The following is a 140,961-nucleotide window of genomic DNA, read 5'->3' on the forward strand; positions in this document are numbered from 1 at the left end:
CTGAAGGGTCTCAGAGAGATTACAATGAGCCAGGGAAGCCAGACACAAAAGAATGCATTCTACATGATTGCATTCCTATGAAGCCCTAAACACAGCAAAACTAACCTATAGTGACATAAAGCAAGCCTCAGCCTGGTGCTGGGGATTGGCAGGGGATTGACTGCAAAGGGGCATGAAGAGCATTTTGGAAGATATTGTATATTTTGGTTGCAGTTGTGGTCATGCAGGGATTTACATTTGTCAAAACTCATGGAACTGTACTCTGAAAATGGGTGCATTGTTACTGTATACGAATTATGCCTCAATGAAGTTTTTTAAAAGGGGACAAGAAGAAGAGACAGGAAGGACAGGATACTCATGTTCAAGACAGCATGAGCTCTGAGCTGTTCTTTGGAATAGCTGTTCCTGGGAATAGGATTTGTATGTCCTGCATTTGTGTGTCCCAATATACACTAGACTGTAAGTCCCTTAAGGGGGCATCCATGTTATAGTCATCTCTGTGGTCACCGCCCCCATGGTACATGGGCCAGATTGGTGCTAGATGAAATTTGAATAAATGTATGAGTGAAACTAGAGTAGGCAAACTCACCCAGGACAATATGCAACATGAAAAGAACAGAGCAAAAAAGAAAGAACCCAGGGAAACACCTATTTTTTAATATTTTTCATTTTATTTTCAACTATAGAATATTTCAATCATACTGAAAACAATAGAGCAAACACCTGTGTGTTCACCACCAAGATTAAGTAGATTTATATGTCTTTTCATGTTTTAAATGAAATGTTATAAAAACCCCAGTGTGAAAGGCCAAAGAGTAGAGATTTTAGAAGAAATCAGAGAATGTCTCCATGGCCTTGAGAGCATAGAGCAGGGTTCTTAAACAGGACACAAAAACACCACATGAAAGAAAAATATGATAAATTAGAAGAAGTAAATTTTGAATAAGTAATTCTGCTTGTCAAGTAGCTTAATTAAGAGAGTGCCCGCATCGCCAAGTCAATCCTAAGCCAAAAGAACAAAGCTGGAGGCATCACACTACCTGACTTCAAACTATACTACAAGGCTACAGTAACCAAAACAGCATGGTACTGGTACCAAAACAGAGATATAGATCAATGGAACAGAACAGAGCCGTCAGAAATAATGCCACATATCTACAACTATCTGATCTTTGACAAACCTGACAAAAACAAGAAATGGGGAAAGGATACCCTATTTAATAAATGGTGCTGGGAAAACTGGCTAGCCATATGTAGAAAGCTGAAACTGGATCCCTTCCTTACACCTTATACAAAAATCAATTCAAGATGGATTAAAGACTTAAATGTTAGACCTAAAACCATAAAAACCCTAGAAGAAAACCTAGGCATTACCATTCAGGACATAGGCATGGGCAAGGACTTCATGTCAAAAACACCAAAAGCAATGGCAACAAAAGCCAAAATTGACAAATGGGATCTAATTAAACTCAAGAGCTTCTGCACAGCAAAGGAAACTACCATCAGAGTGAACAGGCAACCTACAAAATGGGAGAAAATTTTCGCAACCTACTCGTCTGACAAAGGGCTAATATCCAGAATCTACAATGAACTCCAACAAATTTACAAGAAAAAAACAAACAACCCCATCAAAAAGTGGGCAAAGGACATGAACAGACACTTCTCAAAAGAAGACATTTATGCAGCCAAAAAACACATGAAAAAATGCTCAACATCACTGGCCATCAGAGAAATGCAAATCAAAACCACAATGAGATACCATCTCACACCAGTTAGAATGGCAATCATTAAGAAGTCAGGAAACAACAGGTGCTGGAGAGGATGTGGAGAAATAGGAACACTTTTACACTGTTGGTGGGACTGTAAACTAGTTCAACCCTTGTGGAAGTCAGTGTGGCGATTCCTCAGGGATCTAGAACTAGAAATTCCATTTGACCCAGCCATCCCATTACTGGGTATATACCCAAAGGACTATAAATCATGCTGCTATAAAGACACATGCACACGTATGTTTATTGCAGCATTATTCACAATAGCAAAGACTTGGAACCAACCTAAATGTCCAACAATGATAGACTGGATTAAGAAAATGTGGCACATATACACCATGGAATACTATGCAGCCATAAAAAATGATGAGTTCATGTCCTTTGTAGGGACATGGATGAAATTGGAAATCATCATTCTCAGTAAACTATCGCAAGAACAAAAAACCAAACACCGCATATTCTCACTCATAGGTGGGAACTGAACAATGAAAACACATGGACACAGGAAGGGGAACATCAGACTTCAGGGACTGTTGTGGGGTGGGGGGAGGGGGGAGGGATAGCATTGGGAGATATACCTAATGCTAGATGACGAGTTGGTGGGTGCAGAGCACCAGCATGGCACATGTATACATATGTAACTTACCTGCACGTTGCGCACATGTACCATAGAGCCTAAAGTATAATAATGATAATAGTAATAATAATTTAAAAAAAAGTTAAAAAAAAGAAAAAAAAAGAGAGTGCAAAGATCACCCCCAGAGTGGGAGAAGATATTCATAATTTACATGTCTGACAAAGGACTCATATCCAGAACATATAAAGAACTTCTATAAATTAGTAAGAAAAAGACAGACAACCCCACCGATAGAAAAATGTTCAAAAGACGGGACCAAAGAGGTATCCAAATGGCCAATACACATGTGAAAATGAACTCTACGTCATTAGCCACTATGGGACATGCAAATTAAAACCACAAAGATACAAAACAGTCCCCATCCAGAAAAACTAAAATACAAAAGAAAGAAAATAGCTAGTGTTGGTAAGAACTGCCCTGCCTTCCTGGAGCTACTTTGGGAACTGTCTGGAGTATCTGCCAAAGCTGAACATATGCATACCCTATGAACGGCAACACCACTGCTAGGTACACACAAAGACACGGAGTGCATATGTGATTCCCCAAAGGCCATGTACAAGAATGCTCAGAGCAGCTTTGTTCCTAACAGCCTAAAGCTGGAATCTAATCCAATGTCCATCAGTAGTAAAGCAGATAAATAAATTAGAGTTTAGTCATGCAGTGAAATACTAATAAGAATGAATGACCTACAACTTCTTGCAACAATATCGATAAATCTCACTAACTTTATGTTGAGCAAAGAGGCCAGCCACAGGCTGTAGGATTCCATCTATATGAAGTACAAAAACATGCGAAACTCACCTAAGCTGTTAGAAGTCAGAATAAGGGTTTCCGGGGAATGTGTCCAGGGAGTGGCTGGAAGGGAACTCAGAGCAGGGGCTTCTGGGGTGAGGGGAACACCTGATCCTTGATCTGGGTGTTGGTTATGTGGGTGGGTTCAGTTTGAGAAAATTCATCAAGCTGAACACGTGAGCACTGTGCTCTTTTGTGTCTATATATTGCAGTTCAATAAAAGATTTTTAAAACGTTGCAGAACTCCATCATTCAATTTGTGGACAGAGGAAGAGAGGCAACAGAAAGACCTGGGAAGACAAGGCAAGAGAGGAGAGAGAAAACGGGAGAATGGGGGTGGGCGACAGCATCAGAGGCCTGAAAGAACTAAGAAAATGACCAAAACCAGGCCACCACATGGACACCGAGGAAGTCCCTGGAGACTTTAGTTGGGCCGTCGGTGGAGGAGGTGAGCAGGATCCCAGTGGCAGAGGGCAGGGCGAGTGGGGCGCGCTGGTCCAACTTGAGCCTTCTGGCTCCTCCCTGGGAGAAGTGAGAAGAATCACAGAAGCACTGGGAGCCCCGGTGTCCCTTCCCTGAGTCAAACAGACAAACAGCTCCCAGAGGACCCGCCCCCAGGGCCGGCAGACACAGACCCTGGGGGCAGCAGAGTGTCCAGGAGGGAGGATCAGGTCACAGCCCATGGATCCCCGAGTCCCTTCTCCTCTGCACATCTGAGCCAGCCTTGAGAAGCAAGGTGACTGGGGGTAGGGGGACATGGGAGCATGCCATGGGCCAAGAGGGTGTGGAGACCCAGAGGCCCTGGATCCCTCTTCCGATGGGGCTGCAAGAACTGGATCAGCTGGAGGGATTATGGGTTTGAGGGTCCAGTCGTGAGTTAGAAGGGGCTGAAGGCCAGGACCCCACTGGGCCAGTGCAGGTTTGTGGCACAAAGCCTGCAGCAGCAAAGCGATGCTCAGGTGACTGCAGGGTGTGCAGGAATGAGACAGGCTGCAGAGCAGGGAGCCAAGGGGGCCTGGGAATGCTCAGTCCATTAGCCAGGGGAGGAGTGTTGGAGCAGGTCACCAAAATGAAGAGGCCAGATGAGATATCAGAAACCAGTGCAGAGAGCAGGGCTCCAGGAGTGGTAGGCAGGCTGGCCCCTCCTCCTCCCTGCCAGGTGCCACAGGATCTTTCTCCCTCACCCCTCTTTGTCTATGCCTTATGATGCCCTCTGCTCCCAACAGGTTGCTCTCTGAGGACACAGCTTCTCTCTCTTCCCCTCTCCTTTCCTTCCCCTGCCTCCCACCCCACTCTGCAAAGTGACAATCAATAAAACCCATTGACTGTCAAAGAAAATGCAGTGAAACACACAGCAATTTGTTAGAGAGTAATGAATGGAGACCTTGCAGAGGGAGAAAGTGAGAGCAAATTGCAAAGCAAGCTGAGGGCAGAACTGGGAGCAGAGAGGCTGTGACCAGTGAAGTACCTTCTGACAGAGGCTCCGCACACACAGGAAGGGAAAGAAGCTCTGCCCTGAGCCTGAGGTGTCTGGGGCCTAGGAAATGAGGAACCCAGTGATGCAGAGAGCTAAGCAGGTGGGGGCTGGGATGGCTGGGGCCATCTGTTGAAGTGGGGAGGGCGTCAGCTCAGAATTTGGTGTAGGCATGCTGGCTGCTACTGGTGGTGGTCTGGATGATCCTGGCTGAGGAAGAGGAGTCACTGCTGGCTCCCAAGCTCTGGCCCCCAGGGACTTGTCTGCTGGTGGACTGGATGCTCAGGCCCCCACGTACACTCTGACCCTGGCCACACTCTGGCTTCCATGGCTGGAGATGCTGGAGCCACTGCCTCTGCCGTTGTAGCTGGCCACCCTGGAACCAGTAGTGCTGGTGTTGTGAACCACAGCTGCAAGGAGATGGCCAGTCACCCCTCTGCTCCATGAGGTGCTGGAAGGTGGTAAGGAATTAGACAAGGATGCAGAGAAGGTGGAGGTGCCCAGGGCTGAGGGACAGAGAGTGAGAGGCGCAGGAATATTAGGAGGCAAGGTGGCCACAGTACGTGGTAAGCAGGTGAGCTCAGCTGTGGCAGAGTCAGACATAAGGAACAACAGTGAATGCGCTTTTCTTTTTCTCCAGCTCGAAGAGGTGGGAATGTGGAAAACTCAGAAATCCTTTTGTTTTATAAAGACTCACTTTCTTTGTCTATTTTCCTGACACTCCATCCTGAGGGGAGTGGTTATGTGATCCCACTAGCAATGGTATGACCCAACCTCAAGGGAAATAGTATGCACGCTTACAAATGCACACAGCGGTTTGACACTCCCCAGACATCCTGTTGTAGAAAGAAAAGAAAAAAACAAATTTTAGAAACATAGAGCCACCTGCCACTCTAAATGTGAGTGTTAGGAAACACTTCAAAGATTGGTCCAATCCTCTCTTTTTAAGGATGAGAAACATGAGGCTCAAAGTGGGGATGGAATCTGAGGTCGCACAGTGAATACAGGTAAACCCCAAATGATCACCCAGTAATGGGAAGGTCTCCCAAGCCAGTGCTGTTTCCCTGGCTCCATCAGAGACTGTCCAGACAACACAAATGTGAATCGCAGCAGCTAGGCTGAAGTCAGATCTCAGGAGGAACTTCCTAAGCAATAATGAAAAACTAAGATAGGGAATCAGAGGAGAGTGGTAAGACAGGGTGGGGTGGACTTTATGATATCTCAGTGGGAGGTGACAGGGAATCAGTGAGATGCCCCCTGTGAACCCATGACCTCAGCAGCTCTAAACACGCAAACTTGATTGACATTTACCCCTGGGATCCACTGCATGCCCATTTCAAGTAAAACATTTATCTACTGCCGGAAATTTAAAACAAGTTTGCCTTAAAGGAGCTAGGAGAAGGGGAGCATGCTGAGCAGTGACAGCAGTTTAATGAACATTTGTTGAGGCCCTCCTTTGTCCCCTCCTATGCTGTGGGGGCCACTGGGAATATGAGAGGGAAGACATGGGCCAGTGCAGTTAGGCTCAAAATCACTATGGATCTAACCAGAGGCATAAAGTCCTGATGAGCCTGCTTCTCAAGGCAAGTTCTCTGCCACAGCCATGGTCCCCTACCCACCTGCACTCCTCGCCCTCCAGCAGCTTATGGTAGGCAGCAATCTCCATGTCCAGGGCCAGCTTCAAGCTCATGAGCTGCTGGTACTCACAGAGCACTGGGCCAGGTTGTCCTTGGTCTGCTGCAAGACCTCCCTGAGCTCTGCCAGCTTGGCCCAGACATCCCTGAGAACCAGTTCACCCCTCTGCTCAGCATCAGTGATGGCTGTCTGCAGGTTATTGCTCTGGGGCAGGAGGAGGTAAGGAAAATGTGCTGGACCTCTGGACTCACCTGGCCATATGGTGGGTGAGCACAGGTCCCCATCTGTCTGTCCCTCCACAGGACTCCCCAACCCCACTGAGGCTGAAGAGGAGCATCCCATTTGGGAAGTGACTTTGAGGGAGGTTTCAAGTAGTCTCAGTTTGGGAGAAAAGAACTCAGGGTCTCTGTGTCTGAGGCAAGCAGCAATGAGTAGTGAGATCAGAGGAGTCACCCTCAATGTCTGAACCACTCACCCACTTTCTCCCTAATCCCTGCCCTCTGTCCTTCACAGCTGGGTGCCAGGAGACAGCAATAAACAAGACACAGCCCCTGCACCTAATGCTGTCACTGTTAAAGAAGGAAAACAGAAGAGTAGGCATTTAAGGTAGCAGGAGGCCAGGCTATGATGCGGAAAAGCACAGGGCACCATGCAACCCAGAGGAGAGACGCTGAGGAGGGAAGGACAAAGGCTTCACAGGAGGAGGGGGTTTAGAGAGGAAGAGATGTTTGGCCCATTCTTAAAGAAAAAGAGGAAGTTTGGGAGACTGCTAAAGAGGATAGGAAAGGACATTCCAGTTGCCACCGTGGGAGTATTGAAAGAGGGGTTAAAAGCTAGCGGGCAGTGCAGTGCAACCGAGCCTAAGAATGACAGGCTCACCTAGGCCTTCCAGATTGTCACCCAGAGACCTGGATGGGTGTGTTTTAAGGCCCTCGTGCACTTGCGTGGGTGGAGGGTCAGGAAATGATGGGGGTCTGGCCTGACCTCCTGACGGACCCTCGTGCTTTCCCACCAGAATCTCAGGTAGCAAGCCTGAGTTGGAGGGAGCATTCTTCAGAGTGTGGCCCATCCCAGGAACCCCCAGGCTGCGCTGCTCCTTTGTTACGGGGTACCTGCTTCCTGGCGCTCTCTATCCCTGCCTGCAGCCTCTGGATCTTCCTGGCGAGCTCAGCGATCTCACTCTTAGTGCTCCTCAAGTCATTGCTGTGCCTGCTGGCCATGGTCTCCAGCTCCCCAAGCTGAGAGGAGGGAGGAAGAGGAAACTGTCAACCAGGAAGAAGGGAAAATATGAGGTCTGACCCCAGGGGACAAGCTTTGGTGTATGTTCTAAGGCTGGAGCACCTCCAGAACATGCCATGGAAGGGGGACACCTGGGCTCAGTCTGAGAGGTTTCTCCAAACCAAAGGGCTAGGAAAGACTGCTGCCTGTCCTGCTGGGTTTGCTTCGTTCATCAACTTGCTCAGCTGATCATGATGATGAAGGTGAGGAGGACAGTGGTGGTGGTGATGATGGTAATGTTGGTGGTGAGCAGGGCTTCCACTTTTGGCCAAGGAAGCAGGTGGGGGCTAAAGCCCAACCCACACTGTGCCTGCCATGCCGTGGCCCACATTGCTGTATCTGCCCAGAGTGGCACTTTCTCTAACTCGCATAAAGGCATTCTATGGGCTCACTCTGGCCCCTATGGTATTGACCATGATGATTATAACAATAGCTATGATTTGTCAAACTCTTTGTTTAGTTCTTTTTTAGTTGACACATAATACATGTTTGTGAGGTACAGTGTGATGTTTTAATACATGTATAGATCATGCAATGATCAAATCAGGGTAATTAGCTTACCCATCACCCCAGTGTCAGGCTCTTACTGATCACCCAAATGCTCAATCACATTTATCTGACACATGGTCCTAGAGGCCATGGGAAGCCTGTGTCTCTGTGAGCCAGTTTTCAGAGGGTCCCAGCTCTGCTGGAGGACAATATAGGAGTTTCGGGCCTAGGTGGCAAAGTTGGGCGGGAATGAAGGGCTCAAGAGGAAGCTGATTCCTCCAAGGTGCCTGACTCACCCACCTTGGTCTGGTACAGGGCCTCAGCCTCGGCTTTGCTCTTCCAGGCAATCTTCTCGTACTGGGCGTGGACCTCAGCGATGATGCTCTCCAGGTCCAGGTGCCAGTTGTTGTCCAGGGAGAGGATGACAGACATGTCATTTGGTTCCGACAGTAGTTGGTTATACTCCTGCAGACACAAAGACAATTCTGCTCATATCTAATGGACAGGCCCCTACCACAAACCCCCAAAGTTAGCTTTTTAGTGATGCCACTAAAAAACACAATGACCAAAATGCAGGCCAAAATCTCGGCCAGCAGGCTAAAGAATGAAAAGGCATCTGTCCTCAAATCCTACTGCAGGATGCATGGGTCTCTTTGTCCAGGTACCTTCGATGGGGGAGGAGACTCTAAGAATGTTATCCATAGGCACTGGCAATCATAGATGTGGGGGACACAGAAAAGGAGGAAGAAAAAAGAAAGGGAGTTAGAATATTTGATAGATAAATAGTTTCAAAGGTCTCAGAATCTGAGTAGATGGTGTGGTAATAAATGTGAAGGAAAAAAGCAATGAATAAAAAAATAGGGCTTAAGAGAATCAATCATATCTTAAACATATATTGAGAAGGAAGGGGGACTTACAGCCTAGGAGAAGGGCCACAGGAAGTTGATCTCATCCATCAGGCTCTCCACTGTCACCTCCAGGTCCACTTTGGCCACGTGGGGAGGGAGGACACCAAACTAGCAATTGGCGTATTTTCATTTGCTTAAAGCCTGTACTTGTCCATAATTACAGCAGACCAGTGATGGGCATATTCTTATTTGCTTAAAGCCTATACTTGTCCATAATGGTTATGAAGGGAAATGGAAACCACTTTTACCCTGGTCATTAAACTTAGATTAAGAGTGACTTGAGTATGGCGACAGCTCAGCGACGTTGAGGTGGCGTTGGGCAATTCAGACTCAGGGTGATGGCAGGAGAGCTGGTTGACAAAAAGGACCATAATGCATCACCTTCAAAGGAGAAAAGGAGGCGATCATGGACTCCTGACAGAGAGCAGGATAGAGACCAGAACTGGAAGTCTTCCCCATCTAAAGATAGGAAGCAGCATTGTTCAAGGAACAGACGTAGAGGAGGCAGCCATTCTCGCTTTCGTTCTTGTTCCAAATCTGCAGAAAAAGAATGACGGCACGAAGAACAAGAATGAGATAAGGAGAGGGATCAGAATAAGAAGGACCAATATCAAGACAAGGATGGGCACAGATGGGACAAGGACCAGAAATGATCCAGTTTCTCCTGGCTGAGGAAAAGACTTTAAATCTCGGAAGGACAGAGACTCTAAGAAGGATGAAGAGGATGAACATGGTGATAAGAAGCCTAACGTCCAGCCGTTATCCCTGGAGGAACTTCTGGCCAAGAAAAAGGCTGAGGAAGACGCTGAGGCTAAGCCCAAGTTCCTCTCCAAAGTGGAACAAGAGGCTGAAGCTGTAAAGCAACGGCAGCAGGAGGTGGAAGAGCAGCAGAGGATGCTTGAAAAGGAGAGGAAGAAAAGGAAACGGTTCCAAGACTTGGGCAGGAAGATGTTGGAAGATCCTCAGGAACGGGAATGTAGGGAATGCAGGGAGAGGATGGAGCGGGAGACCAGTGGAAATGAGGATGAGGAAGGGCAGCAGAAGATCTGGGAAGAGAAGGATAAGAGCAAGGAACTGCATGCCATTAAGGAGCATTACCTGGGTGGCATCAAAAAGCGGCACCAAACAAGACATCTCAATGACCGAAAGTTTGTTTTTGAGTGGGATGCATCTGAGGACACATCCATTGACTACAACCTCCTGTACAAAGAACGGCACCAGGTGCAGGTGTTAGGGCAAGGCTTCATTGCAGGCATTGACCTCAAGAGCAGTCACATTTCTGTGGAGACCTAATGGAAAAGGGCGAACCCTGGAAGAAAAGGAGCAGAAGGAGGCAAGACTCCGCAAACTTCATAAGAAGGAAGCCAAGCGCACTGGGATGATCCTCACTGGTCTCAGAAAAAGTTAGATGAGATGAGGGACAGGGACTGGTGGCTCTTCTGTGAGGGCTACAGCATCACCACCAAAGATGGCAAGATCCCCAATCCCATCCGATCCTGGAAAGACTCTTCTCTGCCCCCACACATCTTGGAGGTCATTGATAAGTGTGGCTACAAGGAATCAACACCTATCCAGTGTCAGGCAATTCCGATTGGACTACAGAATCGTGACATCATTGATGTGGCTGAGACTGGCAGCAGCAAGACAGCAGCCTTCCTCATCCCACTGCTGGTCTAGATCACCACACTTCCCAAAATTGACAGGATCGAAGAGTCAGACCAAGGCCCTTATGCCAACATCCTGGCTCCCACCCATAAGTTGGCTCAACAGATTGAGGAAGAGACCATCAAGTTTGGGAAGCCACTAGATATCCAACTGTGGCTGTCATTGGTGGCATCTCCAGAGAAGACCGGGGCTTCAGGCTGCGCATGGGTTGTGAGATTGTGATCACTACCCCTGGGCATTTGATTGATGTGCTGGAGAATCGCTACCTGGTGCTGAGCTGCTGTACTACGTGGTTCTGGATGAGGCAGATAGGATGATTAACATGGGCTTTGAGCCAGATGTTCAGAAGATCCTGGAGCACATGCCTGTCAGCAACCAGAAGCCGGACATGGATGAGGCTGAGGACCCTGAGAAGATGCTGGCCAACTTTGAGTCAGGAAAACGTTAAGGACCACCAAAGTCATGTTCATGGCCACCATGCCCCCAGCAGTGGAGCATCTGGCCAGGAGCTATCTTCAGCGACCTGCTGTGGTGTACATTGACCCCGCAGGCAAGCCCCATGAGCGTGTGGAACAGGTCTTTCTCATGTCAGAGTCAGAAAAGAGGAAAAAGCTGCTGGCAATCTTGAAGCAAGGCTTTGGCCCAGCCATCATTATTTTTGTCAACCAGAAGAAGGGCTGTGACATCTTGGCCAAATCCCTGGAGAAGATGGGGTACAAGGCTTGCGCACTGCACAGTGGAAAAGGCCAGGAGCAGCGAGAGTTTGCATTGTCCAACCTCAAGGCTGGGGCCAAGGATATCTTGGTGGCTACAGATGTGACTGGTCGTGGTATTGACATCCAAGATGTGTCTATGGTTGTCAACTATGATATGGCCAAAAATATTGACGATTACAAACACCGCATTGACCGCACGGGACGAGCAGGCAAGAGTGGGGTGGCCATCACCTTTCTCACAAAAGAGGACTCTGCGGTGTTCTATGAGCCGAAGCAAGCCATCCTGGAAAGCAAGGACAGGAAGACAGTGTCTTCCTGTCCCCCCGAACTAGCCAACCACCCAGATGCCCAGCATAAGCCAGGCACCATCCTCACCAAGAAGCGCCGGGAAGAGACCATCTTTGCCTGACACAGCATTCTTCCTGTGGGCTGAGGGCATTTCCAAAGCTGCCTCATGCCTGTTCTTCAGAACTCTCACATCCCTTTTTCCAGGTCCTCACTTTTGGGTTATGGGGGCTTATGAAAACAATCCGACTCCCTAGCCCAGACCCCCAGGTCGGGAGGCCTGCATGTGGGGCTGCAAAAGGAGAGGATGATGCTGTAGGAGGCAGGGAGAGCAAATTACCGCAGCTTTTTGTCCCAGCTCTGCCCTCCTTTGCTTTGGGATTGCACTGGGCCATCAGCTCATGCCAGGCTATGGGGGCAGCCAGTTGGCATTGCTCCCCAGACTGAACAGAAACCTGGCTGCCTGATGGGACCTCCTTTGGAACCCAGTGACTTGACTTGACTGTGTAACTGTATAAACTGTGTAAACTGCAGCAGCATTGTTGCCCTAGATGCCCCAGGAGACCTGGCACCATGAGGATTACAGACAGTGGAATCTTACTGTCATCTGAACAGCTGTTTGGATGGTAAAGGACGCTGTTTTCCTGTTTGGATGGTAAAGGAAGTTGAGAACCTTTAGACCTGTGCACAGCCCCGCACCAAGGAGTGCTGTGTGCTCTAGGCATCCCTCCCCCAGGGGATTTTCTAAGTAGATGGGGGGACAGGGTGAACTGACTGTTCCCCTGTCAAAGTGTCCATCTTTGTCACTGAGTGAAATCTCTGTTTTCTATTCTCTGAGAAGATAAGTTTGTATGTTCTGAGAATAAATATATGAATATTTTTTAAAAGTGACTTGAAAATGAGACTCAGGAATTAAAGAGAGTTCTTATGTATAACACTAATGCCTCATCGCAGCAGGAAAGCATTATATTCCAAAGAGCTCAAAGCAATTTGGCAACTGGTGAGCCCTTATAGGCTCTGGAAGCCGCTCAGACACAGGAGCCAATAAAAAAGACAGCAGAATTTCTGCCTTTGAAAGAGATAGATAAGACACCAGTGATGGGGGAACTGTAAGTGTTCACGTGACCCTGGGGCATGTTCTCCCGGGAAGTCTCTCAGGCTCAGGGAGAGCCTCCAAATCTCTCTCTCTCTCTTCATCACTTTTTGCCCCCATCACCCAGGACCCTCTGGCACTGATCTAATCATGAGGGAAGCAGAGTGTGACATTTGAGAAGTGACCAGGCTGGCAGCATTGAGAAAGTTCTGGAACGTTGGGAATTCTCATAGGCATGATGGGAATTTGGCTGACCCCTGAGGAGCACTGTTCAACCTGGCTTTGGCAGCTGTAGTCCCAATCCCAGTCCCCATCCAGCCCCCGTCCTTGCTCACCTACTTGAGAAGCACCAAGTCCTTCTCAACTGCTGCATGCTTGCTCCGCTCTTCACAGTACCTGCAAGAGGAACAGCATGGGTCAGCCGCAGCTGTACCAGAGGGCTGTGCTAGGAGAGGGCCCTGGCTGGTCCAGCTCAGGGGTGAGTCAAGCAGAAATCTCTCTGAGTCATAGGGATCCATGAAGCACTGAGTCCTCCCAGCCCTTCTCAGCACCGGCATAAATGTTCAGGATGTTGGTGATGGAGGTAAAAGCATGAGAGCTTGTCCTCCTCCAAGCCCAGCTACACTGCATGGAATTCAGTCTCCATTCTCCTACCTGCTCCTCATGCTCCCATATGGCTCCCCATCTCCCACACTGAGGCCTGGGCCCCTCCCACAGCCCTGGGGTCTTTCAGTGTTCCTCAGTCAGCACTGAAGTTAATGTCCCTTCCAGTCCCACAGGGTGGGAACTCCCAGAGAGCACCCCTGAGCTTCTCTTTCCCGGGCCCCTCACTCAGTTCAGGCCCTACACCACAGCCACGATGACTGAGGGTCCCACTCTTCTGCCTCTGCCACACTGATGCAGTCAGCTACCCCAGCCACAGGGCCCTATGGGAACAACCGGCCCCGTGAGCTCCCCATGTACAGCTGTAGCCCCAGCACCAAGCACAGGACCAGCACAGAGTAGACATTTAATACCTTTCATTATTATGTCCTTCGTAGTTCATGTCACTCAGTAATAATAAAACCAGCATTATTAACAATCTATTTGGTTGATGAGCCTCTCATTCGTATTAACTAATTAATTAATAATGTGTCACTATTTGCCAGGCACTGTTTGAACAGCATATATCAAATTAGCTCTCAAACAAACTTTCAACGTAGGTACAGTTATCACCCCCATGTTACAAATGAAGAAACTGAGGCACAGATTGGTTAAATAAATTACCTGTGATTGTGCAGTTAGAAAGAGACATAGTCAAGCTTAAACCCGGGCAGTCTGGCTGCAGAGCTTTTGCTCATACACACGGTGCTGCATGGCAGGTCCACCAATGAACCCCGTCAAGTGCCTTCCTTATCCACATTGCCCCAGCTCCTTGTTGATGCCCGCAGAGGCCAGATGACCTTCATGCTCTGGGCACCTGAGCCTCACCACCGGGTGCACTGCCTCTCACCTCCTCTTGTATGCCTCCGCGAGCGCCTGCATGGTGCCCAGCTCCCCCTCCAGCTGACCCCGCTCCATCAATAGTGTGTCGAGGTGAGCCTGGAGGCAGCCAATGTAGGATTCAAAGAAGGGCTGCAGGTCATTGGAGGTGGCCGTTTGCTCCTGCAGGAAGCATCACTTGGTCTCCAGCACCTTGTTCTGCTGCTCCAGGAACTGTACCTGTGATCAACCATGGAGGAGAGGGTTGTGCTCTGTCCAGTCCCCGGCTCAGGAGCAGACCTGGTCTCCAAATCCAGGCCTCCCATGCCTGGGATCCCAGGGGGTCTCAGGGCCTCTGACCCTCTCCAACCTCAGACACTCACCTTGTCAATGAAAGAGGAAAATTTGTTGTTGAGGGTCTTGATCTGCTCCTTCTCCTGGGTCTTCACCTCCATCTAGGCGTCAATCCCCATGTTCAGGGGATACCAGAGGCTCTGATTGATGGTCACCTCCTGGATGCCAAAAGGAAAGGCCCCTGAACCTCCAAAGCCCCAGGCTCCACCAGGCTCTCCTCCAAAGCCACCAGGTCTCCCTCCAATGCTGAAGGAGCTTCCTCCAAAGCCACTTTTCGTGCCCCTTTCTTCAGCCCCACACAGACTGCTTCCCAAGGCGCCCCAGCACCCCTGTGCCCTGCCCCCAGCACCCCTGTGCCCTGCCCCCAGCCTGGGCGGCACCTCCAGCAACCCTTAGTGAGATCTTTCTCCCTGCAAAGCTGTACAGACTCCTGCTGCCAAGGGTGCCCCCTGTCATGGCACAGGCCGCAGCAGCACTGCCTCCCCCAGAGCATGAGCCTGACGGATCTGATGGCACCACCATGGCTCTAGCCAGACACCAGGATGGCAGAGTGGCCACTGGAGCCCTGGGTGGCGTGGGAGGTCCTGCTGGACTGCTGGCTCATCATTTTCTCTGGATGCAGGAAGATGTCCTAGTTCAGAAAGCCTGAGGAAAGGGCACTTTCTGATGCAAGGAGAGAGGTGGCCCTTTTTATAAGTCCTGGTGGATTGGCTCACTAATTTGACAATTTCCTGAGCTTGGTTTTCTAGCCAAAACAGGTCAATGCCTCAAATCCCAAACACACCTTAGTCCTAACCCTGGAGCCACCAGATGCTTTGATTTTTCTCTGACATTGGCCTCATTTTTCCTTCACCAGATCCAAGGCAGAAAAACACTTAGGCTCCCTACAATGGATGGGCTGCTTCCTACTGGAACCTAGCCCCAAACTTCAGGGCATTTGCTGTAATTAGGTGATTTTCCATGCTCCTCCCATCTCCGGTGACCTGGGTCATTGACTTCTGCCAGTCAGATCCCAGCTCTTAAAACATAAAATATTCACAGGAGACCTTGTCTCAGTTAATTGTGCAGTGTGGTCCTGAGAGAAAGCCCTTCAGCTCCCCTGGGAACCACATCCGCTGCGGTGGGGTCCTCGGGATGTGGGGGCCATCAAGAGTCTCTAAGGTAATATTTTCCCTTTTTGTCCTGAGGAAGTGACTCTCCTTACCTCTGGACAGTGCCTAGCCTGCAAGGACAGGACTCTCTGCCCTGCAGGGGCTTTACCTGCAATCATCTCATGCCTGGGTGGTTCAGAGTGAAGCCTAACTCCCGCCCAGACCATCAAATGAATGCACTGTACGTTCTAGGCTCTCACCAAGGACTTGAAACCTCATGCTGGGCTGAGTGGGCAATGAACTTTCGCAGGGGAAAAAAGGAGAGGAGGAAGCTAAAACGTCCCATGCAAGCTTATGTTTCCACCTCAGCATCCTTTTTCCTTGTTCCAAGCTCAGCACATGGCCCGGAGCATGGGATCTCTGGAGAAGGCGTGGGAAGATAGACATACTAATTACAACCTCCAGGTGCATTCTTTTGGGACATGTTTCTCTCTCTTGCCAGGGTCATTTGTCATGCCTGACTCGGGCACATTAGAAAACCAACTGACTCTTGTTTATTCACATAATTGGTAGAAGAGGCTTCAATGTCAGGAAACAGCCACTCAGCCAGGCTTTGGAGCCACCCACACATGTTCGCCTGTCCTCAGCCTCTAGATGCCAGGTTCCCAGCATACTCAACCTCTTGCCACACCCAGAGCCCTTCTGTTGGCAATCCAGCACACGCTCGAGTGGAATCAAGCAGATAATAAAGAGTGAATGGAAGCACCGACTTGAAACCACACCATACTGCAAGTAACAGCAGGCAAACCACACAGATAATGAAGACATGGAAGAGCAACTGTGTCCCCCATCCCAAGACAAGGACAGAGTGTTGCATTTCACTGTGCATGTCTTAGGCTGGACATTAAGGAGAACTTCCTACAGAGGAAGCAGATCTAAGAAGGAATGCAAAGAAAGGCTTTGGAATCTCACTCTCTTCAGATTTAATTAAAAATCAAAGAATATGGGTGGACAACAACCAGACTCTCTGGCAAGGGGCAAACTTTTAGTGTCCAGATTTAAGAAGCAGTTCAGAATCAGATGCCATCAGAAGGCAGGACTGTCTGTGCATATCTGCAGGTAAGCAGACTCCTGGGGGCAAGTGAAACTGTGACATGTTCATGGAATCACAAAACAACGTAGGGTGACAATCGTATAGGATTTGAGGAAAGAGATGTGGGAGATCAGGATGGAGAGGTCAGTAAGGATGGGGCAATGAGGGACTGAGTGTGCATGCTAGGAGTTTGGAATTCACCTAGAAGCACTGGGAAACCATGGGGGAATTTTGATCAGAGAAGTGACACCATCTGATCTGTGCTTTAGGAGGAACACTTGGATTCAGGCTACAAAATGGCTCATAGAGAGGCTCTTTTAGGTTTATTGGAAAATGGATATTTAAATCCAGGAGAAACCAGTCACAGTGGCTCACACCTGTAATCTCAGCACTTTGGGAGGCCAAGCAGGAGGCTTGCTTGAGTCCAGGAGTTCAAGACCAGCCTGGGCAAAAAAGCAAAGCCTCATCTCTACAAAAAAAAAAAAAATAACATTTGGGCATGGTGGTTTACATCCATAATCCCAGCTACTTGGGAGGCTGAGGTGGGAGGATCGCTTTAGCCTAGGAGTTCAAGACCAGCCTGGGCAACATAGTGAGACCCCATTTCTACAAAATAATGCTGTTTAAAAAAATTAGCCAGGTATGGTGGTGCGTGCCTGTAGGCCCAGCTATTCTGAAGGTTGGGGTGGGAGGATCACTTGAGCCCAGGAGGTCAAGGCTGCAGTGAGCCATGAGCATGCCCCTGCACTTTAGCCTAGGCAACAAAGCAAGACCTTGTCTCAAAAAAAAAAAAAAATACCAATATCAAACACTCTTGAGAATGCAATGTGACACATTGCTGATGGGAATGTAGAATGGCACAATCACTCTTAAAAAGAGCTTGACAATGTTTTACAAAGTTAAACATACACTTACACCACACAACCAGAAATCCCATGCTGGGTATTTACCCTAGAGAAATGAAGACTTACGTTCACATAACAACCTGTTCATGATTGCTTATAGTAAGTCAGTTTGCAATCACCAAAATCTGGCACTAACCAAAACATCCTTCAAGAGGAGAGGAGATGAACAACCTGTAGCATAACCCATCGATACCATGGAATAAGCCCAGCAATAAAAAGGAGCACACTATTGATACAACGACAACTCAGGTGCAGCTCAAAGGCATTATGCTGAGTGAAAGAAGTCAGTCTCAAAAAGCTACATACCGTATGATTTCTTTACATGAAATTCTCAAAAAGACAAGACTGATGGCAGTGATGGTGAGCATTTTTTATGTGTCTTTTGGCTGCATAAATGTCTTCTTTTGAGAAGTGTCTGTTCATATCCTTCACCCACTTTTTGATGGGGTTGTTTGTTTTTTTCTTTTTTTTTCTTTTTTTTTATTATTATTATTATGCTTTAGGTTTTATGGTACATGTGCGCAATGTGCAGGTAAGTTACATAAGTATACATGTGCCATGCTGGTGTGCTGCACCCACTAACTCGTCATCTAGCATTAGGTATATCTCCCAATGCTATCCCTCCCCCCTCCCCCCACCCCACAACAGTCCCCGAAGTGTGATGTTCCTCTTCCTGTGTCCATTTGTTCTCATTGTTCAATTCCCACCTATGAGTGAGAATATGCGGTGTTTGGTTTTTTGTTCTTGTGATAGTTTACTGAGAATGATGATTTCCAATTTCATCCATGTCCCTACAAAGGACATGAACTCATCATTTTTTATGGCTGCATAGTATTCCATGGTGTATATGTGCCACATTTTCTTAATCCAGTCTATCATTGTTGGACATTTGGGTTGGTTCCAAGTCTTTGCTATTGTGAATAATGACGCAATAAACATACGTGTGCATGTGTCTTCATAGCAGCATGATTTATAGTCCTTTGGGTATATACCCAGTAATGGGATGGCTGGGTCAAATGGAATTTCTAGTTCTAGATCCCTGAGGAATCGCCACACTGACTTCCACGATGGTTGAACTAGTTTACAGTCCCACCAACAGTGTAAAAGTGTTCCTATTTCTCCACATCCTCTCCAGCACCTGTTGTTTCCTGACTTTTGAATGATTGCCATTCTAACTGGTGTGAGATGGTATCTCATTGTGGTTTTGATTTGCATTTCTCTGATGGACAGTGATGGTGAGCATTTTTTCATGTGTTTTTTGGCTGCATAAATGTCTTCTTTTGAGAAGTGTCTGTTCATGTCCTTTGCCCACTTTTTGATGGGGTTGTTTGTTTTTTTCTTGTAAATTTGATGGAGTTCGTTGTAGATTCTGGATATTAGCCCTTTGTCAGATGAGTAGGTTGAGAAAATTTTCTCCCATTTTATAGGTTGCCTGTTCACTCTGATGGTAGTTTCCTTTGCTGTGCAGAAGCTCTTTAGTTTAATTAGATCCCATTTGTCAATTTTGGCTTTTATTGCCATTGCTTTTGGTGTTTTAGACATGAAGTCCTTGCCCATGCCTATGTCCTGAATGGTAATGCCTAGGTTTTCTTCTAGGGTTTTTATGGTTTTAGGTCTAACATTTAAGTCTTTAATCCATCTTGAATTGATTTTTGTATAAGGTGTAAGGAAGGGATCCAGTTTCAGCTTTCTACATATGGCTAGCCAGTTTTCCCAGCACCATTTATTAAATAGGGAATCCTTTCCCCATTTCTTGTTTTTGTCAGGTTTGTCGAAGATCAGATAGTTGTAGATATGTGGCATTATTTCTGACGGCTCTGTTCTGTTCCATTGATCTATATCTCTGTTTTGGTACCAGTACCATGCTGTTTTGGTTACTGTAGCCTTGTAGTATAGTTTGAAGTCAGGTAGTGTGATGCCTCCAGCTTTGTTCTTTTGGCTTAGGATTGACTTGGCGATGCGGGCTCTTTTTTGGTTCCATATGAACTTTAAAGTAGTTTTTTCCAATTCTGTGAAGAAAGTCATTGGTAGCTTGATGGGGATGGCATTGAATCTGTAAATTACCTTGGGAAGGATGGCCATTTTCACGATATTGATTCTTCCTACCCATGAGCATGGAATGTTCTTCCATTTGTTTGTATCCTCTTTTATTTCCTTGAGCAGTGGTTTGTAGTTCTCCTTGAAGAGGTCCTTCACATCTTTTGTAAGTTGGATTCCTAGGTATTTTATTCTCTTCGAAGCAATTGTGAATGGGAGTTCACTCATGATTTGGCTCTCTGTTTGTCTGTTATTGATATATAAGAATGCCTGTGATTTTTGTACATTGATTTTGTATCCTGAGACTTTGCTGAAGTTGCTTATCAGCTTAAGGAGATTTTGGGCTGAGACAATGGGGTTTTCTAGATAAACAATCATGTCATCTGCAAACAGGGACAATTTGACTTCCTCTTTTCCTAACTGAATACCCTTTATTTCCTTCTCCTGCCTAATTGCCCTGGCCAGAACTTCCAACACTATGTTGAATAGGAGTGGTGAGAGAGGGCATCCCTGTCTTGTGCCAGTTTTCAAAGGGAATGCTTCCAGTTTTTGCCCATTCAGTATGATATTGGCTGTGGGTTTGTCATAGATAGCTCTTATTATTTTGAGATACGTCCCATCAATACCTAATTTATTGAGAGTTTTTAGCATGAAGGTTGTTGAATTTTGTCAAAGGCCTTTTCTGCATCTATTGAGATAATCATGTGGTTTTTGTCTTTGGTTCTGTTTATATGCTGGATTACACTTATTGATTTGCGTATATTGAACCAGCCTTGCATCCCAGGGATGAAGCCCACTTGATCATTGTGGATAAGCTTTTTGATGTGCTGCTGGATTCAGTTTGCCAGTATTTTATTGAGGATTTTTGCATCAATGTTCATCAAGGATATTGGTCTAAAATTCTCTTTTTTTGTTGGCACAAGACAGGGATGCCCTCTCTCACCACTCCTGATACCGGCTTTGGTATCAGGATGATGCTGGCCTCATAAAATGAGTTAGGGAGGATTCCCTCTTTTTCTATTGATTGGAATAGTTTCAGAAGGAATGGTACCAGCTCCTCCTTGTACCTCTGGTAGAATTCGGCTGTGAACCCATCTGGTCCTGGACTTTTTTTGGTTGGTAAGCTATTGATTATTGCCACAATTTCAGCTCCTGTTATTGGTCTATTCAGAGATTCAACTTCTTCCTGGTTTAGTCTTGGGAGGGTGTATGTGTTGAGGAATTAATCCATTTCTTCTAGATTTTCTAGTTTATTTGCATAGAGGTGTTTGTAATATTCTCTGATGGTAGTTTGTATTTCTGTGGGATCGGTGGTGATATCCCCTTTATCATTTTTTATTGCATCTATTTGATTCTTCTCTCTTTTTTTCTTTATTAATCTTGCTAGCGGTCTATCAATTTTGTTGATCCTTTCAAAAAACCAGCTCCTGGATTCATTTATTTTTTGAAGGGTTTTTTGTTTCTCTATTTCCTTCAGTTCTGCTCTGATTTTAGTTATTTCTTGCCTTCTGCTAGCTTTTGAATGTGTTTGCTCTTGCTTTTCTAGTTCTTTTAATTGTGATGTTAAGGTGTCAATTTTGGATCTTTCCTGCTTTCTCTTGTGGGCATTTAGTGCTATAAATTTCCCTGTACACACTGCTTTGAATGCATCCCAGAGATTCTGGTATGTTGTGTCTTGGTTCTCGTTGGTTTCAAAGAACATCTTTATTTCTGCCTTCATTTCGTTATGTACCCAGTAGTCATTCAGGAGCAGGTTGTTCAGTTTCCATGTAGTTGAGTGGTTTTGAGTGAGATTCTTAATCCTGAGTTCTAGCTTGATTGCACTGTGATCTGAGAGATAGTTCGTTATAATTTCTGTTCTTTTACATTTATTGAGGAGAGCTTTACTTCCAAGTATGTGGTCAATTTTGGAATAGGTGTGGTGTGGTGCTGAAAAAAATGTATATTCTGTTGATTTGGGGTGGAGAGTTCTGTACATGTCTATTAGGTCCACTTGGTGCAGAGCTGAGTTCAATTCCTGGGTATCCTTGTTGACTTTCTGTCTCGTTGATCTGTCTAATGTTGACAGTGGGGTGTTAAAGTCTCCCATTATTAATGTGTGGGAGTCTAAGTCTCTTTGTAGGTCACTCAGGATTTGCTTTATGAATCTGGGTGCTCCTGTATTGGGTGCATATATATTTAGGATAGTTAGCTCTTCTTGTTGAATTAATCCCTTTACCATTATGTAATGGCCTTCTTTGTCTCTTTTGATCTTTGTTGGTTTAAAGTCTGTTTTATCAGAGACTAGGATTGCAACCCCTGCCTTTTTTTCTTTTCCATTTGTTTGGTAGATCTTCCTCCATCCTTTTATTTTGAGCCTATGTGTGTCTCTGCACGTGAGATGGGTTTCCTGAATACAGCACACTGATGGGTCTTGAGTCTTTATCCAATTTGCCAGTCTGTGTCTTTTAATTGGAGCATTTAGTACATTTACATTTAAAGTTAATATTGTTATGTGTGAATTTGATCCTGTCATTATGATGTTAGCTGGTTATTTTGCTCGTTAGTTGATGCAGTCTCTTCCTAGTCTCGATGGTCTTTACATTTTGGCATGATTTTGCAGTGGCTGGTACCGGTTGTGCCTTTCCATGTTTAGCGCTTCCTTCAGGAGCTCTTTTAGGGCAGGCCTGGTGGTGACAAAATCTCTCAGCATTTGCTTGTCTGTAAAGTATTTTATTTCTCCTTCACTTATGAAGCTTAGTTTGGCTGGATATGAAATTCTGGGTTGAAAATTCTTTTCTTTAAGAATGTTGAATATTGGCCCCCACTCTCTTCTGGCTTGTAGGGTTTCTGCTGAGAGATCCGCCATTAGTCTGATGGGCTTCCCTTTGAGGGTAACCCGACCTTTCTCTCTGGCTGCCCTTAACATTTTTTCCTTCATTTCAACTTTGGTGAATCTCACAATTATGTGTCTTGGAGTTGCTCTTCTCGAGGAGTATCTTTGTGGCGTTCTCTGTATTTCCTGAATTTGAATGTTGGCCTGCCTTGCTATATTGGGGAAGTTCTCCTGGATAATATCCTGCAGAGTGTTTTCCAACTTGGTTCCATTCTCCCCATCACTTTCAGGTACACCAATCAGACGTAGATTTGGTCTTTTCACATAGTCCCACATTTCTTGGAGGCTTTGCTCATTTCTTTTTATTCTTTTTTCTCTAAACTTCCCTTCTCGCTTCATTTCATTCATTTCATCTTCCAGGGCTGATACCCTTTCTTCCATTTGATCGCATCGGCTCCTGAGGCTTCTGCATTCTTCACGTAGTTCTCAAGCCTTGGTTTTCAGCTCCATCAGCTCCTTTAAGCACTTCTCTGTATTGGTTATTCTAGTTATACATTCTTCTAAATTTTTTTCAAAGTTTTCAACTTCTTTGCCTTTGGTTTCAATATCCTCCCATAGCTTGGAGTAATTTGATCGTCTGAAGCCTTCTTCTCTCAGCTCGTCAAAGTCATTCTCCGTCCAGCTTTGTTCCGTTGCTGGTGAGGAACTGCGTTCCTTTGGAGGAGGAGAGGTACTCTGCTTTTTAGAGTTTCCAGTTTTTCTGCTCTGTTTTTTCCCCGTCTTTGTGGTTTTATCTACTTTTGGTCTTTGATGATGGTGATGTACAGATGGGTTTTTGGTGTGGATGTCCTTTCTGTTAGTTTTCCTTCTAACAAACGGGACCCTCAGCTACAGGTCTGTTGGAGTACCCGGCAGGCCGTGTGAGGTGTCAGTCTGCCCCTGCTGTGGGGTGCCTCCCAGTTAGGCTGCTCGAGGGTCAGGAGTCAGGGACCCACTTGAGGAGGCAGTCTGCCCATTCTCAGATCTCCAGCTGCATGCTGGGAGAACCACTGCTCTCCTCAAAGCTGTCAGACAGGGACATTTAAGTCTGCAGAGGTTACTGCTGTCTTTTTGTTTGTCTGTGCCCTGCCCCCAGAGGTGGAGCCTACAGAGGCAGGCAGGCCTCCTTGAGCTGTGGTGGGCTCCACCCAGTTCAAGCTTCCCGGCTGCTTTGTTTACCTAAGCGAGCCTGGGCAATGGCGGGCGCCCCTCCCCCAGCCTCGCTGCCGACTTGCTGTTTGATCTCAGACTGCTGTGCTAGCAATCAGCGAGACTCCGTGGGCGTAGGACCCTCTGAGCCAGGTGCGGGCTATACTCTCCTGGGGCACCGTTTCCTAAGCCCGTCGGAAAAGCACAGTATTCGGGTGGGAGTGGCCCGATTTTCCAGGGGCCATCTGTCACCCCTGGAAAGGGAACTCCCTGACCCCTTGAGCTTCCCGAGTGAGGCAATGCCTCGCCCCTGCTTCGGCTGGCACACGGTGCACTCACCCACTGACCTGCGTCCACTGTCTGGCACTGCCTAGTGAGATGAACACTGTACCTCAGATGGAAATGCAGAAATCACCCGTCTTCTGCGTCGCTCACGCTGGGAGCTGTAGACCGGAGCTGTTCCTATTTGGCCATCTTGGCTCCTCCCCTGTTTTTTTCTTGTAAATTTGTTTGAGTTCTTTGTAGATTCTGGATGTTAGCCCTTTGTCAGATGAATAAATTGCAAAAATTTTTTCCCATTCTGTAGGTTGCCTGTTCACTCTGATGCTAGTTTCTTTTGCTGTGCAGAAGCTCTTTAGTTCAATTAGATCCCATTTGTCAATTATGGCTTTTGTTGCCATTGCTTTTGGTGTTTTAGACATGAAGTCCTTGCCCATGCCTATGTCCTGAATGGTGTTTCCTAAGTTTTCTTCTAGGGTTTTTATGGTTTTAGGTCTAACGTTTAAGTCTTTAATCCATCTTGAATTAATTTTTGTATAAGGTGTAAGGAAGGGATCCAGTTTCAGCTTTCTACCTATGGCTAGCCAGTTTTCCCAGCACCATTTATTAAATAGGGAATCCTTTCCCCATTGCTTGTTTTTCTCAGGTTTGTCAAAGATCAGATAGTTGTGGATATGTGGCATTGTTTCTGAGGGCTCTGTCCTGTTCCATTGGTCTATATCTCTGTTTTGGTACCCGTACCATGCTGTTTTGGTTACTGTAGCCTTGTAGTATAGTTTGAAGTCAGGTAGCGTGATGCCTCCAGCTTTGTTCTTTTGGCTTAGGATTGACTTGGCAATGCAGGCTCTTTTTTGGTTCTCTATGAACTTTAAAGTAGTTTTTTCCAATTCTGTGAAGAAAGTCATTAGTAGCTTGATGGGGATGGCATTGAATCTATAAATTACCTTGGGCAGTGTGGCCATTTTCTCGATATTGATTCTTCCTATCCATTAGCATGGAATGTTCTTCCTTTTGTTTGTATCCTCTTTTATTTCGTTGAGCAGTGGTTTGTAGTTCTCCTTGAAGAGGTCCTTCACTTCCCTTGTAAGTTGGATTCCTAGGTATTTTATTCTCTTTGAAGCAATTGTGAATGGGATTTCACTCATGATTTGGCTGTTTGTCTGTTACTGGTGTATAAGAATGCTTGTGATTTTTGCACATTGATTTTGTATCCTGAGACTTTGCTGAAGTTGCTTATCAGCTTAAGGAGATTTTGGGCTGAGACAATGGGGTTTTCTAAATATACAATCATGTCATCTGCAAACAGGGACAATTTGACTTCCTCTTTCCTAATTGAATACCCTTTATTTCCTTCTTCTGCCTAATTGCCCTGGCCAGGACTTCCAACACTATGTTGAATAGGAGTGGAGAGAGTGGGCATCCCTGTCTTGTGCCAGTTTTCAAAGTGAATGCTTCCAGTTTTGCCCATTCAGTATGATATTGGTTGTGGGTTTGTCATAAATAGCTGTTATTATTTTGAGATACATCCCATCAATACCTAATTTATTGAGAGCTTTTAGCATGAAGTGCTGTTGAATTTTGTCCAAGGCCTTTTCTGCATCTATTGAGATAATCAAAACCACAATGAGATACCATCTCACACCAGTTAGAATGGCAATCATTCAAAAGTCAGGAAACAACAAGTGCTGGAGAGGATGTGGAGAAATAGGAACACTTTTACACTGTTGGTGGGACTGTAAACTAGTTCAACCATTGTGGAAGTCAGTGTGGTGATTCCTCAGGGATCTAGAACTAGAAATACCATTTGACCCAGCCATCCCATTACTGGGTATATACCCAAAGGATTATAAATCGTGCTGCTATAAAGACACACACACAAGTATGTTTATTGTGGCACTATTCACAATAGCAAAGACTTGGAACCAACCCAAATGTCCAACAACGATAGACTGGATTAAGAAAATGTGGCACATATACACCATGGAATACTATGCAGCCATAAAAAATGATGAGTTCATGTCCTTTGTAGGGACATGGATGAAGCTGGAAACCATCATTCTCAGCAAACTATCACAAAGACAAAAAACCAAACACCGCATGTTCTCACTCACTGGTGGGAATTAAACAGTGAGAACACTTGGACACAGGAAGGGGAACATCACACACCAGGGCCTTTCGTGGGGGAGGGGGGAGGGGGGAGGGATAGCATTAGGAGGTATACCTAATGTAAATGACGAGTTAATGAGTGCAGCACACCAACATGGAACATGTATACATATGTAACAAACCTGCATGTTGTGCACATGTGCCCTAAAACTTAAAGTATAATTTTTAAAAAATTGTCATGACTGGGAAAGGGCTGCTACTGGCATAAATAAATAAAAACTTGCTTTAAAAAAAAAAGACAAGACTATAGGGACAGAGAACAGATCTGTGGTTGCCAGAGGTTAGGGGTGGGGGTCATGAACAACTATAAAAAATAGCACGAGGGGGTTTTAGGGGGTGATGAAATTGTTTACACCCTGATTATGGGAGTGGGTACATAAATCTATACATGTATAACTGTGTTAAAATTTATGGAACTGGTGGCAGGGCGCAGTGGCTCATGCCTGTAATCTCAGCATTTTGGGAGGCTGGGAGAGAATCACTCAAGCCCAGGAGTTCAAGACCAGTCTAAGCAACGTAGCGAAATCCCATCTTTACAAAAAATACAAAACTTAGCCAGGCATGGTAGTGTGCACCTATAGTTCCAGCTACTCAGGAGGCTGAAGTGGGAGGATCACCTGAGCCCAGGAGGTTAAAGTTGCAATGAGCCATGATCCTGCCACGACACCCTAGCCTGGGCAATTGAGTGAGACCTTGTCTCAAAAAAAAAAGTATAATATAACGGTACACCCAAAAAGTCCATTTTAATGTATGACAACTTTTTTTTTTGAGACATAGTCTCACTCTGTAGCCCAGGCTGGAGTGCAGTGGTGTGATCTGGGCTCACTGCAAGCTCTACCTCCTGGGTTCATGCCATTCTCCTGCCTCAGCCTCCTGAGTAGCTAGGACTACAGGCACCTGCCATCACGCCCGGCTAATTTTTTTGTATTTTTAGTAGAGTTGAAGTTTCACCGTGTTAGCCAGGATGGTCTCGATCTCCTGACCTCGTGGTCCACCAGCCTTGGCCTCCCAAAGTGCTGGGATTACAGGCGTGAGCCACCGTGCCTGACGACAAATTCTTTTAAATATGGACAAGGGATGGAGAAACATGTTAAACAATATCACACTGTGGGGAGGAAAAAATCACTAACTTAGTAGGATGCTAACTCTACACACAGATGACCAGGTTTCTTCAACAAATAAATTACAAGAAACAAGAAGAAGAATGGGAATCCACACATATCCACCAATTACAATGTATGAACATTATTTAGACCCTGATGCAAACCAGCAATTTTAATGAAAACATTCCTGAGACATGAGGGGAAATGTGAAACCTGACTGGATATTTGATCATATTAAATAATTAATGTTTATCTTGTTAAGGGCGATAAGGTTATAATGGTTATACTATTCAAAGAGTCCTTATCTTTTACAGAAACTTATAAAATATTTATGAATAAAATGATATGATGTCTGAGATTTGCTCCACCATCCAGAGGCATGGAACGGGTAGAAATGAAATAAGATGAGTTTATTGTTGAGGTGGGTGATGGGTACACAGGTGTTTATTACAGTATTCTACTTTGATGTTTGCTTGACATTTTCCATAAGAAAGTTTTTGTTTATTCCAGTTTTTTTGTGCACACAAAAAAAGAAAGTTTTTGAAGAGCCACCTTGCCTTAGACTAATTATGACACCTTTCTTTCCTAATATGAATAAGCAGTTTTTACTGTAAATAGCAGTTTCTCTTTCCAATACATGCAAATAAGGACATCTTTGCATGTAGTTCAAATATATAGCTTGCCTGAATCTAGTAAGAGTAACAAGTAAGTTGGATGGCAGGATCAGAATCCAAAAATAATTTGACAGTTTGAAGCTTGAGCCAAAACTAATAAGAAAGATTTAACAGAGATTAATGTAAAACCCCACATGTGCATTCAAGCAAAGCAGCTGCACAGTTCCCCATGGGGAGATAAGGTTTCACAATGGCTTACATAAAATCATGCCAGCTTAAGGTGAGTCAGTGGCATAAAGCAGCTGCTAAAATTACCTGCAAGGTCAGAGGATGCACAAAGACAAGCTCTGTGCCCACCCTTTTCCTGAACTAGTCAGGCTTCACCTGAAGGGTTTGGTTCTAGGCACCTGGAAGATGTCTATGGGAAAGCACTGAGGATGGCTGGGGGCATCCCCCAGCTGAGAGGAGATGAAAGTGTCCCTGGAGAAGGACTCTGATAAAGGGGGAACCTTCCTTAAACATTTGTAGACTCTCATGCACAAAGGGATTTGGGGTTGTTACCTATAGCCACAGGAAAACTTAGACCAATTAGTGGACCAATTAGTGGAATTTACATGGTAAGACTCAGCTTAACATTCTCTGTAAGAGGAAGAGGAGTTCCCCACCACAGCAGGGTGGGCTACCTCTGTAGACAATGTTTTAGAGAGGACATAGATATCTAAATGGAGGCTCCTCTTGATGGTCTCTGAAGTCACTTCTAGCCTTGAGAGTCTTATTCCTCAGAAATCAACTAACAGTGGTAACCCTAGAAATAATGATAGCAATATCTCCCATTTGTTGTGTACTTACCTTGTTCTAGGAGCTGTGCCAAGCTCTAGCATGCCTTATGTCATTTAATCAGTCCATCAGTCAGCAAGTGCTTACTGAGTGCACATTTCCTGCTCAGTATTGTGTAACACAGAAATGCTATATGACACAGTTGCTTTCCTTAAAGAATTTAGAATAGAGTTGCTAATCAAAATTTGCGTACATATAGTACAATATCAGTATGAACATCTTTTGTCTTATAAAGTGTTTTCTACATATATTACTTCATGTGTTCTTCAACACATCCCAGAGAGGAAGATATTCTTTTTATTACCACATTAATGAATAATAATACCTAATGTTTTAAATCATTCTCCTCCTCTGGAAGTGTCCAGTTTCTAATGTAGTTCAGCATGAACCTAGCCTCAATCAAGAGAAGACTAGCTTCTTAGACTTTTTTATTTTTATATCCCTGTCGTCACAATAATGAGGGAGTTAACTTAAAATAACAATCCATGTTAAAATAGGAAGAAAATATAATACTCTAATCACCAATGACAAATACTTTCCAGTAGCAGGAGGCAGAAAGGAAAACATGCCAATATTCATAGGTTTTATTATTCATAAAGACTTAGAGGCAAATTTTTTTGGTATTGGTTTTATGGGGAATATAACAAAATAGACAAAGCCTGAGACTATTTTAAAGTCGGGCTCTGGACCAAATATTTACCTGATCTTAGACAGGAAATTTGTATGCCCAAATGCAAATCGTCAGAGCTGAAGCAGGGGATGGGGAGAGTTGAGTTTGGAGAAAGTGACTACAGCGTCAGCCTCCTGAAATAGAAAAGGCCACCGGACATCTGGGCCTGATTTCAGCACCAAGGACAGAGCACCGCTTCCTGGACGGCGTCTAAAGACGCAAAGGCCTCTCACTAAAGTAACGCTGTGCCGTTGAAGACCAGAAACACACCCCACACACACACACTGTCTTGAAGAAACAAAACTACACCTATGTTATTAATATAGCATGGGAGTGACAAGCATGAACTCTGGGGCTCAACTGCCTATGTTCACACACTGGCTCTACCACTTGCTAACTGTAACCTGTGACACAATGTGACCTTTACGTCTCTATACCTCCTTTTCCACATCTGTAAAATAAGGATAATCATACTCACCTCATAGTGATGGCAGCGGCTGCAGCAGGGAGGCACAGCGGGGGCTGCACACTCCATGGAGCCTGTGGGAGCCCCACCTCTTCTGAGTTGGGGCAGGACCTCCCCAGGTGATGCTGCAGCCCTCCAAATGGCGGCTGCAGACCAGGTGATGCTGCAGCCCTCCAAATGGCGGCTGCAGACCCAGTCCTCCTGTTCTAAGGAGGAAGCAGGAGTCCTGCCCTCCTCGTCAGGGCTACAGCCCCCCAAACTGTGGCTGTGGATCGGAGCCTCCCTGTGCTCTTTAGAGGTCCAGGAGTAGGCAGGGTCTGCCTTCCTGGGTGCAGCGGCAGCTGCCTGATCTACAGCAGCAGACTTGGGTCTCCCACTCTGCAGAGCAGGCAGGAGCCAGGCACAAGCAGGAGCCCCGCCCCTTCCAAGTTGGTGGGGCAGAAGCTCCCCAGGTACAGCTGCCACTGCCCTCCCAGGAGCAGGACCTGGGCATCTCTGCAGCGTGCACCCTCGGAGGCCCAGGAAGGGCCCCCCCTCCAGTCCCTGCTGCTTCAGGGGGTGTCTGCTTCCGCTCCCTGGCCTCTCTCCTCTCCTGGTGCCTGCTCTCATCTCCAAGCAGGGTTGGGTCTGAGCCTCAGGGCCATGAATGGCAGTGGGAGGCAGGCAGATTACTGGGTGGAAAAGAGCGGTCCCCACTAAGGTCTCACCTTCAGGTCAGGGAGGGCCTGAAGGCTGGGGAAGGGTCGACCAATCCCACCAACTAGAGTGGGGACTTGTGGTACCTCCTTGGGGCAACCCATGGACCAGTCAACACACACTTCCTCCCGTCTGTGGTCCATAAAAGCCCAGGGCACAGCCAGAGCATGGGAAAGGACACAGAGAATGGAGAGATGAGGGAAGACCAGCTGCAGGGAGGAGCCACCCTCTCTGCTGATACCTGGAGATGCCAGGATGACAAGCTGCAGAGAGGAGCAGCGCTCTCTGCTGAGAGCTTCAGAGACTTGTGGAGATGACGTCCCAACAGAAAGGAGCCACCCTTTCCAGGGCCTCCTCTCTGCTGAGAGCTGCACACTCTACATGGTACAACTTGCCCACAGAGGGGAGCTACCCACTGTGGGTCACCTCTGAGCTGTTGTAACACTCAATGAAGCTCCTCTTCATCTTGTTCACCTTCCACTTGTCTGCACACCTAACTCTTCCTGGACACAGGACAAGAACTTGGGCAAAGGTGCCACTAGCCACAGAGGTTTCTGGCCAGAAAAGTGACACCCCAAGGATCCCGTAACAATAAGATCATTGTGAAGATTAGGTGAGTTATACTGAAGTTCTCAGAATAATTTCTGGCAGGTAGTAATTATGTATATAACTAGGTAGTGTATGTTTGCTTCATTTGTTGGTTTTCCATAACCTTGAGCTCTCAGTATGTGGAGGAAAAGGGCATGTGAAGTGTTGTGGGCAAAGTCTTGCTGGGGAAAGGGTTGGCTTCTCTTGAATAATAAGGAAGGACGATACATGGGCAGTGTTTGACCACATTCTCCCACCACCTTGCCCCGAAGACCTCAAGGGGAGCAGTGAGGACGGCCCTGAAGAGACCCAGGACTGAAGTCACAGCTGACTGTCACTGAGCCATTTGGAGCTCTTGGCAAGGACCACTGAGGCCTCTGCAAGAAGTGTGCCAGATTCAGGGAGTGGGCTGCCCTAGGGTGGATCCAGAAAGAGGGAAGCATATCACTGCAATTAGGCCAACTGTCTGACCCAGGTTGCTTAACCCCAAAGACTCCCTCAGTGCTCTCATTCTCTTCTCATCTCTCACTCAGTCCACACACAACTGCTACCATAACTTTCTACAGCCTTTTTGTCACCCCCCGATTCAGAAGGCACAATGGGTCTCTATTGTTCTACAAAACTTAGAGCCAAAATGCAGCATAACATATTACAGTTTATTGGAGAAAAAAACAGAGCTGAAAGAAGGAAGGGCAGAGTTTCTATATAAGACATCATAAAGGTAAGCCAGGCACAGTAGCTCATGTCTGTAATCCCAGCACTTTGGGAGGGCGAGCCAAGCAGATCACAAGTTCAGGAGTTCGAGACCAGCCTGGCCAATATAGTGAAACCCTGTCTCTACTAAAAATATAAAAAATTAGCCTGGCATGGTGGTGTGTGCCTGCAATCCCAGCTACTTGGAAGGCTGAGGCAGAATTGCTTAAACCCAGGAGGTGGAGGTTGCAGTGAGCTGAGATCACACCACTGCACTGCAACCTGGGTAACAGAGTGAGACTCCGAGAAAGAGAGATAGAAAGAGAGAAAGAAAGAAAGAGGGATAGAAACAGAGAAAGAAAGAAAGAAAGAAAGAGAGAGAGAGAGAGAGAGAAAGAAGAGAAAGAAAGGAAGAAAGAAAGAAAGAAAAAAGAAAGAAAGGAGGGAGAGAGGGAGAGGGAAGGAAGGAAGGAAGGAAGAGAAAGAAAGAAAGAAAAGAGAAGGGAGGAAGGGAGGAAGGAAGGAAGAAAGAGAAAGAAAGAAAGAGAGAAAGAAATAAAGAAAGAAAGAAAGAAAGAAAGAAAGAAAGAAAGAAAGAAAGAAAGAAAGAAAAAAAGAAAAGGGAAGGGAGGAAGGGAGGAAGAAAGGAAGAAAGAAAGAAAGAAAAAAAAAAAAAAACAGGCAATAGTGACATGGCTCAGGTCCAACCCCCTAGCTTGACAGTGTCTTTCTGGGTCCCTTCTTGGCTTGGCTTTGAACATCCAAGGGGATGGGATTGTGGTGTCACTAACTCTGAGGAGAAAGAAGTTATTACAGAGGAGTGGCAAAAGTCAGGGGGACTTTCTGTAGTCATGTATTAGGTCTCAGGCTCAGTATGTGGTGCAGGAGCACTGGCCACTGCTGGTGGTGGTCTGTACAATCCTGGCCAAGGATGATGGGGATGAACTGCCGAGTCTGGGATTCTGATCCACGGAGAGACTTGTGCTTCTGAACCGGACATCCTTCCCAATAGCCGTGGAGTTGATACCCCCTTGGAGACCCTGGGTACCTCTGTTGCTCCAGTCACCACTGCTGGAGCTGCTACTATCCCCCATACTAATGCTTTTGCTGCTAGAAGTGTGGTTGACCACAGCTGCAATGAGAATGGACTGCTCAGTCACAGTCTGTCTTCCTAAATGCCCATTGCATGCCAATCCCTGTCTGAGAAATGAGTGGTCAAGGAAAGCCACGAGGAAAGACTTGTGAAAAGACACTACAAAAAAAGACCAAAAAAAAAAAAAAAAGAGAGAGACAATGCTCCTATGGGCCTTCCCTGTCTGAGGGAGGCCCAGGACATACACTGGATGGGACATCAGATAAATCCTACCTAAATATGACTTATGTGTCTCTCCCTTGTGCCCCTGACTTTGTGTTACTCTAGGGACAAGGCTGTAGAAGACAATTCTAGGGTTTAAAAGCTGATACAAAGCCATGAGAAATCATCTAAAATGATAGAAAAGAAGTGCACAGCATACTCACAGATGCACACCGGATGCTGGCACTCCCCAGACATCCTATTCAGGAACAAAATAAATATCATGGAAAGGTTATGGTGAAATTACCCAGGTGGGACAAGCTCTTTTTGGAATTAGCCCCTGGGATGCCAGGATACAATGATATGAGCTCCAGCATCAGGGATTGAGGTTAGACGTGAGAAGGGACTTCCTTGAGATTCTAGGATGGGGAATGCAAAGAATAGAAATGTAATGTGTCTCTGGATACATGGCTCTGCCATCACCTTGGCCTCAGTTACTGCACGGGCAAAACTGGAATAACGTGTCTCTTCAGCAGTGTGTGTGATGAGTAAATCAAGCTGGGTAGAGTGCCCCGCACATTCCCCATTCCATATCATAAGTGACACAGCTCCTATTTGCATCATCCTTCTGGGCCCATGGACACCACCCGCATCCAGGTGCAGGTGTCTTTTTTTTTTGAGATGGGGCCTTTCTCTGTCACCCAGGCTGGAATGCAGTGGTGCAATCATGCCTCACTGCAGCCTCACACTCCTGAGCTCAATTCATCCTCCTCCCTCAGCCTCTCGAGTAGCTGGCACTACAGGCACATACCACCATGCCTGGCTAATTTTGTATTATTTTTTGTAAAGATCGGGTCTTATTATGTTGTCCAGGTTGTTCTGGAGGTCCTGGCCTCAAGTGATCCTGCCCCAGCCTTCCAAAGCACTAAGATTACAGGCGTGAGCCACCACACCTAGCTTGCCAGGTATCTTTTCCAGAGCACCGCACAGACCCCAACTGTCCAATGATAACATTAACAAAGAAGGGAAGGTGGGGAAGAGTGACTGGTTCTGAGGAAAGTGGAAACTCCAGTTTAAAGTGTAGGGAGAGCAGGCTGTTAGGACTACCTGGTACTCATCTTTGTATTCTCCACCACACCAGGATTCACTGACATTTGCCTTTTGGTGCCCTATATGCCTATTAGGAGGCTCTGAGTGTTCTGCTCTAGCAAATATTATAAAAGTTGTATCTCTGAGCCTAAAGAGAGAGTGCTGAGCAGTACAGTCCACTTCATCGAGCACTTGTTGAGCCCTTCCTTTGTCCCCTGCCACTGTGTTAGAGCCTCAGTATACCAAGGGGAAGGAAATGTGGAGATAAAAATCACTGTAACACAGTATAGCTAACCAAAGGACCACATAATCCTGTGAAACGGGTTTCTGAGGTTGGGTTCTGTGCCTTGACCAGAGTGCCTATGCTGCTGCACTCCTCGCCCTCCAGCATCTTCTGGTAGGTGGCAGTCTCCACATCCAGCCCAGCTTGATGTTCAGCAGCTCCTGGTAGTCACACAGAAGATGGGCCAGGTCCTCCCTGGCCTGTTGCAGGGCCTCTCTGAGCTCTGTCAACTTGGCCTGGGCATCCTTGAGGGTCAGCATCGCCCCCTGCGCCATGCTGCTCAGTGTCAGCAATTGCCACCTCCAGGTTAGCATTCCGAAGCAGGAGGAGGAAGTGCACTGAGTCCCTGGATCCAACTGTGCATATAGCAGGTGAGCACAGGTCTCCATCTTTCCTGTTAGTGAAAATCTTTAATCTGTGTGCTACGTGGCTGGTGATGCTAACTTCTGCTCATAGCATTCACATCCATATAAACTAAACCATGCTGGGGAAACTCCAATGATTGTCAAGCCTTTACCCAGAGATACTGGTCACCTGCTTCCCACCTCTTGGGAAGGAATAATCCAGGTTCTAAGATCCCAGAAACTCAATGCCACATAGTTTATGAAGTTTTGGGGACCATGTCTACCAGATTGAGAGAAGATCATTCTGCCTTTAAGTTGATGGATGTAAGTTAAGACAGTGTAAATCCTTGTTTTATGTGGTATCACTTGGCAAGCCCAGTTGCAAAAGGTCCCAATCAGGAGTCTGAAAAGCTGCCCTACCTGCTAGGTCCAGGTGCCCCTCTGGCATCCCAGGACACCACTTTCATCAGAGCCATAATCCTGGGCTTTAAGGAGCTGCCACCAACTGCTTGTTGATGCTCTCAATCTCTGCCTGCAGCCTGTGGATCATCCTGCTGAGCTCCACAATCTCATTCTTGGTGCTCCTCAAGTCATCACCATGTCTGCTGGCTGTGGTCTACAGCTCCCCAAGCTACAGCTGGGTGAACAGAGAGAGAAGGTAGGGAGAGATTACCCCAACCCTGAAACATGTTTATGAAAAGGGCAATAGAATCAATCCAGAAAGTCCTAATTCACATAAAGCCCACCAGGCACACAGAGTGGAAAGAATCACTTAACTGAAACTCACAATTGCCCTTAAAGATATCGGGTAGTAGAATGAAAAGCACTATAAAGACTCTGCAAGTTATGGGGCTGGGCAGAGTGGCTCACACCTGTAATTCCAGATACTTGGGAGACCGAGGCGGGTAGATCACTTGAGGTCAAAAGTTCAAGACCAGCCTAGCCAATATGGTGAAATGCTGTCTCTACTAAAAACACAAAAATTATCTGGGCATACAGGTGCAAGCCTATAATCACAGCTACTCGGGAGGCTGAGGCAGGAGAATCGCTTGAAGCTGGGAGGCAGAGAGGTTGCAGTGAGCCAAGATTGTGCCACTGCAGTCCAGCCTGGGCAAGAGAGTGAGTGAGACTCCATCTTAAAAAAAAAAAAAAAAAAAGATTCTGCAGGTTATGGAAATTTGTGAAAGAAATTTCAATAGATTTCCTAGTGAGTAAAATATGTATTCTCTGGGATGGTGCCAGAAGGGCTGGAGGTAAAGTTTAGAAGCCCTGGAAAAGGCTGGTGGGGTCCAGATTGATCCAATGATCCTTATTTACCTTGGTCTGGTACAGGGTCTGGGCCTTGGCCCTGCTCTTCTAAGCCATCTCCTCATACTAGGTCTTGACCTTGGCAATGATGCTGTTGAGGTCCAGGTGCCAGTTATTGTCCACAGACAGGACCACAGACATATCACTGGATTGCAACAGGCCTTGTTATACTGCTACAAGCACACAGGGGCAGACCACTGGGCGGTTGTCACCATCTCACTAGGATGCCCTGAACCAACCACCCATTGGCTCAGGAGTGTTATGAGGTCGAAAAAACTAAATCTGTTTTTATTGCCCAGCCAGCCCATGCAGGTGACTCTCGATGTTTCCTAGGCAGCCAAACTGAAGGAGTTTCAGCTGGCACAGGGGCTCCCGCCAACCGAGCATTTAAAAATAAGCAGCAGGGGATGCTAGGGAACAGAGTGTGTCCCTCATGACGACCAACTCTCATCAGTTCCAGTTGGTCCACACCGGCAGAAGCAATTTTGGAGTTTGCTTTGATGAGGGAAATGCTTTCCCTGAATAGTCCCTGCGGTATTTCTCCAACTCTGTGACTGAAACGCTGTCTGCTTTTCTCTAATGGTGACAGGAAGTCAAGGGGAAAACGTGGGATTCAAAGGTTTGAAGTACTTCCTCGCGTATTGCTAAAGGAGCCCACCACACCAAAATGAGTCTACATGATGCTAGTGGGGGATGTAAGAGATCAAGAGATAGACGAAGGTCAAGTGACAGATCACGAGATTCATCTCATGAAAGAACAGAGTCTCAACTTACTCCTTGTATTAGAAACGTGACTTCTCCAACAGGACAGCACCATGTTGAACAAGAAAAAGATCACAGTTCCTCTCGTCCAAGCAGTCTGAGTCCTCAAAAAGCATCTCCAAATGGTTCCATTAGCAGTGCTGGGAACAGCAGCAGAAACAGTAGTCAGTCAAGTTCAGGTGGTAGCTGTAAGACATCTGGGGAGATGGTGTTTGTATATGAAAATGCAAAAGAAGGAGCTCGGAATATCGGAATATAAGAATGTCAGAAAGAGTGACACTAATAGTGGATAACACTAGATTTGTTGTAGACCCATCCATTTTTACTGCACAGCCAAATATAATGTTAGGCAGGATGTTTGGATCTGGCTGAGAACATAACTTTACACGACCCAATAAGAAAGAAGAGTATGAGGTGGCAAAGGGGATTGGTTCCACTGTGTTTGGAGCTATTCTGGATTACTATAAAACAGGAATAATCGGTTGTCCTGATGGCATATCTATTCCTGAACTGAGAGAAGCATGTAACTATCTTTGTATCTCTTTTGAATATAGTACTGTTGAATGTAGAGATCTCAGTGCCCTAATGCATGAGTTATCAAATGATGGTTCTCATAGACAATTTGAATTTTATCTGGAAGAAATGATCCTCCCTCTCATGGTAGCTAGTGCCCAGAGTGGGGAACGGGAATGACATATAGTGGTGCTTACAGATGATGATGTGGTTGATTGGGATGAAGAATATCCACCACAGATGGGAGAAGAATATTCACAAATTATTTATAGCACAAAATTATATAGATTTTTCAAGTACATTGAAAACAGAGATGTGGCCAAGTCAGTTTTGAAGGAGAGGGGTCTTAAGAAGATTAGATTGGGAATAGAAGGTTATCCTACCTACAAAGAAAAAGTAAAGAAAAGGCCTGGAGGCCGCCCAGAAGTGATCTACAACTATGTCCAAAGACCCTTTATTCAAATGTCCTGGGAGAAGGAAGAAGGAAAGAGTCGGCATGTAGACTTTCAGTGTGTAAAGAGTAAATCTATCACCAACCTTGCAGCAGCTGCGGCAGACATTCCCCAGGACCAGCTGGTAGTCATGCACCCAACTCCACAAGTGGATGAGCTGGATATTCTCCCTATCCATCCCCCTTCTGGCAACAGTGGCCTCGATCCTGATGCACAGAATCCAACGCTGTGATGCTGATGTTCCTTGAAATCACAGCGTGCTACTCTTCACAGTGACGTTGTACTCTCCTCATTCTGCACTGCAAGGCCACTCTTCTTCACTGTGAGATGCACATAACAATGTTTAGGATGCTGCAGTGTGGCCTTTTTAAAGACCAAAGGTAGCTGAATGGTTTTTTTAAATGAGTAGAACTCTAGCATTTTGAAGTTCCAGTTATATAAATGTATTTGTTTACCAGTACGTTTGTGAAATTGGTTCTTTGTATGGTGGACGGTCCTTTTTCACACATCTAGGTCTTTTCAAAAGTGGTGGAAATTGGCAGCTGGGGTACTTTCAGTTTGGATTGATATTCATCACACCCCAGATAAAATGCAGAGTATTATATAGTTGCGTTTTATAGATGGTGATTAAATGGAAATGTTCAAGCCATTTTATAGTTGTGATGCACAATATAATTTAAGTGCTTCTGTCAAAGTATTCCTCCAGTAAAATTTGTATAGTTTGCTGCCCTTGATGAGCAAAAAGTATTTATCTTGGACTTATCTGAATGATCTGGATGAGATTTAATGCCCATATCTTATCAGTTCAGTTATCTCCAGGGCCGTTTCACCCTTTAGAGTGAGTCCCATGCAGGGAGTGTGAATGTCAGAGGTGGTTTATTATCCAGTCTGCCTTACCCTTAATCTATTCACAGATATTTATTTACTAATGCTTTTTTTTCTTAAGAGTTATGGGATAGGAAAATGAAGGGTTTGCTCTTCATTTACTAAATGATTATAAACTTCAGTTTTTTGTCAAAATAAAATTCCATTGTTTTAGTGTTTCTGACCAAATTTATAACCACCTTGAAAAAAAAAGAAAGAAAAAAGAGAAAAATAAATCTTAGCGAAGAGAAAGGAAAGTAACAAGAGACAGTAACCCAGAGAAACCAGGCAGCAGAAAATCATCCAGCAGACAATAAGGGGTTACCCATAACTCTCCTCTTGGCCACTCTTGATATGTTCCCCTTGGGATGCTGTGGACATAGGGATTCTAAAAGCCTGAACTGCAGATGCTAGGTACCCTGAGCCTTGGGAAGGACAAGAGGGAGGAAGTAAGCAATATGGGGAAGGGGGCTGTAAAATTGAAGAAATGATGGAAGAATATGGATTGTGGTGGGAAACACTTTGCAAATGTTTGCCTGAAAATAGATTTCACAAAGGAAGCAGAATCCCCAGAATCAAGCAAGACTTGACACCCTACATGTGGCTTCAATCCTAGAAGAAATAATAAAGGTCCTCATAGCTTCATAGAGGCTCTCAGACTGGCCAGACTCTCCGTTTTGATTTCCAAGTCCACTTTGGTCACGTGAGAAAGATCCACCTCCTGAAGATAATCAGCCTTATTTGCTTCAATATTACTCTTATTTGATAACATCAGCAGCGTGTTTACATGGTTACAGGAGCAAAAATCACAAAAAAAAAAAAAACAGACAGTATCCTTGCAGTAGAGAAAGAGGTTTGACAATTGAGCTCAATATTAGTGAAGCATGTTATTATCAATTTCTATAACCTGGATGATTATAATGGTAATTATCTACAGTTCAATAGTGAACTGGTGTAATGAAGGGCTCAAAGCAGTTTGGCAACTGGTGAGCAAAACACACTTTGGAGGGATGTCAACTCCTGAAAGAAAACCCTGGGGCAGAGGCTTAGCATTGAGGCTGGCACTGTCCTAGGTTTTGGCCATCAGCAACAGCAACACTTGGAATTCCTGTTCTGGAGAAAGTGTTATCCAGCCTCACAGCCCTGGGAAGGCACCACCATTCCTCACTTTCCTGGCTCCATCTCCTTTCTTCGTAGCTCCACTGCCCTGCTCACCTTCTTCAGAACCATGAAGTCATTATCAGCCTCTGAGTACTTGTGAAATTCATCCTCATACCTACCAGGAAGAAAAGAAGTAAGGCTCAGGTGGCAGCAGAGCCAAGGTTATATGCACAGATGTGCAGAGAAAGGTGTTTATCCCAGGAGGTGGAAGCTCAGCTGGGGCAGGGTTGATGGTGAATATTCTCTGGATAACATGCCAGTGGGTGGCATGGGTTATTAGAATGGTAGGATTTTTTTTTTTCTTTGAGACGGAGTCTTGCTCTGTCACCAGGCTGGAGTGCAGTGGCGCGATCTTGGCTCACTGCAACCTCCACCTCCCAGGTTCAAGAGATTCCCCTGCCTCAGCTTCCCAAGTAGCTGGGACTACAGCTAATTTTTTGTATTTTAGTGGAGATGGGGTTTCACCATGTTGGCGAGGATGGTCTTGATCTCCTGACCTCATGATCCGCCTGCCTCGGCCTCCCAAAGTACTGGGATTACAGGCGTGAGCCATTGCAGCCTGCCGAATGGTAGGATCTTTAAGAGCACAATGGTACCCCATTTCCAACATTCCCAGACACTGAAACTAGAAGGAGATAAAACATGTAATAGAACTGGCACACAGCCCTTGCTGTCCCTGGGTGGCACATTCATATAGGTCTCTGGATTCTCCACTGCTGGAGATCACCCAAGTCCTCATGAGCCAGGGCCAATGCTCAATCCCAAGGCCATCTTCCCCTTGAATCTTCCCCCAAAGCTCCCAGCTCCATCTGTGTCCTGAGTGTGCATCCTGCCCTCAACATCAGATCAGGAACAAGGCTCCTTCCTGTCTTGGCCCCCGCTTGAAGCTCCCTCACCACCCAAGACAAACACATTTTCTAACTGGTCCTCTCCTTGGTTTTACATTGGAACCACCTGGAACTCAATAAAAGCTACCAAAGGCTGGCTCCCATGCCCAGAAATCCTGATTTAATGGGTTACAAGTGCAAATTTGTAAAGCTCCCAAAGTGATCTAGTAAACAGCAAAATGTGCAATCCATTTTTGCTAAATGTTGGAGTGCCTGAATATCTGTCCCTGTTTACTGGGGAGCAGCTAAGATGCCCATCTCTGAGACATACGTCTCATTCTCCTTGGCACCAACACAAAATATCAACAGAGGGCAGACCCTCCTTTCATCAGCGCCCTTTCCAGACACTTCATCTTGTAGCCTACAGACTCAGAGGTCATGAGAACACACAGGAACTCTCCAGTTGGAAAACCCACACACCACCTGACCTGCAACATGATCACCCCAGTGACTGTCCCCCCAGGCACCTCCATCACTTACCTCCTCTTGTACTCCTCCAAGAGTGCCTGCATGGTGCCCAGCTCCCCATCCAGCCAACTCTGTTCCATCAGTAGCTTGTCCAGGTAGGCTTGGAGGCAGCCAATGTAGGACTCCAAGAAGAGCTGCAGGTCATTGGCACTAGCCTTGACCATCTACTCCTGTGGGAGACACCACTTGGTCTCCAGAACCTTGTTCTGCTGCTCCAGGAACCGCACCTGTGATCAACCATGTTGGAGAGGGTCATGGTCTGTCCAGTCCCCAGCTCAGGAGCAGATCTGCCCCTCAAACCCAGACCTCCCATGCCAAGGCCCCAAAGGCTCTCAGGACCACAGGCTGTCCCCCACCTCACACACTCACCTTGTCAACAAAGGAAGCAAATTTGTTGAGCGTCTTCCTTGGTCTTCACCTTCTCAATCTAGGGGTCATTCCCCACATTCAGGGGCTGCAGGGAGCTCTGGTTGATGGTCACCTCCTAGATGCCAAAGAGAAAGGCCCCCAAACCCCCAAAGCCCCAGGCTCCACCAGGAGCTCCTCCAAAGCTGCCAGGTCTCCTCCAATACTGAAGGAGCTTCCTCTAAAGCCACTTTTTGTGCCCTTTCCTTCTGCCCCACACAGGCTGCCCCCAAAGACACCTCTGCACCCCCGTGCCCTGCCCCAGCCTGGATGGCACCTCCAGCCACCCTCAGTGAGATCTTCTTGCTCCCCCCAAGGCTGTACAGACCACTGGTGCCAAAGGTGTCCCCTATCATGACACTGGCCTCAGTGGCACTGCTTTCCCCAGAGTATGAGCCCAACTGGAACCTGGTGGAACTGCCATGGCTCTGGCCAGACACAAGGAAGGCAGAGTGGCTTCTGGAGCCCCAGGCAGCCTGGGAGGCCCTGCTGGACTACTGGCTCATCATTTTCTCTGGATGCAGGAAATGTCCCTATTCAGAAGCCTCAGAGGAAAGGCACAGGGAGAAGGTGGCCCCTTTTATAGGTCCAGTGGATTGATTTATTCATTTAACAATTTCCTGGGTTTCATTATCTGGCTGAAACTAATCCCCATAGCAACTTCCTGTACTGTAATCCTGAAATCTCCATTTCAGGTCTTTCCTATAATTAGTCCTGCATAGACTTCCTGCAGGAACCCAGGCTCTCCCTTGCTAAGTGAGCTTGGTTCCTGCCACACATGGCCCAGCCCCAACCCCAGCACCCTGGGCACTGGCTTCTCAGGAGGCAGCAGGTCCGATTAGGTGAGTTGGTGGCTTTTTCATTCCACCTTAACCCTGGGCATCCACTCCTGTCATTCTGCTGTCTGCCTCTCAGAATGAACAAGGCTCACCCAGGAATCTGGAAAGGGTTGAGAGGATCAAATGAAAGGGTAGATTCCTCCTAATTTTAGCACCTCCAAGTCTCACACCATGTGTGTCCATGGAACTCCCCAGAGAGTTTGTCCCTGGGTCTGCAACACAACCAGCACTCTCACTATTCTAGCCAGGGACAGGGGGATTCAGCCAGAATATCCCAGGCTGAGCCAGGGGTCTGAATGAATGGACTGGATACTTGAAGGCATTCATTCATCTGAGACTGAGCAATGCTCACCATTCTGGTGACCAAGAGAGTTCCTAACATCCCTTCTGTCTGCCTGTGGCTCCCTGGGTGGCCCTTTTGATCCTGTTTTTCAACCTGATGCCCAGGGAGCCTCATGTCACTCATCTCACATCCCATGCCTAGTCTCTTCCCCTTTCAAACATGCCCCCTTAGTCCCCTTTTCAGGCCCCTATGTATTCTGCTGCCTGCATTCCCTTCCTGCCTCTCCCCTGCAGGGAGGGCTGCACCCTTGTCCACCTGACAACAGATGCCATGATGACAGGATCCTCTCTGCCTGGTTCTCCAGGGTTCCCCATTGCCTAGCACAGTGCCTGGCCCATGGCAGGCTCCCAGATTTTGTGGGATCAACAACTATTTGGTTCCTCCTGCTTATAGCATTGTCCTCTGTGTGGGTAGTTGTGTGTCCCGCCTCCACTGTCATGCTGGAGAAGAAAAGTCTTGGCCCTCCAGACACCCTTCTACCCAATCATCTCCTGCCCCAAACCCAGGACAGGAGCCTGTATGCATGAACTCAAGATGGGGTTTTGAGATACAGACTGACTAAATCAGCTGCCACTTGTAGGAATGGCTGCCCTCTCTGCTAAACATGCCCACCTGTGTACCAAGCCCATGTTAAGCCCATGGGAAATGCAGCCAAATCATCCAACTGGAGGGAAAAGAGACCCAGCTGATTTGAAGGCCTTGAATCTCACCTCACAACCTCACATTTTCTCAGCCCCTAGAAGCCCCTAACATCCCAGCTTGGATGCTTGTCTTGGCAGCCTGACACTCTCAGGGGCCTGGGTAGTGGCTGCAGATTATCCTCAAAATAAACAAAAGAGAGGCAATTTTATTAAGAATTCTAACCGGGGGTAACAGCAACAGTCATCCTGGCTATAAGGAGAGAGGATCTGAATCCAGTGGTTTCTGGTGAGCACAGGCCAAGAAAATAGTTACGCTACAGTAGCGGGGGTGCTAGAAGGCCTTCCCTGCAGAGAGGCCAGAGAGCTGGGCACTCCAAGCTTCCGTGCCATTGCCTCTGGAAGGAAAAGAAATTTTGACTGGGTGTCAGGGGTAGGTTCACTGCCAACTGACCCAGTGCACGAGGATAAGCAACTTGATGACAGAGAACCTTCTAGTTACAGTTTATTAAAATAAAAATAAAAATAAAGATCATGTTCAGGTTGCCCTGGAGGCTACAGAGTTCTTTCCGCCTCTGGTAGGTGCTTATACCAGGCTTAGAACAGACACATTCTTTGGCACCACCACATCTACAGGAATCTAATGTTGTGCTTGCCTCTGTAGACAGCACCACAGGAGTAGGTCATGGGATAGCAAGTCGGCTCTCAAAGATTTTGGGAAGGGCACTCATTGCAAGACACATAAGACAACATGGGAACTAAAGTTTAAGTAAACCCAGTTCTGTTCCATTTATTAAATAGCTTCTTGATCATATAACAAGAAGTTTATAGGAAGGAGGAAATCTGTTCTGTTAATACCCAGAAAGCAAACAGCCTGACACTCTCACCCAGAGCATGAGGCAGACACGGATGGGACCAGGAACAGCCACGTGACTATTGCAGTTACAGGAGGGGATTGAAATGGGAACTGTGGAGGGCGGTTAGTCAAGGAAGACTTCCCAGAGAAGGTATCTTGAGGTGAGCTGATGGAGAGGATAAAGAGTATCCCATGTTGGGGGCATAAAGAGTCTTGCAGAAACCCTTCTGTGCAGCAAATATTACAGCTTCATTTGAAGCAAGATCATCAAAGGCTGCTGAAGGCTACAAAGCAGAGCGTGGTATATCCACAAATGCAGGGATATGTACCAGCCTGACCCATTGAGTGGGAAGAATTTATGCTGTTTATGACAGCCTGGCAAACTGCAGTGGCTCACGAGCTTGGATGTGGCTCACTGCTCCCCAAAGATTACCCAGAGTCTCTAGTCTCCCTTTGCTCCCATCCACCCCTGCCAACATGATCTTATGCAAGTACCATTTTCAAAATGTCACTCTCCTACCCAAAAGTTGACTAGCCTGCCTCTTCTAGCAGAACGATCTCCTCTTTTGACCTTAAATGCCCTCCGCTTTCCCTTTTTCTTTCCTCCATCCTGATTCCACCACTTTAATGTTAAAACTCTGTCATTCCATCCAAGCCAATCTTCTTGCTATCATTTGGTAGGAAGTTGAACAAATTACTTCTACAGTTTCTTCCCCCCATTGGGTTCTGGAATACCATGCATCTCCTCCCCCCGACCACCATCGTCCTTGCTAAGTTCCACCTCTGAGAGGGTGACCCACTCAGCAGCCTGGCCATGGAATCCCTGGGTCTTCTCAATTCCGGTCACCCTCTCCTTCACTCCACCTCAACCACACACTCCATGCCTGCAGCCTGGACCATCACCAAAAACTGCTGCCTCCTAGAAGCTTAATTCCCAAGCCCCACTTTCTGGCCATAACTTTCCATCTCCCAGGGTTCTCCCACCTAACTCTCATTACATCTGCTCCTCACCCATGTAAATAATCTCATTGTCTTAACCCCTTCATTTTTTCCAAAGCTGTTAGCTCTCTGCTGGTTTCTTTTCCTGCTCTTCTCACATTAAGCATTATTCATTCATTCAACAAATACTTTCTGAGCATCTACTGTATGCTAGACATTGACCAGATGGTGGAAAGTGGTGAACAAAATTGATGCTGTCTCATTCCTCATGGAAAGAACAGACTGGACTTCACCACCTGGACGACCTTCTCACCAGCCTCATCAATTCCCCTGTTCCCCTATCTTTCAACCATCAGCCTAACAAAGTCCCTTCTCAAGGCCATGACTACAACCTTCCTTCCCCCACCTGCTGCAGGCACTGAGCTCTGCTAAGGGAGACCACCCAAGCCTAGCTTCCTACTTCACCAAGAACACTGAAGCCATCAGGAGTGATCCCCTCAGCATCCCTTCCGTGCCTTGACTCCTGCCTGCCTCCACACCCACATGATTTTCCTTTTTCTTGTACAAGGCTTCAAGACGTATCCCCACCAATCTCCCCTAATTCTTTGCTCCATCAGTTACCCTCCTTCTTCTCCTGCCCCTCCTCTCAACCTCTCCTCTCATACCCAAGTCTTTCCCACCCTTACAGTACCTCTTGTCACCCCATGGCACCTTCTTGCTATCATTCTGTCTCTCTTCCCTTTCTCAACTAAATGTCTCAAAAGGATAATCCCATTTTGTCCACTTCTCTGTCTCTGATCAGCTCCTAAACCCATGAAATCTAGTTCTGTACATAACCCTGACATCATGGACACCATTCCTAAGAATGCCTTTCTCCATGACTTCCTAAAAGTCAAACCCAATAGACAACCTTCAATCTTCATGCCACCAGATCTCTCTACTGCAGCTGAAGTGTGGTATATACATAAGCCATTCTTTGCAGTATCATCACAACAGTAACTTGCACATGTTTTTTGAATCCCTACGTTCCTTAAAAGTGTGGATTAATAGGTTTCCAGCTTCATTCTGGCACAACTTGGTAACTTCCTTGTGGATGTGGTGGATAAGACATGGGCAGGTCTAGTTTGTCAAGAACGTGAACACAGTGCTCCTTGATGAAATGAATCTAAAACCAGGAGATTCTAAAGCTCCTAGAGTGGCAATGAGCCACTGGAGAGCAGGTATAGAGAAGTTGTGCTGTCATTACTATCTTGTTCTAGAAAGGTAGTGCTGACCTTACATTGAGTGGTGTAGAGGCAGGCCAGCTGCAGAAACTGAGGACTAAGGAGATTCAACATTAGATTGAGGAAAGGCCCCTCTTCTCCAGATTTCAGGGCTCAGGATAGTGACAGACTAACACAAAACCACCAGACCACCATGTCAGTTGTGCGGATTGTGTCATATATAAGAGTTCCAGGCCAAGGACTTGAAAGGGAGCGAAAATCTAACCCATACTCTAGTCGCCGAGCTGTGTGCTTTGCCATGGACTATGTCCACCCAGAAGAACACAAACATATGTTACCTTACACAAGTGCTACCCTTTGCTAAGACATGCAACCATGAAGCTGTCTGCACAGAATGGACATCTATTTCTAATTCACAAAAAGACCTGAGAGGTCCAGAAGACTTCAGAATACCAGTTTAACATCATGAGTTTCAGCATGAGAAGAATCTAGTGCTAGAAAACCTTCACTTGTGCCTCACTGGTCTTCAGGTCAGTTAAGTTATGTTGTGGTGAAACCCCATGAGTCAAATCCTGGCTCCCCACCTCCTAGTTACATTACCTCGGGTAAGTTGTTTAACCCACTATGCCTTGAATTCCACCTATCAGATAAAAATTTGCTGTGAGGATTAAATTATTTTAGAACATGTCCTGGTACATAACAAGCACTCAGTACGCATTAGCTTTTAACTAATGGTGTAATCCTTATGTACAATGACAGAAAATCTTCTCTGGACCATCAAACATACAACACACCCTCTCATCAGCAGGTTCTTTGTTCTCCAAAGTTTGCATGTGGGTGCTGTTGCCACATTTGTTCAGTGCTTTCCTGTTTCAAAAAGGCAAGAGTGTGGGTGTGAGTACAAGGGTGTGTGTGTCTACATGTGTGGGAGGTAAGGCAAGGGTTACAGTCAGAAGACTCAGGGCGTCGGCCATGTGTGCAGAGGGAAACCGAGCAGACTGATTCAGTCCTATATTAAAAACCACGCCAATTCTGACTAAACCATTTCAGCTTTGATTTTACAAAGCTGAAAATAAACTAAAAATGCCTCAAGTCCTAGGTTTTCTCTGTACTTCTATTACAAAGCATTATTGTTGGACAGCTAAGATCCTGCATCTTAATTACCAGTTTTTCAGGGCAAAACATGCATGAAATAAATTTATGGGAATTCAAACGTGGACTATTTGGCCTTGACTGTGAGTAACCCCAGCTTTAACAAGGCAGAACGCCTGGCTTGAAACAACCAAATAATTAGTCTAAACAGTGGGAGTGAGAAAGGAGCTCTAATACATACATTTTGCTAATTGCTCTCCCCTGTTGCCAGCAAAGGTGAATTGGAAGAGGTCAACCAGAGCCCCCTGGAGGCAAGGAGGACAGTTAGGAGTTAGTCTCTGTCAGCCAGGGATGAGTTAGCAAGAGCCATTACTTCAGTGAACTGGGACACCAGAGTTGGACCTCAGAAATTCAGCCAGTGGGAGAAAGAACATCTGGAATAGACAGAGAAGGCAGGAGGGGGCCTGGGAAGCCTGGTCTAAGTAGCAGCAATCCCTACCCCAGTCCTAGCTTGGCTTTCCTGAATGTCCCAGGCAAGCATTTACCACTGATCAAATGGCAGCATGCCAGAGAAGCCCACCACCTCCAGAATCCCTGCAGAATGTTCTCATGAGTTCTATATGTGTGGTGGGCTGCCCGCCATCCCTGGGCCTTCACCTCCAGGGTCTTCAAGGATCCCAGGGTCTTCTCCATGCTCCCAGGGCACTAGCTTTTACCAGAAAAAAAGGCAACCTCCCTATCCAAATCCTAGTCAACCAGCCAACTGACCAGCTCCCTCTGGCCCTGTCTCAGGTCAAATTCCCAAAAACAGACTCAGATGAAGATTTGTGTACAGGAAGTTTATTGGAGAGTACTCTTAGGATCAATATGTAAGGAAGTGAATGAAGCAAGATTGGGGATTGGGGAAAAGTTAAACTGCTATGTAGTTGGGTTGGCTGCAACAAAGGTCTCAACAAATCCCACCAAGCACTAGACATGCCAATGGGGAGAGATCATAGCCTAGGGCAAGGCATTCCTGGAAAGGCACTCTGCTAAGTGCAATCAGGAGCCACAGCAGCTGGGGAAGTGAGTGCTAGATTCTCAAAAGGGTGAGAGCCCACCACCCATCCACTACAGACCCCACATCCCTAGGGGGCTGATCCTGCTTCTGTTTCTCTCCCAGCCTTGCCTCACTCTGTCGTCTCATCTACTACCACAGACATAATTTTGGAGGTGACCTCTTCCCACAACTTGGCCCCACTTCCCTGCAATCCTGTAAGCCCCTCTGGTCTCCCTCCTGCTAAGCTAGGTTATCAGGGGAACCACCCCCCATAATTCAATGTATTTTCCACTTTCCCTAAGTGTCGGCCGGTCTGAGAAATAAAGGGAAAGAGTACAAAAGAGAGAAATTTTAAAGCTGGGTGTCCAGGGGAGACATCACATGTTGGCAGGTTCTGTGATGCCCCCTGAGCCGTAAAACCAGCAAGTTTTTATTAGTGATTTTCAAAGGGGAGGGAGTGTACGAATAGGGCGTGGGTCACAGAGATCACATGCTTCACAAGGTAATAGAATATCACAAGGCAAATGGGGGCAGAGCAAGATCACAGGACCGGGGCAAAATTAAAAATGCTAATGAAGTTTCAGGCACACATTGTTATTGATAACATCTTATCAGGAGACAGGGTTTGAGAGCAGACAACTGGTCTGACTAAAATTTACTAGGCAGGAATTTCCTCGTCCTAATAGGCCTGGGAGTGCTACGGGAGACTGGGGCTTATTTCATCCCTTATCTACAACCGTCTAAGACAGATATTCCCAGAGCGGCCATTTTAGAGACCTCCCCCTAGGAACGCATTCTCTTTCTCAGGGCTGTTCCTTGCTGAGAAAAAGAATTCAGCGATATTTCTCCTATTCACTTTTGTAAGAAGAGAAATATGGCTCTGTTCCACCCAGCTCTCAGGCAGTCAGACCTAATGGTTATCTCCCTTGTTCCCTGAACATCTCTGTTATCCTGTTCTTTTTGCAAGGTGCCCAGATTTCATATTGTTTAAACACACATGCTTTAAGAACAATTTGTGCAGTTAACACAATTATCACAGGGTCCTGAGACAACATACATCCTCAGCTTATGAAGATGACGGTATTAAGAGATTAAAGACACGCATAGGAAATCACAAGAGTATTTATTAGGGAAGTGATAAATGTCCATGAAATCTTCCCAGTTTTATGCTCAGAGATAGCAGTAAAGACAGGCATAAGAAATTATAAAAGTATTAATTTGGGGAACTAATAAATGTCCATGAAATATTCACGATTTATGTTCTTCTGCCATGGCTTCAGTCAGTCCCTCCGTTTGGAGTCCCTGACTTCCCACAACACTAGGTTCTCTCTTTGTCACCCCACCCCAGCTATTCTCAGCATCCCCAACAGGGCACTGATTCTGGCACAATTGTGAATGGTTGCTGGATTCTTGAGTGACTAAGGTGCTGTTGGAGTCCTTGCCTCAGGCAACAAGAAGAGAGGAGCAGCAGCTTCTTCCCAATGCAGAACCACAGAATGGGACTAGGATATATGTAGGACTGGCTTCTAGGTGACTTGCCAGGAGCTATGGTGGTACAAGGATCAGGCTCCCCTGAAGAAGATGGACTAGACAACACCAGGGCCCCTGGCAAAGAAAAGCAAGACAGGGTGGAGACTGAAAGCTCAGGTTGTAGAGGACAGTCCATGGGCCCCCTTTAGGGAATTTTCTCCAGTCCTGTCAACACTCAACATATGATATTAGCATAAAATCCTCTCCATTCACGTCATCCTTCCCCAGCAGATTCTGCTTTGCCTTTGCCTCTTTAGGGGGATCCAGATCTAAAAGACCATCCAGACATAGTCTAAACAATGCAATGTGCCCTGGACAGCCTCTGCTAAAATTGGGATTAAAAGAAATCATTATCTTTTTCTGCTCAAAGTGTTGATAGGTCCTTTGATCTCAGACCTACCACTAGGCTGATCACACAGCAGGTAGCCAATAAAATGTGTCTTTCTTTCATCCAGTCATGATACCATGGCAAGAGTTAGATGTAATATTTATCTGCATTTATAAGACACTGTTTATAATATCTTTTACAAACAAATGGCTAGTTTTGTTAATCTACAAAGAGTATGTACAGATTATTTAGAAAAACAAAATGATCACCCAAAGAGAAAATGGACTGAATAAGTGAAGAGACAATTCACAGAAAATGAAAGCTAAATAGCGAATAAACATATTTGTAATGCTCAACCTCATTAGCAATCAAATAAATGAAAATAAGACAGAAAACTGTCAAAAAAAACTAAAAAGAATACTACACAGTGTTCAGAAGACTGTGGAGAAATAGGAAGTCTTATACATTACTTACAAAAGCATGAATTGGTACAGTCTTTCTGGAGAGCGGCCTGACCATATAAATCAAAAATTTTAAGTGGCTTTGCAATTCCAATAACTTCTAAAAAGTTACCTTAAAGAATGAATAGGACCAGTGTCCAAAGAAGTGTGTGTTCATTGCAGCAACATTCATTACAGTGGAAAAAGTAGAAATAAACATATATATAAAAAAGTGCTACATCTATAGAATGGAATATTATGCAGTTAATATTAAGAAAGACGACTTGGCCATGAGGGTAACAGGTGGCAGGGCATGGCACCTACAGCTCAGTAACCCGAGAGGTGGGGTGCGAGGGAGGGGAGGGATGCACAGGCGTAGGCTCTGTGGGTCTCAGGCTGATGGGAGGCTTCTCACCAGCTCCTAGATCAGGGATGGATGCAGCAGCAGAAGTGATGGAAACCCCAGAGGAAGAGAACTTTGCACTACCCATCTCTTCCACCTCTGAAGCCAAATTTGATGTTGTGGTTGGTTCTATTGAGGCTGTCATCATGGATCCTGAGTTCCAGTACCACAGAGAAATTTCATGGACACATACTACCAGGAATTTGAAGACACAGAAGAGAAAAAACTCACCTACACACCAATCTTTAACAAATACCTTTCTTTGGTAGAAAAATATATTGAAGAACAGCTGCTGGAGTGGATTCCAGAATTCAACATGGTGACCTTCACAACAACATTAAAGCACCATAAGAATGAAGTGGCTGATGACATAATCGACATGCTAGTCACATTTACAGACATTCTGGCATTTAAAGAGATGTTTTTGGACTACAGAGCAGAAAAAGAAGGCCAGGGACTGGATTTAAATGGTGATTTAGTGGTGACTGCGTTGTGCAAAACACCTTCCATGCCAGCTATCCAAAACAGTCTGTGGCACTAGCTTGCATCTCCAGGCAGTGGGAGCCTTCTGGACATCATAGGCCCAGTAGGCAGGGAGAGGCGTCTTTTCCTAATGACAGAATATGTCTTGGAAAGACTGACTCTGAAGCTCTTCACTAATGTTAAGCATTGATGAATCAAAAAGATAATTACCTGACCCTCCAGGGACCTCTGCTTTTCCTGAAACACCTTCTTGTATTCAGTAACCCTACTGCCCCTGCCAAAGTAGACACAACTCTCTCAGGAACTTCTGGGGGTCAGACTGGTCTGTGACAAGAGATTGTGTCAAGCAATCCACCTGGAAGACCCCTTTTCTCACCATACATGTTCCTGTGTCAACAACATGGAAAATAACACCATCATAAACCCTCCCTGTCCCAGATACTACAGGCAGGCTTTGCACTAAACTTTCGTGTGCTCACAGCTCTTTCACTTGGGTAAGATTTGTAGTCTATCAACCCTATGGATCCACCTGGGCAGGTATTTTACTTTTTGGGAGTACTTATCTAGGATGTCATTCAAACCAACTGCCCCTGACTTGAGATTTCTGAAGCTCCTATTTTCTGCCCACTATTATGAGAAAACTAGAGCCAGTCTTGGCCAAAGGAAGCAACTGAAAAACAGGTCGTTAACTAAAAGCTACATGGGAAAAATCAATTCCTAGGCGTGGGTTTGCAGTTCTCTTATCACTGTCTTCTGCTAGTCCTGATGTAGTCCCACAGTTTCTAGAGAAGCCTTTATTTTTTTAAGCATCATTGTTGAAAAAATATTTTTGTAGATGAATACTCAAGCAGTAGATCTAATACAGTAGATCTGATTTTAGAATTTCTGATTAGCCCCTTCAAGATCTAAGTATTAAATGGCTTGTAGTTTTTAATTGTAGTGCTATGAAGGCAAAAATGTTTTCTTTATTGAAATTCCTATTTTACTGGACATCAATGGATGTATGCTATGTGCTGGAAATCAACTAAAAGGTATCTTTTACTTATACCATGTTAAGTGTGTTTGTACAGATTTACTTAAAATCCTTTCCGTATAAATCAGTCTGTTAGGTTTTTGGTTGGGATGGGGGTGAGTTTGCTAAAATGTGATTCTTAAAGCTCTGTAATTCCAACTCTATCCTTCTTCCTTTCAAAATATTTCTTGCAAGAAAATGATGTTCCACTGATCTAGTTCAGCCTGAGTAAGAGGAGGTAGCAAAAGGCTTCAGAGGTACCAAAGGTCGTCTGTCTGGCTTCTTGTTAGTAAAATGTTTGGTAGGACATTACTGACTAGAAAACATGTATGTCATACCTCTAGAAAGAAGAAAAACACATAATTGTTTATAGTTCCTAATGTGTACCTTTGATTTTGTTTTTTAAGTAAAAATAAGAATCTGCACTGAAAAAGAAAATTATGATCTCCATCTACATTTGCTGTTGTGGAAAGATGCTATTTGGTAAATTTCTTATCGGCTAGATTATAAATTCTGTGAGGGCAGAAACTATATGTGTTCTCCCCTGTATCCTTGGGCCTGGCATAGTAGCTAGAAAATGGTAGGCATTCAGTCTATTAATAGTTGTTGAATAACTAAATGGATAAATTCCACAGTACATTAGGTGAAAAATCAAGTTAAAAAGCAGAATGTATTGTTAAGACCCTATGGTAAAATATTTTATATATTTCTATGAATACGTGTGTATGCATGCACATGCATGAATGTAGGAAAATGTCAGGATGGTAGAATCATAGATGACCTTAATCTTCTTTTAATTTGCTAAAACTTTATGCATTTTTTGCTATAAATGTGTGTTGCTTTTATAATTTAGTTAAAGATATCTAGAAGGAGAGGGAGAAGAGTGAAGGATAAAGAATAAAGGATGGAAAACAACAAAGCAGTTGCCACTAGGAGACAGATTGTTTAATTCTAAAGACAACTGGTAGGATTTCAAGTATCAATTCCAAAGGGCTCCTGTCACCCTTTTGACCATTCCACACAGGTAAATATCTACTCTACTTACCTTGGCTGCCTTCAAATGCAAAGAGCTGCCCCAGTTCTGCCTTCAGATGGGCGATGGGTTGAGGGATTCTGCAAGGCTGAGACAGCCCAAGATTGCCAGTCTCCCACAGTCTTAAAAATGTTCTACTCTCCCCAGCCCCTATCCTCGCCTCAGACATGATGCCTTCACCCTGGAGCTTCACCATGTGCTCCACTGGCACATGATTTAGTGCCACTGTGTCAAGAACATGGAAGATGATACTAGTCCTGGAGTTCTCCTGGGATTTGGTCTGGATAGCTGAGCCCTGATCCCTTGCCCTTCCTCCATATTGCCCAGAGTCTCTTTCCTTCCCAGGCCTGCTCCAGGCTTCTTCTACAATGTGCCTTTCTAAATAGGCCCCTTCCTTTAATTCTAGATATCCTTAAGTCTTTCACTACCTTCCTTGGTAGCCCCCTCCACCATTCCTCCTCACAAGAGTTCAAAAGAGGGTCCTAGGCCCTCACTGTAAACTTTTCACTCTGTCCTACCTTGGAGTGTGACCTATCCCATCTTCCATTCAGGCTAAGGGGATGCGGGGCCCACTCTCCTTATTCATCTCTATTCATCCTTTCAATTGACCACCAAACTTTTGCTCAGTTCCCCACCTGCTATGCAGGGCCCTGAGATTAGTACCCAGGACCCAGCTATCAACACACATGGAGCAGATGGATAAAGAGACTGAAGCAGATGTCTCTAAACCCTGCTGCTTCTGTCTTATGAGAAGTTGTGTTGACTCAAGACAGTCAGCCTCTTCCCATTAAGTTAAGCAACACATGGAGCAGAGCTCCCAGGGTGTTTTCCTGTGGGGAGTTGGGGAGACAACCGATTATGTTTCTTGCAGCGTCTCTAAAAGGCCAGTAAGAGCAGCAATTCAGAACTGCCTGCCCTTGCTCAAAGTACCCAGAACTAGGCCAAGGCAAAGTGGAAAGGGCACTACCTCCAGCTTGTAAGCCATGAAAAGATGGGCAAGGATTTATTGATCACTCAGGTATAGGAACTTTAAAATGCCCTCTTCTCCAACTCTTGAGGCCAGGGCTACTGTACGTTAGAGATTAGATGGGCTGAGCTAAGGCTCAGAAATACGGAGACAAGGCCCTGGCACTCCCCTTGGACATCAGACAAATGTACAGATGCCCTCTTGTTATTCCAGCCCTGACCTGACTTATGGGCAGTAACACATGGTCTGCAGTGACTTACAAACTAGTATTTTGCCACGCTTAATGGCATGCAGAGGGCATTGGTTGGGGGGCGGGGTAGGGAAAAATCACAGATCCTAAATGTCATCTCCCTGAGGCCCCCAATTTTTCTGGTTTCTCTCAGTGACTGTCTCATTACCCCTGTTCCCCATGGATTTGGGTTTCAGCTTTCTGAGAATGGCTGGTAAATGCTGGTGTGAGGGCAGGCACACATCATCCGTGTTCCTAATTTTACATCCACCTGGAGTGAGTTTTACTAGTTTAACACTCCCACCCACTCTCTTACCTGATCGGTGAGTTTGGAAGGAAGAGTTGAGTTTGCAGAGCAATGCCCCTCCATCTCTTAGGATCTGGCTGTCCACAGTAAGATTATATTCTGCTCTCTTGTGCTCTCCCTCGACTATGAGGGATCTGACCCCATACAGAAGGCCACAGTGGCCCTAGGCTGCCCCTGCCCAGGTGGAAAATCTGGCCTAATCCTGAGGTCCTGTGATAGGAGAAACCCTTTCCATCCAAGGTAAAAAGATACATGCTCCAGTATCTGCTTTATTGGTAACAAAGGCAATATTGACCCTCCATCTGCTCATTTATTTGTCTTATTTTTTAATTGGCTCAGAACCTATGCAAAGAAAAGAAGATGTTATGTGTTGACCCCTTCAGATTCCAAGAGCTGTGTTTGCAGAAAGAGGATTGCTTCTGTGTCTGGCTGGGATGGGGGTGGAACAAAGGAACTGAAGTCCCAGTGGAATCTGTTTCCTTGATGAACTGCAGAACCTTCTTCTTCCAAGACTGAATTGCAGAGGCCTGCTCAGAGGCTGGAGGAAGGATGGGATGACTTTCTTGGGAGTGGGGAAGGTCTCCCCTAAACAACATACTCTGGGCAGACCTATCATGGGAACCTAACCAAATAGGTGGAGAAGCCGACTATTCAGTGGCCTTTATACCCACTTTTAAATTCCTGGAAGACCATCACCCCCACCTGATTTCTCATCACTTTTGGGTCATGATCTATTCTGTGACTCCTGGAATAAAAGACCAACACCAGAATGTGAAATTCAGTGCAATTTATTGAGAAAAGAAAGTGCAACATACTCATCACCAGAGGATCTGCAGCTCAGGGAATTAGGGAACAGAAGGGAGTCAGGATCTGAAGCCCAGATGTAGGGAGGGTTCCCTGGGAACCAGCAGTCTGGAGATCTTGACTGTGCACCCTCCAGCACTGAACCCATGGCTCTGCTCTCCTCAGACAGTGCTGAGATGACTGGCTTCAAATCACCAACTCCCAGTAAGAAAGGGAGATGGACCAGAGTGGGAACAGGCCAGGCTGTGAAATCCAAGACTGGCTTGGGCTCACGGGTTGCTGTCCAAAGTAAGGGGCCATTGCAGGAAGGTTTCCAGGGGCATCATCATCCCAGACCAGCAGCAGGACCTCCATGGCCCTGGGAAGGTCATGGGGATAGAGAAACCAGGAGTTCAGCTTCTTCTCCAGGGAACTTGAGGAAAAATGTGGTTGACCCATGTGCATCTATTGATGCCAAGCAGAGAGTGGGAAACACTATTGCAGGCTGAGTGGGAAGCAGGTGGTTATAGAGATTTGGAACAGTAAATCACTTGGTGGAGCTATGTTGGCTTGAGCTCGTGGTCTGGGAGAAGCGGATACTGGTGCTGCCTCCACCACCAGACTTGTAACCACTGCCTCCAGAAGTCTGGATGCTGCCAGAGCTGGAGCCCATTCCACTGTGGCCCACGGAGATGCTACCTGCACCGCCGAGCCTGCTCCCACTACTGCTGCTCTGGTAGCCCCCGCTGCTACCCCTGCCCCCAGTGCTGCCACTGCTGACCCCTCCATAGCCGCTGCTGCTGCCGCCACTGACTCCTCCATAGCCACTGCCACTGCCGCCACTGACTCCATAGCCGCTGCTGCTGCTGCTGCTGCCGCCTTTGTAGCCACCACTGCCACTGCCACTGACCCCTCCAAAAACTCCACGGCTATTGCCAGAGCTGCCACTTGTGCTGGTGACGTTGCTGACCACTGCTACAAGACAACAGGCACACAATTCAGGCAAAGGGCCTGGGAAACTGGAAGCCAAGGACTATATTACATCCCCACCCTGCTTGGCCATGTGACTTCGAGAAAGACGCTAACTTATCTAATGCCTCAGTTTGCAAACCATGAGAGTGAGCCTGGCCTCTAGTGCCTTCTCCCAAGAACAGGAACCAGAAATCCACAGAAATTTCTGATTTTCCAACCTAGGCCACTCCCCAAACCAGAGGGGTTTTAGCTTTGGCCTGAGAGGTTGTCAGCTTACACTAGGGGCAGAGCATGTGGCCATGGCCTGAGATCCTAGATGCTGTCAGGTGGCCTGACCTCCTTGGATGGAACAGGCCTTCTTGACTGAAGGTCAGTCAGTGAGGTTGCTTCCAGTTGCCCTTTTACAACCCAGGGAGAGGGTTTTTTGAATGGGCTACTTACAAATGCACACGGCACTCTGACACTCTCCAGACATCCTGAAAAGGAAGAGGAGAGGTGAATTCTTTCTGCAATAAGTCAATAACCAAAGAGTTGAGAGTTCACAACTTTGGGAGCCACACCCTCCCATTTGCCCCACTAGGGGTCAAGCTCCTGCCAGAAGAAAGCCTATTCCAAGCCTGTTTCTGTGACCATATCTCCCCAGAAAAGGGGGCTACTTCAAGAGTTGAGACTTCCCACACTTTTCCCCTTAGCCCTTAGAGATTATTTTCTCTAGGCAAACTACTTGACACCCAGCTCTGCCTTGATTGGCCTGTCCCCACCTCTCATCCCCTGCTAAGACCATCTTCCCACCTTAGCATGCCCTTTCATTCTTCTCTACCCAGTCCTGGATTTTTTATTTCCAATTCTGCCTTTCCAAGAAGGCTTCCACAATGAGCCCTCCTGGGGTGGTGGTGACATGATAGGGGTTGTTCAGGGTGGAGAAATATGGGAGGGGCTGACACTCAACACAGGATGGATTTGAAATGTACTACCTACACTGCCCATCTTCCTGTGTCTTTTTCTTGTTAAAGGAGCAGGCACGTCCACATATCTGAGAAGATATGGAATGGGTCTGCACACCTTGCCCATGTGTGCCCACTGGTGTTGACCACTCCCTCCTCATCCCATGACTCCTAATACACTTGACATCATCTTCACTCTCACTTTCCTTCTCATACTAGGGTTCTGCTTCCTCCATCAGATTGGGAGCTACCCAAGGACAGAGGGTTAGCTACCCCCTGAACACATGATGCATTGGGCAGAAACTCAGCAGAAAGATCTCTCAATTCTTGACACTCCTTTAGCATTTGATAACCACTTGCTAAGACTTTATCTGCTGCTTAATGTTGTATTATTTTCCAAGAGCATGGATGTATCAACCATCTCCCCATATGGACTCAGCTTCATGGGTGGGGCTTGTAGGACTGTCTATATTGAGCTTTCCAATATGGTAGCCAGTAGCCACATGATGCTATTTAAGTTAATTAAATTTAAATTAAATGTAAAACTCTGTTTCTCAGTTGCACTAGCCACATTTCCAGTGCTCAAGTGGCCAATGGCTACTGTATTGGACAGCACAGGAATAGAAAATTTTCATCATCTCAAAAAGTTCCAGTGGACAGCACTGGTCTATCACTTGTCATAATGCCAAAGAACTTTCCTAATACACTGCACATAGTGAAGCTCAATAGAGATATGTAACATGATATTGATGTCCATTAAATATTTGAGAGTTGGATGATCTCGATGGACATAAAATAGTGGGGCTTGAACCCTTGACTCTGTCATTCAAGACACTCCTTGCCCTTTGTCTGAGTGTTCCGTTCCTTATCTTCTTGCCCTCTTTCCACATTATCAAGGTCACTCTAAAACCATATCTGGAGAATAGTGATCCCATGGCCCCTCACCTGCACTCCTCTCCTTCCAGCAGCTTGCGGTAGGTGGCAATCTCCACATCCAGGGCCAGCTTGACATTCATCAGCTCCTGGTAGTCACGCAGGAGCCGAGCCAGGTCATCCTTAGCCTTCTGTAGGGCAGCCTGCAAGTCTTGGAGCTTGGCATTGGCGTCCTTGAGGGCCATCTCTCCACGCTGCTCAGCCTCTGCAATTGCTGTCTGCAGGTTGGCATTCTGAGGTAGAAGATCAATTAGCACAGTGGCCCAGAAACAAACACTTGATGTTTTCTAGGAGTAGATCTCTTCCCCCACATCCTGCATCCCTTCCTCCCTTTCCTTAGAAATCCCAATGGAGCATACTCAGAGAAAAGAAGTCAGTTTTGCAATTGGTTAATTCATCTTTGTCCCATTGAAATCAACTTGTGGCTCATCAAGAAAGGGAGCACTAATTTGCTTTCCTATGCTGTTACAGGTAGTAGTGGTCTGGTTAGTCTCTAATCTTTTTTGCAAGACTGTTAAAAACTCTCTTGCCTAATCACTTCATTCCAATGATACACAGCAGCCATCAAGGTTATGTGAAATGTGTGAGAAACAGCTTCACTAAGGGCAGATCCTGCTGAGAGCTGAGTGTTTAAGTCCAGAACTGCAGTTGCAAGATTTGTTAGGCAAACTGGAATAAACAAACATCTTTCTTGAGTGAGCATTCCAAGAAGTTCAACCTCCAACAGAAACATCTGGGAGAACAGAGTTTCCCAGACACTGTGCTATCCCACATGTGACACCATGAAAGGATGGAGAGAGCATGTAGCAGAGGAGCAGAGCTTATGCTGCTTCTCTCCGGGGCCCAGAAGACCTCCGGGGTCTCTCCGTTAAACCCAGCCCCACCTGCTTCTTGACATTTTCAATCTCAGCCCGTAGCCTCTGGATCATCCTGTTGACCTCCATGAGCTCACTCTTGGTGTTCCTCAGGTCATCCCCGTGCCTGCCAGCTGTGGTCTGCAGCTCCCCAAGCTGACAGAAGAAAAACCAATCAACATGGCTTTTGCAAATTGTTGGCACATTCTCGATGAAGGTCATCAGGATCTAAGGACACAGGGAGGGTTCCCACCTTTGTCTGGTACAGGGCCTCAGCTTCAGCCTTGCTCCTCTGGGCAATCTCCTCATACTGGGCCCGGACCTCGGCAATGATGCTGTCCAGGTCCAGGCAGCGGTTGTTGTCCATGGAAAGAACCACAGATGTGTCGCTGACATGGCTCTGCATCTGGGACAGCTCCTGCAGGAAACATGAATAGTTACTCTCACCATCCCCTGGACCGGGGGATGCTGGGAATCCTCCACTAGTGGAGACATCCCAAGGATAGGGCTAGAAGTAGATCAGTTGGAAAAATAAGCTCACACTTTAGGCCTGGCTACAGCCTAAAGGATGTTAGACAACAAGGTTAAAGGAAATATGCAAAATGTGCAAATATAATTGGGCTGTCAGCCTGAAAGTATTAGCCAATGAGTCCTATTGTGTAAGTTTCCATGGGCCCCCAGCAGGGAGGAGTATTATGAAGAAGCCAGCTATGATATGGATATAGAAGCCAGAGAGAAGGTGCAGAGCAAAATGGCCTGAGGACCTGTGGGCCAGGTCTATGCAGACTGAAGGAGCTCAGTTAACATTTCCCAGGTGGGGTGGAGATGAGTCCTGAGCCCCATTGCTGGTTTTGTGAGTGTTGTGCTGTTTGGCTGTCCCCTAAAGTTATGCTTGGGAAGAATCAGACAGGAAGGTTCTGGAGCTTGCAAACCAAGAAATCACCATCTCATAGAGGGTCCTCAGGAAGCTGACTTCATCTGTCAGGCTGTCCACTTTGGCCTGCAGCTCCACCTTGTTCATGAAAGCCACATCCACATCCTGCAGAGGAGGTCAGAAACCCAGAGAATGACCCTCTGTTCCCCTCCCACCCAGTGGCTCTTTCCTAAGCCCTCATGTCTCGTCTTTGTTCCTCCCCCAGCTCTCCTCCTAATTGTGACTTCTCATCTTCCCTTTTAAAATAAGGAAGATCAAAGTGGCTTTCTTCCTTTTCCTTGCTTGACATATCAAACCCCAATGCTTTAACAAAATACAAACCATAAGGCACAGAGTAACCATCTGATTTTAGGGTAGAAAAATCATATTTACCTAATATGTATGTGACTTTGGCTATATAGTACCAGAAATCCCACCCTCCTGAACAGAAATTAGGGTATTCTCACTACATCACTTTTACAATGACCGGTTTAAATATGCTACAAGTATTTGTTGATTGTTATTAATAGCATCTGGAGTACATTTGTAGGCTGAAAATCTTGATTAATCCTACACATAAAGCGCTCATTATTGGTTCGCATTGCTAATCAGCTCATTAGTCACAGTAACATTTTAACATACCTTCCTATGGTAATATGCTTAGAGCAGCTTCCTTCATGAAACATTTCATTTCCAAAAATGTAAGGAAAAATGTCAATCCCACACACAGTATAAGGTCACTGTGCCCCAGAACAGCTAGCTGTGCACTCTCTCCATGGGGGCAGCTCCCAGAAAGGAAACCTGGATATGCTGGTCCAGGCTCACCTACCTTCTTGAGCCCCACAAACTCATTCTCTGCCACAGTGCGTTTGTTGATTTCATCTTCATACCTGGAACAAGAAGAGGCACACATTTGAACACTGGCATTTCAGAAGTAAAAAAGAGAGGTGAGGATTCCAGGCACTCTCCTCACCTGTGCAGAGACAGGACGAGCTTCATGGGCACGTGCAGTTACACAGGACCCTGGACTCAGGGTCCTCACACTTAGTTCAATGCTGGCACCATATTGACAATCTTTCTTTTTTTTTTTTTTCTGAGACAAGGTTTCACCCTGTCACCCAGGCTGGAGTGCAGTGGCACAAACATGGCTCACTGTGGCCTCAACCTCTCAGGCTCAAGCAATCCTCCTGCCTCAGACTCCCAAGTAGCTGGGACCAGAGGCATGCACCACCACGTCCAGACAATTTTTTAATCTTTAGTAGAGACAAGGTCTCACTTTTTTGCCCAGGCTGATCTCGAACTGCTGGGCTCAAGTGATTCTCCGTCCTCAGCTTCCCAAAGTACTGGGATTACAGGCATGATTGAAATTCTTAATAATTTTGCAACTAGGTTTCTGCATTATCATTTTGCACTGAGCCCTGAAAATCATGTAGCTGGTCCTGCCCAGAGACCTCTCAGAGCTCAGGGCACTGCCTGGCCCTCTTCCCTCTAAATCCAGTGACGGGCAGAGGTATGGGCAGTCAGGGTGAGAGGGCAAACTTCAAGGAGCTTGATAACTTGCCTAGGCTCTTTGATTGACTTTGCAAAGCACAATGGGTGCATATGGAACCGAGTGAAATGTTTGCTGTCATTGGGCATTTCTGCCTATTTCCTCTGTTTCTGTTTTCCTTCATTACAGTTACTTCTTATAGGAATTTCAGTGAAGAATGAATTCATATCTTCTGAATGCATCAAAGTTGTGGGATTCCTGCCTGTTAAGGACTAAAATCTACTACCAAGTGTTTGTATTTCATAAAGCTTGAGGAATTGGACTGATTCTAGGAGAAAAGAGGTCTCTGGGCAGGACCTCTTTTTTTCCTCTAGGAGAAAAGAGGTCTCTGGGACCTCTTTTGGGAATATGAATCTGAGTTGCCACTGGATTCCCAGAGCCCAGCACAGAGCCTGCCACAGAGTGGGTGCCCACCAGGTTTGTGTGGTTGAATTGGAATAGGGCCTCTGCAGAGCAGGCGTGCCGTCCCTGTAAGTTCTGACCCCTGGGGAAGTCGGGAGCTCCCTCCCACCTTGAGAGGCCCAGTTTGCTCCTCGCAGACCTCAGCGGATATGGACTGCAACTTGGAACGTAGAGGAGGAGGCAAACCAAAGCTGCAGAACAGGAGATTGGACTGGACACACTGAAAAAGGCCTTTACCAAGTGCAACCCTGGACATCTGCCTAGAATCCCCAGGAGCTAGGGAAGCACTCACTCCTGGGGCCTGTCCACACCTATGATTCAGAATACCTAAGACTGGAATACAGGAATACGCATTGTTGACAAGCATCCGAGGTGATTCCTATGTACAGTCAAGTGTGGCAGACTCCCCATCCTAAATGATTCTAAACTCTGGGAGGACTCTTTTGTCCCTCTGGGCTGGAATAGGAGGGGGCCCACCTGGAGACTGAAATCTGTGTCATAGCCACATGGGAGTCTCAGTCCCCACCCTCTCACCCCCTTCTACTTGGTCATGCTTCAGTCAATAAATCCATCCCAGAGTATTGACTGAAGGCACAGTTGGGAACAGTTGAAATCCCAAATTAGGATCACACCTCCCTGCTAATTCCCCAGAAGGGGAAACTTCCCCGGAGGAGCCCTCACTTCTTTTTGAAGTCTTCCACCAGGTCCTGCATGCTTTTCAGCTCTCCCTCCAGGTTCCCCCTCTCCCCTAGAAGTGAATCTAGCTGCTTGCGTAGGAAGCTGATGTAGGATTCAAAACAAGGCTCCAGGCTGCTGGGCCCTGAGCCTGTGGTCTGCTGCTGGAGCAGTTCCCACTTGGTCTCCAGGACCTTGTTCTGCTGTTCCAGGAACCGCACCTGTGTCAAAGAGGGGAGAAAAGGAGTCAGCTTCTTGAGTTGGGCATGGGGGCTGCCCATCCCAAATGGCAGAAGTGTGGAGAAGGAACCCAGTTCTTCTCCAATTTCAACTTCTCCAAAGTTCAATCTGCAATTTCCCCTGTTTTTAAATTTGGGAAGGATGAAGATTTAGAAAAGGGAAAGCTAAAATTTGTTGAGTGATTATGCCTTACCTGTTATTTTCATGTATTTCCATCACATTTAATCCTCACAACCACCTATAAAGGAGTTGCTGTGATCCCCATTTTGTAGATAAGGAAACTGAGACTCAAAGAGTTTAAGTTTCCCAAAGTGACAAGTCTACTGAGTGACAAAGCTAAGAATCAAACCCAGGACTGCCCTGGGTCTATAGGGATCCTTCAGAATACCACTAAAGTAGGTAAGCACAAATAAAGTTTGTCATTGTTTTTTTAGATGTAAGCTTTTTTCAGCTCCATAAAGGCAGTGAAAACAGTCAATGAAGTCTAACATTTCTTTAGAAGTTTCACATAAGAAGACCTCCTTTCAGTTATTCAGCTTGCAGCTGACCTAGAATTCACTTCAGATCTTGGGTTCAGTCCCACACAGACCCAGCACACCCTCCTCTGCCCCAGCATGGACAGCTCAATTTAATTACTGGCTGAAGCACAGCGTCATTTGGAAGGTAAGGCAGCTGCCAATACTCCTCATTTAGAGGCAGCCCCAAGATCTGTGCTAACACAAGTTTTTGATTACCAGCTAGTTTGGATTATCAAGCAATTGCTTTTCAGGAGAAATTGAAGTAACTGCAATAATTTCATGACTAAAATGGCTCATTCTTCAAAGAGCTAAGAGCATGTTTGGACCCCCATTTCATTTACCCTCATCTCATTCTTAGCAGGAAACCAGGACCAGGAATTCTTCCCCCCATTTCACAGCTGGAAAAAGAAGGCCCAAAAAGTGAAAGAGGCATGATCACTGTCCTGTAGGGACCAAGACAGCACCAGGACAAGAGCCAAGCACCCCTGCCCTGTGTGTCTCACAGGTCTCCATGGCATCTTTCTACACCAAGCCCTGGGCACCCCAAACCCTCCACAGCACCTCTTGGCCTTGCCCTCACCTTGTCGATGAAGGAGGCAAACTTGTTGTTGAGGGTCTTGATCTGCTCCCTCTCCTGGGCCTTTACTTGTCCAATCTGGGGGTCGATCTCCACATTGAGGGGCTGCAGGAGACTCTGGTTGATAGTCACTTCCTGAATTCCCCCAGGAAAGCCCCCAGGGCCAAAGCCACCAGGACCACCAAAGCTGCCAGGCCCACCAAATACACCAGGACCACCAAAGCCACTAGCTCCACCAAAGCCACCAGCCCCTCCAAAACCACTACCTACTCCTCTACCACCACCAAAGCCACCACCATAGCTGCCCCCAAAGCCACCTCCATAGCCACCTGCAAAGCCACAGCTGCTCCGCCCTCCCCCAAAGCCTCCAGCCCGGGAGCCACCAGCTGCCACGCTGATGGAGATGCTCTTGTTGCCGCCCAGGTTGTAGAGGCTGCGACTGCCAAAGCCACCTGCTCCGCTCCAGAAGCCACAGGCCCCTCCGCCAGCTCTCCCAGAGCGGGCCACACAGCTCATCCTGCTGCTACCAGAGACCACAGCAGAGTGGCCAGAGAAAACCTGGCTCCCACCACTGAAGGATTTCTTGCAGACTTGTCTGTTCATAGTGAGAGAGCTTGGAGGCGAGCTAGTAATCACTTAGCAAGAGCTGAGAGGGATGGGGACAAGAGAGGAGACTGGCCTTTATATACCAGGGAGTTTGGCTTGGCAAAAGGAGAGGCAAGCAATTAGTTGAGAGTCATCTTGGGTTTGGTTTGCCTCGTAGGCATTAAGTTACTTCTTGGTTCCCAACACACCTCAAAGATAATCCTCTGGGCCAGAGTGGCTTTGCTTTCTTAGCTTAATCACCTAAATTTGCCTCAGTTGACAAAATGCTGGAGCTCTCCTCCCTCCCTGTGTTGCTGTCATCAAGGGTTTCAGGGAACCCAAGCAGCATCTGATCCAGCAGGAGGAAGCAGCTTTAGACACCAGGGGATCTGGAGCCATAAGCTCCCTGACACAAGGGTGAGGATCGGACAACCTCTTCCGGGTGGGCTGGGTCCCTCCCTGCAGCACCACAGTGTCCACAGGCTCCCACAATGGCTGCGCCCGTCTCTCCCATCATTGGGCCTTGTCTTCTGGTGGCATGTCACCTGTTCCAAACTCTTCAGAGGGCTTGGCATGGGAGCGGAAGTGAGAGGCGCCCAGACCCATAGAGTCTGCTCTGCCAGCACCTCAGCCAAAGGCATCCATCTCAGCAAACCTGGAGTCTGGGCTGAGAAATGCTACTTATGGGAAAGAAATTACAGTGGAGGTAAACACGTCTAGCTCCTGGAACAGGGAGCAAACAAGTGTGAGGTTTGGGAAGAAGAGGGGGCATGCACTGTGGAGAGCCTCAGACTAAGCCCTCCCTCCACCATCCTAGACTGACAGCAGGCAATTTCTGGACCCAGAAGCAAGAGGAGACAGAATCTGGGAACCCTCCAGCTGGCTGGTAGAGTTGGCTCAAGGACCCCATTCATCTTAGGAGAAGAGTGTATGTTGTGTCTAGGCCCCAACTCAGATCTTCTGGAGGGGATCCCCTCCCTGCTTTACCCCCTGGTCTGGGTCAGATGCCCCTCCTTGTCTTCCCACCATACCCTGTACTTTTCCCATCATGGCCCTGACATAAAGTATACTTACCTGCTTACTTGTCCATACCCCTCTGGTCCCTGAGCTTCTTGAGGGCAAGGCTTGATTCCTGCCCATTCTAAATTATCCTAAATGTCCAGTTCCTAGCATAGGGTAAGCACAGCACAAACGTGTTAACTGACTGATGACTGATGTCTAAGAATGCAAATACCTAAAACCAGCTCCCACCCCAGACCTATGAATGAAAATCTTCAGAGGAAAGGCTTGAGAGTTTGCATTTTTAACAAGCCCTCTAGGTCATTCCTATAATGCAGAAAGTCTGGGAAGCCCTGGTCTAGACCATGGCTACTCCATATGGGCCAGGAATAGGAGGATGGAGGACCCCTGATGGCAGAACGAATGACACATGATGAGCTACTGCTGTCACTGCCAAGAGCTCAGCAGACCCCAAACCCCATCCAACCCACCTCCACACCCAAACACACCACACAGGGCAAGACCAAATCCTCAGGTTTTTGTCTGCATAGGAGATTTCACATGTATGACAGGAGCAGGTGGCACTGATTCTAGACTCCCTGAGAAATTGGTGGGGGGTCTATTCCCAGAATTCCAGCCAAATTGGCAGTGGGTGCTCTGTCTCTCTGAGTTTCTGGTTTCTGAACAGTCCAGTCTAGAGGAGAGGATTGGTCTGAGAACCTGGGAACCACCTTGAGTTGAGCGACTTCCAGAGCTCTGCAGCTAATTCTCAGCTCTCTGCTCTGTAGCTTGTCTGGTGTCAGATCCCAGATCCACTATCCACCAACTTTTAGGCCTTGGACAAGTTACTTAACTTTTATGTGTCTGCTTTATCAATTGTAAAATGGGGCTAAGAATGGCAAGTACTTTATGGGGTTGTTGTGAGCACTAAACAAGTTAAGTAAATATAAAATGCTTAGCCCAGTGCTTGACACATAGCAAGCACTGTATGTTTAGCTACTTGCCAGTACTCTATTTGGGGGAATGGAGAAGCGATAACATGTTTGGCCCTGGCTGTTCTCAAGACAACTTTGCATCCCTAAGAAGCTCACCAAAGGTGAGGAAAGGAGGCTGAATAGGAGTGAAGAATTAGAAAGCCAACTTGGGATAGAAAAGACTGAGACCTATACTGAATAGGGTTGGGTTGGGTGACCTTGGGCCACGATTTAACGTAAGTCTGTGTTCTAATCTGCCAAACCCTTTCCTACCTTACTGGTTTTTGGTGAGACTTGCAGGATAATGTAAGTCAAAGTCCTTTGAAAATCACAAAATTCCACACAGGAGTAAGATAGCTGTGGTCTAACAGAAAACCTGTCATCATGGAATTCCGAAGACCTGGGTTCAAATCCTATGTCTACCTCTCACTATGTGGTGACCTTGGACAAGGTACTTGACTTCTCTCTCTCCTTATTTGTAAAAAGTGGCATTGATCCTACTTGCAGGATTGTTTTGAAATTTAAATACATAGTATTCCGCAATATATGTTTGGATTTTTAAATTAACATCATTCATCCACAGGTAATCCAGGAAGAGGATTTCATGTTGAGTTCTTCCATGAGACATTTATACTCCACCCATCAATTGAATGACAGCCCCTCCTGGTAAGGTCTTTCCTCATATTCTCTGGATCCTTTAAAAGCAGAAGATCACGTGCCCTTCCTGGAAAGAAAGCTTCAGGCTCAGCTGAAGCTCCAGGTGAGAGTCCAAAGCAAACAAGAACAGACATAAATGTCTCTGATTCCCTTCCCTCCCTTGGCTGCAGTGCTGAGGTGGTGGGAGGCAGCCTCTGATGTGTGGCTCACCTCTGCCACACTGGCGTAGGCTGGAGAAGCGTGGTGGAGAAAGGTGATGCACAGATCACAAAAGCACGGGTTTGGGCTGGGTCGCCTAATCGTGTCGCCTGAGCCTGCCAAAGCATCGCCTTATTTAGCAGATGGGGATTGTCTTCTCAGCAGTTGAATGGAGCTGCTGGAAGTACCCAGAGTTGCTGTCCTCACCAACATTGCCCTCATTCACTGTAGGATCTTTCAGAACAGAATCTAAAGTGTCTGCCTACTGCCAGCAATCTGAGTTCCAATCCCTCACTGCCGGAACCTTCTGTGTAAAGCTTGCCAGATGCCTGAGCACCCTGGATTTTTATTTCCCCACCTATAAAATTGGGGGCACTAAAACCAAGTAGTTATTCCCTCTAACCAAATTGCTATCTGGTAGTCAACAGCGGTGAGAAGACTTCAGATTGCCTGTAACATAATTATGAGTGGAGGAATGCATCATGAGACAGTAGTCATTACCCTTGGCCAAAGTGAGCAGATATCCCTCTCCACCACCATCTGCTGAGGATGAGGGAGCCATGGCTGCTGCCTCTTTCTCCATGGAGGTTCGCAGATCCCATTTGCAAGATAATCACCAATTTGTTCTCAAAAATAAAAAAAGAATAATTAACGTTCTGGGTATGCTGCCCCTGGACTAGGAATTAGCATTCTTTTCTTGTTGAAATAAAAGCTTGTCAATAATGAAGCAGTTTTAACCAATGGACAGTAAAAATAATTACCATATAGAGCAAGATTTATAGTGAAAGCTTGATAAAGAAGCAAACATCTAAGTACAACTAAGTCCTTATGTTACTAAGGTCTTAGCTGTTAGCAACCACAATTTGTTCTGATTCTGGTCTAATCTCTACACGTGATTAAAATACACTCCAGCTCACCCCTAATTCTTTATCTGGTACTTGGATCTCTCCGAGGGCTTATGCAGGGCAGAATTCTATCTCCAAGAAGGCCCTGATTAAAAGGTTCTGTGATTACATAAATTTGGGAAATGAAAAATCTATAGCTCTTTCTTGGGATTTTAGTAAAGCTATTTAGCATATTAAAAGCCCTAAGAAGTCCTATGGAAAATAATCTTTTTGCCTTAATTTAATCACAGCTTCCCAAATTTAACAACAAAATCTTTCTATCTTAATATCTACATGCTGTCAAGTATACTCGGGAAACGCTCGTCCAACTAGCCATCTGGGATTGATGAGAATGTGCAGATAGACCAATCAGGGGGTTAGGGCATAAGGAGACATCCTCATTCCTGGAGAGAGAGCACTTGCTCCAAGTGAGCTCCTCATCCCTGGAGAGAAACCACTTGCTCCAAGTGAGATAGCAGGAAGCTGAGAGCAGACTAAGGCCTGGGGTTGAAGAGGCAGCAAGAAGGGCACTGGGATGCTGAAAACTGGACAGGTTCTCTAAAGACCAGCTCTCCTGTCAATGAATATTTCTCACCAATAAATGGATTTGGCTGAATATTTCCAAAAACCATGGATATTTCATGGGCATGCTGGATTTTCTGGAACTCAACTAACTGCATCTCCTCCTCTCTTTCCTTGCAGCTTGAAAGAGTGGAAAATATGGAAGCCTTGGAATTAGACGAGCCTGTGTTCAGATCCCAGCCTTGCCACTTTCCAGCTGCATGGCATCAGGCAAGGCGTTTTACCCTCCGGACCTCAGTTTCCCATTCAGCAAATTGGAGTTAGCACAGCCTCCTCATAGAGTTGCAGTGGGGACTGTAGGAGGTAAAGTTGGAAAACCCTTACACAAAGCAGGTGCTCAACACATGGCAGCCCTTGTGATGATGATGTCAATGTAGGAAGCCCTCCTAGAAGGTGTCAGTTTGGAAGCTGAAGAGGAGGGAGGAGTTCTAAGGGGTAGCCCAGTTTAGGGTCAAGGCAACAGTGAAGTCTCTGATTATTTTGCAACAAGTTGCAAAGAATCATAGTGTCTATATTGAGAATTACATAAAAGCCATTTTCCCATGTCTGGCCAAGCCATTTTCCCACTATAGGGCCTCATCAGTAATGCAATCTATCAATCAGCAAACACTTATTGATCTCCTACATACTTTCTAGAGGTGTGGGGACTATGTTTCAGTGAAAATAATTTCCTCTTTCAAATCTTAACTCTTATTGCCCATCTGTGAATAGAATTTTAAAATAGCTAACATTGACTGCCTGACATATACAAGTCACTGACAGGTTGTTTACATGTGTCGTTTCTAATTGTCACAAAAACTTTGTAAGGTAGGAACTTTCATTCACATTTTACAGATAGGGCATGAGGTTAATTAACTTGCCTCAAGTCAATTCACTTGCAAGCTTGGATTTTAATCAGACTGTCCAACCCCAAAGCCTGTCATAAGTTCATGAATGCTTTTCTTCTGTATAGACTTCAGCAAGTCAAATTACACCATCCCAAAGTGAAAAGTCCACTTTGACATGTAAAGAACCCACCAATATTCTCTCCACCTGACCACCACATGATAGGTTGGACACCAGCCATGTGCAACCTACCATGCTAGCCAGGGTCACCAAGGCACTGGTCAGGACAGTCTTTCAGGGACAGAACACATGGGTGTGCATGGAATTTATAGATGACAAGAGCCGCTCCATCATCTGCAATGTAAAAGGTCTTCACCCTGTTGGAGAAAGAGCAAGAGGCCAGGAGTTTGTGCTGAGCTTAGCTGCTTGCTGGATCTTAGATGCTGGAGTTGACCACTTGGCCCACAGAAATGATTTGCCACAATCTTCTCTTTCACTTTTTTTTTTTTTTTTTTTTTTTTGAGACGGAGTCTCACTCTGTTGCTCAGGCTGGAGTGCAGTGGCACGATCAAGGCTCACTACAACCTCTGCCTCCCAGGTTCAGGCGATTCTCCTGCCTCAGCCTCCCAAGTAGCTGGGATTACAGGCGCCCACCACCATGCCTGGCTAATTTTTGTATGTTTAGTAGAGACGGGGTTTCACCATGTTGATCAGGCTGGTCTCAAACTCCTGACCTCAGGTGCTCCACCGGCTTCGGCCTCCCAAAGTACTGGGATTACAGGCATGAGCCACTGTATTTTGTTTTTGCTCACCAAATGGGTAATCAAGATGCACCTTTAAATAATACATTTGTGTTGCATGTTAAAAAAAAAACCCCACCCTTAGAATGGTCAGATCTGCCTTGAAGCATCAACTTGTGTTGATGAAAATACTTTTAAACCTTGTGAATTCCATTGTGGCATCAAGGAGGAACACCCATCATTATCAAGGTATTCTCCTAATCAATCTCAATGGCTTCTCTGTCTGGAGATCAGAACTCCCCAGAGTTGAACATGGGCCCGCTCACCGTCACAGAGCCTCAGCTGTAGAAACCTCGTCTGCTAATGTAGAAACTTCAGGTTTGGTTTCTGGCTCAAAACTGTGGAAAGTCGTTAGTCCACATACAAGGGAGGACATCCTAGAGTCCAAGAAGACACCAACCGGCCCCATTCAGCAGCATAGTACAGTAGTTACATGTGTACCCTTTGGATTTGAGGCCAGATCTGCCACTTCCCATCAGTCATGTCACTCTGCTTCTCCAAGCCAGTGTCCTCATCTAGAAAATGAGGATAATTGCCGCCTGCCTCCTATGGCAGTTGCAAAGGTTGAAATGAGATGACATATGCAAAATGCCCAGCATATGACTTGCACTAGTCACAAAAGTTAGTTGTTTAATCCAGTTGTTTTTGTTAAATATGTCAGGGCAGTAATTACCTTTAAGAGTCTACCCTACCCTTTTCAAAATCTCATTAGCTTAGTGAAGCTCACAGTGCCTGCTATGTGCCAGGCATTTTGCTGGTCACTGAGGAGCACAAAGATGAATCAGGCAGAGCCATCCCTTCGAGTAACTTCTATTTTAATGTGGAGAACAGTCACTGAAACTAGTCATTTTAATATAATATGGCACATGATAAAAAGGGATAGACAAAGTCCCATGGGAGTCCAGACAGATGCTCAGTGCCATGGAGGGTCTAGGAAGGCTTTCAGGAGGCAGTGCCTGGGTAATCCTCAGTGATAAGTGAGGCAGGGCAAGCGGGTGAAGGCGGGATGAGCATTCCTGGCAGAGAACAGAGCATCAAAGGCACAGAGGCGTGAGAAAGCCAGGTTGATACCAGAACTGCAGGCACCTTGCGGGCCATTTGCACAGGTCTTGAAAGTCTCCACATAAGGCCACACTGTTTCCTTGGCTTTTTTCCTATGTCTTCATCCAGAATAAAAGGGCATTTCCATTTTAAAATAAACAAACTTCAGCCAGGCATGGTGGCTCATGCCTGTAATCCTAGCGCTTTGGGAGGCCGAGGCGGGCGGATTGCCTGACTCAGGAGTTCAAGACCAGCCTGGGCAACATGGTGAAAGCCCATCACTACTAAAATACAAAAAAAAAAAAAAGTTAGCCAGGCGTGGCGGTGTGCACCTGTAGTCCCAGCTACTCGGGAGGCTGAGGCAGGAGAATCACTGGAACCCAGGAGGCAGAGGTTGCAGTGAGCTGAGATCATGCCACTGCACTCCAGCCTGGCAGCAGAGTGAGACTCCATCTCATTTAAAAAAAAAAAAAAAAACTTCTACAAATACATACTTCCCTCAAATCCAGAAGGGTCTTTATCCAGTTCAGCTATAACCCATATCACTGTAACTAAAGATCTTCTCCCAAGGAGAGAAGTGAATGAGATGACCTCTTGTTTGGCACAGCCTTCTCTGCAGTGGCACTGTGGACATTTGAGGCTGGCTGTTTCTATGTTGAAGGGGGCTGGCTTGTGTGATGTGGGATGTTTAGTAGCAACCTGTCCTCTACTCTCTAGATGCCAGTAGCACTCCCCCACTTGTGACAACCAAAAATGTCACCAGACATTGCTATATGTTCCCTGGGGAGCAAAATTGCCCCCACTGAGAGTCACAGCATTAGTTCCACCTACAGTCACCTTCTCCTGCCACCGTCTTCTCCAGTGATTGACGGAGCTGTCACCATTCAGTCTCATCACCACAGATTCCAAAAGTATCAGATTGTCCCAGCACACCTCCATCAATGGTTCCCTAGGAGAGCCAAGTCACCTTCAGCCTTCAGCCTGGGCTGGAAGTGTTGATGGGGATTAGCTCTATCTTAGGCACAACAGAGATGTGCATTAGACAGTGTGTGTGCCAGAAGGGCTTGTGAAGGATGTAGTGAAGATTCAGATAAAATGTGTGAAGAAGCATTTTCAGAACTTATGTGAGTTTTTCTCGGTCATCCCAAGATTACCTCAAGGTGCCCACATTTTTTGTCTTTGTCTTTGTCTTTGCATAGAGGGAGAATGCACCTGGGCTGAAGTGCTGAGAGGGCAGAGAGAAGGGGCAGTCCAAATCCCAGAAAGTGAGGTCTCTGAGGCTTGGCTAACAAACACTCCACCCAGTTCTAGGCAAAACAGAGAAGAGTCATGTAGAGATTTACCTGCAAATTACACAAAACTTTATATGCAAACCTTGATTATCAGCAGTCAAGTCTAGATTATCCATAGGCAAGCGCTGAACTACTTTCAAATTCTTGTGGAAAACAATCCCCTGATTTCCTTAACTGAGCCTTTAGGAGGTATGACACTGTTACCATTGATACTTGCTCTGACATGTAGCCTGTATTCTCACAAAGATATAGAAGGAAAACCTGAAATCTAAAAACACAACTTGGTCTTCCTAATGGGAAGTGAACCAGTGAGTCCGCAAGCTCTTAGAACAGGAAAACACTCTTTTGAGCATTTCTTCTGGGGAAGACAGTGTGGGGGTGGTTGGAGGGGATAGATGATAGATAGATAGATAGATAGATAGATAGATAGATAGATAGATAGATGATAGATAGATAGAGGCATAGGGTAGAAGTTGGTTCCTCTGTTTCATTGCAAGTGGATATACCTCTCCACACCCAGGAAAGAGAGATGTGGAAGAGAGAGCAAAGAAATTCTTGACCATTGGTCAAAGACCCCAAATCCCAGTTTAGGATCCAGGCTCACAAGTAGGCATTATTCAACAATCACTGTGAGCTCTTTATGGGCGAAAGTATGCCTTAGAGGACAGGAAAAGCATGGACAACACAGGACTCACTGACTACCTACTAGAAGAATGAAAAGTCTAGTCAAGTACAAGAAAGCAAACTCAAGCCCAGTGACTTAAGAGCACTTGAAAAGTCAACATAGAATTGTGCAAAAAACCATGGAAATGCTAAGGCAAAGGAAAAGAAGGAGCACTCAGAAGCAGGTGAAGTTCCCTGCAAGGGGTTCTCAGCCTGGATTAGAAATAGTCAGGGCTTGGCAGGGCACGATGGCTCATGCTTGTAATCCCAGCACTTTGCGAGGCGGAGGTGAGCAGATCACCTGAGGTCAGGAGTCAGAAACCACCCTGGCCAACATGCCCGTCTCTCCTAAAAATGCAAAAATTAACTGGGCTTGGTGGCTTGCACCTGTAATCTCAGCTACTCAGGAGGTTGAGGCACAAGAATCACTTGAGCCTGGGAGGCAGAGGTTGCAGTGAGCCAAGATAGTGCCACTGCACTACAGCCTGAGTGACAGAGGGAGACTCCGTCTCAAAAAATAAAGAAAGAAAGAAACAGTCAGTGCTGGGCTGAGAATATCCAGCCAAGCATTCAGTTAACGACTTGGGTCCTAGGTCCTGGCACCAAGGTTACCTGCCCTGGCCATTCCTCTGGAACAATGACACCTCCAAGAAATAGCTTCTCCACCCCACTCCTCCTGTGCCAGGCTGTCCTTTAAGAAGCTGCATGGAGCCCCACCCCACCACCTCACCACTAGTGGTTACTTAGGTAGCAGGGGCTCCTGTAAACCCCACAGGAGAAACAGGCGCCAGTGAGCACAGGTCCAGGGAGGAACAGCAAAGGACAGAGGTCACAGTCTGAACGTGAGACTTGAAACCAGTGTGCATAGTCCCCAGGAAGGCCAGGCCTGCTCTGGGCTTTCCTTGGAGCCAATTTAGAACCCCCTGACTGCTCAGGTGGGGGCACTCTGAAGAACGTGGCCCAGGCTCCACCATCTGGTCAATTGTGCTCCTGTCCCTGACTCTATATTCCAGTCCGCTTTGGTTCTCAGCATGGGCCCTCTTCTCCACCCTCTCTCTGGAAAAACTCATTAGTTTCCATGGCTTTAAAATCCACCCTTAAGCTGATGATGTCCAGATGCACGTGTCTAGCCCTGACGGGGCCCCCTTCTGAATCTCAGGCTCGCATCTCACCTGGACATCTCATGTGGCTATCTCGTGAGCAGCTCCTGCTTTTCTAAAGCACAGCTGAAGTTTCTCTCCACACCTATCCCGCCCTCCCACCCCTCCACTCACCTCAGTAAATGGCACCACCAACCACCCAAGTGCTCATACTGGGAAACTGAGCATCCTGGTTGAATCTCCCCTTTCCCTTAAACTCCCCACCTCCATTCAATCCATTAACCAGTCCTGGCATTCATCCAACTCAGCCCCTAGTTTCATTTCTTTATATACTTCCCACAGCTTAAAATTATTTTGTTCATTTGGTTTGCTTACTTTTTTTGTTGACTCCCTTACTAAAATGAGGGTGGGGTCAACATCTGATTTCTTGCTCACCAATTCATCTCCAGAATTTAGCCCAGTTCCAGACAGAAAATAAACACTTAATGAATACTGGTTGAATGAGTGAAGGAAGGAATTCATTGATAAAGGCTTTGCCCAGGGTGAAGCAGCTGCCCCATGACTGGCCTGGCACAGTCCCATAGGGCGAGTCCCCTAAACTGGGTTGGGCACTGAGCCTCCCCACCTGTGTCTCCGACTCCTTTCCACAGAAGGATACCAACCAGAAAAGGTACCTTCCTACCCAAACGTGAAGCAACAGCTCCTAAATCCCACCACCTTCAAAAAGTGGATCCAGTAGCTGGATTTCCACGCTGAATCTCTTCAACCCCCAGTTGCAGGTTTTCTTTATCTAACTGCCATTCCTCATCTCTAAAATAAATTCAATCTTGCCCAAGGATGGAAATACTGCTTCCCTGGCCTGGCCTGGCCTGACTACACGTTTCTATTCCACAGCCTGTGTGTTCTCTCCGGGTGCCCAGGCAGTGTGATATGCCTGGAAGGCATCGTCAAAGACCGTGTGGGGAAGTGGAAGGAGCTCCGGACTTGGGATGCAGGGCTTCATTCCTAGCTCAGGCTTTCACATGCTATTAAGACCCTAGAGGAGTTATCTGTCCTCTCTAAGCCTCAGTCTTTTCATCTGGAAGCAAAGGCCTTGGACTCCTTGCTTCTGAGTCCTTTCCAGCAGTGACCTTCTGGACAGCACTCCCATGGCCAACTAACACATTATCAGAGCCTCTTGGTGCAGGGCAGAGGCCAGGATGACAAGAACTCTCATGGCTGGTGCACATATTTTCAGGCCCCAAGTGCATGCATAGTGCTTAGGTGCAGTAATGGGGGCCTCTGCAGGAAATGCTGGATTCAAGGAAGCTAACAGATTTTCCTTGTTACTGAACTTCTGAGAAATTCTAATATGTGCTCCAAAAAGAAAAGATGTAATGGGCGTGGAGTCTTTTATTGCAGAGTGTCTCAATGGAATGATGTTCCTGGGTCAGACTTTGAAATAGGCTGCTCTGGGGCCTATTTCCATCCCTGGGCTTCCAGCAGCCCGCACTTTCCAGGAGCACCTTGATGGGGGAAAAGCTTTCACGATGTCAGCTGGAGTGAGGATCAACACCAAGGGAAGAAACCCTCTGTCCCCAAGGCCCTCTTAGTTCCCCCACATGAGAGAAGACAGGGAGGAGATAGATGTCTGCATGGCCCAGCCTTCACCACTAAGGACGGTGAGGGTACACAGGGTACACAGCATCCGGGAGCAGGACCTCTCCCTCCTCACAGTGCTCACAGAATAATGAACAACCGGATCCGCACCATGGACGGAGAAGACGAACTGCCTTTGTTTCAGAGGAAGAGTTCTCCAGCTGCCCTGTGGATCACAGAGCCCACATGGGAGAGGCAGAGGCAGGGAGGCCAGGCAGGTGACCAGGGAGCTCAGTGCCCTGAGGAGAAGGACATGGAGCGAATACTCAGGGGCCCGGAGTGAAACACAGTGCACTTTATTGGCGACAGACCGGAGGGGCGGAGGGGGCTGTGTGCTATATACATCAGAGCTGTAGTGAGCATCCCACCCAGGGACGGGACCCCGGGGCAGCAGAAGGTGGCGGCCTAGGCCACACCTGGACAATTACAGGCACAGGCTGGAGCCAGAGAGGGGAGCCTGAAATTCTCGTGGCTGAGCTTGGCCGGGGATCTGGAAGGAGCAGCAAGAGGCCACAAGCCTTCTAGGGCAGAGCCGCGTTCTTGAGGAGCATGGGGTGGCGCTGGGGGTGTTGCCAATATGTGGGCGTGGGGAGCGGAGGGGAGGCGCTGGAGTGGCTGCGATGCTGATGCGTGCTCTTTATCTGGAGTAGCGCTGGGAGGACTGGGAGGACTGGGAGAACTTGATGCTGCCGCCCCGGTTGCTGGCCGAGCTGAAGCCCCCGCCACTGACTCCATAGCGGGCGCCAGAGATGGAGCCAAAGCCACTGCCACCGCTGAAACCGCTGCTGCTGCCGCCGCCAAATCCACCGCCAATTCCACCGCCGATTCCACCGCCGATTCCACCGCCGCCTCCCCGGCCAAAGCCACTGCCTGAGCCACCGCCCGCACCGAAGCCACCTCCTAAGCCACCGCCCAAGCCTCCGCCGTAACCTCCTCCATAGCCACCTGCGGAGGCGGAAGTCGTGCTGCTGCTGACCACGGCTGTGGGGGAGAGGACAGGACAGCGATCAGCGACGGCGCCCCGGCCAGCTGCTATGTTATCATCAATGATCCACCGGGCCCACGACTATCCAGAGCTGATCAAGGCAGCTTTGCACAGGATGGTCACCACGAGCCGTTCCAAGGCCACTAGGCCACTACTCACTCCCCTGCCGTTAAGCCATTATGAATTAGCCAGTGGTTCCTCCCACAGTACAATCTTGATGACCCCCTTGGAGAGGATCTAGCCTCTGAATTTATCCTCCCATCAAGAGGCCCCCTGTTGGATATTTCACATTGGCCATAGAAGCCTATTAAAAGTGCTCTGAACCCAGAACAATTACAAAAGCCAATCGCTTCCCTCTCCTCTCCCAGAAAACCCCTCCAACTTCCATAAAAATATGTTTAAGTTAGTTGCTATCACCCTGGATTAGTGCAGATATTTCAGAATTAACTCTCATTTTCTTAGCTACTTTCGGTACTTACAGATGCTGACAGCACTCGGACACTCTCCAGACATCCTGTTTGAGAAAGCAAGAGAAAGTGGGCCCTGTCACAAAGCACATCACCAACAAGTCCATGGACCAAGGGCATGAATAGCAACCAGAGCTGAACAGAGAAGCCTGGCAAATCAGGTAAGCTTTCTCCACCCCTCTTTGGGCCGTAGCAAGGAGAACCTGTGGGCACTGGTTGCATACGTGCTTTGGCCGCCTGGGAGGGAGTGGGCTGGTAGAGGCAAATGCTTCACCACAAGGCCTCTCTTTATACAGCAGGGCTCCATCCCCAGTTACTTGGTCACTTATCTGGCCCTCGGCCTATGACTTGAGCCAGGGGGTGTGGGAAGACGGGACTGGAGGTTCACCTGTACTCCTCGCCCTCCAGCAGCTTGCGGTAGGTGGCAATCTCCACGTCCAGGGCCAGCTTGACATTCATCAGCTCCTGGTAGTCACGTAGCAGCCGTGCCAGGTCATCCTTCGCCTGCTGTAGAGCAGCCTGCAGCTCTTGGAGCTTGGCATTGGCATCCTTGAGGGCCATCTCCCCATGCTGCTCAGCCTCGGCAATGGCCGTCTGCAGGTTGGCATTCTGGGGCAAGGGAGGTAGGAGGAATGAGCTCAGTAAGAGGGCCCCAGGCCCTTCCTGACATGCAATGGATTATCCCATCTTAAAGTCAGGGAACATTCCTCCTCCCCTTGTGCCTCCATCTTGTCTCCATTTGTGGAGATAGTGCCCTGTGGGTTAGCCAGCCTGAGATGACCTCCAGACGTCTATTCCAGGGGAGGAGTCCTGAGATCCTAGCCCCCACCCCTCAGCAGTCATCTGAGGTGCCAGCATCCATGACATTCCCACCTGCTTCTTGACACTCTCGATCTCTGCCCGCAGCCTCTGGATCATTCTGTTGAGCTCTATGATCTCACTCTTGGTATTTCTTAGGTCATCCCCATGCCTGCCAGCCGTGGTCTGCAGCTCCCCCAACTACAGAACAGAAGGGAAGATGGGGTATTCCTGCAGTTTTGCTTGACTTCTTTCTACACCTCCAACATCACCCACCAAACCTTCAGAAGCTCAGTAAGGCATTTGCTAAAATGATACTGCATTGTGTTTCAGCAGGGAAACCCCCAAGGCAACAGGAAAGAGAACAACTGGGTTGTTGTGGTAGATTTTCCTGCCCTGTAGTTCCTGAGCAAGTTGGAGTCAGTCCCACATAGCAGGCAACCACCTCCCCCAGGGGCAAAACTTTCTGCAACTGAACCACCATTAGAAGGATGACTTCAAAGGGTAAAACCAAAAGGCATTCACCCAGTGACCACTGGGGACTCACTACCCAGCTGTCCAATAGGCCACGGCCTCTCTGAAACCTCCAGTGGATCCTGTAAGAGGTGACTAGCACCCACCTTGGTCTGGTACAGGGCCTCAGCTTCGGCCTTGCTTCTCTGAGCGATATCCTCATACTGTGCACGAACTTCAGCGATGATGCTGTCCAGGTCCAGGGAGCGATTATTGTCCATGGACAGCACCACAGATGTGTCACTGATGTGGCTCTGCATCTGAGACAGCTCCTGTCAACACAGAGGGAGCTTGTTCACTTTTGGGGTCCCTGTAACAAGCACACAGGGCCCTGAAAGACTCTTGATCAACAGTCTCATTCACTGATAACTTGCTCCACATGTGTATCAGCCACACCCTGTCCGCAGCCACTCAGAGAACCCCATGTCTGCAGCTTATCCTGTGGAATCCCTTCCAAGGGTCCTCATCTCCAGGCTCATCTCAGATGTCTTCTGGGGCCTATATACCAAAATGCACCAGCCTCAAATCTGGAAACATCTCACTCTCCCTCTGTCCCTTCTTAGTAGGTAACATCCTCACAGCATCGTAGAGGGTCCTTAAGAAGTCGATCTCATCTATCAAGGCATCCACTTTGGCCTGAAGCTCCACCTTGTTCATATAGGCACTGTCCACATCCTGAGAAAAGAGGAGGATAAAGGCCTTATTCTCCCAATGAACAAACAGCAAACCACAACTGCAGCAAGAAAGAGCAGAGGGGACTGGTGCAGTGATGGTCCTTGTCTAGGACCAGTCTCCACTTGAACGGGCAATTTGTATCTCATTAGGATGGTCTAAGTTTAATCCTACTAAAAAACTAAAGACTGATGAACTAACTCTTTTAGGGATCTTCCAGACTAAGGTGCACCTGACTTCTCTTTATTGCTCCAAAGGCCTGAACTTGGCAGCTCTGTGGCAGTGGACTGAGGAGATTCCCCCAACCCAGCCAGAAACCTGCAGCTACAAGCCTCAGAAACCTCACACACAGCCCTTACCTTCTTCAGAGTCACAAATTCATTCTCAGCAGCTGTATGTTTATTGATTTCATCCTCATATCTGTGTGAGTAAAAAAGAAACAGCTGAGTTTGGTTTTGAGATCATCGTAAACACCATTGTTCCCTGGAACTCTGAAAGTTCATCTCTTCCCTCCCTCTATCCCTATCCCGCCCCTCTCAGATGAGCACATCCTCTTTGCTATCTCCCTGTTAGTTAGGGGACCAACATGTCAATTTGCCCAGGCAAACTGTCTAGTTTTAGCACTAAAATTCTGCATCCCAGGAAACCCCTCAGTCCCAGGCAAACGTCTGGTTGGTTGATCACCATACCATGAGTTGTCCCAGAATTTTTCACATGCCAGAACCAGGATCTTCCCCAATCTGGCTCATGAGGAAATTCTTCCCCAACTCTAAACTCATCCGTTTTTTTTTTTTTTTTTAGACATAGTCTCTCTCTGTCACCCAGGCTGGAGTGCAGTGGTGCAATCTTGGCTCACTGCAACTTCCATCTCCAGGGTTCAAGCAACTCTGATTCCTCAGCCACCCGAGTATCTTGGATTACAGGTGTGTGCCACCACACCCAGCTAATTTTTGTATTTTTAATAGAGATGATATTTCACCATGTTGGCCAGGCTGGTCTTGAACTCCTGACCTCAAAAGATCTGCCCGCCTTAGCCTCCCAGAGTGCTGGGATTACAGGCATGAGCCACCAAGCCCAGCCTAAACTCATCCGCTTGCCACAATTTTATTTGCAAAGCACCATGCTTGGAGAAGGAAGGTGAGGGGGAACTGAATGAACCAAGCTGTCCTTCATGAAGGTAAGGAGAGGGAAACGGGCCAGGTGACACCACTGCCCAGCAGTCAGGGGGCATGTAGAAGGAGCCAAGACTCTGAGACAGGGCGGGCCATGGCATCTTCCCACTCCTGCCCTGTCACTCACTTCTTCTTGAAGTCCTCCACCAGGTCCTCCATGTTCTTCAGCTCAGAGTCCAGGCGCCCTCTCTCCCCGAGGATGTTGTCCAGGTAGCTCCGCAGGTAGTTGATGTGATTCTCAAAAAGAGGCTCAAGGTTGTTTGTGCCTGAGATGGAACTTGTGCCCTGCTGCTGGAGCAGGTTCCACTTGGTCTCCAGGACTTTGTTCTGTTGCTCCAGGAACCGCACCTGCAATGGTTGCAGGAAGCAACATCAGGCAACACTTGTAGCAGAGGAGCAGAGGGGCCTTCACTCAGGTAGGACTAGATGTCTATCTCCTGGGCCCCCAGCACAAAGGCCTAGAAAGGATGCAAAGATAGGCTCCTACTGTAGTCAGAGAGATTATGGTCAGATGGGTGATCAGTCAGGACACTACACTTGCAGCGTGGTTTGGAAAGTTACAAAGGAAGGGGAAGTAGCTCCTACCTGAAAGCAATAGAATTATTGCTTGTTGTTCCTGGGAACTTCATGAACCTATCTTAACTTCCAAAACTATAGTACACTCTACAAAAATGCACATAAACCTCAGCAGCTCCATTTCCACCCACGACTCTACTGACATGCTAGCTCTTCAAAAACAGTGAAGTGATGCTGGGAAGCTGGAAAGCGACACTGGCTGGCATGCCATAGTTAGCATGACAACACCTCTCTTGAGCCTGGAGGGGAGGCAGCCCCATGAGAGCTGTCCTGGTCTGGAGAAGCTCACTGAGCACTCTTGTCTTCCTGACTAGGCTGAGTAGGAGTGCAAAGTCACTCATTTCTCTGCACTCCCTTGGGACTACCTAAGGTTCTTATGCTTTTAATCCCTGCTCCAGGTAATCAGCCTCCTCTGCCTGGCACAGCAATATGAGGGGGAAATGGCTTCCTGGAAAGCCTCAGAGGACAACTTGTATTTGAAAAGCCTCCCATTCTTGGTGGAACCTTCCCTGATGGTGGCTGTGGCCCTTGCCTTGGGCTGCCTGCCCTGCCAGCCTAGGCCTCAATGAGGCAATGACTGGAAACTTCAGTAGAGGTTCCCACAAACAGGACATGTGGTGCTCAGGTCCAAATAGGGGACTGTTTTCTTTCCACACCTCCCCTCACTTGACCATGTGGACAAACTCCTCAACCCTGAATATCTGCCCAGACCCTAGAGTTCCACCTAACTCCTCACCCTCCAGTCTGGCCCATCCAAGACACATTTAAACACTGTGTTCCAAAGGTCAAATTCAAAGTCCCCAGCCCAGGAAGGGACGGCCAGTCAAAGCTTCATCACCTTGTCGATGAAGGAGGCAAACTTGTTGTTGAGGGTCTTGATCTGTTCCCGCTCCTGGGCCTTTACTTGCCCAATCTGGGGGTCGATCTCCACATTGAGGGGCTGCAGGAGACTCTGGTTGATAGTCACTTCCTGAATTCCCCCAGGAAAGCCCCCAGGGCCAAAGCCACCAGGACTGCCAAAGCTGCCAGGCCCACCAAAGCCACCAGGACCACCAAAGCCACCAGCCCCTCCAAAGCCACCAGCCCCTCCAGAGCCACCAGCTCCACCAAAGCCACCTCCCATTCCTCTGCCACCACCAAAGCCACCTCCATAGCCGCCCCCAAAGCCACCTCCATAGCCACCTGCAAAGCCACAGCTGCTCCGCCCTCCCCCAAAGCCTCCAGCCCGGGAGCCGCCAGCTGCCACACTGATGGAGATGCTCTTGTTGCCGCCCAGGTTGTAGAGGCTGCGACTGCCAAAGCTGCCTGCTCCGCTCCGGAAGCCATAGGCCCCTCCGCCAGCTCCCCCAGAGCGGGCCACACAGCTCATCCTGCTGCTGCCGGAGACCACAGCAGAGCGGCCGGAGAAACCCTGGCTCCCGCCACCAGATGTCTTGCTGGCTTGTCTGCTCATGGTGAGGAGCTTGGCGAAGAGAAGAGTATAAGTTAAGCAGGGACACTGAGAGTCAGAGGAAGAGGGATGGGAAATGAAGACCTGTGCAAAATAAATCCCTTTATATACCTTTGAGGAGGTTGTTGGGCTCAAACGAAGGAGAGATAATTAACGCCAAATATTCATGGGCTGGGTTTGCCTCCAAGGCAATAAGTTTGTTCCAGGCTACCAAACACACCTTGAAAATAAGCTGAAATGGTAAAAGTGCTAAGGTGGCAGGCTTACCTGGTGAGGGGGTGGTGCCCAGTGTTGCCCCACGTTTGGGCATGGCATCCTCCTAGCTTTGTCTGACGGGACCTAGGAGGCACACTCACCTGCATCAGGTGCTCAGCAGCCATCCCTCTGCCTGTTAGCTACCCCTGGGCCCTGCAGAGCTGTGCCCAGCTCTGGAGAGGATAGAGTGGAGGAGGCGTGGGGAGGTTCTGCTTCTCTGAGTAGTGGAGACAGTGGAGCCCACTCACAGCTCTGGGAAAGTGTCTTAATGGAAGGAGTGATGCAGGTCTCTCCACGATGACTGAGTGCACAGTATGTGCCCAGCTCCGTGCTGGTCTTTGGGATGAAGCGCTGACCTCTCCTTCTCCCTTCCTGGAAAAAAGCCCAGAACTAACACAAATCTGCCTCCTGGGTTCTCCTGTACCCCAAGCTTTAGTTCAGGAGGTAGTGACCTTTTGGTGTATGACTATCTTCAGAGAAAAAGTCAAGTTAACACCTATGCATGTTGACCAGACACTGGCAAAATCCAACATGACTAATGTTTGTTTCTCTTTAAAACTTCCCAAAGAAATTATACACTATTACACATCTTGGGGTTTATCTATGGCTTCCTTTCTTGCTCCCCACATTTTGGCCTTTCTCTGGTTTTAGCTTAAGGCCTAGGGAACAAGAATCTCAAATGTCAAGTCAACAACAAATTCAGCAAATATTTACAGACTGCCAAATGTCTGCCAGGCCCTTTGCAAAACCCTGGAAACCCAGTCATGGACAAGACACACAGGGCCCCTATGGGACCATTTTCTGGTTGAGAGATGTGCTCCTGAGAGTCGCCCATGCCCCCCCAAACCCCAGAAAGCCAGATCTGGCAGAGCCGGCAGCACTATGGAACATGTCTGACTCCAAAAGCCTGAAACTCTGCCTGTCTGGGGTTGTTCAGAGGCTTTTGACTGGGCTTGGTTTGTCCAAAAGGAAAGCCATCCTGCACACTCTGGAGCTGGCCAAGTTAGCTGCTTATCTCTCCAGGACAGGCCTTTTTTGTTCTGTCTGCTGCACATTGGGCCCTTCTAAGGGTGTGGTCTGTATGGCCCTGGCAGGAGCCTCCTTAGAATTGGGGGAAAGGATAGAGACTTCTTCAACACCCATGGGTAGGGCTGGGAGTGGCCCAAGTGCAAAGGAAGTACAATTTTCTTCAGCGGCCTGGTTCTTCCATTTTATCCTTATCTCTCCCATGTGTTCCCTGCCAGGCTGTGCAACATCCTAGCTCCTACCCAGGATAAAACCATAAGCTCTCCAGGAGTTTCCACTCTTGTTAATATACTGGGTCCCTTGGACCAAAGCACAGTGCTTTGCCAATAGTAAGTGCCATAAAATTTGATTTGTTGAAAAAATGAATGAGTCCATCTACTAATCATTAATGAACTAATGGTTAAGCCCTTATACTGGATTACAACCAGATAAAACTTGTTGAAAGCTAGTTCAACTCCCATTGCATGAGGTAGCACAAGCTAATTGAGATTATTTCAATGTGAGGAGTCCAGACTTCTCAAATTTGGTGTTCAGATTTAGAAAAATTTACATGCAAAACGAGTGTCACCTCCTCAGGGGAAAAAAAAATGTAGAATCACAGAATCAAGAACCAATCAATCAAGAATCAATCAATTACAGAATCAAGTTGAAGTTGACTGGTCATTTGAGGTCACACAATCTTCCCCGTTCATTGCTAGGATCCTCTCTCCAGCATCTCTGACTTATATCCCTAATTTTCTGCAAGTTCTGCCCATGGACTATGAAGTTAGCCCAGGCCCAGAGGGTGGCCACACAGGCTCCTCTCCGCTTTGCTCCTACAGAGGCAATGAACCAAACCCAGGGCTAGACCAGATCCTCCCCATGACTAAGCATGACCAAGGCTGTTTAAATTCTCTGCATTTCAGCATCATTAACCATAAAAGATGATCAGTCATCTCTGACCCTCTAGATCTCACAGGAACATAGCTAGATGAATGAAATATCTGCCAGTGTTTTAAGAAACATATCACAAGGCCAAATGTGGTGGCTCACGCCTGTAACCCCAGCACTTTGCAAGGCTGAGGTGAGCAGATTGCTTGAGCCCAGGAGTTTCAGACCAGCCTTGGAAACACGGCAAAACACCATCTCTACAACAAAAATACAAAGATTAGCCGTGTGTGGTGTCATGCGCCTGTAGACCCAGGTGCTTGGGAGGCTGAGGTTGGAGGATCGCTTGATCCTGGGAGGTCAAGGCTCTAGACTAGAAGTAATTTTACTACCCTCTGGACTGTCATGTCCTTCATTTGTATCTTCCAAAGGCATTCATCTGTCCGTCTGGTTACCAAGTTCTTTATGTGCATGTTTTTATCTATACATTATCATCTGTATTAAAAGCTCCTTGAAAACAGAGTCTAATTCTTCTTTGTATAATGGGTCCCCATTGCCCAGCACAAACTAGGCACTGGGTAAACATTGTTCAATTAACATTTGTTTAACAGCTACTATATGGCAAGCACAGTGGCCCTGGAATGTCAAGATGAATAAAGTCATGGTTCCCGCCCATAAATAATTTATAGACTAGTGGTTTGTTGAGTAAATGAGTGAATGGGTGGGTGGATGGATGGATGAATAGATGGATGATGGATGGATGGATGGATGGATGGATGGATGGATGGATGGATGGATGAACGGATAGATGAGTAGATGGGTGAATGGGTGGATGGCAAATGACAATCAAAACAATTTCTCCAGAAAATGTCTTCCGAGCTTATCTAGCTTCTCATCCACTTTCTCGAATTTTTAAGGATCAAATCCACAACACTCAAAGTAAAAAAACTGCAGATGCAGAACAATCCTACCTTGACCCAAAGCCAAACCAGAAAACCATGGGCAGCAATGAGCCTGAGTCCTGGGCTCCCACCACCAAGACCCTTCATGGCCACAACTCTACACTCCCAGCCCTCTTAGTGGAATAACGAGATGACTGTTCAGACCCTACCGTCAACACGGAAAAAAAAAATGGAACAGGTGCTAAAATGGCTTTCTTCCCTTCAGCCTGCTCCCTCTCTTTGTCCCTCATTGGCCCACTGTTACCATGTCCCAAGGGCCCACAAAGGGGGCACAGCCCCCTCAACTATTTCCCCACGTAGCTGTCTCACTAAACCCTGAACATCCACCCAAGACATGGGAGCAGCCATGCCTTATTCTGAGGTCCTCTGGTCTTAGAACACAAAGCCTGGCCCCCGTCAGTAAGTTAAACCAAAACCCCACAGTGGGATGTTAAATAAGCCCCTCTTTGCTATAACCTTCTGGGTTTACTAGCAACGAGGTAGGGAGACTTCGGAAGTATTGGTGAGAATTTTCTGGAACTGAGAGGGCTGAACCCAGAGCGGAGGGTCTTGGTGAGGTGGGAGGGATCTATGCAAACATAGCAGTTGTTCAGGAGCCGACAGGTGCCTGAGCCAAAGTGATGGTGGGGCTGCAGCCAGGGCTGGGAGCCAAGAGCTTGGGGAATGGAGTCAGGGCAGATGAGCCAAATAAACCAAGTTAGAGATTTGCCAACCTGCAGTTGGGCTCTTCAGATGTGAAAAGTGATTTCCGTATGCTTAGAGGTGAAGCACTTAAAAGAAAAGGGAGAGCATTTAAAAGAAAACGGAGCAGATAATGCAAGCCATGTCTCCCTGTTTCCTAAGCACTAGGAGCTGGCCAGAATCCAATTAGAAGGATCAGAGAGAAGGGTGGTGTCTATTATCTCAGCAGTATATTTACCCCAAATAATCCCATCTGACTAGCCAGCCAGCTTCAAACATATGAATCAAGGCCAGGATCCACTCTCCTGGACTGTTCTAGAAACAGAGACCAACATGAGGGCTTTTCCTCTTTTATGTAAAATAGCAGGCTTTTTTTTGAGACAGAGTCTTGCTCTGTCCCCAGGCTGGAGTGCAGTGGCGCGATCTCGGCTCACTGCAACCTCTGCCTCCTGGGATCAAGCGATTCTCCTGCCTCAGCCTCCTGAGTAGCTGGGATTATAGGCGCCTGCCACCACACCCGGCTAATTTTTGTATTTTTAGTAGAGACAGGGTTTCACCATGTTGGCCAGGATGGTCTCAATCTGTTGACCTCATGATCCACCCACCCTGGCCTCCCCAAATGCTGGGATTACAGGTGTGAGCCACCGCGCCCAGCCTAAGAGACTTTTTATATAAATAAGAAACACTGACACACTCACATAGCCATGTGCCTGTGAATACAAACACATTTATTCTAAGATGCACATACACACGTATAATCTACGGCCTGACCTTGCAGTGTAAATCACTGAGTTCAACCAAAGAGATGCTGAGAGGCACAAAGGCCTGCTCAGGCTGGCTGCTCCCACACTCAGGGGGCATGGAAAATGCTTTAACCTGCCCCTTGCCTCTCTGTGAGGCCCAACACAACATGCAACCTGCTGGTGGGTGAACCTGAGAAGCTCCACTCCTACTTCCAACCCTTAAGTCCTCCTCCCCACTCCCAGAAACTCAAAAAAAAAAAGAGCCCATCTGCATTTTGCCGGGGGAGTAGTGCAGCCCTTGGAAGAAGTCCAAGCCACCAAATGCAGCTGCAGAGACTTCCTGTTCTGACACATGGGGCTCAATAAGCCCTAAGACAATGGTGACATTCGGGCCAGGCTGGTGAAGGACAGAGCCCAGGTTGCTCCTGGCAAAGTCCCCTGCCCAGAGAGCACAAGCCCCTGAGATTAACCCTTTGCTACTCTGTCCCCGCTTTCCCAAAGGCAGAACAACCCTGAGCCTACCTTGGATCTGCACGAGAGTCCCATGGGCAGGGACTGGTCTTGGGCAAACCATGTGCCTTTCTGCCTGAACACCATGAGGCCCCATGGACACAGGGCTGGAGGAACTGGAGTCTGAATGAACTCTGTGGCAGTCAAGGGTGGGAGGCACAGTTGGGTGGCCAAGGCAGAGAGTGCATTCTGCATCTGCAGCAAACTGATTCGGGTCAGACTGCAGAGCAGGAGCTGGGAAATCTTTGGAAAAGGGGAGACTGTGCTGCTCCAGGTACATGGAATTGGTCCAGTATAGAAAAGGGTGTCCTCAAAGGCTCTACCCAGACCCCCACCTCTGACTGTCCTCTCCCCACTTTTGTAATCAGACAGCTCCCTCCACTGCTGCTCCAGAAGACCTGCTCCACCTCCAACATTCTTCGCCACTCAGGGACAGCACCACAGACACAACCCCAGGCACCCCTGAGGAGCTGGGGAAGCGAGCAGCTCATGAAAACTCTAGGAGAATGACGCGCATGCATGCCTCCCTCCAACAACTGTGACCTTGTTGATTCTTGGAACAGGTTCCTGAAAGCCTTGTTGGGCCAGTGAGATTTAGCCCCATGCATGGAATTTCATGAAAATAGGGAGGCCTTGCTAGACACAGAGTATAAGCACTCTCATAAGCTCCATAACTTCTTGCTCTATATTCAGCAGAGACCCCTGACCTGCTTCTCTCACATCTATCAAATGCCCCCCACCTGCAGACTTAAACCCCTTCCCTCCAGGTTTATTCCAGGATCAGCATTGAAACAGTGCTACCCCAGGGTGCCCTACAATGGACAATGTGTGTATAATTGTTGGATGCCCCTTGAATCTGCACAACTGCCCTGTAGGCAACCTTCAGCCTCTGTACACTGTACTTCTCCCCCAGTAATTTGAGCAACTTAGAAGTAGAGACCTGAGAAACTAGTCGATGACCCAGATCTGTATAAACAGATCCTTCACACCTTCAAGTATCCACCTTCACCAAAATTATCTAGTTATACAGGATTCTAGAGACCTCTCCCCAGGGAACAAAGACCATTGCTCAGAATGAATGACAAAAGCATTTTATTGAAGATTCACCTGCAGATGGATAAAAGGGAATGAGAGGAGTAGAATGGGACACTAAGTGGTTCTCGTCCTAAGCTTGCAGGACCAGGTGCTGCCGGGTGATGGAGAAGTAGTTTGGCTCTGATGTAGATGGATAATACAGGATCTAGTGGGAGATGGCGTTGGGCTGGGAAGGGACATATGTGACCCCATTAATTCTGGAGATGACACTCCTGGTCATTTTCTTCTCTGTCCATGGGAGGTAAGCGGCCAGCTGACATCCCTCCCATTCCAGGTGGGTCACCAGGCCCAAATCAAGAAGTAGCTACCAAACTCCAAGAGGCAGAGTCCCTGTCCCAGCACAGAAGATCATCCTGGGGCAGAAAGAGCCCATGGGATAGTGGAGGGGACACTAGTAAGACGAGCCCCAGAGAGGAGGACGGAGGTGAAGTGAAGGAAGCACAGAGACACCAGTGCTGGGCCCAGCTGAACACAGTGAGCTGCAGGGACCTCGTCTCCTCTATCGTCTCTTGTTCAGAGTGGTGGTAGAGATGATCTTGCTGCTGGAACTGCCAGAGACACTGCCACCAAACCCAAAGCCACTTCCAGAGCTGGAGCCAAAGCCACTACTGAGGCCAAACCCGGAGCCACTTCCTAATCCTCCGCTGATGCCTCCAGTGCTGGTGCTACCACTGACCACAGCTGCAGAAAAGATGCAAAAGACACAGTTATTCCAATGGTGCCAGCACCCCAGGGGTCTCAGCCAAGACCCGGGTGAATAAACAACTACAGCAGGCGCAGAAGGTACTTACAGATGCTCACGGCACTCTGGCATTCTCCAGACATTCTGTGGGGGAAAGAAAATGTGGTGAGCCTCAGGGAGCACAGAATTTCGTTCAATAAGCACATCTCACTCACCTCTCTTATCCTTGAGTAGCCTCTGAGTTTGAGGGCCCAGTGTGAACCTATTAGCTGAGCTGTCCTGGTTCGTAATGCACCGGCACAGCACTGACGCTTGCGGCCCGGCAGAGGCACAAGCTCATGGCCCTGGACCTCTCTAGCCCTCATGTTCATACCCTGCCTAACCCCTCACCTGTACTCCTCGCCCTCCAGCAGTTTGCGATAGGTGGCGATCTCGATGTCCAAGGCCAGCTTCACACTCATGAGCTCCTGGTACTCACGCAGCATTCGTGCCAGCTCCTCCTTGGCCTGCTGCAGGGCAGCCTCCAGCTCTACGCGCTTGCTGTGGGCATCTTTAAGGGCATTCTCACCACGCTGCTCTGCATCAGCCACGGATGCCTGAAGAGTCTGGCACTATTGACAAAGACATTAGATAGGTGGTCAGCAGTGCCCTGCCTTCAAGGCCTCTACACCTGTCCCCTCCCCTGGTCCAGCTTTCCTTGGATTAGGATATCAAGATTCTATCTGTTCTGCCCACTTTCCCTGATGCTTACACATCTCATTCACTCCAGCCATAGCCTACCAATGCCTCCACCAGACTGATTAAATAAAGATGAGCAAAAACCCATGAAGAAGAGCCAAGAAACCTATGCACAGGAGCGTCATGGTATGCCAACTAGAATATTGCTGAAAAAATCTTGGTATGCCTTGCACAAAGAGCTATGAATTCCCAGCAACAAGCTCAGGGTCTTCTGGCCCGAAGCTTTATCTGCTTGTCCACTCTGGAGATGTCTGCCTGAGGCCCCTGGCCTTGTGCTCCATCTGGAAGGGAGTGACACCCACCTGCTTCTTGATGTTCTCGATCTCTGCCCGCAGCCTCTGGATCATCCTGTTGAGCTCTGCAATTTCACTCTTGGTGTTCTTCAGGTTGTCACCATGTTGGTCAACCGAGATCTGGAGCTGCTGGACCTAATACTCAAGAAGACACAGAGAACCAGGGGTCAGGGGCATCTGGGTAGGGTCCATTCTCAAGTGAACTCAATGAGAATTGCCACAGGTGGCAAGAATAACACCAAAAGTCAAGTAATTTCAAATCAGACCAGGACCAACAATGCCTGGGAGAGTCTGTTCATATCAGGTGGCAAGAATAACACCAAATGTCAAGTAGTTTCAAATCAGACCAGGACCAACGATGCCTGGGAGAGTCTGTTCATATCTGACTTCTGTTGGGCTTGAGCTGATGATCACCTGTTCACAGACATCAAAAGCAGAGCCCCAGAGCCAGCTCCATCTCCTGAGAGATCCATACCACCCACCTTGGTCTGGTACAGGGCTTCAGCCTCAGCCTTGCTCCTCTGGGCAATCTCCTCGTACTGGGCACGGACCTCAGCAATAATGCTGTCCAGGTCCAGGTTGCGGTTGTTGTCCATGGAGAGGACCACAGACGTGTCGCTGACATGGGTCTGCATCTGGGACAGCTCCTGCAGGGCAAATGTCTCACATCAGCCCCCCCCAGGAAAGCCTTCACTGACCTGATACAGGCTCAGATAGGAGCAGAGCTGGCATTCACAATGTGTAGGAAGGGGAGAGACAGGTAAAGTTATAAGTAGAAATCAAGTGGTTATGACAGTTCAGGATGGAAGAGCAATGCTTCTAGTCTTTACTGGTCCCCAGGAACCATAAGCCACTCTAATGCAGTGAGTGCCAGTGTGTTGGATGGAAGGGTAGGGAATGGATCCATTTTACCAGAAAAGATGCTAGACAGCAATGAATTCTATTCTAAGCACTCTTTAGATCTAATCACCCCTTCTAAGACCAAGACCACATCTGGTCCTAAGAATCTCCCAGTTGAATTTCCCACTTCAAACCTTTCTATGCATGACCTTGATGAGAACCCACTGCCCTAAAATAAGGGAGCTGGAGTCCTTTCAAAGAACTGTGAATCCCAACCAGCAGCATCACAGATGGGGGATTCCCTTTCCCTGAATGGAGGGGAGGTTGGAGCCCTCACCGCATCATAGAGGACCTTCAGGAAGTTGATCTCGTCATTAAGACTGTCCACCTTGGCCTCCAACTCCACCTTGTTCATGTAGGCAGCATCCACGTCCTGCAGAGGAGGAAGGAGGATAAGAGATGAGGAGCAGGAATGCCAGTAGGGGGACGGGGCACTAAGTGACACCTACAGGTGTTCTCAGCAGCATTTAGGAAAGACTACTCAGCAGCACGTGAGCTGGTGGGGGACCAATTATTTTATATATTCTTCCCCTAGAGTCACCTGAAGACATGGAAGTTGATTATCCAAATAGGCTTTTCTAATAGTATGGAGATCTCTCAAAGAATTAAAAATAGAACTACTATTGGATCCAGCAATCCCACTGCTGGAATTCCACTCAAAGGAAAAGAAATCATTGTAACAAAAGGATACCTGCACTCATGTTTATGGCAGCACAATTCACAATAGCAAAGATATGGAATCAACCTAAGTGTCCATCAACAGATGATTGGATAAAGAAAATATGGTACATATACACAATAGAATACTACTCAACCATAAAAAGAGAATGAAATTATGTGTTTTTGCAGCAATGTGGATGGAACTGGAGGCCATTATCTTAAGTGAAATAACTCAGGCACAGAAAGACAAATACCACATGTCCTCACTTGTAAGTGGGAGCTAAATCATGTGTACACATGGACATAGAGCGTGGAATGATAGACAATGGAGACTTGAAAAAGGGAGGGGTGGGAGGGGGTGGATAATGAGAAATTACTTATTGGATACAATGTATGTTATCCCAGCAACGGATACACTAAAAGCCCTGACTTCACCACAACACAAACTATCCATGTAACAAAATTACACTTGTACCCCACGAATTTATAAAAATAAAAATCCGGCTGGGTGCAGTGGCTCACACCTGTAACCCCAGCACTTTGGGAGGCTGAGGCAGGTGGATCACCTGAGGTCAGGAGTTCGAGACCAACCTGACCAACATGGAAAAACCCTGTCTCTATTAAAAATACAAAATTAGCCAGGCGTGGTGGTGCATGCCTGTAATCCCAGCTACTCGGGAGGCTGAGGCAGGAGAATCGCTTGAACCTGGGAGGTGGAGCTTGCGGTGGCCCAAGATTGAGCCATTGCACTGCAGCCTGGGCAACAAGAGTGAAACTCCATCTCAAAAAAAAAAAAAAAAAAAAAAAAGCAAATAGGCTTTCCTCCCAATCTTAATTACTTAGAACCTGGTTTGGTTGCCCACTTTCTTTGACTGTATAGATCTAGATAGTTCCAAGTGAAGCAGAGATGAGGCAGAGATGGACCAAACCCATGACTTCAGCCAAAGACCACTCCCCAAGGGAAGGGGCACCCTGAAGGCACTCCCTACCATCCTTCGTCTCTTACCTTCTTGAGGACCACAAAGTCATTCTCAGCTGCTGTGCGTTTATTGATCTCCTCTTCATACCTGGGGGTGGGCACAGGGAGAAAAAGACAAAAGCCCACAGTGAGCTAGTGTTTCTCAGATCTCTGCTGCTTGTTTTCAAGCATTTCCAAACAAATTTGGAAATATCCACATAATTAGTTACATTTCCCGTATTCATACAGATATTCATTTAACCTACATTCATTGAATATAGGAAGTACCAGTTTAGGCCAGGGTTTATTCAGAGACATGAAAACCAAACTTTAAAGAGACTGTTTTCAATAGAAAACCCAGCAATTATGTAGTTGATTTAATGTCCATGAAAGGGCTGCCCTTTTGGCCATTTTGGCAGATTAAATTCTCAGCAATGTCATCAGCACACTCCATTTCCCTTTGTTTGGTGGGTGAGTGAATTGAGAGAGAGGGTTGGTATTTATTTTGTCAGTCCTATCCCATAGTGAGTTTAATGAGAGATGCTATGTATTCAGTGTTCACTCTGTGTCCTGAAATATGCCAAATGCTTTCTCTATTTCATTTAATTCAATTTAATTCTCACAACCCATAAGGTAGGAATATTGTCCCCATTTCAAAGATGAATAAAACTGAAGCTCAGAGAGGTTCAGCAACTTACTCAAGGTCACACAGCTAGTGAGGACTCAGTGTGCAAACCAGCTCCATCTGTCTCTACAGCCTGTATTCTTCTGACCATACTATACTGCTTTTCATCTGTTTGGGTTCTGATCTTGTTCGTATATGGCAGACCCAAATCCCTGAATCTATCATTAAATTTCCATTTGGAAGAACTTGTGGTTACTTGTGGTTACCAGACCCAGAACTCACCCTGTGAAAACGTGACTATGTGGATATAAGAAAACATACTAGAGGGCCTTCCTTGTCCCCTTCAGAGTCTGAGATTCTAAGCCACTGGAGAGAGCCCCAGGAGCCTGGGCATGGCTGGGCACATATGTCAGATGGCATCCCCACCTTCCTCCCCACGTACTTGGTCTTGAAGTCCTCCACGCTGTCCTGCATGGTCTTCAGCTCAGACTGCAGGTGCCCTTTGTCATTACCCAAGGTATCTAGCTGCTTCCTCAGGACACTGAGGTAGGTCTCAAAGAGGGGCTCAAGGTTTTTGCTGGAGGTGGTGGTCGTCTGCTGCTGGAGCAGGTTCCATTTGGTCTCCAGCACCTTATTCTGTTGCTCTAAGAACCGCACCTGTGTTGATAAAGGCACCAGCCAAGTGATGAGGGCCTGAAGTGTGGTAGGAGGGCCAGCCAAGGCAACACCAACCCAGTCAATCCCAGGGAACCACACGGCCCAAGAACCACCCAAGTAGGGCCACTATGTTGCATCTCCAGGGCACCGTTCACTTGGGTCGACATGATGGCCCCATCCTCGAGCCCATAGCACCAAGGGGGTCACATAGGTTGTGGAGAACAGAGCACAGCCAGAGAAGCAGGGCCTAACAGTGCAGCAAGAACAACTTCCTAGCCGCAGTCACCCAAAGTCCCAAAGAAGAACATTAAACTTCTATGAAATAACAAAATAAAATTAGGAGACATCACAATCTGGAGGCTCTTGCATTCAAAGTGATCCAGACCCAAGGCAAATGAAAGGTAAAGTCACTACAGACTTTTTAAATAAGCTTACTTATCAATGGACCTGGTGTGCCCCTGTGAACCTGTGAACAACTGAGTATAGATATTGAAAACCAGGGCCCTGTACACATTGTCTCACCTAAACTCCATTCTGCAAAGGACTTCCCTGAACTTTCCCTCCCTCTACGAAAAAATCTAGCCAGACAAACCAGGACAGCAGCTTAGCATGACATTTCCATGTTATAAGCCTCAGAATTGAAAGGAAAGCAGGTAAGGGAGACCGATCACATTTTGAACCCAAAAGGTAAAATGAGATGAGATGAGACAAGGATGCATCAAAGAGCCCTGAGTTCTTGCTGTCATATCTGCATGTCCTATAGTCACAGTAAAACCTCTTTAAGTTACTATGGGTTTATTCAAACCAGCAAGAAGAACAAATATGCACCTTATTCTACTCCAAGAGTGTTCATTCTTGCCCCATATGTTGAAGCTGCCTAAGACTTTGATACCTGGTGAACCAGGGCAACCTGGACCAAAGGGCGGCACTCATCCACCCAGTCATCAATCTTTGGACGACTTGGCTCTCTGGGGCTGCACTGCTCACTACCATCCATCATGCATGACCATAACTGAGCTTAAAGAACTTGAACTTCTAGACGTTGCATGAAAAAGGAAGTTGGACTACAAAAAGAAAAGAGACCTGTCTCCTTTCTTTGAACAGACCCAGACATGAGCAGTGTTGTCCAGTCACAGGAATGAAAAAGGTAAATTTCCAAGGCCCCGGCGAGACCTAGAATCTGCCACTGGAGCCAGTCCCTTTCTCATTTGCAAAATCAGCTTAGTTTTCTTCTGTTCTAAGAACAGAAGTGGCCACTGTTAAGTGATTAATGGAGTTAACTGCATTATATTCAAAACCAAAATCTGAGAAAAAGCAGAGAAATAACGAACCCTCTTTATAGCTGGGATGACTAAAGTCAGAAAAGCCAAATGATTTGTCCAGTATCCCACAGTCTGTCTAGGGAATTCCAAACACTTAACTGCCTTGAGCATCCCACCTTCCCACCAGCCACGGGACAAAAAGGAAGGCTCAAAGTCATGATGCTCCTTCAACAGCTGGAGAATTGGGGCCCAGGGACGTTCAGTGGTCTCCCCAGCACCTGTGGCAGGCTCAGGTCTGAGACCCCAGGACTCAGGACCCCTCTCTTCTAATTGCCCCTCTCCGGCCGAGGACACAGCTCACCTTGTCGATGAAGGAGGCAAACTTGTTGTTGAGGAGCTTGATCTGTTCTCGCTCTTCTGTCCGGACTTTCTGGATCTCAGGGTCAATCTCCACGTGGAGGGGGGTGAGCAAGCTCTGGTTGATGGTGACCTCCTGAATTCCCCCAGCGGGGCAGACAAGGAAGCCAGGGCCACCCTTACCACTGAAGGAGCCCCCAAATCCACCACCAAAGCCACCAGTGCTGAAACCAGCTCCAAAGCCGCCGGCACCAAAGCCACCAGCGCCAAAGCCTCCAGCACCCCCAAAGCAGGCGCCTTGTCGTGACCCAGCCACACTCATGGAGATGCTTTTCTTCCCCCCGAGGTTGTAGAGGCTTCTGCTGCCAAATCCCCCAGAAGAGCATCGGCCGGCACCTCCAGACATGGAGACTGAGCTGAAGGCACCTCTCTTGCCACTGCCTACAATGGCCGAGCCACAACTGAAGCCCCGGGGCCCGCCTCGGACACACTGCTGTCTGGCAATCATGGCTGCAGAGAGCGAGCTGGGAGCTATCAGAGAAGTGAGAGGGCCCAGGCCTGTGAGTGCTGGAGCCCTCAGCCTTGGTCTCTTATATGTCCTGGAGCAGCAGGGCTTGGTTGCAGGGGCATAAAGGGAAAAATCTGAAACATCTCTGGGCTTGGCCCTTGGCACAAGCCCATCCTTCCCGCACCTGTTGAGCCTGTCACTAAACACACCTACAGAAGTCATCTGGAGGGCACAGGTTACTGGATCCCATCACACTCCTCTCTGGGAGAACCTGAACCGGCGCCCCAGGGCCTCCTAATCAGAAGCCCCTGCCTGGGCCCAGCCCTCCAGGCCCACACCCACTGTACCTCCATCTCGCTAGGCTCACGGCACCTCCCTCCTCCAGAAAAGACACCCCATCACCCATCCTCTCACCCCACAGAATGTGGAGTTAGACAGCCTGAGTTTGAGTGCACAGCCTGCCACCTCCTAGCTCTGCAAACCGGAGCAAGTCACCCTCTGAGGCCCAGTTGCTTTCCCTGTAAATTGGAAGTAATACAAATATTTGCCTTGCCACTTCTCAGGATAGAGTGAGCTAGTGATTAATGGAGTGCTCTGCAAACTGTCAAAAGCCACATGTATATTTGTCATTCTTAGCATTCTTATTCCTCCACATGTACTTGGCTCCATGTACCTATAAAAAGGGGAAATATTCTGTATTCCAGCCTTAGCCTTCCAACCTAGATCCAGATTCACTCCAACTTGGCCAACAGCTACTGAGAAACTGCTAGGCATGGAGCTAGGTACTAAGGAGATGGGGGAAGACAAAACACCTCCCCTAAGAAAACCGTGACTGTCTTTCTCAGCCCTGGGTACCCATGCTGCCCCATAGGCCTCCCTTCAATCTGTGCTTGCACAATTCTAGACGGGCGTTCTCCAGCGGGGCCTGGTGATATGCACTCAGCTCCTCCATTTGCTGTCCACTTGTTTGCTAGGCCGTTCTAGTTTTCTGTAATGGTGCAGAATTCAGGGCAGGAGTTCATAACTTTTTTGCTGCTGGGGATCCCTTTGGCAGAATGATGAAACCTATGGATCCCTTCTCAGAGCAATGTTTTTAAACGCAAAATCCTAGTTTTAAGCCATAACTTAAATTCTTCCCAGCTGAGTGTAACAGATCTGTGTTCAAATCCCTCCTGTTGCCACTAACTAGCTGTGTAACCTTGGGTGGGCCATCTAAGCACTCTGAACCCATCCGATATGGTTTGGCTCTGTGTCCCCACCCAAATCTCATCTTGAATTGTACTCCCATAATTCCCACACGTTGTGGGAGGGCCCCGGTGGGAGATGATTGAATCATGGGGGCGGTTTCCCCCATTACTGTTCTTGTGGTAGTGAATAAGTCTCACAAGATCTGATGTTTAATAAGGAAAAACCCATTTCACTTGGCTCTCATTCTCTCTCTTGCCACCACCATGTAACATGTGCCTTTCGCTTTCTGCCATGATTTCGAGGCCTCCCCAGCCACATGGAACTGTAAGTCCAATAAATCTCTTTCTTTTGTAAATTGCCCAGACTCAGGCATGTCTTTATCAGCAGTGTAATAATGGACTAATACACCATCCAATCCATCTTCTCATCTACCAAATGGGACACCTGCCTCACAAGGAATTAGACAATGTCCCCATGGTGCCTGGCATATAGGAGGTCAGCAGGCATTCATTCTCTTCTTTCCCAGGCTTTGCCATTGCCATTTACGGGAGAAATCTGGTGTCTTTGTTCTCCCTCCTTTCCTCAATTCCTCATAGATGAAATGACCCCAGGTCTGAGGAAGAGCGGTCACCAGCACCTGGATAATCCCACAGACCCAAGCTGCCCCTAGCTGAATGAAAGCTGGCCAGGGAGAGAGTGAACGGCTGCCTCCATGCACAGAGAAAGGGCAGAGGCCAGTGCTGAGGACAGAGTGGTCAGGAGATCCCACCCCAGACGCAGGGCTGCAGGGAAGGCCAGGCTGGCTGGGAGTTCAGCCAGCTCCTTCTCCAGCCACTTCCTCCCTTGTCCCCATTCCCTCAACCCCTCCTTCCCCTACCTCTGGTCTGTCTCTGCCAAGATGGCCTCTAAGTAAGTGGAGAGAGGGTGGAGGGGCTGTGGCCATGAGGACTGGAGGCCCCAGGCCCCATCACAGGAGAAGGCCCGGGTCATGGGTCAGTCCACCTGCAGTAGGTGAGCATTCTAGAGCCAGAACCATCTCCTAGAAGGAAGGGGTTGGACTTTCACTTATCCTTTCTGCCCAGATTCACCAAGCGCCGACTTTGTGCCAAGCCCTGTGCTGGATGCCTTACCTATGCTTGATCGACTAGTCTACTTAGAGGCTCTATGCAATCAGCACCATTAACCTTCCTTACAGAAACTCAGAGAAGTAAAGTAGCTCCCAGGGTCACACAGCAGCACGTGGTGGAGCCAGGATTTAAACTCACATCACTCTGGTCCCAAAGGTTCCATATTCTTTTTTTTTGGTTTTGGTTTTGGTTTTGGTTTTGGTTTTTTTTGAGACAGAGTCTCACTCTGTCACGCAGGCTGGAGAGCAGTGGCGCGATCTCGGCTCACTGCAAGCTCCGCCTCCTGGCAGAGCTTCACGCCATTCTCCTGCCTCAGCCTCCCAAGTAGCTGGGACTACAGGAGCCCGCCACCGTGCCCGGCTAATTTTTTTTTTTTTTTTTTTTTTTGTATTTTTAGTAGAGACGGGGTTTCACCGTGGTCTCCATCTCCTGACCTCGTGATCTGCCCACCTCGGCCTCCCAAAGTGCTGGGATTACAGGCGTGAGCCACTGCGCCTGGCCCAAAGGCTCCATATTCTATAGCCTCTCACTCACACTGTTCTGCCTGGTATAAAGCCACTCTGTCTAAATTGTGTCACAACCAATCCAGAATGGGCACCTGAATAAACCTGATGGAACTGGCTGTTTGGGTCAAAGGGGCTCTGGGGGCACTAGCATCCCAGGGTCTATCGATTTCCACTGTTGTTCCTAAGGTGGGCATGGCTTGGAAGGAGGGTGGGAACTACTGCAGGTCTTTGGGGGCTGCAGCTGCAGGAGCTGAGGAGACATGTGAGCCTCCCTCTTGGGAAGCTGAGGTCCAATTGACTGGTTACCTGCCCCAGAGGACATAGCAGGGCCATCAGGATCTCACCCTGAGCGATGGCCGGAGCTCAGCCCCCCAGCTGCCTCACCTTAGCCTCTGCACCTGCCATTCACTGCTTTCTTCTCTGGTAGCCCCTGGGGTTTGATGGGGGCTATCACAGGCCGGGGTAGAGGCTTTGCCTGAGCACAGGTGAATCCCTGAGATGGCTCATAGTGTGCTTATTGGGTCTTTTACTCTATGGCTGTAACACTCCAACACTAGGAGAAAATGGCGTGGGTTCACTGCTCCTAGAGTTGTGTCTACTGCTTAGAACAAAAAGCAAGCCAGGAGCCAAGGGGATTTTCAGGGAAACAATATAGAATATGTAATCAGTCTTATTTTGTGCCTGTAAGGCACCCAAACCATGGAGCTACGATTGAGGTACTTCTCATGAAGGTGACTTGAGGTGTGCCATCCCTGATACAAGAAGGAAGATGAAGGAAAGGCAGCGGTCCCTCTTGGGTAGAAGGGATTCTCTCTTGGAACTACTGCTATATGCTGAACACTAGGTGCTTCTTCCAACAACCCAGCCAAAGAGGTGCTTTGCTATGTCCAGTTTGGAGCTACAGACATTGAGGCTCAGAGGGGTATGTAACTTGCCTGAGATCACACAGCCAGGAAGTGGTAGAGATGGGAAGTCAGTCCTATCTGTCTGACTTCAAAGCTTGTGACCTTACAATGTATAAAACGGTAGGTACAATGTTTTATATGAGTGACTGGCCCGCACAGAATATGCAGGGAAAAAGATACACAGCAACTTATGCAGCCGTGTAGCTCATGGTCCACCAGGGCAGCCATGGGGTCTGGCCAACAGGCTGCAAGCTCTGCAGATGCAGCTCCACTCCTTTTTGTCCTTACCCTCGGCACATGGTCAGTTGCTTGGTTGACGTGGCCCTGTCCTTACAAGTACCCAACAAGATATGACACTGTCCTGAGGGGCCAGTTTTGTATCCTCCAATTAACTAAATCCAAATTAATTTCATGACAAACCCTACAATAAACCCAATCCAAACAGGAAGAAAGTTCTAGTCTAGAGCCACATTCTGTGTCCTTATTATTCAATCAGAATTGCAAGAAGCTCACAAAATCTTCAAACTGAGCCTGAGAAACCGAAGGTAGACATAAGGAAGAACTTCCTATGCAAGAGCGCCTTTACACCCTAGAGTGAGAGAGAAAGAGAGATGAGTTTCTTTCCCTGAAAATGGGAAAGACATTGCCTTCATATCTGGGCCAGAGGCAGGTGGCAGAACAAGGTGCCACTACCCAGCAGCCACAGCTAAAAGCTGGTCCCTTGCCCCTCCCCAGACCTCCACACGCAGATTCTGCTACTGCCCTCTGTGACCCTTCCTTGTTTGGCAGCTGTTCCCAATCTTTTCACAGAGGGATGAGCAGCTGACAGGGGTGTGGAGCCAGGTGGAGGGAGTGTTTGCTTGGGGCTTTCTGGGTAAGGGAGGCAAGCCCTTACATTCAGCCCTGGGATTAAGGGATCCTGAGGGCTTCTGTCACTCTCATCTCCAAACCCACTGTGTGGTGTGGGAAAGTGCTCCTGCCCTCCCTGGCCAGGCAGGCACCCTCACCCCATTCGGTCACCCAACCTCAACTGCCCCACTGGGCCTGAGTCATTCTTGGGGAGCCAGAGCCAATATGGGGATCAGAGATTCTGCAGAAAAGGGCCATCAGCATTTTAGGGAGAGGCCAGTGAGGGCAATGAGAGGACGGGCACTCCTGAGAGCAAGGCGTGGGGGTCTGTACCCAAGGGCTTCTATTTCCCCGGGCCAGAGAGCTGCCCCTGCTGGCCTCCTACCCCAGGCATATACAGGCAGGGGCTTCCCAGCATGTTCTGGCAGCAAAAGCACCCTCATAAACAAAATCACAGGTACAGCCTCATGAGCAAAACAGATAAGGAGAGATGATCCCGCTGGTGCAGAGGAGGGACCATGATCCTTCTCACCTGCTGACCTCCCCCTGCACCCCTGAAAGCAGCCCTTAGGGTCCTCAGTTTGGAAACCCCTGGGTCTGGGCCATTCCCATCCTTCGACAAGTATGTCTAAACAGCATGTTGTTGTTGATGGGCCCCCCTGGGCTGCAATATAATTTCTGAGGCTTTTTTCCATGACAATTAAAAGTTTCTATTGTTCAGTTTTTGAGCCCTAAATATAATTTTTTTGAGACAGGGTCTCCCTCTGTCACCCAGGCTGGAGTGCAATGGTGCAATCACAGCTCACCGCAGCCTCAACAGCCTCAAGTGATCCTCCCACCTCAGCCTCCCAAGCAGCTGGGACTTACAGGTATGCATTAACAAACCCAGCTAATTTTTGTATTTTTTTGTAGAGGCGGAGTCTCACCATGTTGCCCAGGCTTGTCTTGAACTCCTGGGCTCAAGTGATCCACCTGCCTCAGCCTCCCGAAGTGCTGGAATTACGGGCAAGAGCCACCACACCTGGCCTATGATCTCAGTAAAACTGATTTTTTTAACACTGCCACTAAGTTACTGTGGCTTTGGATACATTCTTCCCCTTCATCAAACTGTTTTCTTATCTACGAAATAAAAAGTTTGGAGTCGATTACATCCAATGCCCCTTCTAGCTCCAGCATCCCCAGCTCTCTATTCCTTCTTCTATATAAGCAAAACAGCCTGGTGGTTAAGAGCTTGGGCTATGGAACCAGATTGCTTGGATTCCACACCTAGCTCTGCTACTTACTAGCTGTGTGATCTTAGGCAAGTTACTTAACCACTCTGTGCCTTATTTTCCTTATAGGCAAAATTAGAATGATAATAGTATTTATATTATAGGCTGTTGTGAAGAGAATCCGTTAAAGGCTTGACAGCAGTTCTGGCACACAGTTGGCACCCAATGAGCATTAGCAAGTATTCCTCAAAGTGTTGTACATGGGGTGGACTATACTCCATCTGTCTGAGAAGGGAAGCTAGAGACCGCCCAGGCTGGTGAGGCAGAGCTGACCGTAAACCGCTAGGCCTTTGTGTTCCTAAGCTGGAGGTTAGGGTTTGGCTAAAAATCCCTCTGCTGGCCTTCCACAGCCCTGGAGGAAGCTTTCTCAGGGCTCTTCAGGGCTCCTCTGAGGAGGACAGAGTGATCAGGCTGGGAGAGTGCGGGATGCATCCCAGCAACCGCCAGAAGCCCTAAGGTTGCCAAGGAAGTGAGCAGAGTGGTGACAGCCTCGGGTCGAGCCAACTGGTTTGGTAGCAGGGTGGGGAGGGCCTGAGAGGTGCAGGGTTGAGAGGCCAGCCAATTGGGGAATCACTTGGGTACAGCTTGAGGGGTGGGGTCCAGACTCAGAGTAGAGAACTGTGGAGATGAAGAGGAAAGGAGGTGATACCAAGAGACGCACGGAGGGAGGAGCAGTAAGATTTGGCGAGTGATGGAGGCAGGAGGAGAACGGAGGTAGCTTCTGGGGTGACAGGACAGAGGGCTTGAAATTGCAGCCCTGGACACTACTGACCCGCCTCCAGCCAGTTGGACAACTGCAGCGTGAGAGGTCACTTCTGTGAGCGTGAATCACCTCACCTGTAAACTGGAACACCACGTGCCCACTATTGAACCTAGGGCTGTGGTGATGGTCACAGGCAAAGTAATATATATGTAAACCACAAAATCCAATTAAGTGTGGATTTTTCTTGCCGACTGGATGTGGGGGCTAAGAGAGACATCACTGAGGCCAAGAGGATAAGCTGGGAATCCAGAAGTCAGGGAGTGGGGAAGCAAAGAAACCTGATTCCTGAAAGGGCCTCTATAAGCCAGATGCTTTACACATGTTCTTATCACAACCCACTTTTACAAAGGAGGAAACTAAGGCTCAGAGAGGTTAGGTAACTTGACCAAGGTCATACAGCTAGTAAGTGGCAGAACTTGGATTTAAACCCAAGTTGCCTAGTTCTGAAGCCTAAGATCTCTCCACTGAACAAAGCATGCTGTCTGCCCCTACAGAGTTAGTGGGAGGCTGAACAGGCACCAGGGGTGGCTGGTTAATAGGCAGCCACTTAGCCAGGTCTGGTCTTGAGCAGCTTACATATTCCCTCTGAGCCTTGGTCTCCTCTTGTGAGCCATGTACAGCCCTGGAGTGGCGATGGTATCAAACTAATGTACCTAAGTAAGCATGGCGATTGGGATGTGGTGAGTGTGTGATTATTGCTGTGTCAGGCATCAGGATGTTAATCAATGGACACAATTTCAGTTCCCCAGGCAGGACAGACTACAGCCACAGACAGCTAGCTGCAGTTGCACCATTTATTGAGACACAGACAGGGAAGGGGGATGTGGGTAGATTCAGGGAGAGGGTGGGTCTGGTGGGGGACTGGGGAGGTTGAAGGGTCTTTGGGGACCACTCCCAATTTCTCTCTCTCCTAATGGCTTGGGAAATTCAGTCTCCTCTCAGTGGTCAAAAGGTCACCCCCAAGTCACCCAAGCACATCACTCAAGCTGGCAACTTTAACCTCCCCTCCCATCCTACCGCAGGACCAAGGAGAAAACCTGAGTAGATTTGAGCACTTCCCAAGATGCAAATAGTCTGGTATGAAAATACCCTGGGTCTGAGGTCCCCTGGCTGTTCCTGCTCCTGAGAAGTGGCTGGAAAGGGCAGCAGAGGTGGGGTGAGGAGGGCAAGGACAGGATTGCAGGGGCCCTTGCAGGGCTCAGCAGCTAATACCTCTGGCTGGACGTCTTGACCGTGGTGGTCTTCCGCAGGATGCAGGGGCCCCCAGAGACTGGCCCTCCCTTGACGGTGCTGTAGCCCACTTTTGTGCTGAATCCACCCTTGGTGGCCCCCCCACTCCCACCCACGGAGATGCCACCTCCAAAGCTGGCTGCGCCACCTCCGCACACAGTGGTGGAGTTGCCAGTCACAGCTGCAAAGCAAAGGGTCTGGATTAGTCAGGGTGGCCATGCCAGGAGAGGGCTGGGGGACACCCAGAAATCAGTGGGGAATCAGAACAAAATCAGGCAGCAGAGCTATGGGAAATGGATAGAGAAGCCCAGAACTAGGACCCTCTGAACCTGTCTCCAGGGGCTCGAATGGAGGAGAGCATGCTTTAGGACAGGGACAGGTTGCATAAACTGAGCAGAGTTCTGGTGCCTGGCCAGGGGTGGAGCAGAAAGTGGGTAGTAAATACTCACAAATGCTGACTGCACTGGGACATTCTCCAGACATCCTAGGGGACACAGAAAGGCCGGGAGAGCAGTCAGTGGTCCCTGGCGCCCACACGAAAACCCTCTCCGTCCCTCTGCCTTTACATTGGATCAACTCAGTGAATCCTGATGACAAGACCAGGAAACATGAGAAGTATGTGTATAGGGCTGTGCCCAGGTCCAAAAGCCAGTGCTGCAGAAAAGGCAGAGCCACCAGTAGGCTATGTCAACTCCCATCCTCCCCTTTTCTTTCCTCTCTGCCCATGTGGGCTACGGACAGCATCCCTGCCCCAATGGAAACAAGCCCACGACCAGACAGAGCTGCCTAGTTTCTGCCCACTTTCTCTCTATTTCATGCCTTTCCTAAGGACAGAGATGGTGGATTTTTTTCCAAAGCTTCCACTGCTGGTGAAATCTGCTGGTGGAAGAGGAAGTTCCATTCCTACCGGGCTGTCAGCCACAGTAAGGATTAACAAGAGTTGTGCCAACCAAGGAGAGGAGTGGTGGAGGCAGTGGACACAAGCAGATTATCCCCCCACCTGAGTCAGGATCTTGCTCCCTGGTTCCTCCCTCTCCCTCTTGACCCCAGAGCAGACTCCTTGGGCTCTCCCCCAGGGCAGCCTGAGCAGCTCTCTGGGTCGGGCAGGAGGGGCCACCACCTGCTCTCCTCGCTCTCCAGAAGCTTGTGGTAAGTGGCAATCTCCACGTCCAAGGCCAGCTTGACATTCATCAGCTCCTGGTAGTCACGCAGCAGCCGTGTCAAGTCCTCCTTGGCCTGGTGCAGGGCCACATCCAGATCCCCAAGCTTCTTCTGAGCATCCTTGAGCGCCAGCTCCCCACGCTGCTCCGCATCCACAATGGCCATCTGCAGCTGCTGACACTGCCCAGGGGAGAAAGGTGTTGGAAGCATCCTCTGGGGTCATCCCATTCATCTCTCTGCCCTCAAGCCATGGAGGCATCATCATTCCCACATCCCTGCCCCCAACCAACTGGGAAAGAGAGAAGAGAGAGATATTCATCTGAAGAGATGCTATTACGCAAGCAGGATCATGTAAGGCCACTGGGAAAGTCCTTACTGAAGTCTAACCTCAACCCCTCCTGCTACAGATCAGCCCAATGCCTCAGAAGAGATGAAATAAATAACACAGCCTTATTAGTAACCAGGTGCTTCATTCTAATCTGTGAAAGAACCCACACTTTTTAGCTGTCCTCAAGATGGAGTTGGCATCAGCATCTGTGACCTGGCCCCTTGAACCCTTTACTTCCTGTTCTGACTTCCTGGAGATGGGATGGATCAGTTTCCTTGGAGAAGGTTGTCCCACCTGCTCTACCACTCATATACCGTGTGACGTTGGACAAGCCCCTTCCCTCTCTGTGCCTCAGTTTCCCCCCCGTAAAAGGAGCCTGTGATCAATGGCCTAGCATTCTATTGTGTCCGTCAGGAGAAGAGCAGGCCTAGCCCCTCGGGATGACAATGAGAAGGCCCTGCCAACACCCAGGCCAGACCCCCGAGCCCCCAGGTAGAGTCCCACCTGCTTCTTGGCTGCATCTGCCTCCCCCTGCAGCCTCTGGATAGTGCGGGTGAGCTCAGCAATCTCGTTCTTGGTGTCCCGCAGGTTGTCCCCATGCTTCCCAGCCGTCACCTGCAGCTCCTCGTACTGGGGACCAAAGAAGTGGCAGTGAGCTTTCAAATGGCCCCAGCCCACCCTCACAGCTGGAGGCCCCATGCTGGTTGAGCATATCTGGCCCCCCGGACTCCAAGGTTCCCAGAGACCCAAGCCTCTCACGATGGGAGAAGATCTGATCCGACCCCAGGCCTCACACCTGAGCCAGCTATGCCTCTCACCTTGGTCTGGTACCAGGCCTCGGCCTCAGCCCGGCTCCTCTGGGCAATCAGCTCATACTGGGCCTTGACCTCGGCAATGATGCTGTCCAGGTCCAGGTTGCGGTTGTTGTCCATGGACAGCACCACATTGGTGTCAGACACGTGGGTCTGCACTTGGCTCAGCTCCTGAAGAAACGGAGACAGCTGCCACCAGAACTCCTGCTCCAGGCCCCAGGAAGCATCAGAGGGTGAAGGACATGGGCCCCCAGGTAGCGTCAGGAGGCCTGTGCTCTTGTCCAGGCTCCAGCCTAGAGCAAAGTAAGGAAAACTGCAAGGAAAGGCCTCAGTCTCCCCAGCTGTAAAATGAAGCTCCCATTTTTACAGACTTCATTTATTTTTATGGGTTTGCAGGCTTCCAAAAGATTAGAGAGGGAAAAGAGAATGTGTACTCTCTGCACTAACACTGGTGCCTGGCACTGTGTTAGCACATTCACTAACCCCTCTAGGCCTCAGAACACCCTGTGCAGCAGGTGGGCCCATGGCAGGCTCACAGGGTGCCTTTGTGCAAACTGGGGAAAGACACCCCTTCAGGTGGAAGCATCATGTCCAGCACCAGCCAAGTCACCAACTGCACCACCATCCACAGTGGTCCTGACCATGGTCAAGTGAGGATAGAGGTTTGGAGAGGAGAAGTGATGCATCCAAGGGCACCAGGTCCAAGGTGGGACCCAGCCTGGGACCAGTCAATTGCACCACAAAGCCCAAGTGGTTTCCTCTAGAGCACACTGAAAGGTATAGACTTTCATGATGTTCTTGGGCCCTCCTGTTTCTAGAACCATCGTCTTTCACACATAAGTAGGCTTCAGGATGCTGTGAATGGCAGGTTAGGTGATGGGGAATCAAAGATCTCTGTTCTGGCCTTGGGACCAGCTGGATCACTGGGCCAGGACTGTGATGGCTCCCATGTGGGGCTCTGCCTCCTTCTCTCCCGTGGTCCTTCCTGCTCTGGGCTGCCCATAGAATGCCCTAAACTCCAGCTCTGACAAATCATTCATTCACTCAGTAGTCCCCAGAGTCTCCCTGATGGGTGAAGAACCTTCCCCCTAAAACCCAACACCTCCCATATTCTGGTCTTGTCTCCATCCTTTCTCAAACACTGGCCCTTCATGGCAGCCCAGGGAATTATAATAGAATAATAATAACAACCCTCGCATGCTTAGCATCACTGTGGTTCAGGCTCTGCGTTAGGCACGTGGCAGGTACTAACTCATTATAAGCCCTTTTCCAGTAGCACAAAGAGATTAAGTAACTTGCCCCAGATCACAAGCCAGTAAGTGAGGAGCTCAGTTTCAAACCCCAGGAGTCTGACATCAGAAGCTGAGAGGACATAGACTAAAATACAGATAGGCAGGAACAAAGAGAGACAGGGGGAAAAGAGAAATACCAAAGGGAAAACTGATATCCATACTGATGTAGATGTAGATTGTTAAATTAGATTGTCTTTCAAAAAGTGGGATGAGGAGTTTAGGGATCTAATCAATCTAGTCACTACAAAAACTTGTGGGTTTTGGGAAGATATGAGTTTTGGAGATAGACAAGCCTGAGATCAAGTCCCCAGCCTGACGCGCACTGGCTGTGTAGCTGATGTAGCAGCTAAGCCTTGCGATGCCTCAGTTCCCTCTTCTGTAACACGGCCTGATCATACTTTCTTCCTGTGGTGGTTGTGGGGCTTAAGATCCATGTAGGACCCACAGCATGTGCTGAGTAAAGTGCATTCTTACTTGCCCAGACTTCTCTGAAGGCCATTGGAGGTGCCCGTAAGGCCTATTTGTCACAGATAAGATTGTGTTGTCACAGCTGCTTTGTCTCCTTCCCCACTGAGATGAACTGTCAGCATCATCTTGAAGCATCCTGCCCCTGCCCTCCTCAGCTCAGGGTCTCTCTCTAGCCCCATGTCAGAGCATAGTCCTGAGGAAAATCAACCCGAAACTTTTAAGACAAGGAGGCAAAATCTCTCCACTGGATGGCATCAAGAATGGATGAGGTGATGCAATAGTCTTGCTGGAACAAGGGGATAGAAAGGTCATGCTTGGCCAGGTACAGTGGCTCACACCTGTAATCCCAGCATTTTGGGAGGCCAAGGTGGGCCAATCACTTGAGCTCAGGAGTTCATGGCTAGCCTGGGAAAAATGGTGAATGCTGTCGCTACAAAAAATACAAAAATTAGCCAGGCATTGTGATGCGCGCCTGTAATCCCAGCTACTTGGGAGGCTGAGGTGGGAGGATCGCTTGAGCCCAGGAGGTCGAGACTGTGGTGAGCTGTGATTGCGCCACTGCCCTCCAACATGAGTGACAGAATGAGACCCTGTCTCAAAAAAAAAAAAAAAAAAAGAAAAGAAAAAGTCAGGCTTTCCAATGAAAGGGAGCTCGTGAAATCAGAGGAGAAAGAGCTCTGTGAATCACCAAGGTGTGTGTCTCCTTAGACACCAGGGACTCTAAGGGGGAAAGATAGTGGAGACTTCTAGGCAAGGGTAAAGGGAGCCAGAGGGCAGAAGTGGCACAAGCGGAAGAGGGACTGGGTTCCACAGACATCCCAGGCCAGAGGGAGGCCACCATGGAGGCTGCCTTCCTGCCCTATGAGACACCCAGTGATAGGTGGTTCACCCCCCAGATTGCGGTGGGATCTGGCTTGGCCAAAACCAGACCATGGCATTGGTGCCTGAGAACCATGCTGGTTCCGTGACTGATCGAGCCCATGAGGCAGCAAGGGAACGACTGTGCTGATCTTTTTTCTAACCCCACGGAGGCATTGCTGGGCCGTGAGGACCTCTGACAGGAAAGGGCCCAGGCTTGGTCCCTACCTCTCTTTCCCTTGCCTCCTGCTCACCTAACTGTGCCCACACACACCCACTGGTCCCCAAGCACCATGCTCCTTCATGCCTCCGTGACACTGCACAGGCTGGGCCCCAGGCTGCCAAGTCCTTCCTGCTCCCCCTCTAGAAGTCTAGCCCTTCCATCAAAATCCAACTCAGATGTCATCTCCCTCGAAGGCTTCCGCAGCCCTCCCAGGAACAGTCAGCCATGGCGTCCCCATGTGCCTTTGCACCTGTGCCTGTCCCCCACAGCTCTCATCACTTGATAACCTGGCCCCACAAGAACTGAGACTTTGTCTTTGTTGCTATGTGGAAGGTGCTCAGTAAATGTTTGTTAAATAAACAAGGCATAGGGAAACATGGAAAGGAATGCTGAGTGTGCCAGTCATGTCCTTAGACCAAAGAAAAGCCAATTCCTAAACATTCAGAAAAGAGGGGGAGAGAGAATGGAACCTAACGGACCACAAGGAGGCCCCAGACCATGAATGACCATCAATGACCCTGGCAAAGTAGAAACTGGGGAAGCACCTAAAAACTCAGCATGGAAGCCCAGAACACCTCCCAGCAAGTTCAATCCAGATAGGCCGTGCAGAGATGCTGGAAGGCAAGCAATCCAGCCAAGGATAAGCCTGGGAAACACCAAAGCCAGGGGTCAGAGGCTGCTAGATGAACTCTAGGCAGAAATAACACGGAGGTCCCTTTGGGCTGATCCCTACAGAAGATCCAGGAAAGGCCAATCGCTCAGCTGCTTTGTCATTTGCCTCTTTTCCATCAAGAACAAACTGGTCATCAAAGTGGAAAGCACAAGAAATATGCTTGAGAGGAAATGGGAACCCAAAACAGGGTAGATGAGAGGCTTTGGCCTTGTTGGAGATCACAGGGATCCAGGCCAGAAAAGCATACACTCAGAGGCTCCAGGGACTGCCAAGGGGAGGAACGCCCTGGTCATCCTTGAGAGATATGGAGAGGAGGAGACCCCAAAACCCCAAACGCAGCAAATGGCCTGATTTTCAAACAGGAGAGATTTGGAATTTTTCAAATAAGGCTGACATCAACCTCCTCCAGACCCATAGAATGAATTCCTAAATGTGTGTGAGAGGCATGAAGCCATCATGTGTTCCCTAAGGAAAAGTGGAACCAAGTGGATTTCATTTTCCTTCATGATTATAATATTAAACTGCTAAAGGCCTGCCATGGACAATGTTTGACCAAGCCTTTCATAGCATTCTTGAAAGAAGACAGAAAAATGTGATCCTGGTAACAGTGCTGTTAAGGGGATTTTAAAGTAGCTGAGGCTCTTTAACCACAAATTATTGGTTAACAGACTAACAGTCCCTTGGAAAATCACCACTGAAGACCCACAGGACTTTGTTTTAGGCCCTGATTGCCTTAATATGTGTACAAATGATTTACACCGAGATGCTATCAAATACCTAGACTGAAAGTTTATCCTATCTGCAGATAACACAAAGCTATGCATCACTAATACACTGGATAAAAGAATCAAGTTACTAAGAGCCCACATAGCTTAAAATGTTGGGATGACACCACAATGGCATTTCATAGGAAAGAAGGAATGGTTAACTATTCCAATTTCAAAATTCAGCTACCCAAATACAGGAAGTTGGAGGAGAGTAGATGCATGTCTCATTTGAAAGGATTTATGTGAAAAAGTCCAGAAAGGGTTCTAAGAAGCCAACATTGTGAAACAACTTCTAAAACAACACATAAACTAGTGCACTATTAGGCTGCATCAATAGAAGTTTGTATCTGGAACCTCCCTCCCCACCCCTCTATCTTCTGAATACTTCACTAAGAGCCAGGTTTCCTGAACGTCCTCACATGCCACAGATTTTTATCCTGTCATCATCATGACTTCTAAAGGGCTGTCATGTGAAAGGCATAAGTCACATGGAAGACAATTGGGCAAAGTCAAGGGCAGAAGTCATGAGAAGGAGATCCAAGTCAGTGCTCTAATAAAGTTGTTCAACAATGGTAATGCCTGCCCTAAAAAGTAGTGAGCTCACTGCCACAGGAAGTATTTGAGTAGAGGTTACATATGATAGGATTATGTCAGGGATATCATAGAAAGTGTTCTTGCACTGGATGGAAGGTTTGTCTTGAGGTCCCTGAGGACCCTAAAAGTCTATGATTCTGCGGTCAATTCATATTAAGTTCAACCCTCTCACTCTAGTCTCCAAAGCCCTCTTGTCTCCTGGAACCCCTCCTGGATTCTTTAATCTACCCAAACCTCACCCTCTACTCTAATCTGGAATCCCAGTCCCTCCTCTCTGCCCATTCCTGCTCCCTCATCCCTTGCTCCGTTACAAACCAGGCAGGAAGAGGGCAATATAACAGTGGTAAGAGTTAGACTTCGGAGTTCAAGAGCCAGATTTGAATTCTAGCGTGCTTCTTCCTAGTTATGTGACCATGAGCAAGTAACTCTGAGCCCCAGGGTCCTTGACTATAAAATTGAGACAATAATAGTACTTGCATTCTGGGGTTATTGAGAAGATTATGTTAAAAGTTTGCCCCAGTGCCTGGCCCGTCAAAAGCACTTAATACGTGGAAGCTAGTATTAATTAAAGTGTCAATGTTTTAGGCTGGGTGCAGTGGCTCACACCTGTAATCCCAGCACTTTGGGAGGCCGAGGTGGGTGGATCACCTGAGGTCAGGAGTTCAAGACCAGCCTGGCCAACATGGCAAAACTCCATCTCTACTAAAAATACAAAAATTAGCCGAGCCTGGTGGCAGGCACCTGTAGTCCCAGCTACTCCAGTGGCTGAAGCAGGAGAATCGCTTGAACCCAGGGGGGCGGAGGTTGCAGTGAGCCGAGATTATGCCACTACACTCCAGCCTGGGTAACACAGCAAAACTCGGATTCAAAAAAAAAAAGTGTTAAGGTTTCATCTTCCACCAATGAGGTTGCACTGGTGAATTCAGGTCAGACCTCCATGGAAAACCCCCAGTGCTGTTTATAGTGTATGCAAACTTTCCCTGCCCATTGGCCACCTCACCATTTCATAGAGTTGCTGCAGGAAGTCAATCTCCTGGGTCAAGGTACCCACTTTGCCATGCAGATCCATCCGGCCCGTGTACGCTGCATCCACATCCTGGGGACGAGAGAGCAAGACAGACCCTCAGCCCCCAGGGATGTCACCTCTCCCCGAATCAGCCCAGTACACTGGCAGCCAAAGGACCACCTCCCCCACTCCACTCGGCTCACCTTCTTGAGCACCACAAACTCGTTCTCCGCAGCAGTGCGCTTGTTGATTTCATCCTCGTACCTGTTACACACGGGAGACTCAGGCCAGGCTCAGCCTGGCTCTGCCTTTCAGGCATGGGACCCACTCAGCCTTACGGAAGCCCTGATGGGTCCCTCACTGATCAAGAACACCTCTGGGGAGCAGTTCTTTAATGTAGCCAACCAGTGAAGAAACATGGGGTCTGCCTTGATTTAAACTTTCTCTCTCCCCACCCCATTTTAGGGAAAGAGGCACAGAATTTGTGCAATAATATGGCAATCAAGAGCTGCCATCTCTTTGGATCCAAGCCCTTAGGAGACTTTAGAGGGACAAGTGAAGATGTGTCAACAGTGGCTGACCTTTACCGTCACTTTCAACAACACAGTGTCATTCAAACCAGCTAACTCCTCCCCAACTACTTTTGATGAGATTTTAAGGTTTAGAAATTGCCCTGGTCAATTTATGGGAAAAGCCATTTTTAAATGTGCGTGTTTAAAAGTTATAAATACGCATATCAACCAATTATAATATATAAACCTTATTTGGAACTTGAGTCAAACAAGCTGTATTTTTTAAATTTATGACATGTATGGGATCACTGGAAATTCAAAACTGGCTGGATATTTAATGATATTGAGGAATTATTGTTTTAAAATTTTTTAGGTGTGATTATGGCACTGTATGTTTTATTGAGTCATAGATGAACTACATTCACATGCAGATATATGAATATAACTTGTAAAATATTAGTGAATGCAATGACAAGATGTCTGGGATTTGCTTCAAGACTACAAGAGAATCAGAGCACGTAGAAAAAGGCAAAGTTAAAAAAAAAAGACTACACGGGAAGAAGGGAAGTGGGGAGGTATAAAAAATGCAACAAGATTGGCTATGAGTCGATAATGATTAAAGCTGGGTGACAGGAACATGGGGTTCATTATACTATTCCACCTACTTTAAAAACGTTTTTAAATTACAAACAAACCTGCCAGTTCTCCAGGTGGCAGCAGGTGCTGGACCTGAGCACCTGAGGGAGCCAGCTGTGTCTGCGCATCCCCCAGGTGGGCCTGGGACCCTGGGAATGGGGTGGCCCCCTTGGCAGGTTTCCCACTGTCCCTCCTCACCACCACATGGCCCCGCCTGGCCTGCTCTCCTCACTTGTTCTTGAAGTCCTCCACAAGGTCCTGCACGTTCCTGAGCTCTGAGTCCAGCCTCCCCCGCTCGCTCTGAAGTCTGTCCAGCGTGCTCCGCATGCTACCCAGGTAGGCCTCAAAGAGGGGCTCCAGGTTGTTCCTGGTGACACCCAAGTTCTGGCCCTGCTCCTGCAGCAGTGCCCACTTGGTCTCCAGCACCTTATTCTGTTGCTCGAGGAACCGCACCTGAGCCAGAGCAGAAAGGGTGGCCTGACGTCATCCTCCGGTCACCAGAGGAGCCAAGGATGGGGTCCACTGCCACCTCCCCTCCAAGGCCAAGGCACCATAGGGATGCTGCAGCCGCACCTACACTTTGCTGTGGGGAGGCATTCCTTAAGGGAATAGACTGCTGGAAATGACCGTCCAATCTGATGGAAAGAACTCTACCAAGTTAATAAGCACAAAAGCCCAGCTCAGTAGCAGTACCAGTTTACTAGTTGGTAACCTTGGTCCAATCATTTCTCTCTGAGTCTCCCTCTCTCACTTGTCCTGCATAAACTGGACTAGATCTATGTTTCTGACCCCTAATTCTGCATTAAAATCATCTGTTTAAAATGTAAATCAACTGTTTAAAATCACACACTTTGGGAGCCTGAAGCTGGAGGAGTGCTTGAGCTCAGGAGTTCAAGACCAGCCTGGGCAACATAGCAAGACTGTCTCCACCAAAAATCAAGACAATTAGCCAGGTGTAGTGGCATGCACCAGTAGTCCCAGCTACTCAGGAGGCTGAAGTGGGAGGATCACTTGAGCCCGAGGGATGGAGGCTGCAGTGAGCTATGACCGTACCACTGCACTCCCGTCTGGGAAACAGAGCAAGACCCTGTCTCAAAAAATAATAATAATAAATTAAGAAAATTGGTGAACTGGGTGAAAAAGTATACAGGAGTATGTTGTACTATTCTTGCAACTTTTCTGTAAATTCAACATTTTTTCCCAAAAAAAGTGTTTTTAAAATACCAATGTCTGAGCCCTTCCTCTATAGACTCAGAAGGAGGCTTATGGTGTGGGTTTAACATGACCCCCGGGAGTTCTTGGCCCAGCTGGGGTTCCAAGACAATCTCTCAGACCTCCACCTCCCAGGCTGTGATTCTGCAATCCTGAGAAAGGTTTTGGCTTGTTTGGCCTCTGGGACAGTCCCACAGGAAAACCAAAAGTCACTAGGGGAGAGGGTGAGGAGGCAGGCAAGACGGCTTGCTTCATATTCTGTCATCCAATCTCTCCAGATCCCACCTCCACACCACCTGGGCCTCAGTCACATGCCCTGGGAGCACCATGCAGCAGGTGTGCCTATCGTGAGCAGTAACACCTCTTAGTGCCAAGAACCACAGAGTCCAGGGGCCTGGGTCCCAGTCCCGCCTCTGCCTCCAACTCCTTGTATCATCCTAGGAAAGTCACTTGAGCTCTCTAGACCTCAATTTTCTCATCTCAAAAATGGGCACAATATCACCATTTCTGACTCTTCATAGAAGCACTGTGGGTACCTCAGGAGAAAAGGGATGTGCATGTTCTTTGGAAACACACAAATCACTGAACCAAGGTACATTTGTCGGCTAGACCTTCCCCATCATGACCCGCCGCCTTGGCTCAGGATCGAGGTGGACAATGCCAGCAAAACAGACCAGGAAATCCCAGCACAAGTGTTGCTCCCATCCATCTGGAGGTAAGGGCAAGGTTCAGAGCACGCCTATGGGCAACAGGTCAAATTCCACACGCCCAGAGCTTGGTGACCTGGCGACCACCCTCCTCATTGTCCACCCCAAACTGAGCTTCTTCACTCAAACAGAGAGTAAAAAAAAGGAGAAGCGAAAGGGAGCCTACCCCTAGGACCCCACACACACACAACTGTGTTTTGATCACATCTTGCCCTTAAGCCTCCTCCAAGCCTGAAAGAATGGAACAAACAGGGCTCCATGCTCTTAGCCTTGAACAACTCTTTCAACTCCTGAGCCATCGTTTCCCCAGCTGTAAAATGACAAAAGGCAATGCAGACCACCCCACTAAGAGGAGCTATGAGGACAATCCATTTTTTGATGATGAGGTAAGGCTACTGTGTAATCAGTCGTATTAATCATGGTGGTAGGACAGGCTTCAACACGGGCAAGGTGGGCTTGGCAAACAGGACTCATGAGTAGGCTGGAGACTCCCCCCGCACAGGTACAGTGAAGACCTGAAGGCCGTCTCCAGCCACCCACGTCTCAGCATCCCAGGCTCAGACCGGGAGAGCTCCAGAGCTCTATCAACCACCACACTAGTACAAGTGGGCTACAGCAGCCCTGGCCCTGCCCACCCTCTATTAGAGGTCCCCTTCTTCCCCAAGAGCTCCCTTCCTCCTTCCTGCTTGGCCCACCTTGTCGATGAAGGAGGCGAACTTGTTGTTGAGGGTCTTGATCTGCTCCCGCTCCTGAGTGCGCACTCGCTGGATCTCGGGGTCAATCTCCACATGGAGGGGGGTGAGCAGGCTCTGGTTGACAGTGACCTCCTGGATCCCCCCAGGAGGACAGGCAGGCCCAAACGTCTGCCTGCCAGCCCCCTGTCCCATAAATGCCCTGCTGCCAAAGCCAAAGCCCCCCAGAGCCTGCCCCGACGAGGCCCCTCCAGCCACACTGACAGAGATACTCTTGTGGCCCCCCAAGTTATAGAGGCTTCGGCTGCCAAAGCCACCTGTGCCGGGGCCACAGCGGGCCCCGCCACCACTGCCACTGCTCCGGGACACCGTCACTGAGCTGAAGCTGGTGCGGGCCTGGGACCCACTCCCTCCGCTGGCAGAGTTGGAGCTGAAGCCCCCTTTGGTGGAGTATGTTTGCCGAGAGATGGAGGACCTCATAGCTGCAGAGGGGCCGGAGGGCAGGACGAGAGGGCAGGAAGGGAGTGCCGTGAGCTGCTGGGCCACTGTGGGCTTTTTATCTTTTCCCAACTGGGCCGGCTCCCCAGCTCCACAGACACTCCTGCCCCATCGCCCCAGGGGGAGAGGGAGGGGTCCTGTGGGCCACGGGGAGTGCCCTCTCCCCCAGCAGGAGGGAGGGGCCTTCCCGGTTATCACCTGTGCTCCAGAGCTGGGGCTGAGCCAAGACTGTCTGAGGCAGGATGCCACCTTCTCCCCCTGCCCCCAGGCTCTCCTCGGTTGGCACAGGATGATACGGGCTCCCACGGCCACCCCCACCACCCAGTGGCTGGCTTGCTGTCCTCCCACCCAGCCCCAGTGGCCACTGTCAATAGGGCTCTGTTCTACGGGGTTTGTCCCAGGCCCCTGTTGTAAGCCAAGGCTGCAGAGCCTGGGGCTGTGCAGGTGGTAGGAGAAGGAGCACTGGGCAATGGGCTGCCAGAGAGAGCATCCAGGCCTGCTCCCATCCCACCCCCGGCCCACGGCCCACCGCTCCTCGCAGGTCCAGGGTGGGTGACACAGTCGACAGGGTGAGAGTGGGGATAGCCTGTGCCTCTGCCGTACAGTGGCAGAGCCTTCTGGGAAGTGAGCCTGCGCTGGCAAAGTGAATTCAAGGACAGAAAGAGGATCCCTGCCCAACCGTGGGGCCCAGGCACTTGATCAGGCGGCAGAAAAGGCCTGGGGTCCTCAGGCAGGGCCCAGAAGCCTGGGAGTAAAGGACATTCTTATGGAGGTTGAAGAGAGGGCAGGGGGTTTAACCAATACCTGAGATCCCTGACCCTCTACCCCACAGCAGAGTCCCCACAGAAAGGTTCAGCCACTTTGGAGGGAGCTGGAGGTGGGTCAAGGACACAGACCACCCTGGGTGGAGACAGGCACAGCTCCAAAAAGCAGGTGTTCCGAAAAAGCCCCAGGAGGGCCACGCAGCAGCCCGTCACTCCCATCTTCCCCCGCCCCACATGCAGGAGCCCATGTGTCTGATTCAGAGGGGCCAGGGGAGCTCCTTAAATCACCTCATATGGGCCCCCCCACTTCCTATTCACCTCAGTCTGCTGGGACCAAACACAGCCCCAAGCAAAGACAGAGACGTCAACTGTCAGGGCCGAGGGGTGACTGAGGAGGTGACTTTAGACACTGGCCCTCCCCACCCCCTTCTCTCAGCAAGAAGATGGGCTCAAAGTGAACAGAGACTTGCCTGAAAAAAAGGAGCGAAGACAGCATCGCTGTGCTTCCCGCCCCCATCAGATGAGCAGGACAACCAGCCAGCCTGCGTCCCCAGGTTCCCAACAGAGAGGACATGGGACTGCCACGGAGAAGGCTTGGCCTCCCTCCCATGTTCCCCATAGCCCAGGGAGGGCAAGTGAAGAGACAGCCTGCTCCAGGACCAGAGGGAGCTGTGGGATCTTCTCCTAGGGCCCCTGGGAGGCTGTAAGTGGCTCCCAGTTGCTTGAAGAAGTTGAACCCAGCTCCCACAAGGAATGGGAGTGAGAGCACTTGCAGAACTAGTCCCTTAATAGCCAAGAGGAGATTTTGGAGTTAGGACACTGGGCATTTCAGGGAGCCAAGCCGAGACGTCTCCCACACTGAGCTGTGTGTCCTGGGGCAATTCGAAACTTCTCTGAGCCCCATTTCCTCTGCTTATAAGCAGGGCCCTCCATGGAAGCCCTTTGGAAAAGTGATCCCTGGATGAAGCCGCCCTTTCCCACTGACCTTCGTCTCCTTTCCCCAGACTGAGGTCACTTTCTCAGCCTCCCTTATCTCTCCCTGGGCGGCGTGGGAGGAGGAAACAGTCATGAGTGGGCCCTAGCCTCCAGGATGCGGCTGTGGGCCCCCTGGGCAAGGGAGTGTTGTCAGCCCTCTGAGTCACAGGGCAGCCAGGCTGGTGGGAGTGAGAGGCAGTCGATAAACACAAGTCTCACCTCACCCCAGACACGGACACTCACGCCAGTCCCTTGCACACATTTACCAAGCACGCTCTCTGGGCCATGCTTTGTGCTGGGAGCTGGTGACAGGCGCACAGGGCCCAGGGCACACTCTCGTGGAGCTCCCGGCTCGCTGCTTGGAGACAGCCTCCCTCCCACCCAGGTTCACAGCCAAGGCCCAGACAGAAGCCTGGGAGGGCACTTTGCCTCCACCAGCCCTTACTCTCCACTCTACCTTCAGACAGGACATGCAAGCTCAGACCTTCTTTCTGCAGCCCAGGGAGGAGCAGTTTCCTTCCCTCCTGCCCTCCACAGAGAGGAAGAGCTGCTGTGCGCTGCTATACTCATTACTGAGGGGCTCCATCTCTGGAGACTGTCACCTGCCCAGAGTCCCTCCCTGATGGCAGGACACAAAAGCAGAGGGGACAGAAGTTTGCTGCCACCAAAGGGAGGGGGCAAGAGAGTGGATACTGCCAACCTAGCACCTACCATGGGTCAGCCTGGGTGCCGAGCAATAGGAAAGTTACAGGGACAAAGGAGCCCCCAGAGGGTAGGGCTTTCTGAGCTAATTATCATCATTATTATAGTCAGCACTTACTGAGCACGTACTATGCAGCAGAATGGCCTGGGTGCCTTCCCTGCAATGGCATGTTGAGTCTCCGCATCCGCAATGGCAGTGATGCTCCATCTGCCTCCCTCCCGTTCCATTCTCCACCCTCCTCTGACCCTTGTGGGCTGCTCCCTGGCACTCTGGCTTCCAGTTGAGTTGACCAAAGGGAGACACCAGCAGGAGATCAGAGGGAGGAGGAGAGAGGTCAGATACTTCTTCCCGGCTCCCTCCCTGCTTCCAACCACTTCAGACCACTGTCTGGGGACATGGCTGCATCTCCCCATGATTACAGCTTCTGCCACCTCACTGCTTCTCTTGATCTTCAGCTCTACATAAGGTGACCAGCCCATCCTGATTTTCTCAGGACTGCCCGGCTTTAGCACTGCAAGTCCTCTCAGTCTTGGACACACTGAGAGGGAGGACCTCACTCTAGGTGTGGTAACGGCTTCTTGCCATTGCTGGTCCCTGGCCTCTCCATCCCTGTTCCCTCAGCCCTATCCACACCTCTGTAAGTAATCCTTTCCTTAAAGTCAATTTAGCCCTCTCAGGTCCTCACTTCCAAGAAGACAAAGAAAAGAAGGAACAACAATCACGCCCACGACCACGTGCAGCCTATTCGCTGCACAAACTCCACCTGACACGTGCCCGAGGGCAAGGCCATTAAGGAGGTCTTAGTCTGAAAAACGTGGTAGAGGCCACCGCCATCAGGAACATTTCCAAAGCGAGTGTCTTGGATGTCTGGGTGCTTCCCAGGCTGTATGTGAAACTGTATTACCATGTGAGGTGAGTCACTCATAGCAGGCCAGGCAGGAAGCAGCCTTGTGAAGCCCAGAAGGACCCAACACATATCCCCAGTCAGAACAGCCGGTGCTGCCCACAATCTCCGCCAAAGCCCATGTAAGGGGCTGAATCCCTCAGCACTAAAGAAAAGACTATCCTCTGGGGAAAAAAGAAAACGGAAATTATACTTTTTCAAAAAGTCAATTTAATTGAACTACCTTGGATGAATTTAGTTTCCTTCTGGGATCCTAGTGGCACTGTCGCCACACAGCCCTGTGAGGTACGTATTATTATTAATCTCTTTTTACAGATGAGGTAACTGAAGAGGTCAAGCTGCTTGATCAAGGTCGCACCACTAGGAAACGGCAGAGCTGGGATTCAAGCCACATCCTCACCAGCTCCGGTCTCCTTCACACAAAGCTGAAAAGCCTTCTTGCATAATTTGGATGGAGCAATTCATGGATGTGAGGAAAGGTCTGCCCTCCCTCTAAAGCAAGGAGAGGCATAATGCGACCTCCTGCAGCCCAGACTATGGAGTTTGGGGTTGAGCCAGGTCCCCCACCTGGGTCTGGAAAGCAAGAATGGGGAAAGAGCAACTGCAGGCACCCATGAGGCTGCTAGGGGTGTGTAGAAAAGGCAATCCTTCCAGCCCCTCCTGGCACCCCACCCGATTCCCACACTCCTGGCTTCCTGCAGAGAGGAAGGAGGAGAAGTTTCCAGCCTCATGTTCAGACTTGCCCAAGGATAAGATGAGAGCCAACAGACAAGGGGGTAGGGGCAGGGTTTGAGCCCCAATCTCCATCAGAGCCTCCAGGCACAAGCTGAGCACATCCTCATCCTGGATGCAGGAGTGCCAGGCTAATAGAGAAGCTGAGTCCCTTACCAGCACCAGACAGACACAGAGCCCGGGACAGCAACAGGTGCAGCCAGACTGCCAGGGACAGGAAGGGCCCAGTAGTTTAGACATGGGAATTAGAGAAGGTTCCTAGAAGGAGAAAAGTTTGGTGCACAGTCAGGAACAAGGAGGAACAAGAAGGAAGAAAGCTGCCCCCGGTCAGGACTAGAACCTCTTAAAACAGGCAATTGATGAGGAAGTGAGCTACAAGCACAGCTAAAACATCAGTGGAGGTGTGGGAGATGGAGGGCACCCCAAGGAACACACTGGAGAGCTTGAAGGATCCCTTGATAGAGTGGCTGGGATGTGGAGTGAGATGCCAATAGGACACATTTGGACACAGATATGCCACAATTGCCTTCTGAGGAGAGGAAGCTGGGGAGCCATACAGCTTTTGTTTTGCCGGGTGAGGTGTGCAAGCACTTAGAGCATTCAGAACAGCAGGAGGGGAGACTTTATTGATTTTTGCAGCATCCACTGTGGGCTGGCTTGGGCTGTGGGCAGCGAACACAGAGTTGGCCTTGCAGAGCCGGCTAATGGAGGGAGCAGGCCAAATGTGTTCAGGAAGGAGGTGGCTGCTGGGTCTCTCAGTAGGTGATGGATGTCTTCAGACTCGACTCGACTGTCTTCTTCAGGATGGTGTGGCAGCTGGAGCCAGAGCTGGAGCCAGACACAGAGCAGGAACCCAAAACAGGGTCCTTCCCAGAGCCCAGGATGATGTTGGAGCCTTCAGTCACGATGCTGATGCAGCAGGACCCAGGGCTACCTTTCCCACTACCGAGTCCACAAGTGCTCCCCAAGCCTCCACCAACTCCTCCAGACATGACAGCGCTGCCTCCCACCGAGGCTGCCAAGAAACGCACCGGGTCAGAGCAGGGTCCTCAGCTCCCCATGGGGATCCCATCCCTAAAGTCCCCTGATACTCACAGATAGTGACCTGGCTGGGGCACTCCGCAGATATCCTAGGGGAAAAAGGACAAGAGGGGGATGCGCTAAGAAATACTGCAAAGAATGCATCCCCACGAGCTTTTAAGCCCCTCAAAGCAGGTCACACACCCTCTCAGCAGATAAAATCCACAGTCCCCAACTTAAAATCTCTCTCTGCAGCGTCGGTTGCCCTTAGCAACTCACAATGTCAGGAAATCTCTCAGAATCCTCTTTAGCAAGCAGCTCACTGTGTTGGCATCCCATCCTCCTCCCCAACCTCATATTCCCAGGTCCCTCCAAGCCTCCCTCACCTGCACTCCTCGCCCTCCAGCAGCCTGCGGTAAGTGGCAATCTCCACATCCAGGGAAAGCTTCGTGCTCATCAGCTCCTGGTACTCGCACAGCAGCCGGGCCAGGTTCTGCTTGGCCGTCCTCAGAGCAGCCTCCAGCTCGTCGACCTTGGCCTGAGCGTCCTTGAGGGCCAGCTCCCCATGCTGCTCAGCATCAGTGATGGCGGCCTGCAGGCTGGCGTTCTGGAAGCGGGGTAGAAATGAGCGAGAAGGTGGTTGTAAGTCCAACATAGCCTCTCAAAGCACCCACTGTGGATATCACTTGAGGGCTGGGGCGGATCATAATCTTATGAGCTCAAAATTATATATGGCCATCTGTACCAACACCACCCCTGCAACAGGCTCCTCTCATTCTAAGGGAAGGTATTGCTTCCCTCACTTCCTTACCTCCTGCAGTAGGTTGAAGAGTATCCCCCAAAACTTTCATGTCCACCTAGGACCCCAGAATGTGATCTTATTGGAAGTAGGGTCTTTACAGATGTAATTAATTAAGGATCTCATGATCATATCATACCATATTTAGGGTGAGCCCTAAATCCAATGACTGGTGTCCTTATGAATAGAAGAGAGAACACAGAGAGAAGAGCTCATCAGAAGAGAGAGGCAGGGCTGGGCGTGGTGGCTCACGCCTGTAATCCCAGCACTTTAGGAGGATGAGGCAGGTGGATTACAAGGTCAGGAGTTCGAGACCATCCTGGCTAACACGGTAAAACCCCATCTCTACTAAAAATAAAATTTAAAAAAATTAGCTGACCATGGTGGCATGCGCCTGTAGTCCCAGCTGCTCGGGAGGCTGAGGCAGGAGAATTGCCTGAACCCGGGAGGTGGTGGTTGCAGTGAGCCAAGATCATGCCACTGCACTCCAGCCTGGCAACAGAGCAAGACTCCGTCTCAAAAAACAGAAGAAGGAGAGAGAGGCAGAGATGGTAATGATGCAGCAATAAGACGAAGAATGCCAAGGAGCTCCTGGAGCCTGCAGAAGCTAGCAAGACCCAGGGAGGACTCTCGCTGCACCTTCAGAGGGAGCACGGCCCTGCCAACACCTTGACTTCAGACTTCAAGGCTCCAGGACTGGGAGAGATTACATTTCTGTTGTTTTAAGCCACGCAATTTGTGGTGATTTGTCATGACAGGCCTAGGACACTAGTACAACTCCTGTGCCATCTCCCCAAGTGCTCTTTCCCTATTTCTTCCCACCCCCAGGCCTCGGCACCTCTCCCAGGGTGCTTAAAGCTCTTCCTGTACCATGGATCACTATCTGCAAGGCTGCCCCTGAGGGCCACAATGGTTCTCATTTTTTTCAGACAGTCCCATTTCAAATACTTTGTCCTATTGTCAGAGTACATCAAACCATGTGCCTCAATTTGGGACTTGAAAAATATAATCTCTACTGGGCGTAGTGGCTCACACCTGTAATTCCAGCACTTTGGGAGGCTGAGGTGGGCAGATCACTAGGTCCGGAGATAGAGACCACCCTGGCTAATACGACGAAACCCTGTCTTTACTAAAAATACAAAAAAAAAAACATTAGCCGGGCGTGGTGGCACGCGCCTATAGTCCCAGCTACTCAGGAGGCTGAGGCAGGAGAATCGCTTGAACCCGGGAGGCGGAGGTTGCAGTGAGCCGAGATCGCGCCACTGCATTCCAGCCTGGGTGACAGAGCGAGACTCCTTCTCAAAAAAAAAAAAAAAGGAAAATATAATCCTTTTGCTTACAATAGAAAGCTAGAGGAAGGATAAGATCCCTGTCTTTATCAGCCTTACAGTTGATTTGCCCTCACATCTGACTCAGGAAAGAAGGAATTGTCTAAAGGCTGTTATTATTTGATTCCCACTCTGTGGATAGAAACATAATCTCTACTCTATAGATGAAGAAACTGAGGCTCAGAAAGAAGAGTGGCAGAACTGGGATCCTAACCCACGTGGGCCTGCACAGGGGAGCGCAGTTCATCATGTTTGTGCAGGAAAAGCAGCAGGGGACAGTGCTATATCCCCAGGAGGGATTCTCCTGGGAAAGGCACATTGCTGTGTGAGGAGCTGTGATTCCCAGGCCCAGGTACCCCGTACACACTCCTGCGTGCTGCCACTGGACTCTCAAGACCACATGCTTCAGAACCAGCTGGGCAACCTCATTTAAAAAGCAGGTTTCTGGGCCCCATCCTTAGAGATTCTGACTACTCAGCTCTGCCAGGAGGCCAGGAATCAGGATCTTAACAGCCACCCCAGAGGACTCCAAAGCAAGGGGTCCAAATTTGTTGGCAAAACATAGTGGCAGCAAATTGAGTAAGAGGATTCATCACATTCATCTCAAGCCCTGCTTCTCATTGCAGACAAGAACCAGAAGGATGGTTTGGGATGAAGTGTGTGTTCTGGATACTCCAAGAACCCTCCCCAGAGGGCTCTGCTTGGGAGTCAAGGGATCGCATGTGACTTTCGAATCAAGCTGTAGTGCTTGAGGAAATGGCCTGACTCTGTGGTCTCTGCTCTCCATCCTCCATTGATCCCCAAATTGATATTTTGGGTTTAGGAAATATAAGTGCAAGAATACTTAACAGTTTGAGAATTCATAACACTTCACATCTAGAAGTGAGGTCTCTACACCGCAGGAGGAGCAGCAAACGGCCTCCCTCCCCTTGCCAATCCCTTCCTCTATTTCTGACTCTTGTAATGCATCTACCTAAGGAGAAGTTAGCCCCACCCTGCCGCCCACCTCACCTACTCTCTGAGGCCCTGGCTCCCAACTTCCCCCACAGGGCACCAGGACCTTCAGTGTTTGACCTTAAAGTCCCTGCTGGGCTTGAGAATTAAGAGTCAAAAGAAGAGTTAAGAAAAGACATGTGGGCTGAGCATGGTGGCTCACACCTGTAATCCCAGCACTTTGGGAGGCTGAAGCTGGTGGATCACCTGATATCAGGAGTTCGAGACCAGCCTGGACAACATGGTGAAAGCCTGTCTCTACTAAAAATACAAAAATTAGCCGGGTGTGGTGGCGGGCACCTGTAATCTCAGCTACTCAGGAGGCTGAGGCAGAACTGCTGGAACCCAGGAGGTGGAGGTTGCATTAAGCCAAGATCACGCCATTGCACTCCAGTCTGGGCCGACAACAGTGAAACTCCATGAAAGAAAGAAAGAGAGAAAGAGAGAAAGAGGAAAGAAGAAAGAAAGAAAGAAAGAAAGAAAGAAAGAAAGAAAGAAAGAAAGAAAGAAAGAAAGAAAGAAAGAAAGAAAGAAAGAAAGAAAAAGAGATGAGGCTGGGTGCAGTGGCTCACGACTGTAATCCCAGCACTTTGGGAGGCCGAGGCGGGCAGATCACTTGAGGTCAGGAGTTTGAGACCAGCCTGGCCAACATGGTGAAATCCCATCTCTACTAAAAATGCAAAAATTAGCCAAGCATGGTGGCAAGCGCCTGTAATTCCAGCTACTCAGGAGGCTGAGGCAGGAGAATCCCTTGAACCCGGAGGCAGAGGTTGCAGTGAGCCAACACTGTGCCACTGCCCTCCAGCCTTGTCTCAAAAAAAAAAAAAAAAAAAAAAAGAGAGAGAGAGAAAGAAAAAGAAAAGAGATGAGGCTGGGTACAGTGGCTCACACCTGTAATCCTACCACTTTGGGAGGCTGAGGCGGGCAGATCACTTGAGGTCAGGAGTTTGAGACCAGCCTGGCCAACATGGTGAAACCCCATCCCTACTGAAAATGCAAAAATTAGCCAAGCATGGTGGCACATGCGTGTAATTCCAGCTACTCAGGAGGCTGAGGCAGGAGAATCCCTTGAACCCGGAGGCAGAGGTTGCAGTGAGCCAAGATCACGCCACTGTACTCCAGCCTGGGCAGTGGAGTAAGACTCTGTCTCAAAAAAAAAAAAAAAGAAAAAAAGAAAAAGATAAGAAAAGAGAAAACAGATGAATTAACCATCTCCTCAAGGGGCTGAAAGCAAGATGTACACCTGGACATAGGCTACAATGCTGTCAACCCCCTCCCCAACGCCAGGGGAGTGCAATGCAGTGGCACTATCCCACAAAAGCCAACATGTGGCTAGAAGTCACAGCAGGAAGGCTGAATTCACCCTAGATGGGGCTTGAAGTTCTCTTCCCCCCAAATTATCCAAAGCTCCAGCCAGTTATCAAGGTCCTCGACACAAACCCACTGGCAACCCAACTGGAGAGAGAAGCTAGGAACTAGGAAGTGGTTGAAGGCACAAAGGCAATGAGAGGACATTTGGGGGGCTCTGGGAATCTACCTGCTTCTTGAGGTTCTCAATCTGACTCTGCAGCCTCTGAATCTCTTGGTGCAGCTGAGAGATCTGGACTTTCGTTTCCTGCATCCTGTCCCCATGAAGCTGGGCAGACACCTGAAGCTCCTGGTACTGAGAGGGGAACAGATGGGACACCATTAGTTGAGAGGACCACCACCTTTGACCATCTCCTCATGGTTGAAAAGCCACCTCTCACTCCATATTTGGAGTGTGGGTTAAATGCCTGAGCCAGGACACAGTGGGATGTACTTCCAGAAGTCCAAGCTTATCTCCCACGGTTCCTCTGCATCGCCTCCCTCCTGGAGGGGAAATGGCCCTGCCCACCCAGCCCCAGACCTTCAGGGAGGTAACTGGAATTGCCCCAATGGGATCGAGGTGGGTGACCACCCTAGAGTTTGGGCATGGAGACCTAGCCATTTCCAGCATGCTGCTGCTCCCCAGGTCCCACCACCTTGGTCTGGTACAGGGCCTCAGCCTCAGCCTTGCTGGTCCGGGCGATCTCCTCATACCGGGCGCGGACCTCAGTGATGATGCTGCTGAAGTCCAGGTAACGGTTGTTGTCCATGGACAGCACCACAGACGTGTCGCTGGCCTGGGTCTGGAGCTGGCCCAGCTCCTGCAAGGAAGACAGACTCAGTGTCCACCCACCCCCAGCTCCTTCTCCCCTTGAAGCCTAGGATGGTTGAGCAGGATGGTGAATTTCTGCTTACACGCCATGACCCCCATTCATCCCAGGTGGCTTTGAGTATGCCCTGCTCACCATGGGACTCAATCTCCTCGTTCAAAAATGAGAGCCATAGGAGGTGGTCTCTGAGGTCTCTTGCAGCTTGGACATTAATGGAAAATGGCCTGCAAGGCCTGAAATCACCCAGCCCCCATCACTCCTCAGGCCTCTTTTTTTTTTCTTCTTCTTTTTTTTTAAGGTGGAGTCTTACTCTGTTGCCCAGGCTGGAGTGCAGTGGTGCGATCTCGGCTCACTGTAACCTCCGCCTTCCAGGTTCAAGCCATTCTTCTCCCTCAGCCTCCCTAGTAGCTGGGATTACAAGCACCTGCCACCAAGCCTGGCTAATTTTTGTGTTTTTTGTAGAGACAATGTTTCACTAGGCTGGTCTCAAACTCCTGACCTCAGGTGATCCACCTGCCTCAGCCTCCCAAAGTGCTGGGATTATAGGCGTGAGCCACCGTGCCCTGCCATCTTCAGACCTCTTATCACACTCCTCTCCCTCTCGCTCCTACTATTCTGGCCACACTGACCTTCCTGCATTTCCTCAGACAGCACACTCCCGCTGTGGGCTGCAGCCACTGCCTGGAATCCCAGAAACCCACCTGCGTGGTGACCTTCCTCACCTCCTCCAAATCTTTGCTCAGATTTTATCTCCTAAATAAGGCCTACCCTGGCCACATGATTTGAAATTGGCACCTGCTCCATGTTCCCAATCCTCCTTTCCCTGTTCTCATTTTCCTTTTTTCCATTGCGTTTATCACCTTCTTGCATACTATATAATTTCCTTATTTACTAACTCTGTTGCTTATTGTTTGTCTCCCAATAGAAAGCAAACTTAGCCAGGCGTGGTGGCGCATGCCTGTAATCCCAGCACTTTGGGAGGCCGAGGCAGGTGGATCACGAGGTCAGGAGTTCAAGACCAACCTAGCTAAGATGGTGAAACCCCATCTCTACTAAAAATACAAAAATTAGCTGGCCACAGTGGTGGGTGCCTGTAATCAAAGCTGAGGCAGAGAATTGCTTGAACCCAGAAGGCGGAGATTGCAGTGAGCTGAGATAGCACCACTGCACTCCAGCCTGGGCAACTGAGCAAGACTCCATCTCAAAAAAAAAAAGAAAGCAATTTTTTTACCTGTAGTGATTTTTTTCTGGTTATTCGTTGATGTATCCCCAGGACCTAGCAATTCACACAGTAAGTTTACAGTGATTGGTTGTCGAGTGACTGAATGATCCAGAATCTAAGCCATCCTAACAGACTTCCCCTCTTGGCCACTCTCCTCATTGCCACGGGGAGCCTGCCCACCCAGTCCCCTCTCTTGGCTCCCGCCTGCCCTTTGGTTGAGCCTCACTTCTTCATTCAGATGCTTCAAGAAGTAGATGTACTCTCTCAGAGTCTCCAGCTTGCCCTCCAACTCCATCTTGCTCAGGAAAACTCCATCCACATCCTGGAGACAGGGGGAGAGAAAACATGTAACCCCCTCTTCCCCTTTGGGGGCCCTACTCTGTCTCAGGAATTCTATTCATGCACTGCTCGACACCCATCCACCATGCCTCCCAAGACCCCCTCCTTCCTCCTCCAGCCCCATGCTGTCCTGCTCTCTCCTTTGCCCAACATTGACCTAACATCACCTTCAGAAAGTCTTCCCTGATTAATCGCAACCAGTTCTGCTTCTTCCTCTCCCTCCCCACCCTCTCCTGCAGTGACATCAAGAGCTTGTCAAGCAGTCCTTTAGTCAGATCTTGTCTTGGGGTCCCTGTGTCTAGGCAGATGTCCCATTTCCCCAGGGGACCCCTGCAGGCAGAGTGATAGCCTGTCCTAAATCAGGACCTCCCGCCTTTTCCCTCCCAGCCTAGGACTAGGCTCCGTGCACAGTGGATGCTCAGAACGTAAGTGGAGCACTGGCCTCCATCCTCACCTTCTTGAGGACCACAAAGTCATTCTCAAGTGTGGCGCGCCTGTGGGCCTCCTCCTCATACCTGCCAAATAAGTAGAGAAGGACGCAGTTTGAGGCTCCACAGTCAGAGCTCATGCCCCCATGTCCGAGCATGACCTCCCTGAAAAGGACTCCTTGCCTTAGAATGCCCCCAAACAGGACAATAACCAGCCCTTATCTCCTTTCCTGCCACGTCCTAGCTATGTACCTGTGCCACCCTTTCACCCCATGTCCTTTTGATGATGACAGCCGCATTGTTTCAGTTTATAAGGCACATTCGAATACTTTTTCCTACTTGCTACTCACACCCATCACTTGAGGCAGGCAGTTTGGGTTTTATCAGAGAGATTAGATGATTTGACCAAGACCCCACAGATGACTAGGTAGACAAAGCAGAGCCAACCCAGGTCTCCTGACCCCAATCCAGGGCTCCTTCCAGAACCTTCCTTCCTCCACCTCACATCCCATCATCCCAACAGCCCTGGGAGGCCAGAAGGGCAGGTGACATTCCCCAAGTTTACAGAAGGGAAACCAAGTCCAGGAGAGATGAGATGCCTTGCCCAGGCCGCACAGCTACCCCTCACTCACAGTCGCCCCAACCCAAGCCCCCTATTAGTCCAGGGCTCTCTCCACTCCACCAGGTGACCTAGGCATGGAGCCCAGAACCACAGCCCATCTGTGAATTGTGTCACAGGCCTGGGGACGGCCCCACTAAATTGATTCCCTTCCCTCCTTGGAACCAGAGAACATCTGAATCACTTTAGCCCACAGCCCGCTGAACAGGAATTTCTCAAGAAAAAAAAAAAAAAAAGCCACTGGGGCATTGTTTAAATAAGCCCTTCCCAGCCTTGACTGGAAACACGGGCCTTTGTAGCTGGGGCGTGTAGGACACCGGTCTCCCTGCCTTTCCTCCAAGGTTCTCCAGACCTGGGTGGGGACTGTGGGACACCTCGTTTACCTGTAGCAGGTGGGCACCTGAGAGCCTGGGGAATGGGGACGCGGAGGGGTAGAGGGGAGGCCAGTCATGTGCCTCTGGGTGCTCAGTATGTGGGACACCTCCTTGCTGACAGACCCAATCTGAGTCATCCCAGACTCCGCCCACATGGCATGGGGAAATTTCAGTGTGCCTACCTGGACTTATACTCCTCCTCCTGGTCCCGGCAGGCCTTCAACTCAGCATCCAGAGCCCCTCGTTCTCCCTGGAGCTGCTCCAGCTGCTTCCTGAGCTGATCCAGGCAGGCCTCAAAGACAGGCTCCAGGTCCTGCTGGCTGCCACTCGACCCCTGTTGCTGCAGCAGGTGCCACTTGGTCTCCAGGACCTTGTTCTGCTGCTCCAGGAACCGCACCTGCAGCAGAAGCAGAGGATTCCTGAGGCTCCCGTGGGACTCCCTGTGCACAGCCTCAAGAAAGTAAAGCCTGAGGGACCCTCCCATCACCCTCACCTTTCCCCTGTCCCCCTGCCCAACCTGGGCAGGGGAAGCCTCATGACCTTCCGTGACACTGAACACAACAAAATGACTTGACAGACTAATGGGGCAGGGCCTTCCCCCCTGCTGTCTGGCAGTTCTCTGTCCCTGAGCCCCAATCATGGAACAACAGGGCCTCAGCATAGCCAGAGAGAGTCCAGTTAGTCCACAGGAGGGACTTCTTTGCTGCAGAAGTTATTAGAAAAGTGGTAGAAGGAGGCCAAACTTCCCATTTCCAAGTCCATCAAGAGCAGCTCCTCCAAGGGAGGCACAGAGACAGGGGCTTGGCTGAGTTGACCCTCACCTTGTCAATGAAGGAAGCAAACTGGTTGTTGAGAGTTCTGATCTCCTGGGTCTCCTGCGTCCGCACCACCTGGAACTGGGGATCGATCTCAATCTTCAGTGGGGTCAGCAGATTCTGGTTGATGGTTACTTCTTGGATGCCCCCCGGAGGGCACAGGGAGAGCCCAGGCCCACCACTCCACTCCCCAGACCGCACCCCCAGCCTACCCTCTGACCCCCAGGTGCTCCCACGAGAGCCTTCCAGGCACCCCCCAAAGGAATTAAGGCTCCTGCTGCTGAAGCCGCCCCTGCTGCGGCTCCTTAAGCGAGCAGAACAGGCTGAGCGAGCACTGAAGCCCCTCTGGGCCCGGCATGGGGAGAGAGACATGGCAGAGACAGACAGTCACGCAGCTGCAGACGGACAGACAGATTGTCAAGGTGTGTGAGTTTCTGCCCTGGGGCCCCAGCACGAGACTTTTATCCACTCCCGTACCTGGGCTGGGCCTTGGAGAGCAAGATACTCTTGACCTGACTGTGTCTGTCACTTGGCTCCAGCTGACTTACTCTGACGTGCCTGGAGAATAAGTGTCTGGCACGTGCAGAGCCAAGGGAGAAAGAAACCCAGACCCTGCCCTCAGAGCTCCCAGGCTGTTGGAGAAATAGGCATGCCCAAAGACAAGGAAGCAGGCAGGAGACTGGGATGTCAGTGCTGAGGGACAGGCAGGGATGGATGCAGCAAAGTCACTGAGGCCCTCAGGGAAGGCTTCCTGAAGGAGACAGGGAAGCGAGGGGAGGTTGAAGAGGGAAGAAAGCTAGAAGGGGTTCAGAGGAAGCATCAGAGTGCCCTGGATTCTCAAGGGAGAATCTGCCTCAAGGAGTTGGAGAAGGAAGGCACTTGCAGCGCCACAAGGAGAGGAGGTTAGTGGAGGTGTTATTGCCATCGTTGGCTAAAAGACACTCCAGGATTTGGAAATGAAACAGAAAAACAGGGTTTCCAAGTCCTTCCTCTTGCCCAACCCAGCAATCATCCATAAGGCACCACCCGCTGAAATCAGGCATCTCCATCCAGGATCGCATGGGACAGCATGTTTCTGACCCAGTCGGTGGCTCTGCTCCTTCCACAAGCACTTGGGGCCAGGCCCATCCACCTGCCATCAGGCTCTGCTTCCTCAGGTTACAAATCAGAGCCACCCAGGCTCTAAAATGAAATGTGCATTTAGGGCCGGGCACAGTAGCTCATGCCTGTAATCCCAGCACTTTGGAAGACCGAGGTGGGTGGATCATTGGAGGTCAGGAGTTTGAGACCAACCTGACCAACATGGTGAAACCCCATCTCTACTAAAAATACAAAAATTGGCCAGGTGTGATGGTGCACACCTGTAATCCCAGCTACATACAAGGCTGAGGCAGGAGAATTGCTTGAACCCAGGAGGCAGGGGTTGAGCAGTGAGCCAAGATCGTACCACTGCACTCCAGCCTGGGCAACAGAGCGAGACCCCATCTCAAAAAAAAAGCAAGGTGCATTTAGAAAAATACTCCTAAACCGGGCACAGTGGCTCACGCCTGTAATCCCAGCACTTTGGGAGGCCAAGGCGGGCGGATCACGAGGTCAGGAGATCGAGACCATCCTGGCTAACACCATGAAACCCCATCTCTATTAAAAATACGAAAAATTAGCCACGCGTGGTGGCGGGCGCCTGTAATCCCAGCTAATCAGGAGGATGAGGCAGGAGAATCGCTTGATCCCAGAAGGCAGCGGCTGCAGTGAGCTGAGATCGTGCCACTACACTCCAGCCTGAGTGGTAGAGCGAGACCCTGTCTCCAAAAAAAAAAAAAAAAAGGAAAAATACTCCTGATGGACTGGGAGCAGAAACAGGACATTTGGGGTTCCCCACAGGACAGCCTCTGCCTCTGGCCTGAAAGTCTGGTGGGTGGAGGAGAACTCTAGGGTTCATCTGATACTTCAGTACAACCTCTCCTGAGTGGCAGGACTCTTGGAAGGAAGGCATCCAGTAGCCTCCACTTAAGCTCCTCCACCACTGGCCGGCAGAGTTGGACCACTCCGATTTGGGGAAGTATTTAAATTTCTTATTAACATGGCAAGGGGGCTATTTCTCCCTGTCCTCCTCCCCTTTTCTACAGCCTGGCACATTCTCAAGCAAGGACACCAGGGTCTTTGACAATGCAACTCAAAGCTAGGACAAACGAGGGCTCAGAATACTGAACACTCAAGAGATGAGCTATGAGGAAGTCACTCTTAGCAATTTGAACAATCCCACAGATACTCCACCCCAAGGCCAGATAGCAGTGAGTGTGCCTCACCTCCCTCCAGAGGATTAAAAGCCCCTTCCTCCTTCCCCTGGCCCCAACCAGCAGCACGCCTGAATGAAACTGAATAGCAGGTGACCTCAAGAGGAAGAAGAGGCAGGGCCTTTAGTGGGGAGAACAAAGGAGTTCAAGGAGCAACAGACCAGGTAAGGAAGAGAAGAGGAGAGAAAAGACCCTCTGAGACCGGAGGAGGAGCCAAGATGGCCAAATAGGAACAGCTCGGGTCTACAGCTCCCAGCGTGAGCGACGCAGAAGACGGGTGATTTCTGCATTTCCATCTGAGGTACCGGGTTCATCTCACTAGGGAGTGCCAGACAGTGGGTGCAGGACAGTGAGTGCAGCGCACCGTGCACCAGCTGAAACAGGGCGAGGCATTGCCTCACTAGGAAAGTGCAAGGGGTCAGGGAATTCCCTTTCCTAGTCAAAGAAAGGGGTGACAGATGGCACCTGGAAAATTGGGTCACTCCCACCCGAATACTGCGCTTTTCCAACGGGCTTAAAAAACAGCGCACCAGGAGATTATATCCCGCACCTGGCTCAGAGGGTCCTACGCCTAGCACAGCACAGCAGTCTGAGATCAAACTGCAAGGCGGCAGCGAGGCTGGGGGAGGGGCACCCGCCATTGCCCAGGCTCGCTTAGGTAAACAAAGCAGCGGGGAAGCTCGAACTGGGTGGAGCCCACCACAGCTCAAGGAGGCCTGCCTGCCTCTGTAGGCTCCACCTCTGGGGGCAGGGCACAGACAAACAAAAAGACAGCAGTAACCTCTGCAGACTTAAACATCCCTGTCTGACAGCATTGAGGAGTGCAGTGGTTCTCCCAGCACGCAGCTGGAGATCTGAGAACAGGCAGACTGCCTCCTCAAGTGGGTCCCTGACCCCTGACCCCCGAGCAGCATAACCGGGAGGCACCCCCCAGTAGGGGCAGACTGACACCTCACACGGCCGGGTACTCCTCTGAGACAAAACTTCCAGAGGAACAATCAGACAGCAGCATTCGCAGATCCCGAAAATCCGTGGTTCTGCAGACACTGCTGCTGATACCCAGGCAAAAAGGGTCTGGAGTGGACCTCTAGCAAACTCCAACAGACCTGCAGCTGAGGGTCCTGTCTGTTAGAAGGAAAACTAACAAACAGAAAGGACATCCACACCAAAAACCCATCTGTACAACACCATCATCAAAGACCAAAAGTAGTTAAAACCACAAAGATGGGGAAAAAACAGAGCAGAAAAACTGGAAATTCTAAAAAGCAGACCACCTCTCCTCCTCTAAAGGAATGCAGTTCCTCACCAGCAATGGAACAAAGCTGGACAGAGAATGACTTTGACAAGTTGAGAGAAGAAGGCTTCAGACGATCAAACTACTTCAAGCTACAGGAGGAAATTCAAACCAAAGGCAAAGAAGTTGAAAACTTTGAAAAAACTTTAGACTAATGTATAACTAGAATAACCAATACAGAGAAGTGCTTAAAGGAGCTGATGGAGCTGAAAGCCAAGGCTCAAGAACTACGTGAAGAATGCAGAAGCCTCAGGAGCTCATGCGACCAACTGGAAGAAAGGGTATCAGTGATGGAAGATGAGATGAATGAAATGAAGCAAGAAGGGAAGTTTAGAGAAAAAAGAATAAAAAGAAACGAACAAAGCCTCCAAGAAATATGGGACTATGTGAAAAGACCAAATCTGCGTCTGATTGGTGTACCTGAAAGTGATGGGGAGAATGGAACCAAGTTGGAAAACACTCTGCAGGATATTATCCAGGAGAACTTCCCCAATCTAGCAAGACAGGCCAACATTCAGATTCAGGAAATACAGAGAACACCACAAAGATACTCCTCGAGAAGAGCAACCCCAAGACACATAATTGTCAGATTCATCAAAGTTGAAATGAAGGAAAAAATGTTAAGGGCAGCTAGAGAGGAAGGTTGGGTTACCCACAAAGGGAAGCCCATCAGACTAAGCGGATCTCTCGGCAGAAACTCTACAAGCCAGAAGAGAGTGGGGGCCGATATTCAACATTCTTAAAGAAAAGAATTTTCAACCCAGAATTTCATATCCAGCCAAACTAAACTTCATAAGTGAAGGAGAAATAAAATACTTTACAGACAAGCAAATGCTGAGAGATTTTGTCACCACCAGGCCTGCCCTAAAAGAGCTCCTGAAGGAAGCTCTAAACATGGAAAGGCACAACCGGTACCAGCCGCTGCAAAATCATGCCAAAACGTAAAGACCATGGAGACTAGGAAGAAACTGCATCAACTAACGAGCAAAATAACCAGTTAACATCATAATGACAGGATCAAATTCACACATAACAATATTAACTTTAAATGTAAATGGACTAAATGCTCCAATTAAAAGACACAGACTGGCAAATTGGATAAAGAGTCAAGACCCATTAGTGTGCTGTATTCAGGAAGCCCATCTCACGTGCAGAGACACACATAGGCTCAAAATAAAAGGATGGAGGAAGATCTACCAAGCAAATGGAAAACAAAAAAAGGCAGAGGTTGCAATCCTAGTCTCTGATAAAACAGACTTTAAACCAACAGAGATCAAAAGAGACAAAGAAGGCCATTACATAATGGTAAAAGGATCAATTCAACAAGAAGAGCTAACTATCCTAAATATATATGCACCCAATACAGGAGCACCCAGATTTAAAAAGCAAGTCCTCAGTGACCTACAAAGAGACTTAGACTCCCACACAATAATAATGGGAGACTTTAACACCCCACTGTCAACATTAGACAGATCAACCAGACAGAAAGTTAACAAGGATACCCAGGAATTGAACTCAGCTCTGCACCAAGCAGACCTAATAGACATCTACAGAACTCTCCACCCAAAATCAACAGAATATACATTTTTTTCAGCACCACACCACACCTATTCCAAAATTGACCACATACTTGGAAGTAAAGCTCTCCTCAGCAAATGTAAAAGAACAGAAATTATAACAAACTGTCTCTCAAACCACAGTGCAATCAAACTAGAACTCAGGATTAAGAAACTCACTCAAAACCGCTCAACTACATGGAAACTGAACAACCTGCTCCTGAATGACTACTGGGTACATAACGAAATGAAGGCAGAAATAAAGATGTTCTTTGAAACCAACGAGAACCAAGACACAACATACCAGAATCTCTGGGACACATTCAAATCAGTGTGTAGAGGGAATTTTATAGCACTAACTGCCCACAAGAGAAAGCAGGAAAGATCCAAAATTGACACCTTAACATCACAATTAAAAGAACTAGAAAAGCAAGAGCAAACACATTCAAAAGCTAGCAGAAGGCAAGAAATAACTAAAATCAGAGCAGAACTGAGGGAAATAGAGACAAAAAAAACCCTTCAAAAAATTAATGAATCCAGGAGCTGGTTTTTTGAAAGGATCAACAAAATTGATAGACCGCTAGCAAGATTAATAAAGAAAAAAAGAGAGAAGAATCAAATAGATGCAATAAAAAATGATAAAGGGGATATCACCACCAATCCCACAGAAATACAAACTACCATCAGAGAATACTACAAACACCTCTACGCAAATAAACTAGAAAATCTAGAAGAAATGGATAAATTCCTCGACACATACACTCTGCCAAGACTAAACCAGGAAGAAGTTGAATCTCTGAATAGACCAATAACAGGATCTGAAATTGTGGCAATAATCAATAGCTTACCAACCAAAAAGAGTCTGGGACCAGATGGATTCACAGCCGAATTCTACCAGAGGTACAAGGAGGAACTGGTACCATTCCTTCTGAAACTATTCCAGTCAATAGAAAAAGAGGGAATCCTCCCTAACTCATTTTATGAGGCCAGCATCATCCTGATACCAAAGCCGGGCAGAGACACAACCAAAAAAGAGAATTTTAGACCAATATCCTCGATGAACATTGATGCAAAAATCCTCAATAAAATACTGGCAAACTGAATCCAGCAGCACATCAAAAAGCTTATCCACCATGATCAAGTGGGCTTCACCCCTGGGATGCAAGGCTGGTTCAATATAAGCAAATCAATAAATGTAATCCAGCATATAAACAGAACCAAAGACAAAAACCACATGATTATCTCAATAGATGCAGAAAAGGCCTTTGACAAAATTCAACAACCCTTCATGCTAAAAACGCTCAATAAATTAGGTATTGATGGGACGTATCTCAAAATAATAAGAGCTATCTATGACAAACCCACAGCCAATATCATACTGAATGGGCAAAAACTGGGAGCATTCCCTTTGAAAACTGGCACAAGAAAGGGATGCCCTCTCTCACCACTCCTATTCAACATAGTGTTGGAAGTTCTGGCCAGGGCAATTAGGCAGGAGAAGGAAATAAAGGGTATTCAATTAGGAAAAGAGGAAATCAAATTGTCCCTGTTTGCAGACGACATGATTGTCTATCCAGAAAACCCCATCGTCTCAGCCCAAAATCTCCTTAAGCTGATAAGCAACTTCAGCAAAGTCTCAGGATACAAAATCTATGTACAAAAATCACAAGCATTCTTATACACCAATAACAGACAAACAGAGAGCCAAATCATGAGTGAACTCCCATTCACAATTGCTTCAAAGAGAATAAAATACTTAGGAACCCAACTTACAAGGGACGTGAAGGACCTCTTCAAGGAGAACTATAAACCACTGCTCAATGAAATAAAAGAGGATACAAACAAATGGAAGAACATTCCATGCTCATGGGTAGGAAGAATCAATATCGTGAAAATGGCCATACTGCCCAAGGTAATTTATAGAATCAATGCCATCCCCATCAAGCTACCAATGACTTTCTTCACAGAATTGGAAAAAACTACTTTAAAGTTCATATGGAACCAAAAAAGAGCCCACACCACCAAGTCAATCCTAAGCCAAAAGAACAAAGCTGGAGGCATCACGCTACCTGACTTCAAACTATACTACAAGGCTACAGTAACCAAAACAGCATGGTACTGGTACCAAAACAGAGATATAGATCAATGGAACAGAACAGAGCCCTCAGAAATAATGCCTCATGTCTACAACTATCTCATCTTTGACAAACCTGACAAAAACAAGCAATGGGGAAAGGATTCCCTATTTAATAAATGGTGCTGGGAAAACTGGCTAGCCATATGTAGAAAGCTGAAACTGGATCCCTTCCTTACACCTTATACAAAAATTAATTCAAGGTGGATTAAAGACTTAAACGTTAGACCTAAAACCATAAAAACCCTAGAAGAAAACCTAGGCATTACCATTCAGGACATAGGCATGGGCAAGGACTTCACGTCTAAAACACCAAAAGCAATGACAACAAAAGCCAAAATTGACAAATGGGATCTAATTAAACTAAAGAGCTTCTGCACAGCAAAAGAAACTACCATCAGAGTGAACAGGCAACCTACAAAATGGGAGAAAATTTTCGCAACCTACTCATCTGACAAAGGGCTAATATCCAGAATCTACAATGAGCTCAAACAAATTTACAAGAAAAAAACAACCCCATCAAAAAGTGGGCAAAGGATATGAACAGACACTTCTCAAAAGAAGACATTTATGCAGACAAAAGACACATGAAAAAATGCTCATCATCACTGGCCATCAGAGAAATGCAAATCAAAATCACAATGAGATACCATCTCACACCGGTTAGAATGGCAATCATTAAAAAGTCAGGAAACAACAGGTGCTGGAGAGGATGTGGAGAAATAGGAACATTTTACACTGTTGGTGGGACTGTAAACTAGTTCAACCATTGTGGAAGTCAGTGTGGCGATTCCTCAGGGATCTAGAACTAGAAATACCATTTGACCCAGCCATCCCATTACTGGGTATATACCCAAAGGACTATAAATCATGCTGCTATAAAGACACATGCACGCGTATGTTTATTGCGGCACTATTCACAATAGCAAAGACTTGGAACCAACCCAAATGTCCAACAATGATAGACTGGATTAAGAAAATGTGGCACATATACACCATGGAGTACTATGCAGCCATAAAAAATGATGAGTTCATGTCCTTTGTAGGGACATGGATGAAATTGGAAATCATCATTCTCAGTAAACTATCACAAGGACAAAAAACCAAACACCGCATGTTCTCACTCATAGATGGGAATTGAACAATGAGAACACATGGACACAGGAAGGGGAACATCACACTCTGGGGACTGTTGTGGGGTGGGGGGAGGTGGGAGGGATAGCATTAGGAGATATACCTAATGCTAAATGGCGAGTTAATTGGTGCAGCACACCAGCATGGCACATGTATACATATGAAACTAACCTCCACATTGTGCACATGTACCCTAAAACTTTAAGTATAATAACAATAAAATAAAATAAAATAAAATAAGAAATTTACCTGAGACCAGGCCAGGCACAGTGGCTCACGCCTGTGATCCCAGCACTTTTGGAGACCAAGGCAGGCAGATCACCTGAGGTCAGGAGTTGGAGGCTATCCTGGCCAACATGGTGAAACGCTGTCCCTACTAAAAATACAAAAATTAGCTGGGAGTGGTGGCAGGTGCCTGTAGTCCCAGCTACTCAGGAGGCTGAGGCAGGAGAATTGCTTGAACCCAGGAGGCAGCAGTTGCAGTGAGCCGAGATGACGCCACTGCACTCCAGCCTGGGCAACACAGGGAGACTTTGTCTCAAAAAAAAAAAACAGAAATTTACCTGAGACCAAGCCCCAGCCACTGAACTAAGAGACCTTAGAGTCTATTGGGGAAACAGATACAAAACAAGTCTTTAATTGTAATTACAACAGGAAAAGAAAAGTATAAGGCACAAAATAAGGCTAACCTCGTTTATCCCCTAATTTATTCTCCAACACTCCAGAACACTCCAGCCTCAG

The 140,961-nt window shown here is 48.2% G+C and overlaps 5 protein-coding genes and 3 pseudogenes across 12 annotated transcripts; 3 read left to right on the forward strand and 5 right to left on the reverse strand.

Moving 5' to 3' along the window:
* Positions 1–9,320: 9,320 nt before the first annotated feature.
* LOC100459194 (probable ATP-dependent RNA helicase DDX23) lies at positions 9,321–11,829 on the forward strand (annotated as a pseudogene).
* Positions 11,830–36,851: 25,022 nt separating this feature from the next.
* Positions 36,852–38,218, forward strand: LOC103892049 (BTB/POZ domain-containing protein 10-like; annotated as a pseudogene).
* A 13,129-nt stretch (positions 38,219–51,347) lies between these two features.
* Positions 51,348–51,838, forward strand: LOC100435194 (ADP-ribosylation factor-like protein 2-binding protein; annotated as a pseudogene).
* Positions 51,839–56,658: 4,820 nt separating this feature from the next.
* LOC100459936 (keratin, type II cytoskeletal 2 oral) lies at positions 56,659–65,291 on the reverse strand. Its single transcript, XM_002823289.4, has 9 exons — positions 64,692–65,291; positions 63,360–63,574; positions 61,557–61,617; positions 60,758–60,853; positions 60,068–60,232; positions 59,845–59,970; positions 58,973–59,193; positions 57,525–57,559; positions 56,659–57,086 (listed from the first exon to the last, which is right to left on the reverse strand). The coding sequence occupies exons 1-9, from the start codon at positions 65,289–65,291 to the stop codon at positions 56,659–56,661; spliced, it is 1,947 nt and encodes a 648-aa protein (XP_002823335.3).
* An 11,915-nt stretch (positions 65,292–77,206) lies between these two features.
* KRT3 (keratin 3) lies at positions 77,207–83,637 on the reverse strand. Of its 6 annotated transcripts, none has more exons than XM_009247771.3 (10): positions 83,346–83,562; positions 82,948–83,291; positions 81,661–81,881; positions 80,721–80,781; positions 80,269–80,364; positions 79,797–79,961; positions 79,252–79,377; positions 78,767–78,987; positions 78,391–78,425; positions 77,564–77,907 (listed from the first exon to the last, which is right to left on the reverse strand). In XM_009247771.3, the coding sequence occupies exons 1-10, from the start codon at positions 83,560–83,562 to the stop codon at positions 77,564–77,566; spliced, it is 1,830 nt and encodes a 609-aa protein (XP_009246046.3). The 6 variants fall into 6 exon arrangements, with proteins under 6 accessions (XP_002823337.3, XP_009246046.3, XP_024113025.2 ...); XM_024257257.2 differs by having other exon boundaries at positions 82,948–83,131; positions 83,315–83,562; XM_024257255.2 differs by having other exon boundaries at positions 82,948–83,177; positions 83,247–83,562.
* A 6,560-nt stretch (positions 83,638–90,197) lies between these two features.
* On the reverse strand, positions 90,198–97,338 carry KRT4 (keratin 4). Of its 2 annotated transcripts, none has more exons than XM_002823294.5 (9): positions 96,835–97,338; positions 94,997–95,211; positions 93,978–94,038; positions 92,589–92,684; positions 91,894–92,058; positions 91,421–91,546; positions 90,771–90,991; positions 90,490–90,524; positions 90,198–90,379 (listed from the first exon to the last, which is right to left on the reverse strand). In XM_002823294.5, the coding sequence occupies exons 1-9, from the start codon at positions 97,336–97,338 to the stop codon at positions 90,198–90,200; spliced, it is 1,605 nt and encodes a 534-aa protein (XP_002823340.4). The 2 variants fall into 2 exon arrangements, with proteins under 2 accessions (XP_002823340.4, XP_024113026.2); XM_024257258.2 differs by having other exon boundaries at positions 90,771–90,985; positions 91,415–91,546.
* A 7,350-nt stretch (positions 97,339–104,688) lies between these two features.
* Positions 104,689–117,649, reverse strand: KRT79 (keratin 79). The gene is made up of 9 exons (XM_024257259.2): positions 117,122–117,649; positions 114,740–114,960; positions 113,563–113,623; positions 113,354–113,449; positions 107,485–107,649; positions 107,171–107,296; positions 106,298–106,518; positions 105,627–105,661; positions 104,689–105,358 (listed from the first exon to the last, which is right to left on the reverse strand). Exons 1-9 carry the CDS (start codon positions 117,596–117,598, stop codon positions 105,153–105,155), a joined length of 1,608 nt encoding a protein of 535 aa, XP_024113027.2. The 5' UTR covers positions 117,599–117,649; the 3' UTR covers positions 104,689–105,152.
* A 3,503-nt stretch (positions 117,650–121,152) lies between these two features.
* Positions 121,153–132,244, reverse strand: KRT78 (keratin 78). 2 transcript variants are annotated; one of them, XM_002823297.4, is made up of 9 exons: positions 131,815–132,244; positions 131,176–131,390; positions 130,027–130,087; positions 129,460–129,555; positions 127,838–128,002; positions 127,372–127,497; positions 123,101–123,321; positions 122,790–122,824; positions 121,153–122,709 (listed from the first exon to the last, which is right to left on the reverse strand). In XM_002823297.4, the coding sequence occupies exons 1-9, from the start codon at positions 132,178–132,180 to the stop codon at positions 122,450–122,452; spliced, it is 1,545 nt and encodes a 514-aa protein (XP_002823343.2). In that variant the 5' UTR covers positions 132,181–132,244; the 3' UTR covers positions 121,153–122,449. The 2 variants fall into 2 exon arrangements, with proteins under 2 accessions (XP_002823343.2, XP_009246048.1); XM_009247773.3 differs by lacking the exon at positions 131,815–132,244 and adding an exon at positions 131,487–131,550.
* Between the last annotated feature and the right edge of the window lie 8,717 nt (positions 132,245–140,961).

Source organism: Pongo abelii, chromosome 10, assembly GCF_028885655.2.
Source record: "Pongo abelii isolate AG06213 chromosome 10, NHGRI_mPonAbe1-v2.0_pri, whole genome shotgun sequence".
Lineage (NCBI taxonomy): Eukaryota > Metazoa > Chordata > Mammalia > Primates > Hominidae > Pongo > Pongo abelii.

Bases quoted from the DNA above. Each gene is read 5' to 3' on its own strand.
- LOC100459936 (XM_002823289.4), bottom strand. From the start codon at position 65,291: ATGAACAGACAAGTCTGCAAGAAATCCTTCAGTGGTGGGAGCCAGGTT. The intron at 60,233-60,757 runs GTGATTTCTTGG...TGTTTCCTGCAG, and splicing joins TGAGGACCCTCTATGAGATG to GAGCTGTCCCAGATGCAGAG. The intron at 57,087-57,524 runs GTAAGTAGCCCA...GTTGTCTTGTAG, and splicing joins TCAGAGTGCCGTGTGCATTT to CAGTGGTCAGCAACGTCACC.
- KRT4 (XM_002823294.5), bottom strand. From the start codon at position 97,338: ATGATTGCCAGACAGCAGTGTGTCCGAGGCGGGCCCCGGGGCTTCAGT. The intron at 92,059-92,588 runs GTGAGGGCTCCA...TTTGCCCTGCAG, and splicing joins TGAAGGTCCTCTATGATGCG to GAGCTGTCCCAGATGCAGAC. The intron at 90,525-90,770 runs GTGAGGGGTTAG...TTTCCCCCACAG, and splicing joins CTGGAGGGCGAGGAGTACAG to AATGTCTGGAGAATGCCAGA.
- KRT78 (XM_002823297.4), bottom strand. From the start codon at position 132,180: ATGTCTCTCTCCCCATGCCGGGCCCAGAGGGGCTTCAGTGCTCGCTCA. The intron at 130,088-131,175 runs GTAGGCACACTG...CTTATTTGGCAG, and splicing joins GAGGAGGAGTATAAGTCCAG to GTATGAGGAGGAGGCCCACA. The intron at 122,710-122,789 runs GTGAGTATCAGG...GTTTCTTGGCAG, and splicing joins CCCCAGCCAGGTCACTATCT to CCTCGGTGGGAGGCAGCGCT.
- KRT3 (XM_002823291.3), bottom strand. From the start codon at position 83,562: ATGAGCAGACAAGCCAGCAAGACATCTGGTGGCGGGAGCCAGGGTTTC. The intron at 80,782-81,660 runs GTGAGTGACAGG...TTACTCACACAG, and splicing joins GTGGAGGACTTCAAGAAGAA to ATATGAGGATGAAATCAATA. The intron at 79,378-79,796 runs GTGGGTGCTAGT...TCTGTTCTGTAG, and splicing joins AGGCCCTGTACCAGACCAAG to TTGGGGGAGCTGCAGACCAC.
- KRT79 (XM_024257259.2), bottom strand. From the start codon at position 117,598: ATGAGGTCCTCCATCTCTCGGCAAACATACTCCACCAAAGGGGGCTTC. The intron at 107,297-107,484 runs GTGAGAGGCATA...TTTGGTCCCCAG, and splicing joins AGGCCTGGTACCAGACCAAG to TACGAGGAGCTGCAGGTGAC. The intron at 105,662-106,297 runs GTGGTGGCCCCT...TGTGTCCCCTAG, and splicing joins CTGGAGAGCGAGGAGAGCAG to GATGTCTGGAGAATGTCCCA.